Genomic DNA, 119,674 nt, shown 5'->3' on the forward strand with positions numbered 1-119,674 from the left:
TTTCGTCCCGAAATTTGAGGAGTGCTCAATAATGGTACCGTATTTGAATAAGAAGGAGCGTATCAAAGTTCCGTGAGACTTGTGGGCTCAGAAGTGAGTTATTTACCTTGAAAGGTACTCGGGCGTATGAAAGTAGGAATAGGTATATGCCATTAATTAAGTCTCTTGTCCTAAGAGATCAATAAATTGATTTTGTTTCTAGCTAACATGAGTATGTCATCCGAATATAGGTATCCACAGAAGGAAAGATGATTCATTTAACCTTACAGGCATCTTCAGTAAGCTGGATGCATGGAATGCATCAAACTCATCTAAAACATTGAGCGCTTATGTCGCAATACAAGGCTGACAGGTAGAATGGAAAACATGGTGATCATAACCATGCGATTTGATGTCTGGATAGTGTTAGCCACAGATTTTGTACTAATCCCTTAATTTCGGAAGGAGACCATAGGTATGAAGAACCCGATATTTAAGAACGTTTCATTTGACTATATGAATTGAAACTTTTGCTGGAAGTGAATAATCGGACTTATATGCAATGCAAGCCATAATTATCTATAGTGCCTTCAGGACGGTCTGAACGAACAATGAAGGATATCACCCAGTTTACCATACTGCAGGTGAACTTATCCTTAGATGGAATGAAAGAACAGTTCTATAATGTAACTTTATCCTTTCAGTTACATGTTGAATTTAGGGTTAACATTAACTAGAACAACATATAGTTGCAACCAACGAAGGAAGGAATGTGTAGAGTAACCATATCCGTATTACAGATGTTTTAAGCAGTCCCTTCCAAGAGGATAACAAGATTCATAGATTCCTAAAGTATGTTACGTTACATTTTCGAAAGAGAATCGCACGAAAGGTGTGATCTTTGAACCAGGGTGGACTCTTCGAGTGGTTTGTTCTGAATTTATCCTTATACTTAAGGAGATGCGCGGACAAGAAGATACGTGGACCCTTGGTCGTAAAGAACGGTTTACTCTAAGTGAAAAGAATCTCAAAACAATTCCTTGTACCTCAACCTACTAATTCATAGAGATGATGTTTACGAGGATGTTGCGATTAGCTGTAAAATATTGAGAATAGAAACCCACCTAGTGCCCTTCCTACAATGGGGTGACCATTGAGTGTACCTCAGAAAAATGATTTATCTGCCCGTGATTTTGCCATGTTTAACCTTAAAAGGAACATTTTTCGAGTACAAAGACTTCCTAACAAATTTTTATAAATCTGCCACCCAAAGTGGCTCAAGCGTTTTTAACAAGGATTTTAATAGTAAGCTTCATCCCTAACGGAGGGAGAGAAGAAGTGTGATCCCTACATGGTGTAGTCTAATACAGAAACCTTTAATAAAATCAACCAATGAAGTTTTGAAAAATCTTTAAACGTTTGATGTGACAACATAAACGGAACGAAGTTCATAGTAAATTTAGAAGTATGTACAACGTGTACCATTTTGCACAAAACTATTTGGCTTAAGTTAAACAACTCGAATAAGGAGTGATGTTTAAATAATTTGAAGGTATAACTTGGTATGTACTAACCAAAATAAGTAAGGGTGAATTTATACATATAAAATTTTATAAATCGCATCGGTGACAGAAAAATTTTATGACTTTTATTTGTCCGTAAATCTCGTGAGGACCGCACGAATAAACAACGTGTAAAAATTTTGATAAACATAGTTTTTCGTATTTCAAAGGTTACGAGTTGAAAAAGGTCGAGTGAAAAATCTTTGGATCATCGGTTGACATGTTACTAGGTAATGAAAACTAATGAATTAAATGTAGTTTTGATAACACGAGTCTTTGGGCAAAAATGTTCACATGTGAAGCCGTTGCTAAAAAGTGAGGTATGAAGGATAGAGCATGAGGATGAGAAGTTAATCGCTTCTTGACTTTGCAAAAATGCCAAACAGGTTATGGCTAATAATAAAGTCGGAATACTAATGGTGTTAATATAGCTAGGTGAGAATCCCTTGGAATAGGTTAGGACAAATAAGATTCCGGGGGTAACGCAGTAATTTTGAATGGTTTAATTGTTAGTGGATGCCCGAGGGCTCTGCATGACGTGGTAGTAAGTGCCTTCATCACATACATACACACATGAATCTCTCAATTTTGACGGTTGTAAAGTCTTCATGATGACTTGGATACGAATAAGCAACGAAAAATTTTATATAATAAGCAACGAAAGTTTTATAGAAACCGTTTTTAGGTGACAATGTAAGAAAAGAAATGAAGTTCTTAGTAAACTAGGGTTATGTACAAAAAGTACCATTTAAAGTAAAATATCTTTTGAATAAAAGATTTGATTTGTAAATGCGAAAGTAAAATTTCATATGTATTTGTCAAAAATAAGTAATCATTTACTTTATTTTATATAACATATATGATTTCAAAAATTTGCACTAATGACAAACAAAATAAATTTACTTTTATAAAACCTTAGGAGGATCGCACAGTAAAATAGTGTGTGAAAAATTTTGGCAGCAAAAATTTTCATATTTCTGAGGTTACAAGTTGGAAAAAGATCGAGTAAAAGATTTTTTTTTGAAAATTTTGGGTGACATTTGAGCATCAATATCACGAGGTAATGAAAACTGTTGAATTTAAATGTGGTTGATGACTATTAGTAGGGCATAAGTCCTTTGACCAAAAATGCTTAAGTGTAAAGTTGTTGCTTATAAGTGAGATACGAAAGGGAGAGTATGAGGGTGGGAATTAACTACCCATTGATTTTGGAAATCTCGAACTGGTATGACTAATATCGACGTAAGAAGGGTGATGGTGTGATTATCATTGATTAAGAATTCTCTCGGAATAAGTTAGGATTCAGTGTCGCATAAGAATGAGCATCAAATACGATTCTTGGGTAGTATAGAATTTGAATTGCTGAAGTGACAGGATACAGTTTCCTTTATGTATCGTTGTCCATTGTATCGGTTTCTTTCATGGTTAGAAAGTGAGCAGACTTGGTGAGGCGGTCAACAATAACCTAGATAGTGTCATAACTACCTATTGTTTTCGGTAGTTTCAGGATGAAATCCATCGTCATCCCTTCCCATTTCCATTGTGGGATCTCGGGTTGTTGAAGTAACCCAGATGGCTTTTGGCTCACCATTTTCGCGAGGTATACGAATAATCTTCTTACTATAAATAACTTTCGCTTTCATCCTTGAAAGTCAGTCCGTTCCAACTATTTCCTCAAAGCTTCCTAACTCGATGAGTATTAGGTTATTCTTAAGGTCCATTCCAACCAAATCTTATTATACTGCCGTGAAAATTTTTATCAACCTTCTCAAATAACATCTGCTTGTGCGCAGGTAACTAATCCTTTCCAACTACTACTATAAAACTTCCAAGTTTTGTTGGCATGAGGTCATCTCCAAATGACCCACCTGTTAATTTTTAAGGTACTATCTTAAATTACTCCTCTATCTCTGCCAACTTACCATTAGCTTGTCCTATAGAATACTTAACTCTCATGGTTGTTAATGGCTTATTAGTCATCACACTAGGATTCTTATATATAAGGTTTCTATCACTCTAGTATTAAACAATTCCGAGACGATAAATCGTTGTGAAGAAACGTACCCTAACTAAAATCAGGATCCATGCGAGTCTCCATAGCTGAGATAACGATTGCTCTATCGTATGTGAGTCCAAAGTTTTTCCTATTTGAGAACTTTTTCCTTAAGTATCCAGGGTGTCTATATCTATAACAAATTTTCGGGTTATCAATTCTGCAGTCCAGGCCCTTCTCGTACGGTATCTAGACTAAGTGGTTATTCCTGCCTTTATCAGACCATAATACATATACTCAAGTGGTTCCTACCAAAATTTACTTTGAATCGCTTCATATTCCTTATGTAGTAACATTGGGACTTCTGCATGATTCACTTCAATATAATTACGCTGGCCTGGCGTCATTATATTGTAATAAATCGTACGTTCATTCCAATATCACTCCATATGGTCAATGTAACGTGATCACTTCCAGTTCTACTCAATTTCATCCAACGGTGCTTTATCTATGCTATCTCAAAACAAAATCTACATAATTAATCTCACGGTTTCTCGGTGTGGGTGCGTAAGTTCCGTAGGTCATGCACCAATGCCTAAATGTCCCGAAATTTCTTCAAAATGTTCAGGTTCAGGTAACGTTGTTAGGTTCCTTTCTAGAAATTCAATCTGGGTCTCGCGTCGAGTTGTATGTGTAGAAAGTAGTAATACGATATGTCTTGAGGCGACTCCCAAGTCTTTGGGTATGGCTGAGCATCAGTAGAAGGCACTCTGACCTTGTGAAAGGAGATGTCCTCCCGACTTCCCCAATGCCTAAGAGTGTTAGGGTACTAAATCTAGAAATGTCGTCAGATCGTCAAGTAGTGGTGAAGAATGAAAGAGATAAGTGACGGTCATGAAAGCGTACGAGATACGAGCCATCTTGCGGGAACTGAACAACCTTCGAATGTTCACACGTCGTACGTGGCTATTTAGAGTGAGCTCGGGGTGCGGTTACTCCGACAAATCCTCCAATATCTCCTCCTCCGAGGATCGACTTTAGTGGGCGTGTAATCCGAGGGGTACTCCTCCTAGATTGCGTGAAGAATCGTTTCGATCTCCAGAACGGTGGAACGATAGTAATAGGTGGATTACAATACCAATCCTTAGGGTTAGACGTGTGGGAAAAGGGTTCAGAAAAACATCTGAACTAGGAAAGGTAAGTTTTCCAAGTTGGTACAGCGAGTAGCAGGCATGAAGCAAGCACGTAATCAGGCACTACAGCAACCTAGATCATCTACAGCAGTATATAGCATGGCAGTATTAACAGTACTAAACAGAAGTAACATGCAATCGAAAGCAGATAGTAGTATGCAGTAGCGAGGATAAGCAATAGCATACAGCGAGTTCACATAGCAGTAAGAGTAAGCAGTAGCATACAGCAGATCATATGGCAGTATAAGTAAGCAGTAACATGCAGCAGTAGTAAGCAGTAACAAGTAAACGAGCAAGTTGTAGATTAGTCCTATTAGTGAATCCTACTCGAGTCGGTCTATACTCACTAATGCAACCTAATTCCCTACAACCAATGCTCTGATACCAACTGGGACGCCCCGTACAAAACCATCGTGTACGGATCATCAACAACAGGATCATCACAAGGTCAAACACTATATGCTGTTTGAAAACCGATTTGCATTCATTAAAAAGATAACGTTTTACAAAGATAACATGTCATAAGACTTATTACAAACCATTATTCCAAAATAACATAAGTTTACGAATGCAAAACATAAGTTTCATAATTTGAGACATCTCTAGTAATGCAGCGGATAACTAGTACAGTAGGTCCATAACAGCAATTCAATAACAGCATGACAGCAAGTGTAACAGCGGAAGCAATAAACCTCTAGGAACCTGAGAAATACACACTTAAAAAGTCAACACGAATGTTGGTGAGCTATAGTTTAAGTTGTAATAGTAATGTAAGATAGGCCACGAGATTTCAGTGCTGCAAACAGCGTATCAAAACAGTATGAAAAGTATATGCATAACCGTGGGCACCCGGTAACTAGACTTAACGTTTATAACCCCCTGAAAGTACAATTGGCGAGTGCGTATGTTCACGAAGTATTAAACACCCGTTAAATGCTAGCGCGACTAGCCCGAGTGGGGATGTCAAACCCTATGGATCCATATCTAAGATTCGCGTTCACCGGTTCATAAACCAATGACTAAACGTTACCGTGCTAAGGGGAATGTTTATGCCGTTGTATAACCCACACACATATAAAGTTTAAGTACTCGTGCCTAGTATGTAAAACGTAAAAAGCGCATGTATTCTCAGTCCCAAAATAGTTAAAGTAAAAAAGGATGCTATAACTCACAGTGATAAAAGCGGTAAAGTCGGTAATGAAAGTACGCAAGTAGTAAGTCGGTCTGAAAGGTCGTCAACCTAAATCAAAGGTTACTAGGTCAGTAGGTTGTCTTTATAAATTCTAATAGTGCATAAAATAAGTTTAAGTGTCATCATCATTATCGTTCATCATCATAAAAGCTAAGTAAGTTTGACAAGAATAGAGATCGAAACAATAGGCTGACTTCGGTCAGCTGCTACGATCTCTACGTAAATCGAAAAGACACATAGTCAGTGGCTATGGCTCCGTATATGAGTCCCCTAACCACTTACCAAATTCCAGAACCTAACTCGTCTTCGTTTGACCGTGGCGACGGTTTAAGTGCGAGTAGGTCAGAAATTTCAGCACAACGTTAATAGGGTGTAGTGGCTATCGGAGGGCCATAAATCCTAAACCATAACTCGGATTAAGACGAGGCCTAAACGGAAAATCATCTACTCGAACCGAAATAACTGAAAATAAACTTTCCAGTAGCCCAGGTGGTCTGATCAGATACGAAAATCAGTGGACAAGTGCTCCGGTGGGGTTCTTGGTGCTTGATGCTCATCACGGTTCTCATCCTTCATGCTTGTAGCTTCAAGTGTACAACTCGTTGATGGTTTAGCATCACTTTTGACCAAGATTCACCATCAATACACAATATGTTAAGACCAAGTAAGAACACAACTCATTCATGAGTCTTAGATGGATGATGAACCAAGGTTACATCATATCCTTAGTCTTAACACAATTTCAATTCACAATAACAACTAAAGCTACAAACTTTACATCAATTCAACAAGTATAAGCACAATCCAAGTCAAAAGAGGTGATGGAACCCTAAGCTAGAGAGCTTGGATCCATCTCACACAAGTTACAAGGTTGCAAAGCTAGAAAGCTTGAACCTTTAAGTGTTCTTGAAGATCTTGAAGCATAAAGCTTGGATCTTTAAGATATATGAAGATAACAAACACAAGTTTGAATCTTTTTCACAAAACAACATGATCAAAGCAAAAAGAACTTAGATCTAACAAAAAGATATGAAGATTCAAGCTATAAAGCTTGCATCTTAATTGTTCTTGAAGATCTTGAAGCATAAAGCTTGGATCTTGAAGATGCATGAAGATTACAAACAAAAGTTTGAATCTTTATCACAAAATAATAAGATTAAAGTAAAAAAAAGATGAATCTACAAAGTTGGTGAAGATTCAAAGCTAGAAAGCTTGAATATTCAATGTTCTTGAAGGATTCTTGCTTGAATCAACAAGATATAAGCAAGATCAAAGCTAAAAGGAACTTGATCTCCATAAATGATGATGATGGTACACGAAAATGATAAGGAAAAAGAGGAAGAAAAAGAAAAAGAAAACTTACAAGAAGAACTAGAGAGGAAAGAAAGAAAGAACAAGTGTGTGTGAAAACCAAATGATCAAGTGTTGGAATGAGAGGCTAATGGCTAGTATTTATAGGCAAGGAAATTGACATGGATTGATGACATGGCAAAGGCCTCATGGGCCGTGATTTTTGAGGAGGGGAGGGGGAGACAAATTGTTACTTTATGGATAATGGTTGTCTAAAGTGTGTACTAATGCTAGAATTCCATGTGACAATTAGATAATCCTTATCCATTATGATAGTATGACTCATTAATTATTTATTTATTTATTTATTTATTATTATGGGTCACTAGTAATAATACTTGGGCTAATTAATTGGGTCACTAGCTAGAGTAAGGTGGGCTTGAGCCCAACAAGGTAGAAAGTCCAACAAGACTAACTATTGGGCTTTAGCAATTAAATAAATAAAATTAAGCATCCAAAGGCCCAAGTAATTATTATTATAAAATAATAATTAATATTTCGCTGCCCAAATATTCCGGTTCCGACAAAAGTCAAACGTGCGCGCAGTCCGCGGTTTATTCGTAACGGCAAGTAACACTAACGGGTATAAAGCATCCGGTGGACAAGTTAAGCATTCTACATACACCAAGGCACGTTTTAAGGTATATATGAATATAAAACACTGGTGCCAAGGTTCCGGAGTAATAAAGTAACACAGTACGCACAAATACGCAGTTTCGCAAAAATACAAGGCATAAAAGCCAGTCGAAAAAGCCGGGTCGTTACAATTAAAGCCTCAAAGTTTTGGAAGCTTATCGGTCCCACGACAATATGGGCAATTTGGTTGGCGCGCAATGACTTTGTTTTCAATGGTAAATTTATATGTCGATCGGTTTTGGTGCGAAACATAAAACTCAAGACCTTCCTTTTGGCCGTTAATCTCAAGCTATGCAGAGGGTTCCAATCTTACATTTGGATGGAGAATCCGTCTTTATTATGTTTCTAGTTCGTTTTGTATTTTGCTTTTTAATTTGTTTCTTCAATGTTGGCCGTGCTCAATCCGCCATTGTAATGTACTTTTCTTCATTGTTTTGATGAAGTTCTTTCAATATAGTCTTTTTTTTTACTAAAAAAAAAAAAAAAAAAAAAATTTGAGCTAGTGTTTGTTAGTTTCTTTTAATGGTTTTTACTATACTATTACTATTATTTATTCTTGAGGACAGGATGTCTAAGAGAGAGTCAGAAACTGTCACAGAGCGATTAAGCATATATCTGCGTAAGATACTTTCATATCCCGCTTAGCCTGAAACGAAAAAATCTTTACCACCGTCATTCTATTTGCTACTAGCAATCAACTTTCTATCTCATAATTGTACGGAGTACTATTTATGAACTTTTAAACTATACTATTACTTTGCTTTTAGTAAGATGATACTCCGTAGTTGTAAAATGCAACCAACTTTGTTTCATACCCACCAAAGTGCTAGTTTTTTTAAATAGTATATGTACACAAAAAATATACTCCGTAACAAATATACCCTATGTACTTGCATGTTTTTTACTCTCAATGCTAAAGATCTACAGACCTTTTTAGGTTCTGAAGAGTTAACCTTTCAAAACATAGAAAAAAGCAAATGGCATGTTAATCAACAAACCTGCAACTAAACAGCACTAAAAATTAAAGAAAAACCTAACCTAATAAAATAAATAGACACCTAATTAAAATACAACAACAACAATAACAAAACTCAATACCACATGAGTGGTGTATTGGAAGGTGAGATGTAGACAATCGTTCCTCTATTCGAAAATAAAGACAAGTCATTTCTCCACCCAGAGTGGGGTCTTGGTTTCCAGCACTTGGTGGCTAACAAACGTTCCTTCTTCTTTGACAATTCATCAAAGTGTCGACATCGGTGCGATCTGCGTCGGGCAAATTCTCTTGAGACTACGAAAGGATTCAAAGATAGTTGGGTTGATGGATAATTGATTAATGTAGCGACCCCGACAAATCGTCAAGTGACGGCGTCATCTACATGGGTCCCATTACCTGGTCATAAGTCTTTATGACAACGTTTGACCAAAATATGTCGCCTTCATTTCAACATAAAGATTGTATCCAAAGTTTAAAAGAATTGTTCAACCAAAAGTTAAGTTACAAGGTTATAAGTACAAATGAAATCTAGGCGACACGGTTTAAAGTAAAGTCATAAGACGCTCCATGAAATGCATGTATACTCGACATCCAATGCAAGTATCAAATAATGAGCGGAAGCATGTATCACATATCGTGCAAGACCTGAGAAAAACATAGAAATTTGTCAACGAAAACGTTGGTGAAATCATAGGTTTAAGTAAGTAAGTGAGTAAAAGTAAGTAAGTCGAACCACAAGGTTTGCAAAGTTGAAATAATAGTAATACATTCTAAAAGTTAATATTCACGAGCACCCAATTATCAAAGCTTAACATTCCATCCATTGTATACCCCATCCATAGTGCTAGAACAAACACTGATTCTCGAAAATATATTTCATCCGTAGACGGTAGCGAACCGTCAAAGACGAGGGTTGTCAACCCATATGGCCATATAACATAAGTTCTCGCTTACACCCGTCAAGTGTAACTAATGATAATCGAATTGAGGATTTTTGTTCTAAACTCGTATGTAGAATGTTTGTTTTCCCGTTCTTGTGTTCACTTAATTCAAAAGAATCGTTTATGTTTTCTCATCCCAAATATAAGTTCAAAAAGAGTAAAAGTGGGACTATGATCTCACCTTGAGCGCAAGAGTCAATAAAGTACTTCAACGAGTAAACGCGTGCAAAGACAAAGCTAATCTCGACCTAAACAAGTAGGTTGTATCAATAACGATAGTCACGAAGGGTCAAAGTTGTTCAATTAGTCCTATGGCTCGACACGACTCGATTATGTAGCATGTGAAGAAAATTGTCAAGTTTCATGCAAGATACAAGTATGGAATCATGTTAGAAAGATTGCATAATTAATTGGTTAAGTTTGACAAAAAGTCAAACTTGGTCGGGTCAAAGTCAACGAAAAAGTCAACATGTTCGGGTCGGGTCCCGGACTATTTTTCTATGCTAATTATTCATATACAAGTATATTAGAACAAGTTTCATGTGAATCGGAGGTCGGTAGCTAGTCAAACATTTCACGTGAAATGGGACAAAGAGGTCAGAATCTGACCAGGCCAATCCGCGCGCCGCGCGGGGATGGGGCGCGCCGCGCCACCATCTGGGCAGAGAATTCTGGTCAGTTTTTCAAAGTATGCACGAACCAAAACCTTTTCCAACCCAACTCTTGACCCGCAAACACTTATAATGCCTATCATATATCGTTGGAAAGGTATTTTGACGAGGAATACAACTAAGCACTTATGGTCCAACAATAACATCATTTACAATAGCCGAAAACTCATCAAGCGAACAATAAAAGTCCATTTTCAAAGTTTCAAGTTCATCAATTGCATTTTGAGTTTCGGGAAACCAATTCACACATATGATATGCCGTTTTGAAGGTAATGAAGCATACGTTACTACTAAACTCTAACAATTAACATTCCATGACATTCAAGCATCCAAAAATTCATGTCAAGAACTATCAAACCCTAGTCAAACATCTCAAAATCAATAATCATGTTTTTGAAGTTTTCTTAATCAACCTACACATCAATTTGAAGCTAATGATGCTAGTAACACATTTAATACATGAACTTTAACAATTAAACAACTTTTAATCATCCAAAATCAAAGATTAAGCAAGCAATTTTCATATTCAAGCTAGTTACACTAAAAACAACAAATCGAGCATACAAATTACATACACGACATCACAATGAGCCATAGACACTAATTAACACACTTTTAAGTCAAGAACACAAATTTAAAGAAATCTAGTGTTTTAGAAATGTTACCCAAAATCGAAGTAGTTAGCATCAAATCGAAGAGGATGATGAGAGGATCAAGAATATGTAATTTATTTGGTTGCTAGCTCCCTAATCCGGATTTAGATGATGAATTTATGTTAGAAAGTTGAGAGGATTTGGAAGTATCAAAAGGAGAAAGAGAGAGATGAATGAGAGGAGGAGGTTGAAGGTTTGACTAGTTGACCTAGTCAAATCTTTGGCCTCTTTGCAAGTTTGGTCCCTCTAGTTTCAAAGCGGGTGCGGGAAATAACCAAACGAATATTTAAACGCTCGAGTAAACGGGTGACGTTATAATTAAATAACGAGGATATTATGAACGTTAGTTAACGAAAGATGCCAAATTAAATGACGAAAGATATTATTTAAAAAAAAAAGACGGTGTTAAAATAAATTTAACGGAAAAACGCGGGATGTTACATTATCCACACCTCAAAAGAAATTTCGTCCCGAAATTTAGTTGGAAGTAATAGTCGATGTCTCTTACTCGAGACCTAGTGTAGTAACTTTACGAATGATTGAAGGTACTTTCTTGGACATTCCACGAATCCGGATAGTCGGGGTGTTACGTTGTATTAGGGCTTGGTTTTACGATCCACAAGTTCAGCCGGTTTTTCCTATGAGGAGGAGTTTGTCATCAATAGTTGGTGCATCTAGAAGGATTGCACGTTCCTGTTCCGCAGGACACGTTTCTAAGTTTGTTACACGAAATGTAGGGTAAACGGAAACTTAATTGAGTCGGAAGTTCTAAACGATAGGAAGCGGTTCCAATACGCCCCAAGGTTTCAAAAGGTTCGATATTGCGGATATAGCCTTTCTCGATTTCCCAAAATGGATTACACCTTTCCAAGGTGCGGTTTCTCAATATTACGCGGTTACACACTGGGATTTGTGAGGTTTTCATCTAAGTTTGGTATGACTCTTTTGGGCGACTACGGGTCGTCTCGAGCCCTTCTCGGACTTGGATTATCTCAATTGTTGTTTCTTGGATGAGTTAAGATTCGGTGTTTTGTTTGCCACATGCTTTGGTCCAACGAATAGGGGTATGACATTAGCGGTCCTATAGGGTTTCGGAAAGTGCGTGTGAACACACGAGTGGTAACTACTGTTGTAAGAGGGATCTACTAAAAGCGACCATGCAAGTTTGAAACATGTCTTTCGAAGACGTAAATCGTTCGTTTGTTCGGTTCGTCTGTTTGTGGGTGGTACGCGGTACTCATGTCTAAGCGGGTCTCCAAGGTTTCTTGTAAAACTAGAGGTGAAACGAGTATTTCGATACGGGATAATTGACAAAGATACTCCGTGTTGGAATAGAATCTCTTAAGATATGTTTGAACAAGTCAGTTAGAGTTCGAAAAATGTTCGTTAGGACTATTCACCCTCGTGGCGAATACTAATGTAATATGAGGAAATTCTCTATCCATGGAGAAATGTTACAAGGAGTTTCTTTAAATGGAAATGCGAGCGATAAAGATAGGGGTGAAATGAGGACTTAGAATAGGATGAGCTTGCATCTCGAGGTTGCCATAACGTGCCTCTAGTTGTCAAAAGTTGAAGTCTGAAAGAGAAACGAGATAGTACACGTAGTTGTATAGTTCGGTGTTGAATAATAGTTGGCCGATTATCAGAAACACAAGGGCGTTAAGTCAAAGAAGAGTGAAGTATCGTTGGATTGTGTGTTATCTTAATTTCCAGTAATATCAGACGGTAACGGTGAAATAACAGAGGTATGTAGTGTGGTACGTGATGACGAGAATATTGATCGGATCCACAATTTAGTATTCGAATTCTTCGTGCAAAATAACGAATTTCCGTTCCGTTGAATTTCGAGTCGAGGGAGTATGCCTTTCGGCGTCCAAGTAGAAATATTTCCATATTTGAGTCCCATCTGGTGTTGTACGAATTTAGCTAGAAATGTTGGTGTGAAGAATCACGCTCAAGGTTCGATCGCGGAGAGATTAAAGTCGTGTAACACGAGAAAAGTTAGAAATGAATTTTCGGTAAGAAGCGGTGAGATCTAAGATTTTTACGAATACAAGTCTGAGTTGGGAGAGTTCCCTGATTACATGTGGCTTGATTTCGAGATTGATTGTAATGCCTTGACCATTAACATCATAGTCTAGAAAATTGGACATAGTTGAATAAGTTAAGATGTCATCTATAAATACGATAACAGATTTGTCTAGATAAGTTTGCATACGTGGTTTAGGAGGTTCATGAATACGGACGGAGTCCTAAATAATTCGACGGTACTAAGAGAGATTTACAACTAACGTTGCGAGTTCGGAAGATGGCTTAGGAGACATCGTCTCCCTTAACCCCCAATTGATGATAACCGGAACGGAGGTCGTTTTGGAATACACACGGGATTCATGCAAGAAATCATGAGGTCATGGATGCGAGGGAGAGGGTATCGGTTTCCAACCGAAAATTACTCAGTTCACAATAATCTATACAAGATGATGGGGAAACATTTTCTTTTTAACGAATAGGTTCCGAGCTCCCTAGTTCTATAGGTGTCAAGTCAAAAGTCTTAACGTATATCCTCCAATAAAATTTATAGGCACACAATATTTTCCGTTGGTCACTTAAATTGCCTAAGTAGTGTCTAGGGGAAAAAGGTGAAGTGCAAAGAGTATGAGTCAGAGCCTTGTTTATAAAACGTCTAACGGTAACCGAATCGAATAAACATGAAACATGAGAATTTCGAGAAGAAACATACCCGTGACTAGTCCATCGTCGTCTCGGCATCCTAGGCGTTGATGTTGAAAGTTTAACGGCGTGCGTTGGGGTTGATTTTCTTATTTGGGCATTCATTCCTAAAATGACCCGTTTGGCCACATGCGTAGCAAGTGACCGACTTTTGTGTGTTGGGTCCCTTTCGAGGGACGGGGGTGGCACTTCCACAATGTTTGTCGATGTGACCACTTCCTTGGCGCCGGTGGCGAAACCTGCCACATCCTTCAAAGTGATGCTTGTGGCATTCGTTACAAAAAGGTAGTTTTCCGGCATACCCTTTCTTGTCGCCGGGGAAAAAGGGCTCTTTGGTGAAGTTGTTATTGTTGCGGTTGCTTGATTGGGAGGCTTCCCATTTTCTTTTGTTGTTACTCGGGTGGTTCTCGACCATTGGTGCCGGTGCTTCCATTTCATTCGCCGTTTCTAAAGTTTGGCGGGCCTTGGTTAAAGCCTCTTGTATGTTAGTGGGTTGGGATGCCATTACCCCGTGTTGAATGCTCTTAGGGAGGCCATCCATGTAAAGTTCGACTCTTAGGGATTCGGGAGTCATGAGATTTGGACACATTGAGACTAGTTCGGTGAACCGTTGATTATAAGTTTCGAGGTCATTCCCGACCATTTTTAAATTCCTTAGACCCTGTTCGAGCCTTCGAGTCTCGTCGCGCAGAAAATATTCGGTGATCATTCTTTCTCTTAATTCGGTCCATGAGAGTGTGTGGGCTTCATCAATACCCACCGATTGTACGTACTTGTTCCACCACGAAAGAGCAATGAAGGTGAAAGTGAGGGTGGAAAACTTGACCTTATCTTGGTCTCGACAACCGCTTGTGTTAAAAACGGTCTCCATTTGTTCAAACCATCGGGTGAGAACAACCGGTCCTCCGGTTCCATCGAAAGTGGGAGGGTTGTACTTCATGAAGTTCTTGTAGGAGCAACCTTCGCTTGAATTTCCGGCTCCACGATTGGTGTTGTTGGAAAAGTGATCGGCCACGGCCGTACCCACGGCGGTGGTTATCATTCGTTGAAGAGCTTGTTCTAGAGTTTCGAGAGGGGTATTGTGTTGACCTTGGTGAGCCATTGTTCCTTCATGACACAGGAATATCGTTGATTAGTATTCTTAACAATACTAACCGTGATATGGAATAAGGATAGAGAGAAAATTTTTCCTTGACTCGCCTTAAATTCTTTATGTCATAATGTCGGAACGTCCATGTGAATCACCGTAATATAATCCCGGAAATTATATTACCCTGATTCTCATGTGCATTTAACATTACTTCATAAAGTCAAGGTGGCGCGTCAACAAAATTTATCAACGTAAGATCAAGATCGAATACGAGTTAGATATGATAGAAGAGTTCGAGTATAAATGCACAAATAGTCAAGTAATTCCTACTTCAGTCTATATGCCGGTTGTAGTCTAGATTCACCTATGTACCCTATGACTCGGGGTGGACACAAATGAACTCTAAATCCCTACAACCAAAGCTCTGATACCACTTGTAGCGACCCCGACAAATCGTCAAGTGACGGCGTCATCTACATGGGTCCCATTACCTGGTCATAAGTCTTTATGACAACGTTTGACCAAAATATATCGCCTTCATTTCAACATAAAGATTGTATCCAAAGTTTAAAAGAATTGTTCAACCAAAAGTTAAGTTACAAGGTTATAAGTACAAATGAAATCTAGGCGACACGGTTTAAAGTAAAGTCATAAGACGCTCCATGAAATGCATGTATACTCGACATCCAATGCAAGTATCAAATAATGAGCGGAAGCATGTATCACATATCGTGCAAGACCTGAGAAAAACATAGAAATCTGTCAACGAAAACGTTGGTGAAATCATAGGTTTAAGTAAGTAAGTGAGTAAAAGTAAGTAAGTCGAACCACAAGGTTTGCAAAGTTGAAATAATAGTAATACATTCTAAAAGTTAATATTCACGAGCACCCAATTATCAAAGCTTAACATTCCATCCATTGTATACCCCATCCATAGTGCTAGAACAAACACTGATTCTCGAAAATATATTTCATCCGTAGACGGTAGCGAACCGTCAAAGACGAGGGTTGTCAACCCATATGGCCATATAACATAAGTTCTCGCTTACACCCGTCAAGTGTAACTAATGATAATCGAATTGAGGATTTTTGTTCTAAACTCGTATGTAGAATGTTTGTTTTCCCGTTCTTGTGTTCACTTAATTCAAAAGAATCGTTTATGTTTTCTCATCCCAAATATAAGTTTAAAAAGAGTAAAAGTGGGACTATGATCTCACCTTGAGCGCAAGAGTCAATAAAGTACTTCAACGAGTAAACGCGTGCAAAGACAAAGCTAATCTCGACCTAAACAAGTAGGTTGTATCAATAACGATAGTCACGAAGGGTCAAAGTTGTTCAATTAGTCCTATGGCTCGACACGACTCGATTATGTAGCATGTGAAGAAAATTGTCAAGTTTCATGCAAGATACAAGTATGGAATCATGTTAGAAAGATTGCATAATTAATTGGTTAAGTTTGACAAAAAGTCAAACTTGGTCGGGTCAAAGTCAACGAAAAAGTCAACATGTTCGGGTCGGGTCCCGGACTATTTTTCTATGCTAATTATTCATATACAAGTATATTAGAACAAGTTTCATGTGAATCGGAGGTCGGTAGCTAGTCAAACATTTCACGTGAAATGGGACAAAGAGGTCAGAATCTGACCAGGCCAATCCGCGCGCCGCGCGGGGATGGGGCGCGCCGCGCCACCATCTGGGCAGAGAATTCTGGTCAGTTTTTCAAAGTATGCACGAACCAAAACCTTTTCCAACCCAACTCTTGACCCGCAAACACTTATAATGCCTATCATATATCGTTGGAAAGGTATTTTGACGAGGAATACAACTAAGCACTTATGGTCCAACAATAACATCATTTACAATAGCCGAAAACTCATCAAGCGAACAATAAAAGTCCATTTTCAAAGTTTCAAGTTCATCAATTGCATTTTGAGTTTCGGGAAACCAATTCACACATATGATATGCCGTTTTGAAGGTAATGAAGCATACATTACTACTAAACTCTAACAATTAACATTCCATGACATTCAAGCATCCAAAAATTCATGTCAAGAACTATCAAACCCTAGTCAAACATCTCAAAATCAATAATCATGTTTTTGAAGTTTTCTTAATCAACCTACACATCAATTTGAAGCTAATGATGCTAGTAACACATTTAATACATGAACTTTAACAATTAAACAACTTTTAATCATCCAAAATCAAAGATTAAGCAAGCAATTTTCATATTCAAGCTAGTTACACTAAAAACAACAAATCGAGCATACAAATTACATACACGACATCACAATGAGCCATAGACACTAATTAACACACTTTTAAGTCAAGAACACAAATTTAAAGAAATCTAGTGTTTTAGAAATGTTACCCAAAATCGAAGTAGTTAGCATCAAATCGAAGAGGATGATGAGAGGATCAAGAATATGTAATTTATTTGGTTGCTAGCTCCCTAATCCGGATTTAGATGATGAATTTATGTTAGAAAGTTGAGAGGATTTGGAAGTATCAAAAGGAGAAAGAGAGAGATGAATGAGAGGAGGAGGTTGAAGGTTTGACTAGTTGACCTAGTCAAATCTTTGGCCTCTTTGCAAGTTTGGTCCCTCTAGTTTCAAAGCGGGTGCGGGAAATAACCAAACGAATATTTAAACGCTCGAGTAAACGGGTGACGTTATAATTAAATAACGAGGATATTATGAACGTTAGTTAACGAAAGATGCCAAATTAAATGACGAAAGATATTATTTAAAAAAAAAGACGGTGTTAAAATAAATTTAACGGAAAAACGCGGGATGTTACAATTAATTCCAAGATGAATCGAAAACAAAAACAAAAGAAAAAACCCAATGCCATAAAAGTTCACAATGAGGAGTTAAGAAACTTTAACGGTAACGGTTTGTGAAGCTCTAACGTTTATCTTCCTCGTTTTCTTTATCTTGTGTTTTGTTAGTTTCTAGTCCGATGTTTAATTCCTTTGTTTCGTTGGCATATGTGTCAATGGCAGCAAGCCTTCATTGAGCCGCCCTGCTTCCGCCCTCGGTGTCTAGCCCTTGTTCCTTTCCTTCTGTAGCACAATTGAGCACAGAGTAAAATGAAATAGAAAGTGGCACTTTTTGATATAAATCCACATCGTTACTTTACATTCCTTGAATCCCTCTATTTATAGAGGTGTTTACATAGACCTAGCCTTTATCTATTTTAGGAAACACAAACCTTCTCTAATTACAATTACTTCATCACAATCCTACTTGCATTAAAGTAATACTTGCATCATAAGTAATACTCTAATTGCTATAAACTAACTATTAATTAAATACAACTAACTATCGACTATTATACCCCCGCAGTCGAAGCGGGAGGTGGACAGACGTTGAGACTGTCATGAAAGTCATCAAATAATACGCGCGGAAGCCCTTTAGTGAATATATCGGCAATTTGATAGCGTGAAGGAACGTGGAGAACACGGACCAATCCTTGAGCAACTTTTTCCCGAACAAAGTGAATATCCATCTCGATATGCTTAGTATGTTGATGTAGAACCGGATTCCTGGCTAGATATATAGCACTGACATTATCACAATATACAATAGTTGCCTTATGAATAGGGCAATGTAGCTCAAGCAGTAAATTACGAATCCAACACGTTTCAGAAACGACATTAGCACCACCACGATATTCCGCTTCAGCACTAGATCGAGAAAGAGTGGGTTGGCGCTTAGATGACCAGGAGATCAAGTTATCCCCAAAAAATACACAATATCCCGAGGTGGATCTACGAGTGTCAGGACACCCACCCCAATCGGCATCTGTATACGAAATAAGACTCGAAAGATGAGACTTATATAGATGTAGTCCTTCCGAAATCGTGACACGGACATAGCGAAGAATTCTTTTTAACGCAAACATGTGAGCCTCAGTGGGTGCATGCATATGTAAACAGACTTGTTGAACTGCGTAAGAAATGTCTGGGCGTGTTAGAGTAAGATATTGGAGGGCCCCTGCTAGACTGCAATAAAAAGTCGGATTCCCGTACGGTTTTCCGGCAGTGGTACTTAACTTTGTGTGTGTGTCTACCGGGGTGGCGGCAGGATTACAATTTGGTATCCCTGCACGTTCAAGCAATTCCTCAGCATATTTTTTTGTGAGATAAATATTGAATGTGGACGTCGAGTGACTGAAATACCGAGGAAATAATTTAGTGGCCCTAAATCTTTCATAGCAAATTCCGATGCCAATAAAGTCATGAAGGAATGTCTCAGTGAATCAGATGATGTGGTGAGAATGATATCATCAACATATAATAAGAGGTATGCAGTATCATGACCATGCTTGTATATGAATAACGAATGATCACATTTGCTATGTTTGAACCCAATTGTAGCCACGTAGTCTGCAAAACGTTGGTACCATGCACGAGGAGCTTGCTTTAAACCGTATAACGACTTCTTTAAAAGACAAACATGATCCGGAAAATTATAGTTTCGAAATCCCATAGGTTGATGCATGTACACCGTCTCCTGTAAATTACCATGTAGAAAAGCGTTCTTGACATCAAGTTGATGGATAGGCCATGACTTGCTAAGAGAAATGCTTAGAACAGCGCGTATCGTAGCCGGTTTAACCACAGGGCTGAATGTCTCCCCCCAATCAATGCCAACCTGTTGGGACCTGCCATCACAAACAAGACGAGCCTTATAGCACTCAAAGATCCATTAGAGTTCTTTTTATGACGAAAAATCCACATAGATCGTATAATATTCATGTTAGGGTGTCTAGGGACAAGTTCCCAAGTATTATTCAGAATAAGAGCGTTAAACTCGTATTTCATGGCATTTCGCCAATTAGGATCGGCCAATGCATCTTTGGGAGTTTTCGGAAGAGGAGATAAGGTAGAAACATGAAGAGAAGTAGAAGATTTGGAAGATTTGGCCATGCTGCGAGTGTTCATAGAATGGCGAGAAGTCCGAGGGTCAGTGTTTAAGGTATCCGTGGCGGAAGGTATAGAACGCACAGGAAGATTTGAAGATGTGATGGGAGGTTCAACATGTGTGGCTTTGGGTCGACGTGAATAAGTGATATGAGGATCAGGAGCATGTGGTTGGTTTGGAATGTTTCGAGTAGAAGTTGGAGGTGTATGTGAATCAGTGGTGGGGTTGTTTATGTCAAATGTAGGTGTAGATGGATTGAGCATAGTATCGAGTAAAAGTGGATTAATTGGATCGTTCAAGAAATCGTATTTGAGCGGGGAAGGTGGTTTGATTTGAGAGAAAGGGAAGATGGATTCGTCGGACACGACATGGCGAGAAAGAATGATTTTCTTAGTTGAAAGATCAAAACATTTGTACCCCCGATGATTGGAGGGGTATCCAAAGGAAACACAGGGGGTAGATCGAGGTTGGAGTTTGTTGATGGTGGTCGACGGAATTAGTGGGTAACATAAGCACCAAAAAACTCGTAAATTGGAGTACGAGGGAACGTGGTTGTATAGAAGTTGAGTAGGGGAGTTATTAGAAAGAAGTTTGGATGGGAGGATGTTCAATAGATAAGTAGCTAGTTGAAGTGTGTGATGCCAAAAAGAAGGTGGTGCCGAAGAGTGAGCTAAAAGAGTACGAATGATATTGTTGATAGAACGAATTTTTAGTTCGGCTTTGCCATTTTGAGAAGAGGTGTGAGGACACGAGTATCGGAAGGTTATGCCGTGTTGCGTGAAAAAATTTGTTATTGTGTTATTTGTATATTCGGTTCCATTATCGCATTGGAAACTTTTAATTTTCATGTTAAATTGTGATTGAATGTAGGTGAAGAAATTTTGAAAAATGAAGAATACTTGAGACTTGGATCCCAAAGGATATGTCCAAAGAAAATTCGTTTTATCATCCAAAAATAATATGTAATAACGATGACCACCTGAGCTAACAATCGGGGAGGTCCAAAGATCACTATGCAAAATATCAAATGGTAAATAAGTAATATTTGTGGAATCAGAAAAAGGTAATTTAATGTGTTTACCAAGAATACAAGAATGACAAATACTAGAGAGGTCTTTTTATTACATGAAATAAGTGATTTATTACTAAGAGAACGTAAAGTAGATTTTCCTGGATGCCCTAATCTACGATGCCATAAATCTTGTGAGAGTGACACGAAAGCCGACGGAGAAAGTTGTTGAGTTGTAGAAAATTGTGTAAGTGGATAGAAGTCTCCGACACTGTTACTTCGAATAAGAGGTATCCGCGTCTGGTAGTCCTTCACATCAAAACCAAACGGATCAAATTCAATAGATAAAGAATTGTCAGTTGTTAATTTACGAACAGATAAAATATTTTTAATTAAATTAGGTACATGAAGGACATTGTTTAGATGTAACGGAGGATATGGGTGCGAAAGATGCATATGACCGGTGCCTTGAATTTGTACTTCATGACCACTTCCAACGATTATATGTTTATTTTTGCTCAAATTAGAATAAGTTGAGAACTTACCTGACGAATTTGTCATATGTGAAGTGGCTCCGGTGTCCATGTACCAAGCATCCTCGGGAGAATTTGTGATGCCCCGTCCAAAACCTCTATGGTACGGATCATCAACAACATGTCCATTACACGGTATAACACTATATGCTATTTTAAAACAAGGTTTTTTGCATTCATAAAAAGATAATGTTTTTCCAACGACAAATGTTTTACAAAAGTAATGTGCTTCTACGGATAGAAAGCATTAACAAAAGTACGTGACACTTAGGTCATTACAAAACCATGGTTCGAATATAACATAAGTAGTGAATGCAAAATAAAAAGGTCCATGCTTAGGAGACATCTTTAACAATGCAGAGTACAGCGGATGCATAATCGTCTTAATTACCTGAGAATAAAACATGCTAAAAAGGTCAACACGAATGTTGGTGAGCTATAGTTTTATTGTAAACAATAATGTAATGTAGACCACGAGATTTTTGTATTCAAATCAGTATGAAAAGTATATGCTTAACCGTGGGCGCTTGGTAACTAACTTAACAAGAAATATATGTATCACCCCCTAAAAGTACACTTGACGAGTGCGTTAAAATAGACGAAGTATTAAACACCCGTTGAATGCTAGCGCGACTAGCCCGAGTGGGGATGTCAAACCCTATGGATCCATATCTAAAATTAGCGTTCACCAGTTCATAAACCAATGACTAAACGTTACCGAGCTAAGGGGAAAATTTGTGCCGTTATATCACCCACACATATATAAAGTTAAAGTACTCGTGTCTAGTAGGTAAAACATAAAAAGCGCACGTATTCTCAGTCCCAAAAATAGTTAAAGTAAAAAGGGAGCTATAACTCACAGTGGATGTACGGTAAAGTCGATACGAAAGTGTAAGCAAGTAGTAAATCGGTCCAAAAGGTCCTCAACCTAAGTCAATGGTTACTAAGTCAGTAAATCGTCCCAAAAAGTTTAAAAGTAAGTAAGTTAAGTCTTAAGTATCATCATTATCATCATACGTAAAAGGTAAAGTAAGTTTTCAACAAGAATAGAGGTCAAAACGAAAAGCTGAATTCGAACAGCCGCTACGACCTCTACACAAACTGAAATGACGCGCGGCCAGTGGCCAAGGCTCCGTTTGTGAGTCCTCTTACCGCTGTCCAAAGCTCAGATCCTAACTCGATGTCGTTTGACCGTGGCGACGGTCAAAGCGCGAGTAGGTCAGAAATTTTAGCACGTCGTTACAAAGGCGTAGTGAACTTCGGAAGACTATAAATCCTAAACCGTATATCGGATTCAGGCGAGTCTTAAACGAAAAGTCATCTACACATCCCGAACTTTCTGGAAATCAATTTTTCAGAAGCTCCATGAGTCAGATCAGACCCGGAAAAACAGATTCTAGTGCTCCGGAGTGGGTTTCTTGGTGTTTGATGTTTATCACGGTTCTCATCCTTGATGCGTATAAGTCTCAAGTGTACAACTCTTGATGTTTTAGCATCATTTTGACCAAGTTTTAACCATCAACACACAATGTCAAGACTAAGAAAAGAAGTACAACTCATTTAAGAGTTTTAGAAGGATGATGAACCAAAGTTACATCAAGTTCTTAGTTTCGACACAAGTACAAGTTCTATTTGGAATTTTAAACTATAAACTTGGATTCAAACCAAACAAGCAAGGCTTTAAGTTATAGAACTTAGATCTTAGCTAAATATTGAAGACCTTAGACTAGAAAGTCTAGATCTTGTGTTCTAGGTGAAACCCTAAGTTATAGAACTTAGACTTTCAACTTTTACAAAACCTTAAGTTATAAAAACTTAAATTTTTATAATGTAGAATGAATACAAGCTAGTGAGCTTTTGTTTTAACAAGTTGGATGACCATAAGTTACATAACTTAGATCAAACTTAGATGAGTGAAAGTTATAAGCTAGAAAGCTTAAACTTTCTTGTTCTTGAACATTCAAAGTCAGACTTTGGTTACAAGATGTATGATATCAAAGTTAACAAGTAATCTTTGACCATTGAAACATATACAAGTCGAAATACATAAGAACAAGAAAGAAATTAGAGCTAGTAATGAACAAGTTCAAGCTTGGATTCTTTACATAAAGAGATATCAAGATAGAAGCTTGAATCTTCATACAATAAACCTTAAGTTTCCAATACTTGAACAAAAGAAGATCTTAAAGTTTATGAACTTTAGATCTTTACAAGTTTTCATGTAGAACCAAAAGCTACAAAGCTTTGATCCTTGTTCTTGCTTCTTCATCATACAAGAGATTGAAGTTTGCAAGATAGTATAAGGATTCAAGTTACAAAAACCAAAATCCAAGAACAATAAGGATGATGATGATGCTACGGTTTTGAAGAAAGAAAGAAATGAATTTTAAAACTTACAACTAGAGAGGATTTCTTAGTGTGAGAAAGTAGTGAGAAACTAGAGAGAATTGTGTGTGTTTTGGATTTGAAAATGAGAATGAAATTTGGAAATTTAAGATGGTGGTGAGGAGTGCTAATGCCGACGGTTTCAAGGGGGTGGGGGGACCATTTTGGCTTGACATGGGTGGTGGTACAAGGGTGATGTGTGCATGTTGGGAAGCATGTAGCATGGTGTTAAAAATGTAAGAAAAGGTACATAAGCATGCTAGTAATTTTGTCTTATAACCTAATGGATTTGTCTTATATCTTAATGGGTTCATAAGTCCATTAAGATGGGCTAACTTACTAGCCCTTAAGCTAGTGTAGGGTGGGCCTTTGATAAACTAAGTCCATTAAAGCAAAAGCCCACTAATACCAACTAGTGTGCATTAATAAAACACTAAGCGTAATTAAGAAAATAAACGAAGTTCATAATTGTCATTAAGAAGTACAATTAAGTTCACGTGGCCATAAAACACCAATTATGCCTAAAGTATGACGTGTACCAAGTACGTAGCTCGTTCTAAATGATTAGTGACACTAACGGTCATAAAAGCATTCGAGGATCAAGTTAAGTGATTAAGCACTTAGTAACACGTTGTAAGGTATTAACAAGAGTAATTAGCATGGATAATGATCCCAGAATATTATCTAGCTTAGTACGCACATATACGCAAATTCGTGGTATAAATATAAGTCGAAAAAGTCGGGTCGTTACAGAATTAATCGACATCGTGTGTAAAGCCTGATTAATATCAGTGGGAACAAAGACAGAATAATAGGCATGCTGTGGTTGTGGGCCCAAAATACCTGTTGATGAATTTGGCCCATTCACTGGCTGAGTAGTCCATGGAGGCTGTGTGGATGTTAAGTGATTTGGCGTGGCCCAAGTTGTAGTTGGGTATAGGCATGGAGGTGTGGCCCAATTAGGGTTTTGATAAGTCCACTGGTTGTGCGGCTGATTTCCATACGGAGATGGATACTGTGTATTCCAATTCGAGTTCCAAACTTGACCACGACCAGATTCATATCGTCCTCTGCCTCCACGATATCCAATTCGTCCTCTACCACGTCCCCTGCCTCAATTTTGTTGATTATTGCCTCGATTAGGGTTAGTAGCGTATTCCTGTGATTTATTAGGGTTTGCGGTTTGTAACAGTATTGGATTGTTGTTCCGATTAGGGGTGGTGGTGTGTAATGCGGTTGCAGCAGAGGTTGCAGCACTTGAGGATTGGTGACGTTTTCTTGTTTCTTCCATCAAGAGGCGTGATCGAACCTCGTAAAATTCAGGTAGAGGATTTGTTTGGTGAATCATTGTTCCGATGACTTCATAACTCTCTGTTAAATCCTGATGTTGTTGATGGTTAAAGCCGGATGTACTTTGGCTTCAGACATATCGTGAAGAAGATAATGAGAAGAACAGGGGATTTAGAAGAAGAATTTGTAGAAGGTAATGAGAAGAACAGGGGATTTAGAAGAAGAATTTGCAGAAGAGTAGAGGCAGTCGTAAAAGGTTTTAGAGGGAAAAATAATCGCCCAGGTTTTTGTTTCAAGGATCTGATACCATGATATAAATCCAAATCGTTCTTTTACATTCCTTGAATCCCTCTATTTATAGAAGTATTTACATAGACCTAGCCTTTATCTATTTTAAGAAACACAAACCTTCTCTAATTACAATTACTTGCATCACAATCCTACTTGCATTACAAGTAATACTTGCATCATAAGTAATACTCTAATTGCTATAAACTAACTATTAACTAAATACAACTATCGACTATTACTTTTTACTTCTATAGTTGTAAATTTAATTAATTAGATTATATAGTGGGTCTCCAGTTTTAAGATGAAGTATGTCATGGTTAGTAGTGTTTAGTCATGGGTTAGTCTTTGTGAGAAAGTGCTGATGTGACGCTGATGTGACAATTGATCATGGGGAGGAAGTGATGTCATTTGGCAGCACTCTAAATAGTACTCGTAATAGTATAGCATATTCATTATTCAGCTTCATTCTCCACCCACAACACATAGAAATGGTAATATGACAACACTAACCACTTTCTAATATCAAACCACTTGCATTTTCCGCAACCATAAAAAAGGTGAATCTTTTTCTGGACCAAACCCAATAGATTTTATACAGGATTTGTTAATTTTCAACTTTGCAAAAGGTGTAAGCGAAATTTTTTTTATTTATTAATTTTATGAAAGTTAACATAAAGGACTTATAAATTTTCCAAAAAATAAAATAAAGTAAAGTGGATATATGCTACTTTATACTAGCTTTGATCAAACGAAGCATTGCTTCAGTGGTACCCGGCCCATATGATCCTAGGCCCCACGTTTGCAAAGATGGAAAAGGAAAACCATGCAGGCTCGAATCCGAGTTCTGGCAAGCTGTAGGGGTTTATGGTGATGGTGTTTCGCTAGGCTCCAGGGGGCTACGGGGGACCGCTGGATGGGTTGACAAGTGTCAACACAGGGCTTGCATATCCCTGCCGAAACATATGTTTTGGAAAAGGAAGAAACTAGGACACAGAAAGATACCCACCAAGATCTTAACTATTCACAATTATAGATTGATACTATATTAAGTAGCCAGCACCACAAATTCCCACCTTCATGGAAAGCATTCAGATTCTTTATCGCTATACAAACAATGATTCCCAACGATATGAAATGTAGGTGTCTTTATTATAACCTCTCCTTTTTTAAATTGATTCATTGTTTGTTCGACCATGGACCATGGAGATGTGCATATTGTGTTTAACATATGGTACACAAAAAATGTGGCCTCACACTACTTCAGGTCAAACTTGATATCATACTGTACATTGTACATTTACGTACAAAAATGCTTTTAGCACCTTAACTTTAACATTACTTTTTATTCTCTTGACTAGCTCCAATCTCTCGTTTCAGTGTCGACACACATTCTCATAAGTCAGACAAATCTAGGAGAATAAATTCTTGTGAATATATAAGAAGTATGAATAATGTTGAATAAGGCCATAAAATCAAGGATGGAAGTTTAGACCAATTTACTTAAAATGAGTTATGGTTACACAGTGTACCGGAGACAAGGTTTTCAAGTCGACCCGCAGGAACTATTTTGACCCATAGAAAACTTAGAGGTTTTTACTTGTTACCCAACCTGCCCATTTTTGATTCTCTTGTATGTATATTATGTGATTAGTAATTCCCTTGGTACGGCTATCTTACATAGTGGCTTAAGTATTCCAGGGTATAAGTTTCTATGTTTTGTTGAAATACCAAGTGTTTTATGTCCCTTAAAAATTTATTTATCTATGTTGCACATAGACATATCTAGCATATTGTCAACTATAACATCTTACATTGAATCAAGTTAGTATTAGGAGCCAAGCAGTTAAGCCTATCGTCATAACAGAAACGACTACAAATCTAAATGCCCAAGAGGCCTTACCTTGTCTGCTAACATGTTCTGCTCCTTTGAAATCTGGAAAAGAATTGCACAAGCAGACAAAAGAGTAATAGCTGTAGCATAAGTTGGTTCAATCCCCGTACCCAACGTTTTTTTAAATGTATCAAAAGCTTCACCATATTGAAAGAGTTGAACAAATCTAGAGATGACTGAAGTCCAAAAACAACATTAGGAACAACACAATATATCTTCTTGCATTAATTGCAGAAGTTAACGGACAGTTGAATCATCGTTAGCTTGGGAAAAAGATGAAAATATGTATTCCATGTCACCTAATTTGGAAAATTTCCCATGGATCATGTATTTTGAACCAAAACTAATGCCTCGTTCACGACCTGCAACTGTAGTAATCATAGCAACCAATCCCTTTCGATCATCAAGTCAAACACACTTCTTGCGTTGTTGGTTCACCCACATTTGTAGTACATATAGTTCAAAGTGCTAGTAACAAACACATCACATTTAAATCCGCGTTTTACAACAACATCATGTAAAATCTGTCCCAATTTCGATCCAGAAGGTGCCAGCATGCTTTCAAAACTGTAGCTAAAACGGATTTATTGGGTTCCAATCTTTCTCTTTGCATCTAAAATACACTTACGGCCTCTTGGTAGAACCTATGGCGTGCGTATGCGCCTACCACAACAATCTAACGATGAGTGTTACTATTTGGAATTTCATCGAACAGATTGTGTGCATCACATATATGAAGCATTGTGTGTATAAAGCTAAGTGCTTTGAGGCAATGTACTGATGTAGGTGGAGCGAGCTAACCCATTGATAATTAAGTGAGCATTATACCTGTTAAAACAAGTCCATCAGCAACATGAATTTGCTAAATTGTATCTATATCTATCATCTGCCAAACTTCAAATTCCCAATTTGTTTATAAATTAATACGATGTACTAAATTTATTATCAACTATCTGAAGTTATGCATCAGATTACTACAAGCACTGTACATGAAAGTACTTTCATCATTCTGCATCTTCCTCTCCTTTTTTTTTTTTTTTTTTTTTTTTATCAACTAACACTAACCTAATCTAATCTAACAGAAACCACCATTACAACCCTAATTACAACGACCCTAATTTATAACCGCAAATTTATAATTCTCTGATTACTCGATGTAAATTTCGTTCCAAAAATTCAATTTCTGGATTACAACTACTCTCGGCTAATTTGTTGAAGATACACATCAATCCTATACGTACACAAATCATGACGACAGAATTAGCGTTGATGTACAGTACTGGTATTTTGGTTCTCAAATGAAATGATTTTCGTAAACTTGTTGGGTTAGATCACCGTGACTTTGACGGGAAACAAATCTGAGTTGCAAAGTATTGGGACTTTACTATGAGGTGAAAGTGTTAGTTTTCGATGAATTATACTAAGACCGTATGTAACGGTTCCATCCCACGGATCCTACATGGCAAAAAAGCAATGCCCCAGCACCAAAGTATTGATGTGTTGGTTGGCAAAAATTGGAGGTGTGTGTTGCTGTGCAACGTATTAGAATATTAGTACCGGCCCAAACTAATTGTAAAACGGGCTCGGTCCATTAGGGTTTAGTTAGGTTTCTGTATCTATAAATAGTTGATCAATGAAACATTACACCTCACGGGGTTCATATTCTTTCATGATATCAGATGCTTAGGTTTCTTCCGCCGCCACCACTGAAAACGGATCCCTCTCTTCGCGCTCCCGGTCCGCGAATTAATTTTTTTTTTTTTTTTTTTTACGTATCTTCAAAGCTTCTTCAATCTTTTCTTCTCACATAGCAACCTTCTTCTATTTTTGTTTTCCTCCAAACCTGACGGCTATTCCATTTTTTCTTTAATCTACTTAGATTACTGTTTCTGCTACTTTGCATAAATTGCTCCATTTTTTTTCCCCCTACGGATCTATCATCTATTTCTCTATCATCTATTTCTTTTTTTAATCATATGCACTCTCCATCTTTATCTGTATTTCTTTTCGGCATTTAAAAAAAAAAAATTATAAATTTTTCCTTCGTTACCGTCAAACTCACTATCCACCATCTTCTACTCGCTGTTTATTCTTCTTTTGTCGTTCATTCTTCTTTCTATCCAACGTATGCATAGACCCTCTATGTGTAACCTGCCACAGGGCGCTAGTGCCCTTTTCTATTTATTTTCTTTGTCATCCTCTTATTTTCTAAAATTTCTTATCCCTTTTTATTATTTTCAAAATATTATTTTTATCCCTTTTTAATACTTAACCCACTAAAATTTTAACACATCATCACAATACTCCTAACCCACACCAAAAACCCACACCATCACTACTCAACATAAAAAAATCTACACATCATAATCATCAAAAAAGTACAAAAAACAACTCACACCACCAACTCATGCCCCCTACCACTACAAATAGTTTAACTCATATAAATATTTTATAGCGCGTGCCTGGCATCGATTTTCAACAAACATGCCACACTAAACTAGCTTGGTGTCCTGGAATGTGGCAACAGAAAGATGCATTGCGTGTTGGCTACATGGCTCATTCTGATTCTTCTCGACCGTTTGAAATCAAACTCTTCAATTTTCAAACTCAAACGGATAGTTTCATAATTTAATTTAAATATATAATTAATAATAATAAATCTATACAACTTATATAATTTATCTATAAATACATTTCATAACAAACACATTTTTTTATAAAATCTCATCCATCTTTTCTCCCACTTTTGTTCTTTCGTTATTTTATATAACACTCAACAATGGCAAACTCAAACCCGAATGAACGGTCGTTGTATACCAACTATTTGGGTGGCGAACCGACAACTCTAGGCTCGTCATCTTCATCCTCATCGCGACCTTCATTTGGTTTTGCCGGTTATACGCAAAACGTGTTCGGTATGAGCCAGCAAGAAATTCAACAACAAATCCAACAACTTCGGCAGCTTCAACAACTACATTAAATCCAACAATCACTCGGGTTAACACCACAACGACCTTTGAAACAAACTCAATACGCGTTCAATAGGAGCCAACAAGATACCCAACAACAAACCCACCAACAAACGCAACAACAAACCGAACAACAAACGCAACAAGCCGGTGGTTCGAGGAAAAAAAGAAGTCCCCAACGAAAAGGAAAAGAAAAAACACGCGAACCATGCAACAAAAAGTGTGAACACCGCAAAAAGAAGTTCGATTGGTAAAATGTTGAATTGATTCGTCCGAGGATCCGATTACCGAAAACTCACAATAACGGAATTCTTTGTGGGCTACCGTAGCAGAAAAGTTCAACGACAACAATAAAGGATGGTTTCAAGGTGAAGATGTGTTATCGGGTAAATGACGCTATGTGAACAAGGGATGTAAGTCTTTTCATGGATACTATGAAGAAGAAAAACGCAATCCAAGACGCAGTGGACGAAGCAATCAAGACTTTTACGAGGGTCTGGTGAAATCGTATTGTATGAATGAGGGAAAAACGTGGGAATTTAAAGAAGCTTGGTAAATTTTTGAAAAACAAACTGAAGTGGCTTACGCCTACTCCGATTGGTGGAGCTATTATTGGTAGAAGTTTGCGCAATGAGGATGCTGAAGACGCGATCATACGGTTGATATCACGGTCGAGTTGATGCTCTTTTAGGTGATGATGATATTCCAAGGCCCATGGGAAGGAATCGAGCAAGGAAAGCGGTTAGGAGTTCTGCATGTTCCAATTCGATGAAAAGCTCCCGTAACAAACTCTTCAAGATTTCAGGTGTTAGTTGAAGAAGTTAACACGTACAAGACCGAAGTTGTTCATAAAAAGCCTGAATAAATGGACACAGTCACTCAGGTGGATTGTATGAAATCTGCGATCGAAGCTACAAGATTTATCGCATCAATAGCAAGTTTAAACATCACGACCCCGAAGGAAAAGAAACGTATTCAGAAGATGAAGAATAAATTGCTCGAAAAGTACGGTGATTAAATTCAACTTTAGGACGAAGACGAATAGTATTGTATTTTTAATTTTTAGGGAACTATAATTAGTGTCATTTTTAATTTCTAATTCTAGGACTTTTGAATTAATGTAACCGTATTATTAAATCTCACTTAAGTGTGTTTTATTAGCCTAAAATTTGTTCACTTTACAAAATAATAATTTAATTAATTAAACAAAATAAAAATTAAAATAAATTATGTAATAAGAAAAATGATAAAGAAATTAAAAATATCCACTCTACCCCAACACGCCACTCAAAACAACACCCCATTATTTTCTAGTTTACCAACACGCTTGCCGCATCAGCACCAAGCACCCCACCTCACCCCGAGCATGCCACTTTTTTCCATCACCATTAAAAATTGGGTAATAACCTTACTTTTTCCGTTAATTCATAACGACTATTAGATTACTTTTATGTTCTACCTTGATGAGATAACATTTACACTATGCATGCTTTGTTTACAATACATTTTTCTTTAAATTTAAGCTTTGTGTGTTTTATTCGTTTGCTAGAGAAAATGTAGGTTTGTAAACTTGCGTTTTTACTTTACATTACTTGTCAGTTATTAAACATAGATTAACGCTTGAATATTTACGTTGGATCTTAAACAACACAATCACTTTGGTTTGTCTATCAATATTAATGTACTATCCATCAACGTAAACACTTTCCCCGTAATTACTTGTACGTTTGATTATGTCGAAGCGTTTCGACCACTATGCCAATTGATTTTACCTCATTGTAGATGTTGTTTGATTCTTGGCATCACTTTGATGTCAATTAATCATCTTCGCAAAATCACCCATATTCATTGCTCTTCAACTTTTTGGTTAATCGTGTTCCACAGTCTTCTTTTTAGCGTTTCCTTTTAGTGAGTCTTTCGATTAATCGACTCACCAGTCACCATTGAGCCAACTAAGCTTATTTTTGCTTCATCATATGATTATTTTTTTAAGGTATAACTTTTGTTTCTTTACCTATAAATATAAAATATAAATAACATAGTAATAAACATAAACATATATAGAATATAATATAAAACGAAAATGTGAATATATATATATATATATATATATATATATATATATATATATATATATATATATATATATATATATATATATATATATATATATATATATATATATATATATATATATATCACATTTTTAAGGTATGACTTCTGTTTTTTAAAATTTAGAGGTCTTTAGTGTTTCTTGTAATTGGTTTTTGGGCTTGTGAGAACGGTTTTAGCATTGTGTTATGTTGTAGTCACGTGTTAGTTTTTAGTTAAATATTTTTTCACCATGTTTGCGAGTTCGTTTTGTTTAGATCATTTGTTGTATTAATGGTAATTGTTGTACTTTTATATGTTCGATTATGTCCCGTTGTTGATTTCGTTGTTTGCCCCTACAACACCACAACAACCTCTACCGCAACAGCCTCACAAGGGGTGTTGTGGGACAACGAAGAGCTTGACAACAACCCCACAATGTATAGTCTTAGATTGTTGTTGGCTATGACTCGTTTGTTGGTTTACTTTTGAATCAGTTGTACACTTGTACGTAGGGATGTCAAATGATTGGATATGGATCGGAATATCCTATATCCATATTCAAAACCATTTAATTTTTAAACTCATATCCATATTCACATCCTTTTAAATCTTATTTTTCCATCTATATTCATATCCGTTAAATTTTGCGGGTTAACGAATATTCGTTGAATTTTTAAGTTTTTTAAAGATAACATAATTTAATAAAATTTATACCGAAAACTTGTAATTGTTATCGTTAAATGAGCAAAATATGTATATTTATGTTTTAATTAATATTTCATGTAATATGTAAAAATTTTAGTTAGTCACACATGCTTTGAGCTACTTTTAATTGTTATTATAATCGATTAAGATTGATGTATGCATTTCGATTCTCTATATGACAATAATAAACAAAAACTCAAATTACATTAGATATGATATGTACGATATATGAATCTAATATTATTCACAAAGGTGTTTCTTAAAAATCTGTATATTTGATAACATTTTAATAGTTTATAATTATAACGTTTATGTAGAAGGTATGTGATTGTATATACAAAGTAAATATGCAGTGTTACTCTTGTTAAGTCGGTACTTTCGAGTCTACCTTTGTATTACTTTTCGATCTTCCTTGCCCCGCCATGTGTGATTAGTGAGCTTGAGAAAGTGAGGAGACAATTCTTTTGGGGGGATACTGGGTCGGGGAAAAAAATATCTTGGATCAAATGGGAAAAAATTCTTTTACCATATTCGGAGGGTAGTCTAAACTTCGGGTCTCTAAAATGCAAGAACTTGGCTCTTTTATGCAAATGGTGGTGGCGGCTTCTTAATGAGCCTTGCTCATTATGGGTCAAAATCATCACAAGCATTTATGGGCCTTTTGGTGGAATTTTTAACACTATGTACAACCCTAACATGTCATCTACACGAACTTGGAGACGTATTCTTCATGCAGGTCTATCTTTAAGCAAGTTTGGCATCAACTTTTCCAATACCTTCCAGAGAGTAATAGGTGATGGAACAAAGACACTGTTTTGGAAGCAAAAATGGGTTGGGGATCAGACTCTCGAACAACAGTTCAACAGGCTTTTTGTGACGACCCGAAAATTTTCGACTAAATTTAAACTTTATCTTTATATTATTCTGACACGATAAGCAATGTTTGTTAAGTTAAATCTCAAGGATTTTAAACTATGTTTATACATTCATTTAAACCTCGACCAAATTCCAATGATTCACGAACCATTAAATGAACATATATGAATATGTATGTATATGTGTATATGTTATAAATTTAAAATGTCAACAAAGTATTTAAACGTATAATGCTTTATATGAACGTATTTGTTTCAATATGATTATCGACGAAATTAAAAAATATATATTAAATGATTGAATTATCAGAAACATTGAATTATGATTACAAGTCTCTGTTGAGAGGTCCACTATGATTTGAGAAAATCTATTCCTCTTAACGATATTCGGAATAATTTGTAAAGCTATTTATAAATAAAAATAAAAAGTGTCATTTACGAAAGTTAGACAAAAGCTAGTGGAGAATTGGTTTCCATAATATTCTATTAATCTATTTTCAAACGTACAAAAATGTTTTCAGTTTAAAAAGAACTTTATTATTAAAACGTATATAACTTTTATAAATATCTAGAATCACTTTTGACAACTCATTACTTAACCAGTATAATAAATATAACGATATTTATATTTTATTTCATTAAATATATATAACGATTTAAATTAATATTATATATATTTATACGCGTATTATACATACATAGTTTTTATACTTTTACTATACTTTAACTTTACCATTAATTTACTTATACTTTACTTTAACTTTAATAATTCACTTTAATAATTCATACTTTAATAATTCACTTTAATAATTCATACTTTAATAATTCACTTTAATAATTCACTTTAATAATTCATACTTTAATAATTCACTTTAATAATTCATACTTTAATAATTCATTTTAATAATTCATACTTTAATAATTCACTTTAATAATTCAAAAATCAATTATAAATAGAATTCAATAGGTTTCATTATTTCATAAAAACTTGAAAATATATTTCTCTAAACTCTCTCAATCGATTTACATAGTATACATAAAATATTACGACGGAGTGATGTCCGAGTGATTTCAAAATAGTTTTTTGAATGAGTCGAAGCTAAGAAAATTATAGGTTATAGCTATGGAGGTGATGGGTATGGTTCATGGGTATGCTCGTGAGTTCAATCTAGTGTTTATCATCTCCGTTGCGTCTACGTACTTTTCTGCAATATTGAATCTCAATATTGATACGTGAGCACTCATAACTTAACTTTTATATATCAATAGTGTATCCCTGACTAGTACTCGAGTATATAGGATTATGCATGCTTGTACATTCGATATTGTCCTTAGATATGTTTGTTGAATCCTGAATTAGATACATATGCTACCGAGATAGGGTATATGATATGCATGTCATTGGAAAGCTAGCGAAAAATTAAGAACTTTTCATTTAGATATCGAATGGTTTCGATGAACAGATTAGAAGTTATAGTCAACTGAATTTTAGTATTATTGTTAAAATGATTATTATTACTATCGTCGTTATTATTTTAATAGAAATATCATTGTTATTATAAAATATCATTATTACTATTATGTTAATATTATCATTTTATCATAATAACATTTTTAGTAAATATAAATATTGTTATTTTTTTATAGAATAATAATAATTATTATTACAAAATAATACAACTTTTACTTATTATTATTATGATCAATATTATTTTATCAAATAAATAGGGGATACAAAGATATTTTTCACCACGCGTAATATAATTACATTAATAATACTTACCACTATAGTTTTACGATATTAAGTGAACTTTATAAATTTTACTACTTAAGATATATAAAAGTATATTTTATCATATATAAACGTTAATATAAAATTTTATTAATAAATTACTTTTATTATTATAAAATCTAATAAATATATTTTAATATATAAAATGACTATAGTTAAGTTATATAATAAACACGTATAAATTTTAGAAGTCATTTTGGGTCAAGTTGACTTTTGTTGACTTTTGCATATTAGTCTCGAGCATTAGGATTGTGGTACACTATGACTTGACCAAAAATTGTTAGACAAATATTGACTAACATATAAATATATATAATTAATATAGGTTCATGAATCTGAGGCCAACCTTGCACTTGTTAAATGACGTTATATGTATTTTTACTACGAAATACAGTATGGTGAGTTTCATTTGCTCCCTTTTATATATATTTTTGGGACTGAGAATACATGCGCTGTTTTTATAAATATTTTACGAAATAGGCACAAGTACTAAAACTAATTCTACGTGGGTTTAAACCAGAAATATACCCTTAGCTTGGTAACATTAAACTACTTGTCTATGTACGGTAGGCGCGAATCCTAAAGATAGATCTATTGGGCCTGACAAACCCCATCCTGACTATGGGATGCTTTAGTACTTCGAGGTTATTTTAAACACTCATGGTCTGGTGTACTTCAGAGGGTAAAACATGAACGTTAAGGCTTGTTACCGGGTGCCTACAACTTATAGAATACTTTTATACACTTGCGAGTGTACATATATTTATAAACAGAAATCTTGTGGTCTATTAATATATTGAAATGATTGTTATGATAAACCTATGAACTCACCAACCTTTTGGTTGACACTTTAAAGTATGTTTATTCTCAGGTATTAAAGAAATCTTCCGCTGTACATTAGCTCATTTTAAGGATATTACTTGGAGTCATTCATGGCATATTTTGAAAGACGTTGCATTCGAGTCATTGAGTTCATCAAGATTACTATTATGTCAATTATAGTTGGATGTATTATGAAATGGTGTGCATGCCGTCAACTTTCGTTGTAAAGAAAGTTTGTCTTTTAAAAACGAATGCAATGTTTGTAAAATGTATCATATAGAGGTCAAATACCTCGCGATGTAATCAACTATTGTGAATCGTTTATAATGTATATGAACGGGTCCTTTCAGTTGGTATCAGTGCTCTGATACCAACTGAAATGTCCCGTTCTTATTGATTAAAAACGTTCCATATTAATTGATTTCGTTGCGAGGTTTTGACCTCTATATGAGACGTTTTTCAAAGACTGCATTCATTTTTAAAACAAACCATAACCTTTATTTCATAAATAAAGGTTTAAAAAGATTTACGTAGATTATCAAATAATGATAATCTAAAATATCCTGTTTACACACGACCATTACATAATGGTTTACAATACAAATATGTTACATCGAAATCAGTTTCTTGAATGCAGTTTTTACACAATATCATACAAACATGGACTCCAAATCTTGTCCTTATTTTAGTATGCAACAGCGGAAGCTCTTAATATTCACCTGAGAATAAACATGCTTTAAACGTCAACAAAAATGTTGGTGAGTTATAGGTTTAACCTATATATATCAAATCGTAACAATAGACCACAAGATTTCATATTTCAATACACATCCCATACATAGAGATAAAAATCATTCATATGGTGAACACCTGGTAACCGACATTAACAAGATGCATATATAAGAATATCCCCATCATTCCGGGACACCCTTCGGATATGATATAAATTTCGAAGTACTAAAGCATCCGGTACTTTGGATGGGGTTTGTTAGGCCCAATAGATCTATCTTTAGGATTCTCGTCAATTAGGGTGTCTGTTCCCTAATTCTTAGATTACCAGACTTAATAAAAAGGGGCATATTCGATTTCGATAATTCAACCATAGAATGTAGTTTCACGTACTTGTGTCTATTTTGTAAATCATTTATAAAACCTGCATGTATTCTCATCCCAAAAATATTAGATTTTAAAAGTGGGACTATAACTCACTTTCACAGATTTTTACTTCGTCGGGAAGTAAGACTTGGGCACTGGTTGATTCACGAACCTATAACAATATATACATATATATCAAAGTATGTTCAAAATATATTTACAACACTTTTAATATATTTTGATGTTTTAAGTTTATTAAGTCAGCTGTCCTCGTTAGTAACCTACAACTAGTTTTCCACAGTTAGATGTACAGAAATAAATCAATAAATATTATCTTGAATCAATCCACGACCCAGTGTATACGTATCTCAGTATTGATCACAACTCAAACTATATATATTTTGGAATCAACCTCAACCCTGTATAGCTAACTCCAACATTCACATATAGAGTGTCTATGGTTGTTCCGAAATATATATAGATGTGTCGACATGATAGGTCGAAATATTGTATACGTGTCTATGGTATCTCAAGATTACATAATATACAATACAAGTTGATTAAGTTATGGTTGGAATAGATTTGTTACCAATTTTCACGTAGCTAAAATGAGAAAAATTATCCAATCTTGTTTTACCCATAACTTCTTCATTTTAAATCCGTTTTAAGTGAATCAAATTGTTATGGTTTCATATCGAACTCTATTTTATGAATCTAAACAGAAAAAGTATAGGTTTATAGTCAGAAAAATAAGTTACAAGTCGTTTTTGTAAAGGTAGTCATTTCAGTCGAAAGAACGACGTCTAGATGACCATTTTAGAAAACATACTTCCACTTTGAGTTTAACCATAATTTTTGGATATAGTTTCATGTTCATAATAAAAATAATTTTCTCAGAATAACAACTTTTAAATCAAAGTTTATCATAGTTTTTAATTAACTAACCCAAAACAGCCCGCGGTGTTACTACGACGGCGTAAATCCGGTTTTACGGTGTTTTTCATGTTTCCAGGTTTTAAATCATTAAGTTAGCATATCATATAGATATAGAACATGTGTTTAGTTGATTTTAAAAGTCAAGTTAGAAGGATTAACTTTTGTTTGCGAACAAGTTTAGAATTAACTAAACTATGTTCTAGTGATTACAAGTTTAAACCTTCGAATAAGATAGCTTTATATGTATGAATCGAATGATGTTATGAACATCATTACTACCTTAAGTTCCTTAGATAAACCTACTGGAAAAGAGAAAAATGGATCTAGCTTCAATGGATCCTTGGATGGCTCGAAGTTCTTGAAGCAGAATCATGACACGAAAACAAGTTCAAGTAAGATCATCACTTGAAATAAGATTGTTATAGTTATAGAAATTGAATCAAAGTTTGAATATGATTATTACCTTGTATTAGAATGATAACCTACTGTAAGAAACAAAGATTTCTTGAGGTTGGATGATCACCTTACAAGATTGGAAGTGAGCTAGCAAACTTGAAAGTATTCTTGATTTTATGAAACTAGAACTTTTGGAATTTATGAAGAACACTTAGAACTTGAAGATAGAACTTGAGAGAGATCAATTAGATGAAGAAAATTGAAGAATGAAAGTGTTTGTAGGTGTTTTTGGTCGTTGGTATATGGATTAGATATAAAGGATATGTAATTTTGTTTTCATGTAAATAAGTCATGAATGATTACTCATATTTTTGTAATTTTATGAGATATTTCATGCTAGTTGCCAAATGATGGTTCCCACATGTGTTAGGTGACTCACATGAGCTGCTAAGAGCTGATCATTGGAGTGTATATATCAATAGTACATACATCTAAAAGCTGTGTATTGTACGAGTACGAATACGGGTGTATACGAGTAGAATTGTTGATGAAACTGAACTAGGATGTAATTGTAAGCATTTTTGTTAAGTAGAAGTATTTTGATAAGTGTCTTGAAGTCTTTCAAAAGTGTATGAATACATATTAAAACACTACATGTATATACATTTTAACTGAGTCGTTAAGTCATCGTTAGTCGTTACATGTAAATGTTGTTTTGAAACCTTTAGGTTAACGATCTTGTTAAATGTTGTTAACCCAATGTTTATAATATCAAAAGAGATTTTAAATTATTATATTATCATGATATTATGATGTACGAATATATCTTAATATGATATATATACATTAAATGTCGTTACAACGATAATCGTTACATATATGTCTCGTTTCAAAATCATTAAGTTAGTAGTCTTGTTTTTACATATGTAGTTCATTGTTAATATACTTAATGATATGTTTACTTATCATAGTATCATTTTAACTATATATATATCCATATATATGTCATCATATAGTTTTTATAAGTTTTAACATTCGTGAATCACCAGTCAACTTGGGTAGTCAATTGTCTATATGAAACCTATTTCAATTAATCAAGTCTTAACAAGTTTGATTGCTTAATACGTTGGAAACATTTAATCATGTAAATATAAATCTCAATTAATATATATAAACATGGAAAAGTTCGGGTCACTACAGTACCTACCCGTTAAATAAATTTCGTCCCGAAATTTTACGCTGTTGAAGGTGTTGACGAATCTTCTGGAAAGAGATGCGGGTATTTCTTCTTCATCTGATCTTCACGCTCCCAGGTGAACTCGGGTCCTCTACGAGTATTCCATCGAACCTTAACAATTGGTATCTTGTTTTGCTTAAGTCTTTTAACCTCACGATCCATTATTTCGACGGGTTCTTCGATGAATTGAAGTTTTTCGTTGATTTGGATTTCATCTAACGGAATAGTGAGATCTTCTTTAGCAAAACATTTCTTCAAATTCGAGACGTGGAAAGTGTTATGTACAGCCGCGAGTTGTTGAGGTAACTCAAGTCGGTAAGCTACTGGTCCGACACGATCAATAATCTTGAATGGTCCAATATACCTTGGATTTAATTTCCCTTGTTTACCAAATCGAACAACGCCTTTCCAAGGTGCAACTTTAAGCATGACCATCTCTCCAATTTCAAATTCTATATCTTTTCTTTTAATGTCAGCGTAGCTCTTTTGTCGACTTTGGGCGGTTTTCAACCGTTGTTGAATTTGGATGATCTTCTCGGTAGTTTCTTGTATAATCTCCGGACCCGTAATCTGTCTATCCCCCACTTCACTCCAACAAATCGGAGACCTGCACTTTCTACCATAAAGTGCTTCAAACGGCGCCATCTCAATGCTTGAATGGTAGCTGTTGTTGTAGGAAAATTCTGCTAACGGTAGATGTCGATCCCAACTGTTTCCGAAATCAATAACACATGCTCGTAGCATGTCTTCAAGCGTTTGTATCGTCCTTTCGCTCTGCCCATCAGTTTGTGGATGATAGGCAGTACTCATGTCTAGACGAGTTCCTAATGCTTGCTGTAATGTCTGCCAGAATCTTGAAATAAATCTGCCATCCCTATAAGAGATAATAGAGATTGGTATTCCATGTCTAGAGATGACTTCCTTCAAATACAGTCGTGCTAACTTCTCCATCTTGTCATCTTCTCTTATTGGCAGGAAGTGTGCTGATTTGGTGAGACGATCAATTATTACCCAAATAGTATCAAAACCACTTGCAGTCCTTGGCAATTTAGTGATGAAATCCATGGTAATGTTTTCCCATTTCCATTCTGGGATTTCGGGTTGTTGAAGTAGACCTGATGGTTTCTGATGCTCAGCTTTGACCTTAGAATACGTCAAACATTCTCCTACGTATTTAGCAACATCGGCTTTCATACCCGGCCACCAAAAATGTTTCTTGAGATCCTTGTACATCTTCCCCGTTCCAGGATGTATTGAGTATCTGGTTTTATGAGCTTCTCTAAGTACCATTTCTCTCATATCTCCAAATTTTGGTACCCAAATCCTTTCAGCCCTATACCGGGTTCCGTCTTTCCGAATATTAAGATGCTTCTCCGATCCTTTGGGTATTTCATCCTTTAAATTTCCCTCTTTTAAAACTCCTTGTTGCGCCTCCTTTATTTGAGTAGTAAGGTTATTATGAATCATTATATTCATAGATTTTACTCGAATGGGTTCTCTGTCCTTCCTGCTCAAGGCATCGGCTACCACATTTGCCTTCCCCGGGTGGTAACGAATCTCAAAGTCGTAATCATTCAATAATTCAATCCACCTACGCTGCCTCATATTCAGTTGTTTCTGATTAAATATGTGTTGAAGACTTTTGTGGTCAGTATATATAATACTTTTGACCCCATATAAGTAGTGCCTCCAAGTCTTTAATGCAAAAACAACCGCGCCTAATTCCAAATCATGCGTCGTATAATTTTGTTCGTGAATCTTCAATTGTCTAGACGCATAAGCAATCACCTTCGTTCGTTGCATTAATACACAACCGAGACCTTGCTTTGATGCGTCACAATAAATCACAAAATCATCATTCCCTTCAGGCAATGACAATATAGGTGCCGTAGTTAGCTTTTTCTTCAATAACTGAAACGCTTTCTCTTGTTCATCATTCCATTCAAATTTCTTCCCTTTATGCGTTAATGCAGTCAAGGGTTTTGCTATTCTGGAAAAGTCTTGGATGAACCTTCTGTAGTAACCAGCTAGTCCTAAAAACTGGCGTATGTGTTTCGGAGTTTTCGGAGTTTCCCACTTTTCAACAGTTTCTATCTTTGCCGGATCCACCTTAATACCTTCTTTGTTCACTATGTGACCGAGGAATTGAACTTCTTCCAACCAAAATGCACACTTTGAAAACTTAGCGTACAATTCTTCCTTCCTCAATACTTCTAACACCTTTCTCAAATGTTCACCGTGCTCTTGGTCATTCTTTGAGTAAATAAGTATGTCATCAATGAAAACAATGACAAACTTGTCAAGGTATGGTCCACACACTCGGTTCATAAGGTCCATGAACACAGCTGGTGCATTAGTTAAACCAAACGGCATGACCATAAACTCGTAATGACCGTAACGTGTTCTGAAAGCAGTCTTTGGAATATCATCTTCTTTCACCCGCATTTGATGATACCCGGAACGTAAGTCAATCTTTGAATAAACAGACGAGCCTTGTAGTTGATCATATAAGTCGTCGATTCTTGGTAGTGGGTAGCGATTCTTGATGGTAAGTTTGTTCAACTCTCGGTAGTCGATACACAACCTGAATGTACCATCTTTCTTCTTGACAAACAAAACAGGAGCTCCCCACGGTGATGTGCTTGGTCGAATGAAACCACGCTCTAAAAGTTCTTGTAATTGGCTTTACAGTTCTTTCATTTCGCTGTGTGCGAGTCTGTAAGGAGCACGAGCTATTGGTGCAGCTCCTGGTACAAGATCTATTTGAAATTCAACGGATCGATGTGGGGGTAATCCCGGTAATTCTTTCAGAAATACATCGGGAAATTCTTTTGCAATGGGAACATCATTGATGCTCTTCTCTTCAGTTTGTACTTTCTCGACGTGTGCTAGAACAGCATAGCAACCTTTTCTTATTAGTTTTTGTGCCTTCAAATTACTAATAAGATGAAGCTTCGTGTTGCCCTTTTCTCCGTACACCATTAAGGGTTTTCCTTTTTCTCGTATAATGCGAATTACATTTTTGTAACAAACGATCTCTGCTTTCACTTCTTTCAACCAGTCCATACCGATTATCACATCAAAACTCCCTAACTCTACTGGTATCAAATCAATCTTAAATGTTTCGCTAACCAGTTTAATTTCTCGATTCCGACATATATTATCTGCTGAAATTAATTTACCATTTGCTAATTCGAGTAAAAATTTACTATCCAAAGGCGTCAATGGACAACTTAATTTAGCACAAAAATCTCTACTCATATAGCTTCTATCCGCACCCGAATCAAATAAAACGTAAGCAGATTTATTGTCAATAAGAAACGTACCCGTAACAAGCTCCGGGTCTTCCTGTGCCTCTGCCGCATTAATATTGAAAACTCTTCCGCGGCCTTGTCCATTCGTGTTCTCCTGGTTCGGGCAATTTCTAATAATGTGGCCCGGTTTTCCACATTTATAACAAACTACATTGGCATAACTTGCTCCGACACTACTTGCTCCGCCATTACTCGTTCCGACACCATTTATTCCTTTCGTTCTATTAACCCCTGGTCCGTAAACCTCACACTTCGCCGCGCTATGACCATTTCTTTTACACTTGTTGCAAAATTTGGTGCAGAACCCCGAGTGATACTTTTCACACCTTTGGCATAGCTGCTTCTGATTTTTGTTGTTGTTGCGGTTATTATTGTTGTTGGGATGATTGTTGTAGTTGCCGTTGCTGCTGTTGTTGTTGTTGTTGTTGTTGTTGGGCCGTTTGTTGTAGTTGCGATTGATGTTGCGATTGTTGGGATAATTGTTGCGATTATTGTTGTAATTGCTGTTGTTGTTGTATTGGTGATTCTTATCACCGTTATCCTCCCACTTTCTTTTGACTTGCTTCACATTGGCCTCTTTAGCAGTCTGTTCTTTAATTCTTTCTTCAATCTGGTTCACTAGTTTGTGAGCCATTCTACATGCCTGTTGTATAGAGGCGGGCTCGTGTGAACTTATATCTTCTTGGATTCTTTCCGGTAATCCTTTCACAAATACGTCGATCTTCTCTTCCTCATCTTCGAATGCTCCCGGACACAATAGGCACAATTCTGTGAATCGTCTTTCGTACGTGGTAATATCAAATCCTTGGGTTCGTAACCCTCTAAGTTCTGTCTTGAGCTTATTGACCTCGGTTCTGGGACGGTACTTCTCGTTCATCAAGTGCTTGAATGCTGACCACGGTAGTGCGTACACATCGTCTTGTCCCACTTGCTCTAGATAGGTATTCCACCATGTTAACGCAGAACCTGTGAAGGTATGCGTAGCGTACTTCACTTTGTCCTCTTCAGTACACTTACTTATGGCAAACACCGATTCGACCTTCTCGGTCCACCGTTTCAATCCGATCGGTCCTTCGGTTCCATCAAATTCCAAAGGTTTGCAGGCAGTGAATTCTTTGTAGGTGCATCCTACACGATTTCCTGTACTGCTAGATCCAAGGTTATTGTTGGTATGTAGGGCAGCCTGTACTGCGGCTATGTTTGAAGCTAGAAAAGTACGGAATTCCTCTTCATTCATATTCACGGTGTGTCGAGTAGTCGGTGCCATTTCCTTCAAAATAGTCAAATGGAACAAGTTAATCATACAGAATATTAAGAGTAGTTAATAGTATTTCGTAGCATAATATGAACTCATTTATAAAAGCTTTTTCTTCATATTAGCGTTTTATAAGTTTAAATTCGGGTAGTACCTACCCGTTAAGTTCATACTTAGTAGCTAATATACAATTCAACTACTACAATTCTATATGAAAAACTGATTATAATAATATTTCGCGTTCAAACTTTTATACAATATTTTACAAACTTACAATACCGCTTATTTTACATAAAGCATGAAATATAGCACACAATAACTTTGATACAAGATAGTTGTGAAGATAATTCTAGCTAGTACACAAGTCGTTCAGCAAAGGCAATAAAGACACGTAATTCATACGTCCAGAAACAAGTCATGCATTCTGGTTTTACTAGGACTACTTCCCATCCTTGGTCTTGTGGAACATAACCGTTATGGCCATTGATAAGACAGCGTGTTGTAACATCGTCAAAGGGACGAGGGTTACGTAATGTCCAACAGTCCCGTAACAATCTAAAAACCTCATTTCTTACCCCAATTACCGACTCCGTCACTTGTGGGAACGTTTTGTTTAATAGTTGTAGCCCGATGTTCTTGTTCTCACTTTGGTGAGAAGCGAACATTACTAATCCGTAAGCATAACATGCTTCTTTATGTTGCATGTTAGCCGCTTTTTCTAAATCACGAAGTCCAATATTTGGATATATTGAGTCAAAATAATTTCTTAACCCATTGCGTAAAATAGCATTTGGGTTCCCCGCAATATATGCGTCAAAGTAAACACATCGTAACTTATGGATTTCCCAATGTGATATCCCCCATCTTCCGAACCAAAGCCTTTTATAAACCAAGGCATTCTTGGAACGTTCTTCGAATGTCTTAAAAACTGATCTCGCCTTAAATAGTTGTGCCGAAGAATTCTGACCGACTCTAGACAAGATTTCATCAATCATGTCTCCGGGTAGGTCTCTTAAAATATTGGGTTGTCTATCCATTTTGTGTTTTTATACTGTAAAATAGACAAGAGTTAGATTCATAAAAAAAATACTTATTAATACAAGCAATTTTTACATATATCATAAAGCATAAGCACACTATATTACATATATTACACCACACGAATACAACTATCTTATTCCGACTCGCTTGTTTCTTCTTCTTCGGTTTTGGTTCGTTTTGCCAAGTTTCTAGGGATATATGATGTTCCCCTAATACGAGCCGTCGTGATCCACATTGGTTTAGAAAAACCTGGTGGTTTAGAGGTTCCCGGGTCATTGTTACAACTTAAGGACTTCGGGGGTTGACGATACATATAAAGTTCATCGGGGTTGGAATTAGATTTCTCTATTTTTATGCCCTTTCCCTTATTATTTTCTTTTGCCTTTTTAAATTCAGTTGGGGTAATTTCTATAACATCATCGGAATTCTCGTCGGAATCCGATTCATCGGAGAATTGGTAATCCTCCCAATATTTTGCTTCCTTGGCGGAAACACCATTGACCATAATTAACCTTGGTCGGTTGGTTGAGGATTTTCTTTTACTTAACCGTTTTATTATTTCTCCCACCGGTTCTATTTCTTCATCCGGTTCCGATTCTTCTTCCGGTTCCGATTCTTCTTCCGGTTCCGATTCTTCTTCCGGTTCCGACTCTTCTTCCGGTTCCTCTTCGGGAACTTGTGAATCAGTCCACGAATCATTCCAATTTACATTTGACTCTTCATTATTATTAGGTGAGTCAATGGGACTTGTTCTAGAGGTAGACATCTATCACATAATATCAAACGCGTTAAGAGATTAATATATCACATAATATTCACATGTTAAAAATATATAGTTTCCAACAAAATTTGTTAAGCAATCATTTTTCAAGTAAACACGGTCGAAGTCCAGACTCACTAATGCATCCTAACAAACTCGATAAGACACACTAATGCAAAATTCTGGTTCTCTAAGACCAACGCTCTGATACCAACTGAAATGTCCCGTTCTTATTGATTAAAAACGTTCCATATTAATTGATTTCGTTGCGAGGTTTTGACCTCTATATGAGACGTTTTTCAAAGACTGCATTCATTTTTAAAACAAACCATAACCTTTATTTCATAAATAAAGGTTTAAAAAGATTTACGTAGATTATCAAATAATGATAATCTAAAATATCCTGTTTACACACGACCATTACATAATGGTTTACAATACAAATATGTTACATCGAAATCAGTTTCTTGAATGCAGTTTTTACACAATATCATACAAACATGGACTCCAAATCTTGTCCTTATTTTAGTATGCAACAGCGGAAGCTCTTAATATTCACCTGAGAATAAACATGCTTTAAACGTCAACAAAAATGTTGGTGAGTTATAGGTTTAACCTATATATATCAAATCGTAACAATAGACCACAAGATTTCATATTTCAATACACATCCCATACATAGAGATAAAAATCATTCATATGGTGAACACCTGGTAACCGACATTAACAAGATGCATATATAAGAATATCCCCATCATTCCGGGACACCCTTCGGATATGATATAAATTTCGAAGTACTAAAGCATCCGGTACTTTGGATGGGGTTTGTTAGGCCCAATAGATCTATCTTTAGGATTCGCGTCAATTAGGGTGTCTGTTCCCTAATTCTTAGATTACCAGACTTAATAAAAAGGGGCATATTCGATTTCGATAATTCAACCATAGAATGTAGTTTCACGTACTTGTGTCTATTTTGTAAATCATTTATAAAACCTGCATGTATTCTCATCCCAAAAATATTAGATTTTAAAAGTGGGACTATAACTCACTTTCACAGATTTTTACTTCGTCGGGAAGTAAGACTTGGCCACTGGTTGATTCACGAACCTATAACAATATATACATATATATCAAAGTATGTTCAAAATATATTTACAACACTTTTAATATATTTTGATGTTTTAAGTTTATTAAGTCAGCTGTCCTCGTTAGTAACCTACAACTAGTTTTCCACAGTTAGATGTACAGAAATAAATCGATAAATATTATCTTGAATCAATCCACGACCCAGTGTATACGTATCTCAGTATTGATCACAACTCAAACTATATATATTTTGGAATCAACCTCAACCCTGTATAGCTAACTCCAACATTCACATATAGAGTGTCTATGGTTGTTCCGAAATATATATAGATGTGTCGACATGATAGGTCGAAACATTGTATACGTGTCTATGGTATCTCAAGATTACATAATATACAATACAAGTTGATTAAGTTATGGTTGGAATAGATTTGTTACCAATTTTCACGTAGCTAAAATGAGAAAAATTATCCAATCTTGTTTTACCCATAACTTCTTCATTTTAAATCCGTTTTGAGTGAATCAAATTGCTATTGTTTCATATTGAACTCTATTTTATGAATCTAAACAGAAAAAGTATAGGTTTATAGTCGGAAAAATAAGTTACAAGTCGTTTTTGTAAAGGTAGTCATTTCAGTCGAAAGAACGACGTCTAGATGACCATTTTAGAAAACATACTTCCACTTTGAGTTTAACCATAATTTTTGGATATAGTTTCATGTTCATAATAAAAATAATTGTGATAACCCGAACTAATCCTCCCGGACGGAATCTTCAACAGTTGGTCTCATCGCGATGATCGACCCCAAGTAATGTCTTTAATATGAGCAAATGCACAGCGGAAGACTTAATTCGTACCTGAGAATATCATGCTTTAAAAAGTCAACATAAAGTTGGTGAGATATATAGGTTTGTTGCTAGCAGCGTTATAACTATGGACCACAAGATTTCATATGTAAACATTTAAATAAAAATATTCTAAGTGGTTGAGCACTTGGTAACCATACTTAACATTTAATCACGTCGCATATTCCCTTTATTATGAAATCTTACTACACCGTACCAAGGTGTAGTCACGAAACGAAGTACTGTGCAACCGTTGAATACTGGTCGTCCAGTCCGGTTGGGGTTGTCAGGCCCGATAGATCTATCAACAGGATTCGCGTTTACAATACCGCTGTAAATATTAGTTACCAAGCTACAGGGAAGTATGTCAGTGGTACAACTCAACGTAGAATATATTTTTCAGTTACTTGTGTCCATAATGTAAAACATAAAATACATGTATTCTCATCCCGAAATATTTAGAGTTTAAAAGTGGGACTATATACTCACCTAATGTATTTTGTAGTAAAAATACATATAACATCATTGAACACGTATAAGGTTGGCCTCGGATTCACGAACCTATATTATTCGTATATATTAAAACATATAATGAACATCAAATAATTCTATCTATTAATTATAGTATTCATATACTTAGAGTTGTAGTTTATATATAAATTTTGTACTAAATTCTAATATACTATATATTTCAAATTACATGTTCATTTTGTATACATAATAGAAATGTTAATATTTTTAATATATAATTATAGTTAATATTAATATAATTTTAGTATAAGTATGAAATATTTATATGTTATAATAATAAAAACAACGATAATGAAATTTTAACTAAAAAGTAGTTTTAACAATAATGGTTATAAAAAAATATGAATATTTTATTAAAATAATAATTTTAAATAACTTTGTTATTACTAATAATTTTAATGAAATTGAAAGTTTTAATAAAAATAATAATTTTTAAAATAATAAATCTTTTAATAGTAATAATAATAATTATGATGATAATAATAATAATAATAATAATAACAATAATAAAACTACCTTAGGGGTTTTAAAAAGGCTTTCAAAAAGGAAATGCACCAAAATAGATTCGAACCCGCGACCTGCCTTCAACCCACACTACGACTTAACCATTCGTCTGTCTCATTGATTTTTCTGATTTGTACCCCGTACTAATTACTATATAATTTGTTATTGATTCGGCCCAACTATTAATTGAATTATCTCGGCCCAAGATCTATGTCCCAAACCCATTAATCCATTACAGCCCACGGCTCAACAGAGGGCAATAGTTATTCGGCCCAACTGCAAACCCACGGCCCAACCTCATTAAAAGCTCTAAAAAAAATTTACAAAGTAAAAACATGCTAGTAATGAGATTAGAACCTTCGACCTCTCGATAACCCGACCCTCCTTACAACCATTCGATCCAACTTGTTTTTCTGTAATATTTCGGACCTAAATATTTATAACACCAGTATTCTAATGTTCTTCTTCTTCATCATCGTGGGGATTATCCAGGTCCATCCCACAGCTAATCATAAAATCGTTTTTAAATTTTCAAACCGTTCATCTATCTGATTCATGTGTTTGAAAATTAATTAAAACATCAACAAAACAAAAAAAAAAGCTGTAACAGGGACCTCAACTCGTATGAACCCACTTCATGATTTTCGAACTTAAAGGTGTTTGAGACCACGAATTATTCATGAAAATGGTTGCAAATTAAACCTATAAACTTTCTGTAATCTAAATTTTTCTTGTAATTCAACAGAGAACTCGAAAATCCATGAAAACGAATCGATGGACTTTTAAACCCAAAACTTGACTCTTCGAATTCGTTCTTGATTTGGAAAATTGGTAGTTGAGACTTGGTAGAAAGATTTGGTAAAGGATTCCTCACATAATAGAATTAACAGATTTTAATTTTGATTCGAAATCAAGATAATTGAAAAACGGAGCATGAACTGGGGTCGGCTCTTTGACTCTTTCTGTTTTTTTTTTTATACGAGTAACAGAACAGATAGATATATGGTAGAACAGATCGACACAGATAGTAATATATATAATCAATAGAAATTGTTTTGTAGCTGTAAAGTAATCGACAGGTAATCACAGACGTATAGTAAACCGATTGAAACGGATGTTGATATATATAATTTTCTTTTTAAAACATATATGTTTCTGTTTCCAATAAAAATATCGGTATTTGTATTTTCAGTGTCATTAGTTATGCATTATAGTTTAATACTTAATAATTACCACAATAATAGTGTTTCACTCAATATTTATAATAATACTTATCATAATAATAATATAATTATTGATAATGATGTTATTATATTAATAATTAATAATAGTGTAAATAATGATTTTAATATAAAAAAAATAGTAATAAGTTGTATTAATATAACAATATTTATAATAATTTTTGGTAATGGTGTTAATACTTATAATATTAGTAATTATATTAGTAATTATATTAATGATAATAATCAACCATAAAAATTATTACCAACAATGTTAACTTTTGAGAATTTTAATAGTAATCATAATTTAAATCGTAATGGTAATGAAAATAATAAAATTTACAAAATAATAAAAATGTGAATACTTAATTGTGATAATTTTAATATAACAAAATAATATTATCACACACTATCTATATGAAATGAAATGAAATATCATGAATTTCTTATATTTATTTATATATATATATATTTATTTAATATATAAGTATCTATTTTCAAATAATTGTTCGTGAATCGACAGGCATGATCAGAGGGTAACAGATTTAATGAATATAGATTTCAAACTCTTTAGACTCAATATAACAGATTTTGCTTATCGTGTCGGAAATATATAGAGTTTAAGGTTTAAATTTGGTCGGAAATTTCCGGGTCGTTACAGTACCCACCCGTTAAAGAAATTTCGTCCCCGAAATTTGGTAGAGGTTGTCATAAATAACAATAGAAATGTTTTCATGACGAATATGAGGTAATAATGAAGTTTTATCATTATTGAGAGATATAGATAAAACGATTCGATCATGTGAAGCGTACAAGTGAAGTTATCACAAAAGAGCGAAATGTGTAAATAAATATATTCGTTTCAACCGATGACGTAGTTACTGTTGATTTCCGGAATTTAAGGGATTTAAAGAAAATCTTACGTAATAAGATTTGGTTCTTCGGCGATTTAGAAAATCAAAATCTTCTTTAATTAATGCAATAATCTGTTCCTGATTTCTCTGTCGGATATATTGCTATAAATCCACCCCCTTCGTTTTCCTTATTCTCCACACCTTTTATTCTTTCTTCCTCTACTCATTCTTAATATGTTCCATCCAATCCTGATTCTTAATATACTTCTAACCTTCATATCTTTCATTCTTCTTTTTCATTTGCCGCCGGAAGAATCTATTTACTTTTATGATTTTCTTGGAATTATAATGTTTCTTATTCTCCCGTGTCTTTACGTTGCAATACGTATTGATATACACGGTTTGTAGTTTCTGGGTGATTATTGGGTTTTATATCTTCCCTTATACTTCGATGTCCTTGCTTTTGTTTTCTATAATCATTATCATCCACAGTTAATACTCTCTTCCATTTACTGCGATTTATACTCCAATTTCTATTTCGGAGCTTCATTCTTTTTCTTTTCCTCCTTTTCAACTAAGCATCTTTTGAAATGGTCCGGAATTCGTAGGTATGAAATTCGAAATGAATATAGTTAATGTCCTAAGAGAGAATTGGTAATGGCACGATTTTTGATTTGTCAAATTACCAGAATATCCTGGAAAAGACCGAGTCATCAAGAGAATATTTTCTTGATATGTTTAGAGATTGGATAGATTGTAAGAGCCGTGTAACATGGCACATGATGATGGTACTGTGAATCATCACATTCCATTAGAAACGCAACGTGACTTACTGTAATATAATGAAGTTGATCAAGTTTCATTATATTATACTAATTCACGCATCAGTTCCCAACACTGCTTCAAAACATTCATATTTTAAACTTTAAGATTTCAGAATTTAGAAACTACCACAGTTTCTTTTATGTTGTAACGCAGATATTACGGGGAGATAGATGATTGCAGATAGGAATAGCTGTGAAAATATCTTTAGAATTATGGAGAATATGTATAGCGGAAAATATGAAGATATCTTATAATATCTAAGATAAGATGATGATAAATAATATCATCTGAAAAAGTTTAGAATAAGGAGTAGGGTTCATACTAACGGTTTCAGGAGGCACTGAATCGTTTGGATTCTTTGAAGACAGGTTCAGTCCTTGTATTTGTTCTTTGTTTCCTTCACGGTTAGCACAAACCGTTTTTTTTTTTTTTTTTTTTTTTTTTTTTCAGTACCAAATTTTCTATCGAGCGTTCCTAACACTCCCTTCTTTATCATCAAACTTTTGGCTATTTAGGCTATCTATGAATTTACTGTTTCCTCTGCATTTAATGCAGCCATAACTGAATCGTCGGTTATCAATCCGAGGTGTTTTCGAGCGAATTGTGTTTTTAGATGATTAAACGCTTATGGTAGTATGGTGGAATATAAAAGGGTTTTCCGGTAGCGACTGCGCAAGAATAACGTATATATCGAGACTAACCTTTCTGAGAAGTCGAAGTTAACTTGTTGAAGCTGTGATAAAATTGGCTAATTTTGGAAAGGGATTACAAAGTTATTTTGGGTAATAATAACACCAAAGGAATTATCACTGCTACGTGTTAACTGTTGACTCGGTTTTCGAGAGTTTTCAGGTGTATAACTATATGCATAAATCTTCCTTCCGTAAACGAGGTGCGGTTGGTTCAACTTTTCGATCGAAGTGTTTTCAAGAATCATGAAAAGATTTGAATGTAATTGTAACTGTCGAGATACAAATGAGGTTTAAGATGGAATCAAGTGGCAAGCTTGAAGAATTATTTAGTTTCATATGTTATAATCAATATTTTAATTTAATTCATTTTAATTGTCCAAAGTTAGCAGTCCAATAGTCTGATGGTTCAATGATTCATATATAATTTAATATATAATATTCGAATTACATAATACGTATCGTGACCCGTGTACCGGTCTCGGTGTCGATCACAACTCAAAGTATATATATATTTTGGAATCAACTCCGACCCTGTATAGCCAACTCCAACATTCACATATAGAGTGTCTATGGTTGTTCCGGAATATATATATAGATGGGTCGATATGATAGGTCGAAACCTTGTATACGTGTCCCGTTATTTAAAGTGCGTAAAATAAATAACAGAACTTAAATGACAATAAACTAAATTGCGATAAAATGTAATACGGAATTAACAGTTAGCTGGGAACAGTTAACTAGGAATAGTTAGCGTGGAATCCTTAACAGATTTCAATTAGTTAATTCGTGTGTTTCTAACAATTTTTAATTTGTCCAATGTTTCTTCTTTATGCCACTTGTTGGATTCTGATAGGTAAAAATCCAAATTTGAAATTGAAATGGAAATGGTAAATCTGGGGTGAACAGATACGTATATCGGTGATTGTAAGTAGGATAGCAAATGTCCGTTGAATCAGATTCGAAGAATGTACAGTGTAACTTATTAATGTGAATTCTAAATATTCCTCGGGTACTACCCACCCGTTAAAATATTTTCATCACTAACGGTTTGTACAAAAGAATTTTTAATTACAATCTTTATGAAAATATACTTGCATATATATTTTCATCGGATGTAATCATGGATTTAATGAGTCAATAAGATATTATACTCATTTGATTTATTGTTAGCACTTGATTACATGATCTCTAAAACATTAAAGATTACATAATTACCATGTCGAACGAAGTTATAAATGAGATAGAACGATAAGTAAAGTGAAGATAATCGATATAGAATGATATGTAAAACGAAGATCATACTCGAAGTACAAATAGTGATATTGAGGTGAGTGATGTTGATATCCGAGGTACAAATTGTGATGTTGAGGTTTACAACGCGGTTGTGGTTGAGGGTGATATGGGTACTGTCGGTGTTGATGATGGTGGTACGGATTATGCTGCTGGTGCTGCTGCTGGTGTTTGTAACCTTCGCACCGTATTCTCCAAAGCCGTCACGCGAGCGCGAAGTTCGTTAACTTCTGCTAGTACACCGGGATGATTGGTGGTTGGAGTGAGCGAATGAACAAGATCTGAAATATGGGATAGTATATAATCGTGACGAGATACTCTAGAAATGAGAGAGAAAATGGTTTCTCGAACAGGTTCGCCGGTAAGTGCTTCAGGTTCATCGCCAAGAGGGCAATTTGGTGGATGGAAGGGATCACCCTCTTCATGTCTCCAGTGACTTAGTATATTACGAACCCACCCCCAATTCATCCAGAATAGATGATGGGAGATTGGTTGATCCATTCCGGTGATGCTGTCTTCGGAGCTTGAATGAAAATCCATATCGGCATAGCTGTCATAATCTGAGGAATTCGAACTAGATGCGGAATCCATCTTGTATAATCGGAAAAATGAATTTTTGGTATGAAATAGATTATAGAAGTTAGATTTGGTACTCTTCTATACATACTTTACATATGTATATATAATACCAAAATCCCGTAAATTACGGAGAATCTTTGAAAAGATGTCAACTAAAGTCCAAAGTAACAGATATGCTAAAATATGAATTTTGTCTATACACTATCGATGCACTAAATGCAGTAAGACGTGTCTAGACTTAAGAATGATAAGCAGATGGTTTCCAACTAGATATGATAAGCAAAACTTTTGACATATAGACACGGTCAAAGTCCAGACTCATTAATGTATTCTAACAACTACTAGTCAGACACACTAATGCAAGACCTGGTTCGCTAAGACCAACGCTCTGATACCAACTGTGATAACCCGAACTAATCCTCCCGGACGGAATCTTCAACAGTTGGTCTCATCGCGATGATCGACCCCAAGTAATGTCTTTAATATGAGCAAATGCATAGCGGAAGACTTAATTCGTACCTGAGAATATCATGCTTTAAAAAGTCAACATAAAGTTGGTGAGATATATAGGTTTGTTGCTAGCAGCGTTATAACTATGGACCACAAGATTTCATATGTAAACATTTAAATAAAAATATTCTAAGTGGTTGAGCACTTGGTAACCATACTTAACATTTAATCACGTCGCATATTCCCTTTATTATGAAATCTTACTACACCGTACCAAGGTGTAGTCACGAAACGAAGTACTGTGCAACCGTTGAATACTGGTCGTCCAGTCCGGTTGGGGTTGTCAGGCCCGATAGATCTATCAACAGGATTCGCGTTTACAATACCGCTGTAAATATTAGTTACCAAGCTACAGGGAAGTATGCCAGTGGTACAACTCAACGTAGAATATATTTTTCAGTTACTTGTGTCCATAATGTAAAACATAAAATACATGTATTCTCATCCCGAAATATTTAGAGTTTAAAAGTGGGACTATATACTCACCTAATGTATTTTGTAGTAAAAATACATATAACATCATTGAACACGTATAAGGTTGGCCTCGGATTCACGAACCTATATTATTCGTATATATTAAAACATATAATGAACATCAAATAATTCTATCTATTAATTATAGTATTCATATACTTAGAGTTGTAGTTTATATATAAATTTTGTACTAAATTCTAATATACTATATATTTCAAATTACATGTTCATTTTGTATACATAATAGAAATGTTAATATTTTTAATATATAATTATAGTTAATATTAATATAATTTTAGTATAAGTATGAAATATTTATATGTTATAATAATAAAAACAACGATAATGAAATTTTAACTAAAAAGTAGTTTTAACAATAATGGTTATAAAAAAATATGAATATTTTATTAAAATAATAATTTTAAATAACTTTGTTATTACTAATAATTTTAATGAAATTGAAAGTTTTAATAAAAATAATAATTTTTAAAATAATAAATCTTTTAATAGTAATAATAATAATTATGATGATAATAATAATAATAATAATAATAACAATAATAAAACTACCTTAGGGGTTTTAAAAAGGCTTTCAAAAAGGAAATGCACCAAAATAGATTCGAACCCGCGACCTGCCTTCAACCCACACTACGACTTAACCATTCGTCTGTCTCATTGATTTTTCTGATTTGTACCCCGTACTAATTACTATATAATTTGTTATTGATTCGGCCCAACTATTAATTGAATTATCTCGGCCCAAGATCTATGTCCCAAACCCATTAATCCATTACAGCCCACGGCTCAACAGAGGGCAATAGTTATTCGGCCCAACTGCAAACCCACGGCCCAACCTCATTAAAAGCTCTAAAAAAAATTTACAAAGTAAAAACATGCTAGTAATGAGATTAGAACCTTCGACCTCTCGATAACCCGACCCTCCTTACAACCATTCGATCCAACTTGTTTTTCTGTAATATTTCGGACCTAAATATTTATAACACCAGTATTCTAATGTTCTTCTTCTTCATCATCGTGGGGATTATCCAGGTCCATCCCACAGCTAATCATAAAATCGTTTTTAAATTTTCAAACCGTTCATCTATCTGATTCATGTGTTTGAAAATTAATTAAAACATCAACAAAACAAAAAAAAAAAGCTGTAACAGGGACCTCAACTCGTATGAACCCACTTCATGATTTTCGAACTTAAAGGTGTTTGAGACCACGACTTATTCATGAAAATGGTTGCAAATTAAACCTATAAACTTTCTGTAATCTAAATTTTTCTTGTAATTCAACAGAGAACTCGAAAATCCATGAAAACGAATCGATGGACTTTTAAACCCAAAACTTGACTCTTCGAATTCGTTCTTGATTTGGAAAATTGGTAGTTGAGACTTGGTAGAAAGATTTGGTAAAGGATTCCTCACATAATAGAATTAACAGATTTTAATTTTGATTCGAAATCAAGATAATTGAAAAACGGAGCATGAACTAGGGTCGGCTCTTTGACTCTTTCTGTTTTTTTTTTATACGAGTAACAGAACAGATAGATATATGGTAGAACAGATCGACACAGATAGTAATATATATAATCAATAGAAATTGTTTTGTAGCTGTAAAGTAATCGACAGGTAATCACAGACGTATAGTAAACCGATTGAAACGAATGTTGATATATATAATTTTCTTTTTAAAACATATATGTTTCTGTTTCCAATAAAAATATCGGTATTTGTATTTTCAGTGTCATTAGTTATGCATTATAGTTTAATACTTAATAATTACCACAATAATAGTGTTTCACTCAATATTTATAATAATACTTATCATAATAATAATATAATTATTGATAATGATGTTATTATATTAATAATTAATAATAGTGTAAATAATGATTTTAATATAAAAAAAATAGTAATAAGTTGTATTAATATAACAATATTTATAATAATTTTTGGTAATGGTGTTAATACTTATAATATTAGTAATTATATTAGTAATTATATTAATGATAATAATCAACCATAAAAATTATTACCAACAATGTTAACTTTTGAGAATTTTAATAGTAATCATAATTTAAATCGTAATGGTAATGAAAATAATAAAATTTACAAAATAATAAAAATGTGAATACTTAATTGTGATAATTTTAATATAACAAAATAATATTATCACACACTATCTATATGAAATGAAATGAAATATCATGAATTTCTTATATTTATTTATATATATATATATTTATTTAATATATAAGTATCTATTTTCAAATAATTGTTCGTGAATCGACAGGCATGATCAGAGGGTAACAGATTTAATGAATATAGATTTCAAACTCTTTAGACTCAATATAACAGATTTTGCTTATCGTGTCGGAAATATATAGAGTTTAAGGTTTAAATTTGGTCGGAAATTTCCGGGTCGTTACAATAATTTTCTCAGAATAACAACTTTTAAATCAAAGTTTATCATAGTTTTTAATTAACTAACCCAAAACAGCCCGCGGTGTTACTACGACGGCGTAAATCCGGTTTTACGGTGTTTTTCGTGTTTCCAGGTTTTAAATCATTAAGTTAGCATATCATATAGATATAGAACATGTGTTTAGTTGATTTTAAAAGTCAAGTTAGAAGGATTAACTTTTGTTTGCGAACAAGTTTAGAATTAACTAAACTATGTTCTAGTGATTACAAGTTTAAACCTTCGAATAAGATAGCTTTATATGTATGAATCAAATGATGTTATGAACATCATTACTACCTTAAGTTCCTTAGATAAACCTACTGGAAAAGATAAAAATGGATCTAGCTTCAATGGATCCTTGGATGGCTCGAAGTTCTTGAAGCAGAATCATGACACGAAAACAAGTTCAAGTAAGATCATCACTTGAAATAAGATTGTTATAGTTATAGAAATTGAACCAAAGTTTGAATATGATTATTACCTTGTATTAGAATGATAACCTACTGTAAGAAACAAAGATTTCTTGAGGTTGGATGATCACCTTACAAGATTGGAAGTGAGCTAGCAAACTTGAAAGTATTCTTGATTTTATGAAACTAGAAATTTTGGAATTTATGAAGAACACTTAGAACTTGAAGATAGAACTTGAGAGAGATCAATTAGATGAAGAAAATTGAAGAATGAAAGTGTTTGTAGGTGTTTTTGGTCGTTGGTATATGGATTAGATATAAAGGATATGTAATTTTGTTTTCATGTAAATAAGTCATGAATGATTACTCATATTTTTGTAATTTTATGAGATATTTCATGCTAGTTGCCAAATGATGGTTCCCACATGTGTTAGGTGACTCACATGAGCTGCTAAGAGCTGATCATTGGAGTGTATATATCAATAGTACATACATCTAAAAGCTGTGTATTGTACGAGTACGAATACGGGTGTATACGAGTAGAATTGTTGATGAAACTGAACTAGGATGTAATTGTAAGCATTTTTGTTAAGTAGAAGTATTTTGATAAGTGTCTTGAAGTCTTTCAAAAGTGTATGAATACATATTAAAACACTACATGTATATACATTTTAACTGAGTCGTTAAGTCATCGTTAGTCGTTACATGTAAATGTTGTTTTGAAACCTTTAGGTTAACGATCTTGTTAAATGTTGTTAACCCAATGTTTATAATATCAAAAGAGATTTTAAATTATTATATTATCATGATATTATGATGTACGAATATATCTTAATATGATATATATACATTAAATGTCGTTACAACGATAATCGTTACATATATGTCTCGTTTCAAAATCATTAAGTTAGTAGTCTTGTTTTTACATATGTAGTTCATTGTTAATATACTTAATGATATGTTTACTTATCATAGTATCATGTTAACTATATATATATCCATATATATGTCATCATATAGTTTTTATAAGTTTTAACATTCGTGAATCACCAGTCAACTTGGGTAGTCAATTGTCTATATGAAACCAATTTCAATTAATCAAGTCTTAACAAGTTTGATTGCTTAATATGTTGGAAACATTTAATCATGTAAATATCAATCTCAATTAATATATATAAACATGGAAAAGTTCGGGTCACTACATTAGCGAACCAGGTCTGCATTAGTGTGTCTAACTGATAGTCGTTAGGATGCATTAGTGAGCCTGGACTTCGACCGTGTCTGCATGTCAAAAGTTTTGCTTATTATTTTTGTCGGAAATTGCCTGCTTATCATTCTTAGTCTAGACATGTCTTACTGCATTGATTGCATGAATAGTGTATAGACAAAATTCATATCTTAGGGTATCTGCTAATCCATATCTTAGCGTATCTGTTACTGTAAACTTTGCCTGACATATCCCGTAAATTCCTCCGTAATCTACGAAATCTTTTGCGCTATATATATAGATATTCTATGTAATTAGAATACCACCCGATAGCCGAAAAATCATTTCATATCGAAAAATCCTTTATTCAATCGAACGAAATGGAATTCGTCATTAGTTCAAGTCCCTCGAATTCCGATATGGAATCCCACTCAAGCTCCGAAAGCAGTGTGACCGGAATGGATCAACCAATTAGCCATCATCTATTCTGGATGAATTGGGGATAGGTTCGTAGCCTCCTCAATAATTGGAGACAAGAAGAAGGTGATCCCTTCCATCCACCACATTGCCCTCTTGGCGATGAACCTGAAGCACTTACCGGCGAACCGGTCCGAAACACCATTTTCTCTCTCATTTCCAGAGTATCTCGTCACGATTATATACTACATCAAATTCTAGATTTTATTTATCCGCTCGTCCGAACCGACAATCACCCCGATGTAATAGAAGAAGTCAACGAGCTTCGCACTCGAGTAGTGGCTTTAGAGAATATGGTGCAAGGGTTACAAACACCAACAGCAGCACCAGCAGCATAACCAGTACCACCATCAGCAACACCAACAGTACCATCACCACCACCAACAGTAACATCCGCATCCCACACTTCAACATCACAACCTATATCCCACGAGTACCAATGACATACACTCTATAGATACCAAGGAATACCAACAACAACAAACGATGAAGTATTGATTCATAACTTCATTGGAGAAACATTTTGCGACGATTATGTAGTCTCTAAAGTCTTAGAGATTATCTATTCTAGCCCTAACCATAAATTAGATGAGTGAACCCAAATGATAGAAGGAAGAGTAGAAACCCTGACAAGAATGATGTGTGGTTTACAAGCTAGACTTGATTTACCAACAGCATCAACAGTACCATGAACATCACCTGTATAGTCAGTGCCATCAGCGTTGTCAGAATCAGCAGCACCTATAACATCACAAACTCCGTCAGTTCAAGAATCACCGTGGACATCATTATAAATCAACAACAAGTATGTCATATCAATGAGTTATGAAGTATTAACTCATTTCCACTGAAGGATTTATATGTATATCTTATATATATAAATCTTTAGACCATAATAAATATTTCCGTACTAAGCTATTATGTGTGAATCTTAACTACTCGGTTAATTCATGTTACTAATATGCAATAATGTACGTCCTTCATCCATAACTTAACCATCATTAACTACAATCTCTGCCTCAATTCAATAATTCCCAATTCATAATAAATCAAATGAATTATTCAAATATAAGTTTGATTTTTCACTTTCACCGTCGATGTACTCAAAACTTTTCAAATAACATTATTCGTACCATGCGAAATTCACAAGAATTCCACAAACACCAACAAATAACGAAGTATTAATTCATAATTTCAATTTTATTGAATAAATACTCCGTAAAAGTTATGTAATTTCTAAAGTCTTTAGGGATTATTCAGTTCTAGTTTCAACCGTAAATCAAATGAGTTTAATTTAATATTAACTCATTAAATCTATGTTACATCTGAAGAAAATATGCACATATATATTTTCATAAAGACTGTAATAAAATTCTGTTGTACAAAATATTAATTGTGAAAAAAAAAAAATTAACGGGTAGGTAATACCCGAGAGATATATAAATTCACAATTAATATGTTACATTTTTCGAATCTGATTAAGCAAATCATCAACTATACTCCCAAAATCTCACCACAATATACATTCTTGTATAGAAATCAAAACAACCATTCTCACCCAAATTTGATTACGCATTCTGATTTTGACAAATCAAAATCCAAGTCATGATTTAACAGAAGACATCACTCTTAGATTCCTACATCTTTCAAAGCTATAATTTGTCTTCAAAACTGTGTTTGAACATCATATGTATATTAACGATTACAAACTGTGTTCAAACTCTCCGAAGTTTTCAAAGACACTTCAAACAATGAACAATCGAGATGATGATCCAACCACATATTACCCACATTTATGTACCTAAAAAGCTCTCGAAGCCAAAGTCATAGTTTGACGCGTATCTGTGTCAGACCCTTTGGCATTTATTAGCTAAAATGACTTTTGAATTCCTTTTCAAAGTAGACAGTTTTATCACAGCTCCAGCAAGTCAACTTTGACTTTTTAGTCGGACTAGTCTTATTATAACCTCGATAGATATGTTGCCCTTTCGTCATCGTTACTGGGGACCTTTCATATCTCGCCACCTTAGCAATAAACTTACCAACAACTTCAATTATCTTTGACTTTTCGAAAAATCATTATATTTATTGAAATCACATCATTTACTCATTCGCATCTTGTAACAAGAACTGTCATACGAATCATCGGAAAATAGTAACCAGTATTTTGAAATCTCGCAGCATGTCTACGCCAACAGTTATATGTGTACGTAAAACGTCTATCTCCTGGACTTACATACTTTGAATGTGAAGTTCTAAAAAATATTTTGAACTGCAAACTAGTTCTTGAAATGCTGACGAAGCATCAAAAATTGTAAACGATCTTAACAGTAAAAAGTTTGATGACAAAGAATAGTAAGGTGGTAAAGCTGAGAAAAAGAGAAGGTTTGGAACTGGAAAATGGATTGAACAGACTATGAAGGAGGCTGTGGACAAATCACAAAGACTAAATCTGCCTTCAAAGAATCCAAATGATTCAGTGCCTGCTAAAGTCATTAACGAATACCTTACTCTTTATTCTAAACCTTTACAGACAAATCTTCATCATCATCCATCAATATTAGAAATTCTAAGATATTATCATATCTTTCATTATAAATATCCGCGATATTGATGTCAAAGCAGAGGGGTATAAAATACTATTAAATTTTTGCAGGAAACACTATTAAATACGATACAATTTTACACAAGATATTTATTTATTTATAGAATGGATATACTTAAACCTTGCTACAACACTTATAGGCAGTGTACCTAATCGTACAGTAGTGTAGTTTTTAGTAAGTCCGGTTCGTTCCACAGGGAAATCTTTAAACAAAGCTCAACGCTATATTAGTTTACTTTTATAAAAATACAAACATATATATAAGTAATATTATTATTATAAAGGGGGGTTTTTTACCGTTTAATGACCGGTTTGTCGATTTTAAGACTTTTAGTCGCAGTTAAAACCTAATGTAAAATAAATACAAGACTTAAATTAAAGCGTAAAGTAAATAATGATAATGAAATTGCGAATAATAAAAGTGCGGTAAAATAAACTTGCGATAATTAAAAAGTACGATAATTAAAAGTGCGATAAAATAAAATAAATAAAAGTGCGATAATTAGAAGTGCAATTAAATATAAAATAAAGGAAATTAAATATGAAATAAAAGAATTATGCTTATTTAAACTTCCGTAATCATGGTGTTTGACGTGTTGATTTTAGTTTTATGCCCATGGGTTAATTGTCCTTTGTCCTGGATTATTTAATATGTCCGTCTGGTTTTTGTCCATAACAGTCCATCAGTCATAAATATAAATTGCAAGTGTCCTTGTCAAATTATTATTATACCCGAAGATAAATATTCCAACTAATTGGGGATTCGAATTGTAACAAGGTTTTAATACTTTGTTTAATGAATACACCAGGTTATCGACTGCGTGTAAACCAAGGTTTTACTACTTTGTTAACAATTACACCAATTACCCTTGAATGTAATTTCACCCCTGTTTTAATTATTCTAGTGGCTATTAATCCATTCCCGTGTCCGGTTAAATGAACGATTATTCGTACATATAAATACCCCGCCCATCGTGTCCGATCGAGTGTATATGGTAATTTATAGGGACGCCCAATTGTAAATCTTTATATTAACATTAACAAACTTTCATTTAGTTAAACAAATATAAAGCCCATTAATAGCCCATAGTCTAATTTCCACAAGTGTCGTTCTTTTGTCCAAACCCCAATTATGGTACAAAGCCCAATTACCCAATTTTAGTAATTAGCCCAACATCATGATTACTTCGTTTTAAATAAGCATAATAATAACTTAGCTACGAGACATTAATGTAAAAAGGTTGAACATAACTTACAATGATTAAAAATAGCGTAGCGTTACACGGACAGAATTTTGACTTACACCCTTACAACATTCGCTAACATACCCTTATTATTAGAATTATAATTAAAATTAAAATTAAAATATAAATTATATATATATATATATCGTATAGATAGAGAGATAGATATTCTGTTCTTAAAACTCGCAGAAAACTTGCTTTATATAGGACCTGACCAACATTTTTACTCCATGCGACTCGCATGGATTTTGTGCCTCTGGCCATGCGAGTCGCATGGCCACCCTGGATCCAGGCAAATTGGTTTGTTTTCTTCTTGCCGACGTAATATAATAATAATATATAATATAATATATAATTATATATAATTATATATATATTATATTATATTCTTGTGCATAGTAGACTAGATATTTTTGGTCCGTTGTGTCGGGCGTTTCTTCTTGGCTCAGGTCCCGGTTCCGGATTTTCGAACGTCCTTTCGTACAATTTTATATCGTGTACTTTGCGTCTTGTAACTTGTACTCTTGTCATTTTGAGACGTTCCTCATCAATATTTTGAACCTTTTTAATTGTATCTTGTACTTTTTAGCTCTTTGGACCTTTTTGTCTTCAATTTATCGAATCTGCCTTTTGTCTTCACCTTTTATTATTTAAACGAATATCTCTTGTAAATAGAACAATTGCAACTAAAAGCTTGTCTTTCTTGAGGAATAATGCTATGAAATATATGTTCGTTTTTAGCATTATCAAATATTCCCACACTTGAGCGTTGCTTGTCCTCAAGCAATATCGTCTTGAAATACTAGAATCACTTCTTTATTCTTCATACTTTGTACATCAGTGATTTCTATACGGCGGTATAAACAATGGTAGTAACGATATGGTTTACAGTCCCACATGACTATAAAAATTTAGATCCATTAAGGAAATTGGATCTTTATGAAAACATTTGATCTTTCAAAATCTAGTTTTTACCCTAGATAAGTTTTCCGGAATAACCCTTTACCGGTGTTTGCAAAATATTTTTGTGGGTTTGGTGGGTTTCAGATTTGAAAATTTTAGCTCAAAACTTGCGGTTTTGTGTCACCCACTTGCTAACTTTGTATTTGGAAAGCAACACGTCCAGTTTACTTGTTCCGTATATTACCTTTCGGCAAACTACCGTCCGGTTGTAAAGGAAAGCGTTGAACAAGAAACTGTTAAGGCAATGTCCTATGACATGCAGATGATTATGGTCTTATTAAACGTGTCGGATGCTAGAAATATACTTGGTAGGAGCGATAGTAAAGATCATCCTATGATTTTTCGGTCTGGCACAAGGTCCTCTCTCCGACCATGCTATGCAACCACCGTTCTTACGGTTGACACCCGATTTGGTTCAGGTGACCTAATGAATTCCAGGTGAATTCCTAGGATTTTACGTTCAATGGTATTGAACGCATTGAAAATGGATTTTCAGAAAACAAATCGGTTTGTAGTTTTGATCAAAATATTTTCTCGTTCAAGCTCGAGTTTAGATATCATTGAATTCCATGAGTTTGAATTCTCAATCTTTAAGGTCAATCTTAAGGATTGAGTAATATCAGGCTTAAAAGCTGATTTTTAATCTTTAAGGAGATTATCCTTTCTGGGGATCTGATTCATTAGTCTTATCCAGCTAATTTGCATGGTGCCCCCCCATTATACGAGATAAATCCTTCTCATGGTTAGGATAAATCTGACCACTTGGCGACCCTGTTTAATGCTGAGGTCCGTGGATTTCCTGCTGATTTTAGTGATGACTTTTCTAGATTTTTCGTCAACCTACAGCTGGTCTGGACGACAACTTCATGACCTAAATCAAGAAGCGCGTGTCTTTTTCGGAAGACTTTACTTCCTTTTAATGATGGAATTGATTCATCGTGTAGATCCATCTCTTCTTTTCTTTTATCGGGTAAAACAGTTTAGTTTAGTCCAAAGCAAAAGTATTTTCAGTTATTTGTTACAGATATATGTGACATATGTTTAAAATAACTTGGTAAATTTTCCCACACTTGGCTTTTATTTTCCTTTTTATCGTCCTCTATTCCATTTTAAATGAATTTTAACATTTTAGTTTGTTTCTCAATTTATGTCCTTTCCGAGGTAACAATAATTTCGGTGTTAAAACCTAGTTTTATCGTTCATAAATATGTATAAACATGATTTTGAATTCATTTAATTGAAAATTTTGAAAAATTTTACTAGAATTGAGTAGTTAGTATATAAGACTAGGGCTGTTCTTTTTTATCAGAGAGCACTAGATTCTAATACAACTACTGCTTTACTAGTATTTTTAATGGTAACCAAGTGTATAAAGTAAAAAATGTTAAAATCCGAAAGAATTTAACCCCTTCCCACACTTAAGATCTTGCAATGCCCTCATTTGCAAGAAATCAGTAACAATTTAAATTATTGAGGGTGATTTGTGTGAAAATGATTAAATTTTTACCAAAGTTTCCAAATATATTGGCGTTTGTTTGCTGAATGATAAATGGTGCACATCATTTGTTCATTCCGTCTTGTTGTTATTTCTCATATATTTTGCATCTTGTCGTCAAAATTAGTTGCTTTTGCTGAACTTAATGCCAGTCTTTGAAAATGCGTTGTTTTACCCTGTTGTGTACATAACATAAAATACATACAATACAAATATAATCATACATGCAATTTGAAATGGAACTTTGGCATCCCACTTTCAAATTATAAGAAAAATATTAGTACATAATAATAATAGAAATATCAAACATTACATAAATGTAATTAAAATGTTAAGTGTTTAAAATAATAAAAATATAAATTACCAACTTATCTCTACTGATCAGGAGGTGGGTTAGGAGGAAAATTAGGATATGGATCCCAATTCATGTTTGCGTCCGGGTTCCATGGCTGATTATAGGTGAACTGGTATGCTGCGTCATAATCATATGAATCATAGGGTGGTCTCATTTCTGGCTGATGTGCGGGATAGTATGCGGGTCGGGTCGGATAATACATCTCGCCAGGCTGCAACTGGCTTATAATTTGGCGCTGATGATAATCCCATCGGCCATGCTCTCGTTGCCGGGAATGCTCGTAGTCATTCCGACGTTGCCATGCCTCGTACTGCATATGCCTATCATAGTTCGTCATGTATTCATCCTCCATACGAACGCCTAAATCAAGAGCAGTCTCCCGAACAACTCCTATAATGTTGTTCGCCTCTTCCATTTCGTCATCCGAACCTCTTTCTACCTGTCGCTGAGGTCCCTCGTATCGATATACCCGACCACGTCTCATCAATAATACCCTTGCACCGTGATAAAGGTTTGAACTTATAGTTTCACCTTCGTCCTCTATTTCGTTCATTGGACCCCCTTGGTGCTTATCTACACCTAAATACTCTCCAATGAGAGTAATGAAAATACCACCACCTATAATACTCCCCGATTTCATCCCCGAAACTACATTAGCAAGATAATAACCAACACAATAGGGAATGTTAACGAAACTCCTCGGGTCTCTAATACACTTGAGGTAGAACAAATCGTTTACGGTCAATTTCTCCTTATTCTTACCCCTTTGTGTAATTGTGTTTGCTAAGAATCTATGAATCACCCGGAGTTCAGCTCTATCTATATCTAAGTATGTATGATTTCCACTGGCGTGAAATTCATTAAAGTGGGACATACGCCTCTAGACGGCGTTAATATCAAATTCCCTATCTATCCTTTCTCCTTGGGCAATCAGGCTATTACAGTCGGGGCTCAAAAGTTCAGCAGGGGTGTAAATCTGTAAGGCCCTGGCTAAATCTATCATAGACATTCTGTACATGCGTCCACCTAACAGAAATCTAATAAAGCTTCTATCATCTATCCTCCTAACATCACTGTTTAACTTAATAGTACTAAGTAATTCTATACACCATTCCCTATATATGGTTCTACGAATGGAAAATAGGCGCATCCAATCGTTAAACTGAGAATTACCATACCTTTGCACCAATAATTCCCGAATTGGTTCGGCAAGGTCAACTGTTTCCAAAGGTACCCAGTCAATTGCCCTTGGCATTTCAACAACCTTAAAGTAGAGAATGTGCATGTTCTTTTGATAATCTGGATACTCTATCCAACATCGATCAAATCTCAGATTTGGGTGTAACTGATCTTCATTAATGTCTAAGCTCAGAATCATTTGATGTGGAGCGAATTGACGAAACTGATTCATGAATAATTGATCTTGATCGTGATATGGAATATGTTGATCCTCATGTTGTTCTTCTTCTTGGTGCATATGTTGTTCTTGTTCATAAAACATTTCCGGTTCGGGCTCTGGTTGTCTGGACGATGATGCACCGTCCGTATCTGTATTTCTCTGCAAAACACATTAAACACAAAATTTGTGCATCCAAATATGCATTAGTGTTAGCAAAATAATAACTTGAAACAATTATGATGACATGTTCAATTCATAACACATTTTATACATATTTTCCTAAAAATAACAATTATATACTTTTACATACGAAAATGTGTACAATGTTTTATCACATTTAAACTCTTAAACTTGTCAACAATAATTATTATAACAATTAAACATTTGTTACATGGCATTCAAATCAAACTAGTGCTCATTTTCATATTTTTGTCAAGTCTACACTTTGTCAAATAAGCATATACGAAAAATGTACATCAAGTTCATAAGCATTTATCTCAAATAACATGCCAAAATAATCACTACTAGCAATGAAACAAGTTTCAAATGGCCTTTATATCAAATTATCCAAGTTCATGAATTTTTAGACTTAAAAAGTCCACTTTAATTCTCAAAAACATGTTTAGGCTCAAAGTTTGGATCAATTAACTACCTAAACATGTTACACTACTTAATTTAGCAACAATTCATGACAAAAATCGGCCATAACCTGTTTATATCAAAAAGCCCCAAATTGCTCAAGAACACAAACCCTAGATTCTTAAAAATTTGAAGTTTTTAGCTTCAATTCATGTTAAATAGCTTCTATCTAGGATATACATGCATAATATAACAACAATTTAGCTCTAATTACACCTAAATTTAACAAAATCAAAATATAAAATTTCTAGCTCAAGAACACAAAAATTCGAATTTAAAGAGATTAGGGGTGAAATCTTTACCTTTCTCCTGAAGGGGTTGAGACTACTGAATCTAGGCATGATTGTTGTGAAGTCTTGCAAGAAATTTGGTGAAAAATGGCGGATTTTTGAGAGGGTTTTGGAGTAAGTTCGTGTATGTGTGTGTGTTTTGTGAAGACAGAGAACAGATCGCTGGGTTTTTCTATTCTGGCCAGTTTTTGGAAGTCATGCGAGTCGCATGATTTAGAGCCTACCCCCATGCGAGTCGCATGGGGGTATTTTCCAGGTAATTTTTTTTTTTTTTTTTTTTTTTTTTTTTTTTTTATAAAAACCTTATACTTTTAAAACATAAAATTTAATAAAATTTTAAAAATTTTGTTTCTTTTTAAGACGAGGTCGTTTCGGGACGATGCCCTAGTCTGTCCCTCGACAAAATTTTAAAATTTTGTCATTTTCAAGCGATTGTTTTAAAAGCTTAGATTTTTGGATTTTTTAATTTTTTTTTTTTTTTTTTTTTGGCATACTTTAAATCAAAAAGATTAAAAATAATGATAATAAAAGTTCTCGTCCCTCCCTCGGGTAAAGCAATTTCGGTTCAAAGACCTAGTCTTCAACTTACGACGAATTTTAAAAATCATATTCTTAACTTAATGAGATAAAGTAAATTTTTGTTTTTAAATTCACACAACTTAAATATAAAATTCAAAATTAATATTAAAAATTCACACCAAACTTAATTTAAAAATTCATAAATTTAAAAATTTATATTTTAAAAATTCACACCAAACTTAATTTAAAAATTCATAAATTCATATCAAACTTATATTAATTTTTCAAATATTTACAATTTTAAATATATTGTTTTTACAAAATTTACAATCTTAATTTAAGATTTAAATATTAATTTTAAAAATATGGTAAAAATAAAATTAAAAATCTTTTTGTCTTTTTATCCCACTTTAATCAATCAAATATTATCAAAAATATGCGCCCCTCTTTTCGGTAAAGTAATTTCGGTTCCAAGACCTAATTTGACTCATGACGAATTTTTGAAATATTTTGGGTTGATTGATTAAAGATATTTATACCTTAAGAATAAACGTTAAATTTCGCAGTGATGTAATAAATTTTTGAACGATATCAATAATTTCGGTCGCCAAACCTAATTTTATTCAATACCAATTTAATACTTTTTAGCGAACAAATTAGCGTTTATTATCAAAAGGTTAAAAATAAAAATAAAAATAAAAACTGTACAGACATACCTGTGAAATAGATTTCTTAGTTATATGATCTATTCCATTCATAAGATAGTCGGTTTAATTGGTTTTCCATGGCTACATAGGCGTAACCTCGAGCATTCAGTGTCTTTTCTTCTAAACATATGAACGGTCCGTCTCTGCATAAAGTAACAAATTCGGTATTTGAATAGGTTTGATTATTTGAACATTTACCTCCATGTGACCATTTTCCGCATTTGTGACATTGTTCTAGGTGTCGTGCTCTTCTTTTCGCTGCGGATTTTGATTTTCCTTTACCAAATTGTAACTTATTATCTTCGCATCTGGATCCTTTTCTAACTCCGTCCATTCTTTCTCTGATTACTGATACTAATTCGCTCGGTAGTATGTCATTATTACGTTTAGTGATCAAAGCGTGTAGCATTAGACCATGGTTTAGTTCACAGGCAGTCTTCATTTCGTAAAAACCTAAAAAAATAAAAATTCAGAATGGGGGGAGAAGACTAGTTCTTTAGGGTCTGCTAGGGAAAGACCATACGTGTTCCATTTTCGAGAACTACACGAAAACAGACAATCTAACTCTAACAGAAATATATATTATCCTTTAAAGACTTGATTCTCCCCACACTTAGTTAGCTGTGGTGTCGAAATTGTGATTAACTTCGTTGTCGACTTCCATCGGACCATGTATGTAATGTTTAACTCTGTGACCATTAACTTTAAATTCAATCCCATTTGAATTTATCAATTCTATCGTTCCGTATGGGAAAACTCTTTTGACTATGAATGGTCCAGACCATCTTGATTTCAATTTTCCAGGAAATAGCTTGAATCGTGAATTGAAAAGAAGAACTCTGTCTCCTTCTTTAAATTCTTTTGAACTTCTGATTCTTTTATCATGCCATTTCTTCGTTCTTTCTTTATAGATTAATGAATTTTCGTATGCTTCATGTCTTAATTCTTCTAATTCGTTTAGTTGACTTAATCGTAGACGTCCAGCTTCATGTAAATCAAGATTACATGTTTTCAAAGCCCAAAATGCTTTGTGTTCAATTTCTACTGGAAGATGACATGATTTTCCATAAACAAGTCTAAAAGGTGTGGTTCCAATTGGAGTTTTGTAGGCTGTTCTAAAAGCCCAGAGTGCATCCTCCAATTTAATGGACCATTCCTTCGGATTTGATCCTACGGTTTTCTCTAGAATACGTTTTAAAGCTCGGTTGGTATTTTCAACTTGTCCACTTGTTTGTGGATGATATGCGGTGGAGATTTTATGAGTTACTCCATATCTTTTAAGAACTTTCTCAAGTTGATTATTACAGAAATGAGTACCCCGATCACTTATTAAAGCTTTCGGTGTTCCAAACCTTGCAAAAAGACGTTTTAAAAAGTTGACTACAACTCGTGCATCGTTAGTTGGGAGAGCTTGTGCTTCCGCCCATTTAGATACATAATCAATGGCTACGAGTATATATAGATTATTATGAGATTTTGGAAATGGACCCATAAAGTCAATACCCCAAATGTCAAATACTTCACATACTTGGATGACATTTTGTGGCATTTCATCACGTTGACTTATTTTTTCGGCCCTTTGACATGCATCACAGGATTTGCAAAGAAGGTGTGCGTCTTTGTAAATTGTAGGCCAATAGAATCCAGCTTCATAAACTTTTCTTGCTGTTAGTTGAGGCCCATAATGCCCTCCTGTTGGTCCTGTGTGACAATGGTTTAAAATTTTACTAGCTTCATCTCCAAATACACATCGGCGTATTATTCCATCGGGACAACTTTTAAACAGATGTGGATCTTCCCATAAATAGTGTTTTATATCACTGAAGAATTTCTTTCGTCTTTGGTACGATAATCCTTTTTCAAGGAATCCACAAACTAAGTAGTTTGCATAGTCTGCAAACCATGGGATTTCTTTATAATCTATCTTCAATAGATATTCATCAGGAAAGTTGTCTTGTATGGCTGATTCATTTAGAACTTCTAATTCGGGATTTTCAAGACGAGAAAGATGATCAGCGGCGAGATTTTCTGCTCCCTTTTTATCTCGGATTTCAATATCAAACTCTTGTAAGAGTAAGATCCAACGGATTAATCTTGGTTTAGCATCTTGTTTTGAAAATAGGTATCTAAGAGCAGAATGGTCGGTATAGACCACCGTTTTTGCTAGAACGAGATATGATCGAAATTTGTCAAAAGCAAAGACAATAGCAAGGAGTTCTTTTTCAGTAGTTGTATAGTTCGTTTGTGCTCCTTGTAATGTCTTACTAGCATAATATATAGGTTGAAATCGTTTTTCAATCCTTTGTCCTAAAACGGCTCCCATTGCAAAATCACTTGCATCGCACATTAGTTCAAATGGTAGATTCCAATTTGGTGTTATCATGATTGGTGCATTAGTGAGTTTTTCTTTAAGAATATTAAAAGATTTGATACACTCATCTGAAAAGATGAATGGCGCATCCTTTTCTAGGAGTTTATTCATAGGAGTGGCAATTTTAGAAAAATCTTTTATGAAACGTCGGTAAAAACCGGCATGCCCTAGAAAACTCCTAACTCCTCTAACATTGGTGGGATGTGGAAGTTTAGCAATTACATCTACTTTAGCTCTATCCACTTCAATTCCTTCTTTTGAAATTTTATGTCCAAGAACGATGCCTTCTTTAACCATGAAATGGCATTTCTCCCAATTAAGTACTAGATTTGATTTTTCGCATCTAATTAGCATTCGTTCCAGATTAACTAGACATGATTTAAATGTATCACCGAAGACTGAAAAGTCATCCATGAATACTTCCATGCATTCTTCTATCATGTCATGAAAAATCGCCATCATACACCTTTGAAAGGTTGCAGGGGCGTTACAAAGTCCAAATGGCATGCGTTTGTAAGCAAAAGTACCATAAGGGCACGTGAATGTGGTTTTCTCTTGATCTTCGGGTGCTATTGGAATTTGAAAATATCCGGAAAATCCATCTAGAAAACAATAGTAACTATTTCCGGCTAATCTTTCCAACATTTGATCTATGAAAGGTAAGGGAAAGTGATCTTTTCTGGTGGCGTCATTTAATTTTCTATAATCAATACATATACGCCATCCTGTCATAGTCCTAGTAGGAATAAGCTCATTTTTCTCATTTGTAATGACAGTCATGCCACCCTTCTTAGGTACGCATTGAACTGGGCTTACCCATGGACTATCAGAGATTGGATAAATTAAACCTGCATCTAGCAGTTTAATAATCTCTTTCTTAACTACATCTTGCATATTAGGATTTAGTCTTCGTTGGCGTTGCACATACGTTTTATGACCTTCTTCCATAAGGATTTTATGTGTGCAATACGAAGGACTTATTCCTTTAATATCATGAATCTTCCATGCAATGGCTGGTTTATGAGCTTTCAACACAGAAATGAGTTGTGATTTCTCATTTTTAGTAAGAGAAGACGATATTATTACAGGTAATTCAGATTCACCATGTAAATAAGCGTATTCCAAATGGTTTGGAAGTGGCTTTAACTCTAATTTCGGAGGTTCTTCTATCGATGATTTATATCGATATCTGTCTTCTTCTTTTAGCATTTGAATTTCTTCTGTTGTTGGTTCATATCCATTAGCTATAAGTGTAGCTAACATTTCAGCTTCATCAATTGGTTCATTACCTTCTCCTAAAGAACATTCTCCTGTTCCTTGTAATTCTGGAAATTCTTCTAATAATTCTGCATGTGCATCTAAAGTTTGAATATAATAACATGTATCATCTGCAGATTGTGGTTGTTGCATTACTCTATCAACTGAAAAGGTAACACTCTCATCCTCTATACTTAGGGTCAGTTTCTTACCAAACACGTCTATCATTGCTTTAGCCGTGTTTAAGAATGGTCTTCCTAATATGAGAGGAACTTGAGAATCTTCTTCCATGTCCAAAACAACAAAATCTACTGGAAATACTAAAGTACCAACTTTAACTAGCATGTTCTCCATTATCCCTCTAGGATATTTTATTGATCTATCGGCTAGTTGTATACTTATTCTTGTTGGTTTCAATTCTCCAAGGTCTAGTTTAGTGTATAGTGAATACGGCATTAGATTTATACTAGCACCTAAGTCTGCCAATGCTTCTATTGAACTAAGACTACCCAGAAAACATGGAATTGTGAAACTTCCTGGATCAGATAGCTTTTCTGGTATCTTATTCAACAGCACTGCTGAGCAATTAGCATTCATAGTAACAGCCGAGAGTTCTTCCATTTTCTTTCTATTTGAGATTAGATCTTTCAAGAATTTAGCATATCTAGGCATTCCTGAAATCACATCAATGAAAGGAAGATTTACATTTATCTGTTTAAACATATCCAAGAATTTGGATTGCTCGGCTTCAAGTTTTTCTTTCTTCATTTTACTCGGATAAGGAAGTGGTGGTTGATATGGTTTAACATAAGGTTTATCCTTAGCTGTGTTATCTTCATTAATCTTTTCAACTACCGGTTCTTTTTCCTTATCTTGATCAGGTTGTGGTTCTTGTGGAGTAGGAATAGTTTCATCAGAAGTTACAGGTATTTCAGGTGGTTTAAGTGTTGTACCACTTCTTGTGGTAATAGCTTTAGCTGTTTCATTCCGGGGGTTAGCATTTGTATCACTAGGTAGACTTCCCGGTTTTCTTTCACCTATTAACCTTGCTAGGTTACTTACTTCTTGTTCCAGATTTTGAATAGAAGCTTGTTGATTTCTAAATGCTTGAGCATTTTGTTCATTGGTTTGTTTTTGAGATGTGAAAAACTGCGTTTGAGTTTCAACTAGCTTCGTCATCATATCTTCTAAATTTGGCTTTTTCTCGTCGGTTTGTTGTGGTGGTTTGTTTTGAAAATTTGGTCTTTGCTGATTGTAAGTATTATTGGATACTTGTTGATTGCTAGGAACTTGTTGGTTGTTGTATGGAATATTTCGGTTATAATTCTGGTTTTGATTGTAAATCGGTCTTGGCGGTTGATAATTATTCTGATAATTATTTCCAGGCCTTTGGTTTATGTATGAAATATTCTCTCTTTGTTCCATTGTTAATTCAATACTGAGACAATCTTTTGTCAAATGTGGTCCTCCACACTGCTCACAACTAATTCGTATTGAGTGAATATCTTTAGTCATCTTTTCCATTCGTCTCTCCACAGCATCTTTCTTTGCCGAAATGGAATCTAAGTCATGGCTAGAATCGGCTCTAGCTGCTTTAGATGATCTAACGATGTCTTTTTCTTGGTGCCACTCATGTGAGTGGGAAGCAGTATTATCAATAATTTTGTAAGCATCAGTTTCGGTTTTCTTCATAATAGAACCACCAGCTGCTATATCTATGTCTTTTCTTGTAGTGATGTCGCATCCTCGGTAGAATATTTGTACTATTTGACAGGTGTCTAAACCATGTTGCGGACATCCTCTTAATAACTTTCCATATCTTGTCCACGCCTCATATAGAGTTTCATTTGGCTTCTGTGTGAACGTAACAATTTCTGCTTGAAGTCTTACGGCTTTAGATGCAGGAAAAAATTGTTTAAGAAATTTGTCAATTAAAACGTCCCATGTATCGATCGCCCCTTCAGGTAACGATTCCAACCAATCTTTGGCTTCTCCCTTTAAAGTCCAGGGAAATAACATGAGATATATCTGTTCATCCTCCACTTCTCGTATTTTAAATAGTGTGCAGATCCTATTAAAGGTACGTAGATGTTCATTTGGATCTTCCTTCGGCGCACCACTAAATTGGCATTGATTAGTCACCATGTGTAGAATTTGTCCTTTGATTTCATAATCTGGCGCATTAATGTCTGGATGAGTAATTGCGTGACCTTGGCCAGTGCGTTTAGCTCTCATTCGGTCTTCCATACTTAAAGGTTCCAGATTCTCCATAATTGAATTTGTTGAATCGGTATCACTAGATGATTCTGATTTAATGGTTCGTTCCTCAACAATCTCTGTTTGAATGATTGGTGGTTCCGGAGGAAAGTTTAGTGGTTCAGGATCTACGAACCGTTCCTGAATATTCTCTGGATTCTCAATTGTGAGGTTGGGTTCAAAAAATGGATTATCGGAAATTTGAACTGAAGTACTTGGTCGACTAGATGACGATTCTAAAGAAAAATCAACGGCGGTTATATTTGTTAAACGATGTCTTGATCTAGTTACAGGTGGTGAACGTACAAAAGGTGATGAACGTCTTGCTCGGTGCATTCACTGAATATCCTATTAGTTTTTAAAAGGAAAGAAAAATTATAATAAGTTATCCAATCAATAGACTTTTCTGATTTTGCCCACGTTTCGAATAGCCAAAAGATGCAGCAGAGGGGCAGGATTCGTTTGGTCTCAATATAATTGAGGACTGTTTGGCTCCAATAACCCGGTCCACGTACAAATCCAACTATCACTACGAACCAGAAAATTTTGATGTCTATTAATTTAACCACTTAAAATAAATTTTCGTAATTTTAAGAAATTTAGATAAGAAGTAGAAAAAATTCTAAGTCCTAAAAACTAGAATAGCGAGAAATAGGAGAGAAAAAGAGTTCGTCGAAAAAGGTAGAAAAAGAAAAAAATGGTTGAAAAATAAAAGGTGACGGAAAAATAAAAGAAACTTATAAAAACTTAAAAATACTTGACTAACCTAACCTTATTACTACAACTAACTTAAAATTATAATCGCAGATTGAAATTACTAATTGGAATGATAATTGGTACATAGTAAAAGGTCTAAAAATATTAAAGCTTACAGGAAAAACTAAATCCCAAATAGAAATAACTTAAAAAAAAAACTAAAACTTAAAAAGGCGTCGCAAAATTCTAAAGCACCTAAATCTTAGTCTAAAGAAAAAGCACTTAAGGAATTCTACGGCAAAGCCTAAAAATCTAGGAGTAAAAATAACTATAGCAAAAACTAAGTTTAAAATTAAATATGAGCTAAAAAATACAAATATTACGCTACAACGATTAAAAAAGGGACAAAATATAAAAATATACAAAAAGTTGTAAAAAGTATAATTTTTATAAAAATATTTTTTTTATATTTTATAATAAAAGTATTAAGTTTATAATAAATAAAACTAGTTTAAAAGTAATATAAATAAAATAAACTAAAAACTTAATTATAATAATAATAATAATATTAGGGTTTAATAATAATAATAATATATTATACTCCGCATTAAATGCAGAATTAGGGCAAATTGGTGGCCTGGTCAAACTCCTTATGCGAGTCGCATGAAATAAGCCGGTGGGTCATGCGAGTCGCATGACTGAACTGGACTGGTTCAATTGACAGGTTCAATTTGACAGGTCACGTGATTTTTAAAATTTATTTTATATTTTCAGTTTTATAATATAAGATATAAATATATAATTTAACTAAAAACTTAATAAAATACTAAAATAAAATACAAATACTTTAATATTTTGTAAATAATAAAGAAAAACTTAAAATACACTTTAAAATATATATTTTTATATATTTTTAATTTTTAAACAAAAATATAAGTTTTACAAAAACTAATTATAACTTAAAAATTAAAAATATGGCGTTTCGCTTCGGCGAATCCCCGGCAGCGGCGCCAAAAATACTTGATGTCAAAGCAGAGGGGTATAAAATACTATTAAATTTTTGCAGGAAACACTATTAAATACGATACAATTTTACACAAGATATTTATTTATTTATAGAATGGATATACTTAAACCTTGCTACAACACTTATAGGCAGTGTACCTAATCGTACAGTAGTGTAGTTTTTAGTAAGTCCGGTTCGTTCCACAGGGAAATCTTTAAACAAAGCTCAACGCTATATTAGTTTACTTTTATAAAAATACAAACATATATATAAGTAATATTATTATTATAAAGGGGGTTTTTTACCGTTTAATGACCGGTTTGTCGATTTTAAGACTTTTAGTCGCAGTTAAAACCTAATGTAAAATAAATACAAGACTTAAATTAAAGCGTAAAGTAAATAATGATAATGAAATTGCGAATAATAAAAGTGCGGTAAAATAAACTTGCGATAATTAAAAAGTACGATAATTAAAAGTGCGATAAAATAAAATAAATAAAAGTGCGATAATTAGAAGTGCAATTAAATATAAAATAAAGGAAATTAAATATGAAATAAAAGAATTATGCTTATTTAAACTTCCGTAATCATGGTGTTTGACGTGTTGATTTTAGTTTTATGCCCATGGGTTAATTGTCCTTTGTCCTGGATTATTTAATATGTCCGTCTGGTTTTTGTCCATAACAGTCCATCAGTCAAAAATATAAATTGCAAGTGTCCTTGTCAAATTATTATTATACCCGAAGATAAATATTCCAACTAATTGGGGATTCGAATTGTAACAAGGTTTTAATACTTTGTTTAATGAATACACCAGGTTATCGACTGCGTGTAAACCAAGGTTTTACTACTTTGTTAACAATTACACCAATTACCCTTGAATGTAATTTCACCCCTGTTTTAATTATTCTAGTGGCTATTAATCCATTCCCGTATCCGGTTAAATGAACGATTATTCGTACATATAAATACCCCGCCCATCGTGTCCGATCGAGTGTATATGGTAATTTATAGGGACGCCCAATTGTAAATCTTTATATTAACATTAACAAACTTTCATTTAGTTAAACAAATATAAAGCCCATTAATAGCCCATAGTCTAATTTCCACAAGTGTCGTTCTTTTGTCCAAACCCCAATTATGGTACAAAGCCCAATTACCCAATTTTAGTAATTAGCCCAACATCATGATTACTTCGTTTTAAATAAGCATAATAATAACTTAGCTACGAGACATTAATGTAAAAAGGTTGAACATAACTTACAATGATTAAAAATAGCGTAGCGTTACACGGACAGAATTTCGACTTACACCCTTACAACATTCGCTAACATACCCTTATTATTAGAATTATAATTAAAATTAAAATTAAAATATAAATTATATATATATATATCGTATAGATAGAGAGATAGATATTCTGTTCTTAAAACTCGCAGAAAACTTGCTTTATATAGGACCTGACCAACATTTTTACTCCATGCGACTCGCATGGATTTTGTGCCTCTGGCCATGCGAGTCGCATGGCCACCCTGGATCCAGCCAAATTGGTTTGTTTTCTTCTTGCCGACGTAATATAATAATAATATATAATATAATATATAATTATATATAATTATATATATATTATATTATATTTGGTCCGTTGCGTCGGGCGTTTCTTCTTGGCTCAGGTCCCGGTTCCGGATTTTCGAACGTCCTTTCGTACAATTTTATATCGTGTACTTTGCGTCTTGTAACTTGTACTCTTGTCATTTTGAGACGTTCCTCATCAATATTTTGAACCTTTTTAATTGTATCTTGTACTTTTTAGCTCTTTGGACCTTTTTGTCTTCAATTTGTCGAATCTGCCTTTTGTCTTCACCTTTTATTATTTAAACGAATATCTCTTGTAAATAGAACAATTGCAACTAAAAGCTTGTCTTTCTTGAGGAATAATGCTATGAAATATATGTTCGTTTTTAGCATTATCAGATATTTCTGAAGATATTTTCACAACTAATCTTATCTGAAGTCATTTATCTCTTTGCGCTATCAGTGTTACATCATATAAGAAACTATTAGTTTCTATATTCTATAAACTTTCGAGTTTAAATTATGAATGTTTTGAAGTAGTGTTGGGAACTGAAGCATGAGTTAGTATAATATAATGACACTTGATCAACGTGATTATATTACAGTAAGTCATGCTGAGTTTCTAATGGGACATGACGATTCACAGACCATGCCGTCATCATGTTCCATGTTACACGACTCTTGTATTCTATTTAATCTCTAAAAATATCAAGAATATATTTTCTTGATGATTCGGTCTTTTTAGGGTATTCTGGTAAATTAACAAATCAAGATCGTGCCATTACCATTTCCTTCTTAGAACATTAACTATGTTCATTCTGAAATTCATATCTGCGAATACTGGACCATTACAAACGTTGATTAATCGCAAGAAGAAGAAACGAAAGGACAAAACTCCAAAATAGAAATTGGAGTATAAATCGCAGCAAATAGAATGGATCATTAACTGTGGATGTCAATGATTATAGAAGACAAAAGCAGGGGCTTTGAAATATAAGGGAAGATATAAAATCCAACAACCACCCAAAAATTATAAACCGTATATATCGATGCATATAGCAATATAAAGACACGGAAGAACTAAAAACACTATAAAACTGAGAGTATAGTAGAAGTAAATAGATTCTTCCGGAGGCAGATGAAAAAGAAGAACGACAGATATGAAAGTGAGGAGTATATCAAGAATCAGTACTGGATGAAGCATATTGACAAATATTTTAAAATATGAGTTGAGGGAGAAAGAATAGAAGGTGTGAGTTGTAAGGAAATGAAGGAGGTGGATTTATAGTGAAATACCCGACAGAGAAATCAAGATGGATTATCGTATTAATTCGAAGAGAATCATAATCTCCTTAATCACCGAAGCATCAAATCCAACATAAATTACAAAGATTTTCTTTAAATTCGGAGATCAATTGTGATGACGTCAAAAGATATGACGAATCACTATAATCTTATTTCCTTCATTTACGATAACTTCCCTCATACGCTTCGAGTAATCGAATTATTTTATCCATACTTCTTAGACATGATAAAACTTCATAATCGTCATAATAACAATCTCATTGTTAGCCATAACGACCTCTATCAAATTTCGGGGACGAAATTTCTTTAACGGGTAGGTACTGTGACGACCCCGAAATTTCCGACTAAATTTAAACTTTATCTTTATATTATTCTGACACGATAAGCAATGTTTGTTAAGTTAAATCTCAAGGATTTTAAACTATGTTTATACATTCATTTAAACCTCGACCAAATTCCAATGATTCACGAACCATTAAATGAACATATATGAATATGTATGTATATGTGTATATGTTATAAATTTAAAATGTCAGCAAAGTATTTAAACGTATAATGCTTTATATGAACGTATTTGTTTCAATATGATTATCGACGAAATTAAAAAATATATATTAAATGATTGAATTATCAGAAACATTGAATTATGATTACAAGTCTCTGTTGAGAGGTCCACTATGATTTGAGAAAATCTATTCCTCTTAACGATATTTGGAATAATTTGTAAAGCTATTTATAAATAAAAATAAAAAGTGTCATTTACGAAAGTTAGACAAAAGCTAGTGGAGAATTGGTTTCCATAATATTTTATTAATCTATTTTCAAACGTACAAAAATGTTTTCAGTTTAAAAAGAACTTTATTATTAAAACGTATATAACTTTTATAAATATCTAGAATCACTTTTGACAACTCATTACTTAACCAGTATAATAAATATAACGATATTTATATTTTATTTCATTAAATATATATAACGATTTAAATTAATATTATATATATTTATACGCGTATTATACATACATAGTTTTTATACTTTTACTATACTTTAACTTTACCTTTAATTTACTTATACTTTACTTTAACTTTAATAATTCACTTTAATAATTCATACTTTAATAATTCACTTTAATAATTCATACTTTAATAATTCACTTTAATAATTCATACTTTAATAATTCACTTTAATAATTCATACTTTAATAATTCATTTTAATAATTCATACTTTAATAATTCACTTTAATAATTCATACTTTAATAATTCACTTTAATAATTCAAAAATCTATTATAAATAGAATTCAATAGGTTTCATTATTTCATAGAAACTTGAAAATATATTTCTCTAAACTCTCTCAATCGATTTACATAGTATACATAAAATATTACGACGGAGTGATGTCCGAGTGATTTCAAAATAGTTTTTTGAATGAGTCGAAGCTAAGAAAATTATAGGTTATAGCTATGGAGGTGATGGGTATGGTTCATGGGTATGCTCGTGAGTTCAATCTAGTGTTTATCATCTCCGTTGCGTCTACGTACTTTTCTGCAATATTGAATCTCAATATTGATACGTGAGCACTCATAACTTAACTTTTATATATCAATAGTGTATCCCTGACTAGTTGTGATGACCCGAAAATTTCTGACCAAATTTAAACTTAATCTTTGTATGATTAACATTTTCGACACGATAAGCAAAGTCTGTAAAACTGAATATCAAAATTTTTGAACTACTTTTATATATTTAAATACCTTTCGGTTGTTTTCGACGATTCGCGAACAATTATATGTAAATAGATACATATATACTATAACTTGAAAAGGTAACAATGTATTAATTATTTGATACCGTACATTAAACTTATTGGTTTAAATATCTATTTGAATATATATGATAAGTTGAAATATTTATTATTAAAATTTATTTATAAATAACTTCCAATGTGTATTTAAAAACTGATTTACATATATTAAAAAGATATATACATATATATAATTTCAAGTTATTTAGTAAACGATAGTAACATTTCAAATTGCTACAGTACCCAAAATGCTACAGTGTTTTTGAAAATCACTATTTGCTACAGTGAAATTGACTTTGCTACAGTGAATTGCTACAGTAAAAATTGATCTTTGCTACAGTGAATTGCTACATTTCAACTTTGCTACAGTGGTATACTTTGCTACAGTGGTATATTTTATGGATGATTTAAGACTATATTTTGACAAAGGTACGATTCACGAAACGTAAAGTACAAGTTTTCTCAGCGTACGAAAGGGCGTTCGAAAAACCGGAACCGGGACATAAGTCGAGTGACAACGTACGACTTATCGGAACAAAAATTACAAGTCAACTATGCACGTGAATTTAATATAATATATAATTAATTAATTTAAATTATATATATTATATTTATATTTATTTTATATTATGTCGACAAGCTAGGAGCCAAAACAATGTGAGCTGTCCCTGGTCCTCATGCGAGTCGCATGGCCAGAAGGCCATTTCCATGCGAGTCGCATGACTCCAGATTTCAGGCCAGGTTCTATAAATTGATCGAGTTTCTGGCTTAATTATCACACAAACATACACAAATATACATATTACTCCGTATTTATTTTAATTATTTATTATTATTATTATTATTATTATTATTATTATTAATAAGATTATTATTAATCTTATTATTTTTATTATTAGTATTATTATTTTTGCGATACAAAAATAATAATGTACATAAAATATTACGACGGAGTGCTGTCCAAGTAATTTTCAAAACAAGTTTCCGAGCGAGCTAGAGCTAAGGAAAATATGGGTTATTGCCAAGGAAATTATGGGTAATGTTCGGGGGTATTTTTGTGAATCAAACCTCGTGTTTATCATCTCCGATGCGTCTACGTGCTTTCCTACAATATTGTATATCAATATTAAACAGTGAGTTTCATATGATCCCTTTTACCCTTTACATTTTTGGGCTGAGAATACATGCAAATGCTTTAATAACTGTTTTACAATAATTATAAAGTGTGAGTTTCATTGCTCTTTTTTTTTATTTGCTTTTGCAATCTATATTTTTGAGCTGAGAATACATGCACTTTATTTTAAACGCAATGGATACAAGTACATACTAAATTCTACACCGAGTTTGAACCGAAAATCCCTTAGCTTTGGTAACTAGTAACTGCCGGTTATAAGAACTGGTGGGCGCGAGTAGTAGTATATGGATCCATAGGGCTTGACATCCCCGTCCGAGCTAGAGCGCTAGCCTTTTAACGGACGTATGCTATTTGATAAGCGTACACGTTGGTTTGCGTGTATTATTAAGATAATTATACAAAGGGTACAAATTATATATACGTTAAAGTTTAGTTACCATGGTGCTCAACTTTGTAGAACCGATTGATAAACGTTTCAGATGAAACAACTGAAATCTTGTGATCCACCTTTTATGTAAAACCTATTGATAAACGTTTTGAATAAAACAACTGAACTTTTGTAATCCACATTGATATACGGATTATGTGTAATATTAAAACTATGAACTCACCAACCTTTGTGTTGACACTTGAAGCATGTTTATTCTCAGGATTCTAGAAGTCTTCCGCTGTTTGCTCATACGTGATACAAGTTATGTGCTTGGAGTCATACATGCTATATACAAGAAACTTGCATTCATCAAACCATTACCATGTATCTTATTTTGACTGTATTGTCAACAGATGTATTATTGTAAACCGTTTAAATGGTGATTGTCTATACGTAGGAATCATCAGATGTAAAAAAAAACTGGAATTTATATATTCATTTATGAAATACCTTTTCAAACGAATGCAATGTTACAAAACGTATCACATAGAGGTCAAATACCTCGCAATGAAATCAATGAATGACGTGTTCGTCCATATGGATTTGGAGCGATCGTCACACTAGTGCTCGAGTATATAGGATTATGCATGCTTGTACATTCGATATTGTCCTTAGATAGGTTTGTTGAATCCTGAATTAGATACATATGCTACCGAGATAGGGTATATGATATGCATGTCATTGGAAAGCTAGCGAAAAATTAAGAACTTTTCATTTAGATATCGAATGGTTTCGATGAACGGATTAGAAGTTATAGTCAACTGAATTTTAGTATTATTGTTAAAATGATTATTATTACTATCGTCGTTATTATTTTAATAGAAATATCATTGTTATTATAAAATATCATTATTACTATTATGTTAGTATTATCATTTTATCATAATAACATTTTTAGTAAATATAAATATTGTTATTTTTTTATAGAATAATAATAATTATTATTACAAAATAATACAACTTTTACTTATTATTATTATGATCAATATTATTTTATTAAATAAATAAGGGATACAAAGATATTTTTCACCACGCGTAATATAATTACATTAATAATACTTACCACTATAGTTTTACGATATTAAGTGAACTTTATAAATTTTACTACTTAAGATATATAAAAGTATATTTTATCATATATAAACGTTAATATAAAATTTTATTAATAAATGACTTTTATTATTATAAAATCTAATAAATCTATTTAAATATATAAAACGACTATAGTTAAGTTATATAATAAACACGTATAAATTTTAGAAGTCATTTTGGGTCAAGTTGACTTTTGCATATTAGTCTCGAGCATTAGGATTGTGGTACACTATGACTTGACCAAAAATTGTTAGACAAATATTGACCAACATATAAATATATATAATTAATATAGGTTCGTGAATCCGAGGCCAACCTTGCACTTGTTAAATGACGTTATATGTATTTTTACTACGAAATACAGTATGGTGAGTTTCATTTGCTCCCTTTTATATATATTTTTGGGACTGAGAATACATGCGCTGTTTTTATAAATGTTTTACGAAATAGGCACAAGTACTAAAACTAATTCTACGTGGGTTTAAACCAGAAATATACCCTTAGCTTGGTAACATTAAACTACTTGTCTATGTACGGTAGGCGCGAATCCTAAAGATAGATCTATTGGGCCTGACAAACCCCATCCTGACTATGGGATGCTTTAGTACTTCGAGGTTATTTTAAACACTCATGGTCTGGTGTACTTAAGAGGGTAAAACATGAACGTTAAGGCTTGTTACCGGGTGCCTACAACTTATAGAATACTTTTATATACTTGCGAGTGTACATATATTTATAAACAGAAATCTTGTGGTCTATTAATATATTGAAATGATTGTTATGATAAACCTATGAACTCACCAACCTTTTGGTTGACACTTTAAAGTATGTTTATTCTCTGTATTAAAGAAATCTTCCGCTGTACATTAGCTCATTTTAAGGATATTACTTGGAGTCATTCATGGCATATTTTGAAAGACGTTGCATTCGAGTCATTGAGTTCATCAAGATTATTATTATGTCAATTATAGTTGGATGTATTATGAAATGGTGTGCATGCCGTCAACTTTCGTTGTAAAGAAAGTTTGTCTTTTAAAAACGAATGCAATGTTTGTAAAATGTATCATATAGAGGTCAAATACCTCGCGATGTAATCAACTATTGTGAATCGTTTATAATGTATATGAACGGGTCCTTTCACTTTTTCTATTGGATCGTGACAAGGACTCTTTGGTAGCAGACCGGGTATCTTGGATAAATGATGTATGCTCGATTAATTGGGACTGGTGCAGGAATATTTCGGGGCGAGCAATTGGCGAGATACAGGAATTGGAACATTTAATCAGATCTGTGGAACGTAACAAAAACGGTATGGACGTCTGGAAATGGAATCTTAATTCTAGTGGCCTGTTTACGACCAAGAAAATGCAGCTATCTATCGAGGAAAAGGCATTGTCGGAGGGCAGAGGGCAGTTCGAGACATTACGAAATAATCTCGTCCCGAAAAAGGTAGAGATTTTCATTTGGCGGGCGATGCATAAACGCATTTCGGTTCTTATTGAGCTAGATAAACGTGGCGTGGATTTACAATCGGTACGTTGCCCAATATGTGATGACGATATAGAGACGATTGATCATTCCTTAATTTTTTGCAACAAGGTGTTCGAATTATGGTCACGGGTTTACAAATGGTGGAACTTAGGGAACTACACGAATCTAAGTATTCACGAGACCTTCAAAGGTGTTACAAATTCCACATCCTCACTACTAGGCGGGAAAATATGGCAGGCGGTCGAGTGGACGTGCAGGTATATGATTTGGAAGAATCGCAACAACAAAGTGTTCAAAAATAAACAATGGTGCGTTCCCTCAGCTCTTAGCGAGATTCAAGTGATTAGTTTCGATTGGATTTCGCATAGAATAAAGGGGAGAAACATCGATTGGAACGTTTGGCTCGTCAACCCACAAGTATATTTAACACAACCTTGATGTAATCTCTTGCTATCTCGGCAAGCTCTCGTGTGAATCTTTGTTCTGTAGAATTGTGGGTAGGTTTTGATGTTTTTTTGTACGATGTATGTGCATCTTGTACGGTTTTTACTCATCTTAATACAATTTTTTATTGCCTTTCAAAAAAAAAGTAAATATATAGTGTATATGTATTTAGGGTAATATTTAATATATTTATAGATGAATAAATGATAATAAACTAATTTTTCACGTTATCTATATTCTTATTCTTTTATCATCTATTTATATTAATTATATGATTTCATATCCATTTAAATAGATCGGATCGGATGAATATACATTAATTTTCATACCTACTTTTTTTTTCGGCGAAAATAACGAAAACTCATATTGAAACCGAGAACGTTTTCCAAAGGAAAACGCCCTCAACAAAGATTACAAAAAGACGAGTGAAACGGGGAAGCTCGCACCTAGAAAACCACTATCTAAATGAAAACTATCTAAAATCGAGCCTCCCTAACAACCCAAAAACCATAAAGACGATCTAACAAAACAAAACCGATTACAAAACGATGAAAAGGAACACACCAAACAAACAACACAAGACAGACCCGACAACTTAACCTCTAGGACCCGCCCTTTTCAATTTACCGTTAATTGTCTTTTTCAATGAATTCTTCCCCGACCGATTCTCATAGCTACTTGTATGGCTTGATCTTCCGATATTAAGTTTTTTCATTTGAAAAACATTTAAAAACTTGTCATCGAAACAGTCGAACAGGTATATTTTTTGCATTCAGAGCATTATTGGCATGTTTGCCACGCGTAGCTTATATTATAATGTTGTCACTGAATATAACGATATGTCGAATCACGCGCATTTCCTTCAACCACCACACTAATTATCAATTAATCAGTAATCCTACACGCTTTCTTTTCCCCCTTTTTTTTTTCTAAAATTAGGGTTTATACTGTTCCCAATTTTGACTTTAAAAATCAACTCAGATCCACTCATATTATACTAATCACATCTCTGAAACACATGTTAATTTCATGCTCCAATTCTCCACTGAACTCATAAATTAATAATTTTCAGTTCAACACATATTCAGATTCCAATGCTTATAAATCAGGTTCAATTTTGTCAACTTGATTAATCAAATCTCAATTCATCATGCCGTTCAGTTGGAAGAAGTCTAGATGCAATCGGTTTCATCAATTAGTAACTGATCATCTTCAATCGCCTAAACATGGTGGCTCTTTGGTTGTAGAAACTGGTTTTCCGACTTCACTGATCGATTTATACGTCAGAAATCGCAGTCGGTTTCGTAAACCTGCCGTTAATAAACAGACGGAAATCGATTCGCCGTTATCACCGGTGTCATCGGATTCAAATAATTTGTCGTTTAGTCTAACTGATCATAGAGAAACAGATGAGATTATAGAAGAGGATGTTGTTGCTGTTGCAAATGACATTGAACTGGATGTCGATATTGAAAATTCGAGTGAAGTTGAAGTTAAAAGGAGTGTTGTAATGGAAAAGTTGAATTATGTATTGGTGGTTTTGTTTATGTTGGTTTTGGCTTTAGGAAATAAGAAATTTACAGTTGGGATTTCGGTTTCTGCTTTCGTTCTTTTATCGATTGAATTAATAAGGAAACCGTTGTTGTCGAGGAGGTCGAGTTCGATAAGTCCTAATGAATCTAGTGATTGCGAAATCGAAAATGTTAAAAGTATCAAGGAGGATGCAAGTGATACTGTTTGCAGTAAAGAAATGGAGATTGAAGAAGAAGAAGAAGTAGAATCAAAACAGGAAGTTAAATCAGAAAAAATAAGTGACGTTTTAATGAACGCTAGGCGTAAGAGTTCTCGTAGAGCTGTAATGAAATCGAAAATAAAGAAACTTGTACCTAAGAAACTAAGAAAATCATCTGTGAATTCGAAAGAGGATTTATCTTGCGAAATCAGGGAACAAAAAGTAATGAAACGTGTGCAGGATGTTAAACCGTTAGTTATGTCTAGTGAATGCTCAGATACGAAAGGTAAGACCTTGAGTATCTTGAAGCAAGATAATGACGAAATTGTATCTTTGTCGAGTAAAATTGATTGCAGGAACAAGGATGTAGGTAGGAGATCACAGCAGAATTCGGGGTATTTGGTTTTGTGCTTGATAGTTCTGGTTGGATTGATCGAAGGTCGAGTTTTGGCACTTGTACTTGCATTATCTTGGTGCTTGATTATGAAGAGATTACAATGTAGAAATGTAAAGTTTCTCATCTTCTAATCTAGAATTGTTGCTTACAATCTGTTTGTTGTTTTTGTATCTAAGCCTGTTTGTTCTTTGTGCACAATTTTATTTAAGCCATAGAAGTATAGTTATACCTTATATGTGTTTGCTTGTTCATTAATACACTTATACCTTCTTATTATCCACCTGATTGTTCTTTTATATTATTGTACTTTGTCATTTTTCTTGATATCACCTCTTATTTAAATCAAGAATGCAAGAACAGCCATACAGAATTAGGAAACATGCAAATATAAATAAACACTTAATAACATAGTAGGGCCTTCTTGTGCAAGCTCACTTTGAACACAAAGGGAATATGGTTTCAAAATAGTACACGATGTAGTTTAGTATGATAGATACCTAAACTTACTGTTTGGTAAATATTTCAAGAAGATAGAATCCCTGATGAATTTATATATCTTTGTAAATCATCATGCCCATAGGAGGAAGCCTTGCCTAAGCTGCAACACACACACAAAGTTATTGTTCTTTGTTAATATTGAGAATACTCGCAAAAAGCTTATAATTTAGGGGAATGTTCATATGTATGGACCACATGTTGAGTGTTTCGTAAGAACTAATGAAAATGGACCACAAGTGCCTCTTAAGGATACGGTTACAAGGCACACGCCACCTTTCACATTATCAAGAATTTATATTAACTCTTTTAAGAGGGGAATTCGATATTTAAACTGATCACTAGACATGCTGCTGAAATGAAGTGGAAAACAGGGGATTTCCACATAGGTACTGTTAAAAAACATATTATTGTAACCTTGTGTTGTAGCTCATGTGGTAGTGGCCTGCCTCTCTTAGCGAGAGGTTAGGAGTTCGACTCCCGTGGGGTGCAACATTGCACACAAGGTTGACCCTTAACCCTTGAATTCCACCCAAGGTTTCCTTCCACACATCGCGTTGCGGGGACAGTGGGGAAGGGGGGTTTTACCGCCCATGTCCTCAGATTGGGTCGGGTTTCCTCCTGGGCAGCAGTTGGGGGCGGGTTATGCAAAACTGCGGGAGATGAACGCGTGGGTGGTTTAGTTTCCCTGGGTGATCCCGAACTGCTTTTAAAAAAACATATTATTGTTTTGTACAAATTAAAGGAAAACTTATTAAACCTCCTAATAGCTCTGTACATATGAAAGGAGCACTCCAACAAAAATGCTATTTTAGACTAATGTTGTCCTTTTCATCAGATGATAACGATATGCAACAAACAAGTTTTGCCGTGTTGGTGACTTGGTGTTGTTGTAGCAGAAGTATACGACACTAGCTCTAAACCAAGTAAAATCAAGGTCCAGATAAGTATACGAAGTGTGATGAAAATATTGAAGTCACTTTGAAATTTGTTTTGTTGTAGCACATTCACGCCAATACGGTAAATAGATCATTATTAAGTCTAATGTCTTTCAAGTTTGTTAAAGTCACTAGTCACGGACTAGTCGGTTGGGATCTTGTAAGGACTAATCGGTAAAGTCGGAGACTAGTCGGGCGTTTGACCAAGCTTGACTTTGACTATATTTAATACTTCAATCGATTTTAACGAATAAAGACTTTGAACTCATTAATCCTACTTTGACCGACTGAATTTGATTTTTGACAACTTTAACCAAATAAATCTACCAACCCGGGAACTATTCGAGAACTACTCAAACTACTTCAATATCCCTACTGGGGATTTTTAGAAGCATGATGACTTTAATATATTCACTCCTAATGTTATACTCCGTATCTATTAACTATTAACAAATATTAATGCCAATGCTTGATGGTAAATAATATGCCAATTTTCATTAGACAAAATTAAGCACTTGGTTCCTAAAGTTTGTCTAAAAATGCACGTATATGCATAAAGTTTTTTATGCGGATGCCCCAAATGTTTGCACATGTTGCGCGGTTGACCCTTAACTTGGACGAATGTTAGTTAAAGACATCATGATTTGAAACCAACCGCGTAATTCTGTCTTCATTATTTGAAACTAAGAGTCATGTAAGTTTACTGTTTAGTATTGCTATAAATAAAATGTTATGACAAAGGAAACAAGAAAACATAATAGATAAACAAAGTCATCTGTTGCATGTGGTGGTACTCTGAAACATCATCGTTTGTTTCCTGTGACGGATTATAACAGCGGTGATTGAATACAGCGATGATTGAATTCAGTAGACGGGCTCCAAAAGTTGAAATATGTATGATGTATAGTCGCTGTTTATCGTTAACAAGCCACATACTTCCTATGCGGGCTTAAAGTATTGGTCGATTCAGAGTTTATGTAGTGTTGGACTCAAAGAAAAGTTGAATGATGAAGCCATGAAAGTATCTCGAAAAGTATATCGTGTGGGATCTCTGATAGAAGCCCACATCAGCTAGGTAGAGTCACTGGCGAAGCTTGACGATTGACATTGGGGAGGCGAAATTTTTTTAACAAAACGTGTGATCTCTTATATATATATATATATATATATATATATATATATATATATATATATATATATATATATATATATATATATAGAAGTAACCAATCGGGGGAAAGCGGGGGAAGCAAAAATTATTTTTTTTTCCGTTTTTTAAAAAACTTTGTTCACAAACATTATGGATTGGATGAAAATATGAACATTTAATAAAGACACTTTGTGATAGATATTTTTTTTTTTGGGTGGGAAAACGCTCGAAGAAGTAATATATAACAATTATCGTGTTTTCGAGCGTATGTTGAGGTTTTAGATACTAGGGTTTATAAGTTTTAGATATTAGGGTTTAGAAATTTAGGGTTTAGGGTTTAGATTTAGAGTTTAGATTGAGTTTTCAACACGAACGGTTTAGAGTTTAGGGTTTAGGGTTTGGTGTATTGGGTTTATGGAATAAACCCAAAACACCAAACCCTAAACCCTAAACTCTAAATCGGGCTAAATTTTACTTCACAAAACATGAAGAAAAAAAAAAAAAAAAAAAACCTTAACATTCTTCACTAACAATATATTCAACTAACAATATTATCTTGAATGTTATTTTTGTCGATCGTTTTTCGCCAAAATAATAACATTCATCACGAAGTGTCTTTTTTAAATGTTTATATTTTCGTGTGATCTTGATGCCAGGAAAAAGAATTCCAAAAACCCAAAAAAAAAAAAAAAAAATTTGCTTCCCCCCGCTTCCCCCGATTGGTTACTTCCCCCATTGATCTTGCCCCTATATATATATGTAAAGTTCAGCAGTAGTAGTAGCAGCAGCGGCAGGGCGGCAGCAGCAACGGCGGCGGCAGCAGCAGCGGCGGGAGCGGCGGCTGCGGCGGGAGCGGCGGCTGCGGCGGGAGCGGCGGCTGCGGCGGGAGCGGCGGGAGCAGGAGCGGCAGCAGCAGGAGCAACAACAGGAGCAGCAGGAGCGGGAGCAGCAGCGGCGGGAGGACGAGCAGCAGGAGGAGCAGCAGGAGGAGGAGGAGCAGCAGGAGCAGCAGCATGGTGGTTGGAGCATCAATGCCCCATGGATCCTCTCCACCATGAAGGTGAAGAGGTGGAGCTCACCTCACTCTCTCACATTATGCTCACACTTACTTTGGAGGTGCTCTAATGACAAATGAACCAAGAAACTCATTATATAGGACGTTTTGTCACATATGCTCATGTGACGTGAGTTTTCTTGTTCAATACAATCCTAGGTGTACAATGTAATAATAAACGTTATTCGTCCAGCGACTGCCATACAAATATGCATCAACATACACTTGTATGACTACTTCTCGATTATGATAAATATCTTCAGTTGGTGTCGTCTATACAATATTCAGATGTTGACAAAATGCCCTTTGAGGAAGCAATCAGTAGATTAAGGGCTTATGAAGATAGATTGAAACTTCGAGGTAGTAATAGCATTGTAGAAAGCATTCTGTTAGTGACTAAAACAGACACGACTACTCAAACGAATTCGAAGAACAACACCGGGATGGTGGAAACAACCATTACAAGCCAAAAGATAAGAAACATATAAAATGTTTCAGTTGTGAAAGTTACGGGCATTATACGTCCGAATGCAAGGTGCGAAAGGAGAAGAGTGATGAGGCAAATCTAACTCAATCACAAGAAGATGAACCGGCACTGTTACTCGCTGTTTGTGGCGAAAAGTCAGAATCTTTGGTGTTACATAATGAAGAAAAGGTGTTTCCAGCTGTGCTCGAGGAAGGAGACAAGTAAAATGTCAGGTACTTAAATAATGGCGCAAGTAACCATATGACGAGTACAAAAGAGTTTTTCGCTGAATTGGATGAAGGAGCCATAGGTGAAATGCGTTTTGGTGATGAATCGATAGTCAGAAGATTAATCAAGATTCCTCGCAGCTCATTGGCGTAAATCATCTGCTGTAGGAGGAGTGTAGGTAAATCCTAACACACTGTAGAATTTGAATAAGTTACAAATTCAATTTGAACCATAACGAAAACAGCAGGTACGTAAATAATAGATTAATCAGGTGAATCACGAAACCAAAACCCTTTCAAGGTTTCAAAGGGTATATAAAAATGAGGAAAAAAAATGTTTTTTTTTTTTTTTTATCTAGAAATAAGTATTTTCAAGATTGTTAGATTGAGAAGTGTCAGATTTTTTAGGGGATGGTAATTGACAAATATTTTGTGGCTGTAGCCTTACTAGAGAATCAAAATCAGGAATATCGTTACATCATTATAATATTTTCAAACTTAGAGTAAAACAATTATATGACATATAATGTAATTATTGAATTGAAGATGTAGAACGAAATTTATTTTCCGTACTTTACTTTTGATATTTCGATGCGTTACATAAAATTCCTCAGTATTAAAAATACTAAACTGCAAAAAAAAATCTCAATCAGTTGTTTGGAGAGGGGGCAATAGAAGTTGTTGTCAACTCATGATCGTTAATAGAACTGCAGTTGTAGACGCAAATACAAGCATAATTGCTTAAATTACCCGATTGCTCACACTCTCCATTTCCGTTATGTTTTTGAATGCACTGTTGACGACAGTTAGCAAGATCACAACTGTTTGGATCCAACACTTCTGTGCATCTTGTCTGGGCATAGACCATTGACAGATCCACTGTACACATGATTAAAAAAAAAAAAAAAAAAAAACTTTTAAGCATATACCAAATCAAAATTATCAAAAATAAAAGGTGGATTATATATGAATTATTCTTCTTATATATCAATGGTAAAAGTAATAGAAGGTCTAGTCATTAATCAATTAGCAGGATCATAAGTTCATGCTCAAGGATGGAAAATGTTTAAATAATGTCTTGGTAGTGTTAAGATATATAACTATAAATTTATTTAAAACAAATACAACTGTATGTACATGCATGTAATATTATAGATAAAAATAACCTGTGACAATCATGAGAACGAGCATGAAGCAAAAGTTGATAGACTTGGCCATTTTTAATTAAGCACAAATAAAAACAATGGAAAAAAACTGAATGTTGTGTCTTGTCGAGTTCTGCCATGATCGTTTAAATAGACGAATTCTTTAAGTCCCCTACTTACAAAACTGAAATTATTTAATGAACCCATTAATACAAATTACAAGAAACAACCAAGGCTATTATGTCAATATAACTTTGATCATTGATGATTATTATCAAATAGAAAATCGAATTAAGCTAGTCTACAGTCAGAGGACAGTTAAAAATTTAAATTAGACGAGCCAATCAGCCAATTTATTTTGTCATTTACAATTTGAGGCGAACTGAAAATTATTTAATGATTAAACTATCACTATATTGTTTCCAACAACTCTGACTATATGTACAAAAAAAATACAAAGGTTTTTCCTAGGGATGTGACCGGGTCGGGTTTGGACAGGGTTTATGTAATCCCATACCCGAATCGGTTAGGAAATCCTGTCCCAAACCCGGACCCATACCCATCGGGTCCCCATTTACTCACTAACACCGTCGGGTTATCGGGTTTCCCCATGGGTAAAGGGGGATCCCCGTTTACTTACCAACTCTCGGGTTGCCGGGGTTTCTCGCGTGTATCCAATATCTCGTTGTTAGCCATTATCATTCACCATTCACCATTCACCTACTTCAATTTATGTTTTAATAAAGCTATTAAATTGAGTACTAAATCTAAACGAACAGAGCGAGTGCCAATGTATTTTGGTCGACTTGGGTAGCTGCATGTGTGCGTGTTTATGTGTTGAAATCCGGCTGTTTTCGGTGGATGGGTTGCTACCGGAAGTTACTGGAGGTGGGTAGTAGCTATTGGCGGCCTTATGTGGCTGATGTAGTTGGTTCCTGAGTTTGGTGGTTGCGGGTGGTGGTGTACTAAGGTTGGCGGCTGCTGCTTGCTTCCAATTGTGGTGGTCGACTGTCGGTGGTCGTCGACGACCTAAGATGGAGCAGGTGGTGGTTGAAGCTAACCGAGGTTAGCTGACTATTTGTAACTGGGGGTTTGTATATGTCCTTAGAAAATTGGTGAAGATAACTGGTTCCTTTACGGTTTGATTCTGCTTTTGGATCTGTTCGGTTGCCGCGAGTTTTGTTCTTTCATTACATTTTTCCCGTCGTTGGATCTTTTGTGGGCTTGATGTTGTTGTCGGCGTTGTTACTTTGTTGACTTCGGTAAATAGGCCTCGTGTTAGGTGTTCTTGGGTTGCCCGGTGATTGGGTTGAGTTTGCGATTTCTGCGGCGTGAAGATGCACGGTTAGCTACAGGGTCGGGTTTATGTGTATGTTTGTAGGCTTAGGCTTGGTGGTTCTATGTTTATGTAGTTTCAATGTAATTTCAATGTTCTTGCTCTGCTGTCAATGTAGTCGTTCATATTGTTCTGAACGAACAGAGCGAGTGTCAATGTGTTTTGGTCGTTTGTGACCAGTTATTTTCACAACGGATCGTCACGATCTCCTTAATATTGTACCACCGGATCTTCGAGTTTACTATATATATAAATATTAATATTTTCGCCAAAAAAAAATCTAAATAAATATATATAAATATCAAAAAATTGTACAATACTACATTGTAGTATATATTATTATTATTATTATTATTATTATTATTATTATTATTATTATTATTATTATTATTATTATTATTATTATTATTATTATTATTATTATTAAATTTTACTATTGTTATTAATGAAATTGAAATTCCCTTCAAGTCGGGTATATGTGTATATGGGCTGGGTAAGCAGGTCAAGTATGCGGGTTTGTATCTAAATTCATCCCCAAACTCAAACCTGGAAAAAAAAAATGAAAACAATGCCCTTACCCGGCCCCAAACCAGAAATACCTAGACCCGAATTCGGCTCAAAAGTATCAGGTTTCGAGTTTACCAATCGGGTAAGAGTCTTTTTGCCATCCCTAGTTTTTCCCTTATTAGTTACTAGTCAACTATTTAGTTTTTTTTTTTTTTTTTTTTGAACGGCGATATCGACATCAAATACTCTCATTTGTTACCCACACACGCGTTAGGAGGAAACCCAATTCGCGACGATGTTGGCAGTACCATCGAAGGTTGGGAAAAAAACCCCAGAGACCTTCCCAAATCGTATTGATGTTGGCAGTATCATCAAAGGTTGGAAACTCCCTGCTTGGAGTGGGAATTGAACCTGGGTTGGCAGTACCCCAAGTTGAATCCCACCACATACCACTCAAGTCAAGTTTCGGTGGTTAGTCAACTATTTAGTTAATATATCGTTTCTACCTTTGTAATAATTTTTAGTAGTACAAATAATTAAATTTAATACGCAGTTTCTTTGGGTGATCACGAAGAGATTTTTTTTTTTTTTTTTTCAACCTGGGTATCTAACTTATTTTTACGAACTGATTAATTTCAGGGCGACTACCCGTTTTATGAGAATCCGCCATGAAGGGATATTGGTAAATGTTATTAAGCGATCTTTAGTTTTATGTCAGTGTTACGATACGGGCATATCGGTGGACTTCCAAGCTCTTTTTGGCCCACGTATCTACAATCGAAAAGCCCATATCTAAGTTAGAAGATTCAGCCCACAATAAGAAGTCAAGTTTGCAGCTTGTCCGTGTAACTCAGAATTTTTTTTAATAGTGTTTTTTTTAGTAGTGATTGGGAAGTGTCCAAATTTTTTAGGAGTTGTTAATTAACAGATATTTCTGTGGCTATGGCTTTGTTAGATCCTAATAATCAGGATTTGTTTTACTCTCTAAGACCACTCTCAACCATGACGTACTTCTTCCACAGGACACACCGCCAGTCCGCCACATTAACCCCACATCAGCATTCTCTCTCCACCTTCCTCACCACTTCCTCCTATAACACTCCCATAACATACTCTAACTCATTACATACCCCACAAAATTAATTAAATAAATTAAGGTACAATTTTTTTTACCTTTTGTACAAATATGTGTTGTACAAAATTAATTAATTCCGTCCTGCAGTATGTCATGGGGAAGAAATGAGTGAGGGCGGGGTGGTTGAGGGTGCTTGAGGGAGAGTGAGGGCGGGGTGATTGCCAATGGAGTCCTCGAGGGCGGAGCTGAGGAAGCTTGAGGGCGGAACCCGTTAGGAATGGTCTAATCACTACAACAAATTTGCTATTTAACCACGCATAACTGTACACACTTTAAGAAGTGTGTACTTTTTTGTTAAATTCCTCACATTTGTAAATGTGTGTAAATGTATTACACTTATAAGTGTAGAATATCATTATAATTTCACACATAAAAGTGTAGGGAAAAAAGTTTACACTAATTTGTGTGTAAAATTATAAATATAACCACACTTAAGACAGTTAAGTTGATTTTGTCACACTAGATTTGTTCACGCTCCCCCTTGTGTGAAGAAATAAGGTGTAACAAATTTTACTCACATTTTTAAATGTGATTAAATTTGTGTTGGTACACACTAATAAGTGTGAACAAACTTTTTCTACAATTTTAAGTGTGAATTTTGAATAACATTTAAACATTTATAAATGTAACAAACTTATACATATTTATAAGTGTGAGGAATTTGATAAAAAGCTCACACTTTTTTACAAGTGTGTAAAAATATGTGTGAACAATTGCAAAATTTGTTGTAGTGAATAAAGCAATACAAAGGCCTACATATTATTTTGAGTTCTTTCTATTTGCACCATTAATATGCAAATTAGAGTAAAACAACCATATAACATATATTGCAATGATTGAATAGAATACATAGAGCGAAATTTATTTCATTCTTATCTCATGATATTTTCGAACCATTAAATTACATCAAATTCCTCACATTAATATTAAAATGGTAAACTGCAAAAAATTATCAGACGATTAGTTTTCTGAAGAGGGGGCAATAGAAGTTCTTGGCAATCCATGATCGTTAATAGAACTGCAGTTGTAGATGCAAATACAAGCATAATTGCTTAAATCACCCGATTGCTCACAAACTCCATTTCCGTTATGTTTTTGAAAGCATGGTTGACGACAGTTAGCAAGATCACAACTGTTTGGGACCAACACTTCTGTGCATCTTGTCTGGGCATAGACCATTGACAGATCCACTGTACACGTGATAAAAAACTTATAAGTGTGTACCAATCAAAATTATCAAAAATAAATGGTGGATTATTATATATAAATTATTCTTCTTATATATCAATGGTATAAGTAATAAAAGTTCTAGTCGTTCATCAAAATTTCTTGATAGTGTTCAGATATATATGAATACGAATATAAAATATAAATGTTTTTTTTAAAGCATACTATTTTATGTACAAGCATGTAATATTGAAGAAAAAATAACCTGTGAGAACCATAAGAACGAGCATGAAGCAAAAGTTGATAGACTTGGCCATTTAGTTAAGCACAATTAAGAAAAACGAAAAAAAAAAAACAATCACTTCAACTGAATGTTGTGTCTTGTGTTTGAGTTTTGCCATGGTCGTTTAAATACACGAATTCTTCAATTCCCCTTCTTTCAAAACAGATTTTTTTTAATAAACCCATTAATACAAATTACAAGAAACCTCCAAGGCTATTATTTATTATGTCAATATAACTGATTATCATCAACTAGAAAACCGAATTATGTCTAGAGTCGTAGGACAGTTGCAAATTTTAAATAGACGAGTCAATTTATTGTGTCATTTACATTTGTGAGCTGAACTGAAAAGTATTTAATGATTAAAACTGTCACTATACTGTTTCCAACTCTTACTATTGTACAAAAAAGAAACAAAGGTTTTTCCTCAACTAGTCAACTATTTAGTTAATAAATCGTTTCTGTAAAATATGAACAGTGATCTTTCTCATTGATGTTAGTCAATATATATACAGTTTACATGAATTGTTTTCCAAGTTAGCTAACAAACTCTCCCTTTATTTTGGGATGAGATTATACACCACAATCTATTCCTAATTTGTTATGGTTGACTAATAATATAATTACAATAAATATATATCGGCTATTACTCCCCCGCAGTCGTAGCAATCGGTGGATGAATGCAAAGACTGGACCGAAAATCGTTGAACAATAATCTAGGAAGACCTTTCGTGAAAATATCTGCGATCTGATAGCGAGTTGGAACATGCAAGATTCGAACATGACCACGGGCAACTCTTTCCCTGACAAAATGAATATCCAACTCAACGTGTTTGGTGAGTTGATGTTGAACCGGATTGCTCGCGAGGTAGATAGCACTCACATTATCACAGAATACCAGTGAGGCTTTAAAAACCAGAAGGTGTAACTCTAAAAGAAGATTAGGTAGCCAGCAACATTTAGCAACCACATTAGCAACTCCCCGATATTCAGCTTCGGCACTAGAGCGAGATAAAGTAGGTTGACGTTTCGAGGACCAAGAGAGTAAGTTATCAATTAAATAAACACAATATCCGGATGTAGAGCGACGTGTATCAGGACAACCACCCCAGTCAGCATCGGTGTATCCAACTAGATTGTGTGAGGTGGACTTCGAAATATGTAATCCAAGGTCAGATGTACCTTGTATATATCGAATTATGCGTTTTAAAGCAAGAAGATGATGCTCGCGAGGATCATGCATATGAAAACATATTTGTTGAACTGCATAAGAAATGTCGGGTCGTGTAAAGGTTAAGTATTGTAATGCACCGGCTAGACTTCTGTATTCGGAAGGATTAGAGATCGGTGGACTAGTCTTCGTGCTTAATTTACCAAGAGTATCAACAGGAGTAGTAACGGTATTACAAGAGTGCATACCAGCTCGATTTATAATGTCATGTGCGTATGCCTTCTGAGTGAGAAACAACCCCTGGTCTGTGATGACCCGGGAATTTCCTACCAAATTTAAACTTTAATCTTTATATGTTTCCGATACGATAAGCAAAATCCTTAATGTTGAGTCTCGAAAGTTTTGAAATCTATATTCACGTAATCAATTACCTTTTGACCATTTTCGACGATTCACGAACAGTTGTGTGTAAATAAATATGTAAATATATTTATTCATATAAATAAATATAAGTGTATATATAATAATGTGAAGTAATAAGATACACTTTAAAAATGAAAAATAATAAATAGAATAATTAAATTAATATAAAAAAACGAATATATAAATAAAGAATATTGTATATATATACATATATATGAATACTATGCATAAGTAAAATTATATATACTATGATATATATATATATATATATATATATATATATATATATATATATATATATATATATATATATATATATATAATGTATAATTAATAAATAATTAATATAGATAGATTATCATATTTAAATTACAAGTTAAAATATAAGTCGTTATAGTAATATTATGATTACTTTCATTAATATCAGTATTAGTTATATTATTGTACATAAAATATAGACATGAAAATTTAATGCATCTAATAATATTACTACTCTCATTACTATTTTTAGAATAGAAATCTAATATAGATATCAGTGTTATTATTATGTAAAATACATAAATATGAAATTTGATACAACTGTTCTGTTATATTGTTAGTATCATTATTAATATTATTATTATTAATTGTATTAACATTACTATATAATTATTAATAAATTTAATAAAAATTATCATTTTTTTTATTAGCATCATTATTAATTATTATTTTAGGATTATGGATATTGTTAATATTACTATTAATTATATAATACTGTTAGTATTCATTTTAATTATTAATATACATATTTAATTATTTATGCAAATTATATAATATAGGATATATAAACTCGCAGTTTGTTTCACATCCTTATCCACCTACGGTTAAATTTTTGTTTCTTTCTAATTACTAGTGGGATTGATCTTAAAGTCCACAAAACAAACAAGTTTGTCAGAATGGCATCTGCTTTATTCTTTTTATATTTTTTTTTTCTCTTTTCACTGATTGAACCAATCGATCCTTTCTCCTATATACATATCGATCTCTCAGTTGTTAAAATGATCCATTTAACCTTCCTCCTTTCTTAATAAATTTTTAACAGCAAACGTATAACTCTAGCTGCCAAGATAAACAGATTTTTTTTTTTAAACTTGTATGTCTTTGTTCGTATAACTTTTTACCCATAATTCAATTTCGAGTATATTTCAAAAATCTAAAATTGCAATCTTGTTAGGAATCATATATGTTAACTTTCTTCAAAATCTCACCTTCCAATTTCTCAAAACGATTATGAAATTGTAAGTCAAAGTTCAATTTGAAAAAGTCAACTGATTCGTTCATCGCGAAATTCGCAATTGTTTCAATGTATTCTGTCAAATTGATGATTTGTAAAGATTAAAGGAATGATATGAAACAACTTTGGTGTTGAAACCTCTGGCTAAAACTGTATAAAATTTAAAAGCCGATTTTTTTTTCATTTACGTCGAACAGCAAATTGGCTGTTAATCCTGTTATTTTTTTTTCGTTCAGTCTTGATATTAAATTGGAACTCACAGTGGATTATTGTTTTTAATTTCGTAAATAAATCCAACTTAAAAAAAAATTATATATAATGTCTTGTTACCCAACCTCTGGTCGACTAACATGAAGGAGAAGCAAGGGAGAAATACATAAAATGGGTTATAATAATTAAAAGGGAGATATAAAATAGAAAGTTGGCACAGCCCAGCTGGTTAAGAGTTGTGTCAAGGAAGGGTGAGGTCTCGGGTTCGATTTCGGTTTGGGACATTCTTTTTATAACAGCTTTTAAAAAAGGGTATACTCCTCACTTTTAATTCCATTATTATTATTATTATTATTATTATTATTATTATTATTATTATTATTATTATTATTATTATTATTATTATTATTATTATTATTGTTATTGTTAGTACTAATTATTATTGTTATTTGTATTATTATCGTTAGTTATAGTTATTATTATTATCACATGTAATTATAATTATTATTAATGATAATGTTGAAATAAGTATTAGCTATCATTATGATGATTAGGATATTATTATTATTATGTATGAATTATTATTAATAGGTAGTATGAATGATATTTATTATTGTTATTACCGATATTATAAGTAGTAGTTACCAACTATTATTATTATCGTTAACATAACCCTAGTTACAATTATAATTATTATTATTATTGTTATTACTAATAATATTATTATCAAAATAGGTATTAATATTAACTAATATGATTATTAATATTATCTTTATTAATCTCAAGAACTATCATTTTTAAGTAAATAAATATTTTGTACATAAAATATATTTATTATATATACTACACTTATATTAAAACTTAACATAACTATATACATAAAACCTATTAAAATTATTTATATAAACACTTACAAACAACAAATTATCGATTTTTAAATATATTATTAAACAAGTATGTATATGAATATCTTAAAATAACTATAAAAAAATATCAACTATTTAAATGTACATACAAATTAAAAATATATGATATTAATATAAAAACAATGTAGTTAATAAATTTATATATATATTCATTTGAATACGAATATATGTATTAATGAATATACAAATGATATAGGTTCGTGAATCCGAGGCCAACCCTGCATTGTTCGATATAGTCATATGTATTTTTACTACAAAATACAGTATGGTGAGTTTCATTTGATCCCCTTTTACTCTTTACATTTTTGGGGCTGAGAATATATGCAAATGTTTTATTAACTGTTTTACAATAATTATATGCGTGAGTTTCATTTGCTCCCTTTTTACTCATTACATTTTTGGGCTGAGAATACATGCAAATACTTTATTAACTGTTTTACAATAATTACATGCGTGAGTTTCATTTTCCCTTTTTACTCTTTACGTTTTTGGGCTGAGAATACATGCAAATGCTTCATTAACTGTTTTACAATATTTATATGCGTGAGTTTCATTATTCCCTTTTTAAATACTTTTGCAATATATATTTTTGGGACTGAGAATACATGCGCTGCTTTTATAAATGCTTTACGAAATAGACACAAGTGATCAAAACTACATTCTATGGTTGGATTATCAAATCGAATATCACCCTATATAGTCTGGTAATCTAAGAATTAGGGAACAGAAACCCTAGTTGACGCGAATCCTAAAGATAGATCTATCGGGCCCAACAAGCCCCATCCAAAGTACCGGATGCTTTAGTACTTCGAAATTTATATCATGTCCGAAGGAGGATCCCGGAATGATGGGGATATTCTTATATGTATATTGTGAATGTCGGTTACCAGGTGTTCAATCCATATGAATGATATTTTTGTCTCTATGCATGGGACGTATGTTTATGAGAAATGGAAATATGAAATCTTGTGGTCTATTAAAATTATGAAATGATTATTTATGATAAACTAATGAACTCACCAACCTTTTGGTTGACACTTTAAAGCGTGTTTATTCTCAGGTACGAAAGAAATCTTCCGCTGTGCATTTGCTCATTTTAGAGATATTACTTGAAGTCATTCATGATATATTTCAAAAGACATTGCATTCGAGTCATTGAGTTCATCAAGATTATTATTAAGTCAATTATAGTTAGATATATTATGAAATGGTATGCATGCCGTCAACTTTCGATGTAATGAAATATTGTCTTTTCAAAAACGAATGCAATGTTTGTAAAATGTATCATATAGAGGTCAAGTACCTCGCGATGTAATCAACTATTGTGAATCGTTTATAATTGATACGGACTTCATCCGGATGGATTAGGATGGGTCCTTTCAGTTGGTATCAGAGCGGTGGTCTTAGCGAACCAGGTCTTGCATTAGTGTGTCTAACTGATAGTCGTTAGGATGCAGTAGTAAGTCTGGACTTCGACCGTGTCTGCATGTCAAAAGTTTTGCTTATCATTTCGTGTCAAAAATTACCTGCTTATCATTCTTAGAGAATCACTTGATTATCATTCCTAGTCTAGACACATTTTACTGCATTGACTGCATGAATGGTGTATAGATAAAATTCATATCTTAGCGTATCTGAAAATTCATATCTTAGCGTATCTGTTACTGTAGACCTTGCCTGTTATCTCTCATAAACTTCTCCTTAATTTAAGGGATCCGGGTACTATATATATATCTATGCAAATTATGCATTGAGAATACCATCCAACTATCAATTGCTGTCACTAAATTCTTCATACCAAAAATCTTTCCTGAGATCGCGTAAGATGGCCTCTACGAATCAATCAAGTTCCTCTGACTCCGAAGACAGCGTGACAGGAGCACACCAACCAATCAACTACCGTGATTACTGGAGAAAATGGGGGTGGGTTCGCGACATACTCACCCTATGGAGAAGGGAAGAAGGTACTCCATATCATGAACCGAATCTACCACCTAACCTTGGAGTACTCGACCCGCTCACCGGCGAACCTGTTCGCAACACCGTTTATACCCTTTTTGCCAGAATTTTTCGTCTTGAGACTACCATTAACGGAACTAGAGAAGATATCCGATCTCTACCTTACACTGATAACCAACCAGGGTTAGTAGAAGAAGTTAAAGAACTCCGAGCTCGAGTGTTAACTTTAGAGAGCACGGTACACAATTTGCAAGTACCAGCCGTATCACCAACACCAGTAACATCACCAACCTTAGCACCAACAGCATTAGTATCACCAGCAACAACATCCGCATCACCAGCTTCGACATCTCATTCTGTACCTCGAGTATAATCATCGTTCTACGTATCGTTCTATCTATGTTATTTTCGTTCGACATGGCGATTATGTAATCTCTAATGTTTTAGAGATTATATATTCTTGTTCTAATGGTAAATCAAATGAGATTAATAGCACATTAACTCATTAAATCCATGATTATATCTGAAGAAAATATATGTATATATGTTTTCATAAAGATTGTAATTAAAAATTCTTTTGTACAAACTGTTAATGATGAAAATATTTTAACGGGTAGGTAATACCCGAGGAATATTTAGATTTCATATTAATAAGTTACATTGTACATTCTTCGAATCTGATTCAACAGTCATTTACTATCCTACTTGCAACCACAGCTATACGAATTCGTTCATCACAAAATAACCATTTTCATTCAATTTCATATTTGGATTTTGACCTATCAGAATCCGACAAGTGGCATAATGAAGAAAACATTGGATAAAAATAAAATTTGTTAGAAACAAACAAATAAACTATGAGAAATTTTGTTAAGAATCCACGCTAACTGTTCCTAGCTAATTGTTCTTAGCTAAATGATTACATTTTAATTATCGCAATTTAATTATCGCAATTTACATTCTCGCAATTTTATTTATCGTCATTTAATTTCTGTTAATTACTTTGCGCACTTTATTTATCGTCATTTAATTTCTGTTATTTATTTTACGCACTTTAAATATCGGGACACGTATACAAGGTTTTGACATATCATATCGACGCATCTATATATATTATTTGGAATCACCATAGACACTCTATATGCAGTAATGATCGAGTTCTCTATACAGGGTTGAGGTTGATTCTATAATAATATATATACTTTGAGTTGTGATCGAGTCTGAGACATGTACACGGGTCACGATACGTATTAATTAATTCGAATTTTATATATTAAATTATATATGAATATGAATTATTGGACTGTCAACTGTGGACTATCGACTGTGGACTAATAACATTGGACAATTAAAATAAATTAAAATATTGACTATAACATATGAAACTAAACAATTCTTCAAGTTTGCCACTTGATTTCATCTTAAACTTCATTTGTATCTTGACGATTACTATCAGCGTTCAAACCTTTCATGATTCTTGAAAACACCTCAATCGGGAGGATGAATCAACCGCACTCCATCTACAGAAGAAAAGATTTACGCATATAGTTATGCACCTGAAAAATTCTCAGAACCTGTATAAACGTTTAACACGTATCTGTGCTAGCTCCTTTGGCGTTGTTATCACCGAAAATAACTTTGCAACTCCTTTCCAAATTAGCCAATTTTGTCACAGCTTCAGCAATTCAACTTCGACTTTTCATTCGAAGTAACCTTACTATAAATCCTGATATATACGATTACCCTTTTAATACCGAAGAATTCTTTTATATTCCACCATATTACCAGCAGACGTACCAGCAACCTCGTTACTTCTTGACTTAAATCTCTCTGACAAATCATTATATTCATTCATTGAAACCCTATCATATACTCATCCACATCTTGTAACAAGAACTGCCATACCCATTACCGGGAATCAGCAATCAGTACTTTGAAAACTCACAGCATATCTACATCAACAGTTATACGTATGACATTTATCTCTTAGAATTATGATCTCTCATTCTGAAATTCTGAAAAGCACTCAGTCACAAATCAATACTATGAATGTTGAAAAAGTTGAATGAAACGGCAGAAACCATAGACCATCGAAAACGACCTTAATCATCGGAAGTTGATGATAAAGAATAGTATGTTGGAAAAGCTCAGAAAACTTGGAAATGGAAAACCGATTGAGCTAACCACGAAGGAGACCAAGGACAAATACAAGGACCAAACCCTATATTCGAAGAATCCAAATAATTCAATGTCTGCTGAAGTCTTTAGTGAATATCTTGCTCCTTACTCTAAACCCTTGCAGACAATAGTTTCTATCATCCGCTGATCTTAGATATTCCGAGATAATATCGTATCTTTCATTATAAATATCCTCCATATTTCTGGAAATATTTTTTTATAACTATTCTTATCTGAAATCATTAATCTCTTCGTGCTATCAGTATTACATCATATAGAAACTGTTAGTTTCTATATTCTGTAAACTTTCGAGCTAAAAATATGAATGTTATTGAAGTAATGTTGGGAACTGATGCATGAATTAGTATAATATAATGACACTTGGTCAACGTGATTATATTACAGTAAGTCATGCCGAGTTTCTAAATGGAACGTGATGATTCACAGATCATTACATCATCATGTGCCATGTTACATAACTCTTTCATCCTACTTAACTCCGGAACAAATCAAGAAAATGTATTCTTGATGGTCCTATCTTCCGCGATGTTGATAAATTTGAAAATCAAATCGTGCTATCACGTTCCTTCCTGCTTAGAACATTATAATCATTCGAGACTCTATATCTACAAATTCTGGACCATTAATCGCTTGACTTGAAGTCGGGAAGAGAAAATAAAAGCATAGAGCTTTGAAATATAAGGGAGAATATAAAGCCCGATAACAACACATAAATTACAAACCGTGTGTATCAATGTTTATCGCAACATAAAGACACAGGAGAATTAAAAACATTATAATTCCGAGGGCGAAGTAGAAGAAAGCAGATTCCTCTGGTGGAAGTTGGAAAAGGAGAATGATTGTTGCGATAATAAGGATGAGGACAAGGATCAGAACTGGATTAAGCATTTTCACGATCTTTTGAATTTGGGAATTGAGTATTGAAGTGGTGAAAATTAATGGAACGGAAAAGGTAAAATTTATAGTGAAAATACCAGACAGAGGAATTTAGGCAGATCACCGCATTTAATTAAAGAAATCTAAATTTTCTTATTCGCAGGAGAATCAAATCTTTTAGAGTTCGAAGATTTTCTTCAAATCCCTTAAATTCCGGAATTCAACCAAAACAACGTCAAAAGATAAGACGCATCCTGTTTTCTAAATTCAATCGTGACTACATCAAAAGTTAAGATGTATCTTACTTTCAAAATTCAACCCTGACTCTGTCAAAAGTTACGACGAATCTTTACTTATCCTATTTCAATCTTTTGTGATAATTTCACTCGTACGCTTCGAATAATTGATTTGTTTTATTCAAATCACCTGATGGTGATAAAACTTTAATTATTGACTCATATTCGTCATGAAAAAATTTTTATTGATAACCATGACCACCTCACTCAAATTTCGGGACGAAATTTCTTTAACGGGTAGGTACTGTGATGACCCGGGAATTTCCTACCAAATTTAAACTTTAATCTTTATATGTTTCCGATACGATAAGCAAAATCCTTAATGTTGAGTCTCGAAAGTTTTGAAATCTATATTCACGTAATCAATTACCTTTTGACCATTTTCGACGATTCACGAACAGTTGTGTGTAAATAAATATGTAAATATATTTATTCATATAAATAAATATAAGTGTATATATAATAATGTGAAGTAATAAGATACACTTTAAAAATGAAAAATAATAAATAGAATAATTAAATTAATATAAAAAAAATGAATATATAAATAAAGAATATTGTATATATATACATATATATGAATACTATGCATAAGTAAAATTATATATACTATGATATATATATATATATATATATATATATATATATATATATATATATATATATAAAATGTATAATTAATAAATAATTAATATAGATAGATTATCATATTTAAATTACAAGTTAAAATATAAGTCGTTATAGTAATATTATGATTACTTTCATTAATATCAGTATTAGTTATATTATTGTACATAAAATATAGACATGAAAATTTAATGCATCTAATAATATTACTACTCTCATTACTATTTTTAGAATAGAAATCTAATATAGATATCAGTGTTATTATTATGTAAAATACATAAATATGAAATTTGATACAACTGTTCTGTTATATTGTTAGTATCATTATTAATATTATTATTATTAATTGTATTAACATTACTATATAGTTATTAATAAATTTAATAAAAATTATCATTTTTTTTATTAGCATCATTATTAATTATTATTTTAGGATTATGGATATTGTTAATATTACTATTAATTATATAATACTGTTAGTATTCATTTTAATTATTAATATACATATTTAATTATTTATGCAAATTATATAATATAGGATATATAAACTCGCAGTTTGTTTCACATCCTTATCCACCTACAATTAAATTTTTGTTTCTTTCTAATTACTAGTGGGATTGATCTTAAAGTCCACAAAACAAACAAGTCTGTCAGAATGGCATCTGCTTTATTCTTTTTATATATTTTTTTTTTCTCTTTTCACTGATTGAACCAATCGAACCTTTCTCCTATATACATATCGATCTCTCAGTTGTTAAAATGATCCATTTAACCTTCCTCCTTTCTTAATAATTTTTTAACAGCAAACGTATAACTCTAGCTGCCAAGATAAACAGAATTTTTTTTTTTAAACTTGTATGTCTTTGTTCGTATAACTTTTTACCCATAATTCAATTTCGAGTATATTTCAAAAATCTAAAATTGCAATCTTGTTAGGAATCATATATGTTAACTTTCTTCAAAATCTCACCTTCCAATTTCTCAAAACGATTATGAAATTGTAAGTCAAAGTTCAATTTGAAAAAGTCAACTGATTCGTTCATCGCGAAATTCGCAATTGTTTCAATGTATTCTGTCAAATTGATGATTTGTAAAGATTAAAGGAATGATATGAAACAACTTTGGTGTTGAAACCTCTGGCTAAAACTGTATAAAATTTAAAAGCCGATTTTTTTTTCATTTACGTCGAACAGCAAATTGGCTGTTAATCCTGTTATTTATTTATTTTCGTTCAGTCTTGATATTAAATTGGAACTCACAGTGGATTATTGTTTTTAATTTCGTAATTAAATCCAACTTAAAAAAAAAAATTTATATATAATGTCTTGTTACCCAACCTCTGGTCGACTAACATGAAGGAGAAGCAAGGGAGAAATACATAAAATGGGTTATAATAATTAAAAGGGAGATATAAAATAGAAAGTTGGCACAGCCCAGCTGGTTAAGAGTTGTGTCAAGGAAGGGTGAGGTCTCGGGTTCGATTCTGGTTTGGGACATTCTTTTTATAACAGCTTTTAAAAAAGGGTATACTCCTCACTTTTAATTCCATTATTATTATTATTATTATTATTATTATTATTATTATTATTATTATTATTATTATTATTATTATTATTATTATTATTATTATTATTATTATTATTATTGTTATTGTTAGTACTAATTATTATTGTTATTTGTATTATTATCGTTAGTTATAGTTATTATTATTATCACATGTAATTATAATTATTATTAATGATAATGTTGAAATAAGTATTAGCTATCATTATGATGATTAGGATATTATTATTATTATGTATGAATTATTATTAATAGGTAGTATGAATGATATTTATTATTGTTATTACCGATATTATAAGTAGTAGTTACCAACTATTATTATTATCGTTAACATAACCCTAGTTACAATTATAATTATTATTATTATTGTTATTACTAATAATATTATTATCAAAATAGGTATTAATATTAACTAATATGATTATTAATATTATCTTTATTAATCTCAAGAACTATCATTTTTAAGTAAATAAATATTTTGTACATAAAATATATTTATTATATATACTACACTTATATTAAAACTTAACATAACTATATACATAAAACCTATTAAAATTATTTATATAAACACTTACAAACAACAAATTATCGATTTTTAAATATATTATTAAACAAGTATGTATATGAATATCTTAAAATAACTATAAAAAAATATCAACTATTTAAATGTACATACAAATTAAAAATATATGATATTAATATAAAAACAATGTAGTTAATAAATTTATATATATATTCATTTGAATACGAATATATGTATTAATGAATATACAAATGATATAGGTTTGTGAATCCGAGGCCAACCCTGCATTGTTCGATATAGTCATATGTATTTTTACTACAAAATACAGTATGGTGAGTTTCATTTGATCCCCTTTTACTCTTTACATTTTTGGGGCTGAGAATATATGCAAATGTTTTATTAACTGTTTTACAATAATTATATGCGTGAGTTTCATTTGCTCCCTTTTTACTCATTACATTTTTGGGCTGAGAATACATGCAAATACTTTATTAACTGTTTTACAATAATTACATGCATGAGTTTCATTTTCCCTTTTTACTCTTTACGTTTTTGGGCTGAGAATACATGCAAATGCTTCATTAACTGTTTTACAATATTTATATGCGTGAGTTTCATTATTCTCTTTTTAAATACTTTTGCAATATATATTTTTGGGACTGAGAATACATGTGCTGCTTTTATAAATGCTTTACGAAATAGACACAAGTGATCAAAACTACATTCTATGGTTGGATTATCAAATCGAATATCACCCTATATAGTCTGGTAATCTAAGAATTAGGGAACAGAAACCCTAGTTGACGCGAATCCTAAAGATAGATCTATCGGGCCCAACAAGCCCCATCCAAAGTACCGGATGCTTTAGTACTTCGAAATTTATATCATGTCCGAAGGAGGATCCCGGAATGATGGGGATATTCTTATATGTATATTGTGAATGTCGGTTACCAGGTGTTCAATCCATATGAATGATATTTTTGTCTCTATGCATGGGACGTATGTTTATGAGAAATGGAAATATAAAATCTTGTGGTCTATTAAAATTATGAAATGATTATTTATGATAAACTAATGAACTCACCAACCTTTTGGTTGACACTTTAAAGCGTGTTTATTCTCAGGTACGAAAGAAATCTTCCGCTGTGCATTTGCTCATTTTAGAGATATTACTTGAAGTCATTCATGATATATTTCAAAAGACGTTGCATTCGAGTCATTGAGTTCATCAAGATTATTATTAAGTCAATTATAGTTAGATATATTATGAAATGGTATGCATGCCGTCAACTTTCGATGTAATGAAATATTGTCTTTTCAAAAACGAATGCAATGTTTGTAAAATGTATCATATAGAGGTCAAGTACATCGCGATGTAATCAACTATTGTGAATCGTTTATAATCGATACGGACTTCATCCGGATGGATTAGTACGGGTCCTTTCATGGTCATTGCGGGTGACCGATATACCTAAAAAAGAACTCAAGGGCCCTAGATCATTCATAGCAAACTCACGAGAGAATAGTAGCATGAGAGGGTTGCGCAACATATCAGAGGATGTGGTGAGGATAATGTCATCAACATATAAAAGTAAATACGCGACATCCTTACCACGATGATAAATAAACAAGGAATGATCACATTGAATGTGCTTGAAACCGATAATTGAAGCAAAATCCGCGAAACGTTGGTACCAAGCTCGGGGTGCCTGTTTAAGACCATAAAGAGAACGTTTCAACAAGCAAACATGATTAGGACGATGTGGATCCCGAAAACCTGTTGGTTGGTACATATATACAGTTTCATGTAAATTCCCATGAAGAAACGCGTTTTTCACGTCAAGTTGATGAATGGGCCATGATTTAGAAGTTGCAATACTAAGCATGGTCCATATAGTAGCTGGTTTTACTACCAGACTAAAAGTTTCAAAGCAATCAATACCAACTTGTTGTGCACGACCGTCCCCTACAAGGCGTGCTTTGTACCGTTCAAAAGTGCCATATGATTTTACCTTATGGCGAAAAATCCACATTGATCGTATCACCTGCATGTTAGATTCACGAGGAACTAAAACGCATGTATTATTATCAACTAAAGTCTTATATTCCTCTACCATAGCATGTTTCCAATTAGGGTATGATAAAGCTTGAATGGGATTAGACGGAAGAAGAGAAATGGTTGTAGTAGTAGAGAGATTAAAAGGAGTTTTTGGTTTGAAAACACCAGACATAGCACGAGTAATCATAGTCCGAGTAGGAATGTTTGAGATGGTTCGGTTTGAACAGGAGGATTGGAGGATGTAGATTGGGATGACGATAATTGAACAGAAGAAGTAGGAGCCTGATTGGGTGTTGGCGCATTTAAGGTAGAAGGTGGTGAGCCTGAGTTAGGCCCAAATAGAGGAGGTGAAGGCCCAGTAGGAGAATGGGGTGGAGTGGTAGGTGTCGAAGTTTGGACAGTGGGATGTGGTGTTTGCGAGTTAGGCCTAGGAGACATAGGATGTTGAGTGGAAGTATTTAGATCAGGAGAGTAAAATAATGGATTAAGAGGTTCGTGTAAGAATTTGTAGGTGTCTTGGGAGATTTTGTGAGTTTTGGAGAAAGGAAATTGAGATTCATAGAAGGTAACATGACGAGAGATAATTATTTTGTTGTTCGAGTGGTCGTAACATTTGTACCCACGATGATTTTGTGGATAACCAAGAAATACACATGGAAGCGATCGAGGTTGAAGTTTGTTTCGTAAGGTGGCGGGAATAAGAGGATAACACAAGCACCCAAAGATACGGAAGTGTTGATATGTAGGTGTGCGATGATATAGTATTTAAGTGGGGGAGAAGTTGTCAAGACTTTTATTTGGAAGAATATTAAGTAAGTAAGTAGCCATGGAGAGAGCATGATGCCAAAATTGAGCACGGACATGAGAATGTGCGAGTAAGGTTCGAATTATATTATTGATAGCTCGGATTTTACGTTCTGCCTTTCCATTTTGGGAGGAAGTATATGGACATGAGAAGCGAAAAGACATTCCATTTTGCGTGCAGAAAGTATGAAATAAAGAGTTGTTGTATTCAGTTCCATTATCACATTGAAACGTCTTAATTGATTTTTGAAATTGTGTACGAATATATGTGTGGAAAGACTTAAAGATAGGGTATACTTAATTTTTCTGTCCAAGGAGAAATGTCCATAAATATTTACTAAAATTATCTAGCAAAACAAGGTAGAACTTATGACCTTGATTACTAAGAACAGGGAAAGTCCACAAATCACTATGAATTATATCAAATGGTGCATATGTATTATAGGAAGAAGGATAAAATGGTAATTTCATTTGTTTGCCAAAAACACACGATTGACAAACTTTATTACTAATAGTTGAATTACAAGAGATTTAATTTTTATTTTTTAAAGAATGTAAAATGCGAGCGCCTGGATGACCAAGGCGTTTGTTCCATAAATTTGATGAAGCAAGAAAAATAAACGGAAGATGTTAATGAAGTCTTGAAAGATAAAGAGGGTAGAGATCACCAGAGCTGTTACATCGCATGATTGAGGTCCCCTGTGGAAAATCCTTCATAGTAAAACCAAAAGGATCAAAATCAATAGATATATTATTTTCAGTAGTAAGACGACGAACAGATATAAGGTTTTTAACTAATTGAGGTGCATGAAGGACATGAGACAAGTAAAGTGGACGATTAATAGAGGGAAAAGAGGTGTGGCCATACCCTTGGATTGGAATGCTATTACCATTACCAACAATTATTTTACGAAGAAGACTTAGTTGAGAATAAGACATGAGTTTACCTGCGGAACCTGTCATGTGAGAGGTAGCTCCGGTATCCATGTACCAGTTATCATCAGGAGGATGGAGACTCATCGTATACATAGCAGACTCGATGTCTGTAGGTGTAGGATAAGACACGGACTGAGCATATGAAGAAGATGGGCGTGAACCTGCACCAAGTATTCCAGGTTGGGCCGAGTAATAATTTGGCCTATAATTAGGAGCTGAAGGGTATGGGACTGGTGGGGGGTCCAGTTTGAATTTTGCTACCATACCCAAGATCCATATGGCCCATTAGAGTGTCTAGCCCACTGACTATTGGATCCATGATAAGACCCAAAAGTATTACGCCCTCTTCCTCTGTTTGAGAAACCCCTACCTCGTGAATTTCCCCTTTGATTATTACGGCTACCACGATAAAATTTAGAACTGCCATAACCACGATTTCCACCAGAACCTGCATTATTGTAATTAGAATTACTAGAATTACGATTACCTCCGCTAGTTTTATTCGTTGATGGTGTAGACGGGGCGGTGACCAGAAGAGCTGAATCAGTTGACACCAATGAAGATGAGTTGGCTGTCTGCTTTTGTTTGCGTGATTCTTCAAGAATTAGGGCTAATTGAGTAGCATAGAAGGAAGGAAGAGGGACCATATGTGCAAGTTGAGAGCCGATTGTATCATAATTATCATTGAGTCCCAAAATCAATTGTAAGACAATGCTGTTTTCTTCAAGTGCAGGTGCAACCGTTGCCAGTTGATCGGAGATAAGCTTGACTTCCTGACAATAAGCCGAGATATTTGGAAAATCATCAAGGCAGATATTGGTAAATTTGTGTTGTACGTGAATGGCTCGTGAATTTTTGTTTTCTTGAAAAATATTTTTGATTCGATCCCAAGCATCTTTAGCTGTTGATCCAGGCTTCATGATTGTATTTAGCAGGCCAAGTGAAATAGTGCCATAAATCCATTGCAACACTATTGCGTCTAGACAATCCCAAGATTCGGATGGATTGGTGTTTGATTACGTATCAGTGGTGGTAGAGGAGGAAGAGGAGTCGGCTGGAGTGATAATATGGTCAAGAACTTGGTATGCTCTATAATGGATTTGGAAAAGCTATGCCCAAGATCCATGTTGGCTTGTGTTGAGATCAAGAGTAATTGGGATAGCAGTTTTGATGTTATGAACTGTGATAGCAGGGTGGAACTTGCCTGTTTCGGCCATGGGATTGATAGAAGAAAGAAAGAAGTCGTGAGAAAAAGGTTAGAGAAATTGGATCGATGTATTGGCTTTTACCATGTAAAATATGAACCGTGATCTTTCTCATTGATGTTAGTCAATTTATATACAGTTTACATGAATTGTTTTCTAAGCTAGCTAACAAACTCTCCCTTTATTTTGGGATGAGATTATACACCACAATCTATTCCTAATTTGTTATGGTTGACTAATAATATAATTACAATAAATATATATCGGATATTAGTTTCAACCTTTGTAATAATTTTTTGTAATACATATAAAATTTCTTGCCAAGACTCTTGCTAATAGACTTAAGATGGCAATCCCACATATTATTAGCTAGAGTCAAAATGTTTTCGTCCCCTCAATATTTTTAATTGACAGTGTTATGGTTGTTATTGAGGTTGTGCATATGGCTAAGATAAGAAAGAAACCTATTCTTCTTTTGAAAATAGACTTTTTGAAAGCTTATAATTGTGTATCGCATGAGTTTTTGCTTATGGTTTTCCAATAGATGGGGTTTGGATCCAGGTTTATTTCATGGATAAAAACATGTGTTTCAAACATTCATTTTTCAGATCTATTATATTGAATGGTTCTCCATATCGTGAAGGGGTTATGAAACGGGGTTTTAGACAAAGCGGCCTGTTGTCATCTCTCTTGTTTATCATCATTGCAGAAGTTTTGAATCATTTATTATCAAGAGATTTAGCTAATGGGTCATTGGTAGGGTGTCAATTTAGCCAAGGAGTGAACATCAATCACTCTTAATTCGCGGACGATACCATCATCTTTGCACAACCATCCGTACAAGAGCTCAACCGAATCAAACAAGTTATGGAGTTGTTTTTTCATCTTTCTGGTCTTCAAATGAATGCAATTAAAACAACTCTGTGTACATATACATGTGTCTAGAGTGGACATGGTATCTTTCTAATCTATTTTTGAGTGCAAAGTGTTTACTTTTCCTATGGAATATTTAGGAATTCCTATTGGGTTTTCCCACAATAAAATTGCAATGTGGGAACCTATTGTCAAAAAATTCAAAAAGAAGCTCGCGGGTTAGTAAGGAAGATGTTTATCTTTCGGTGACCATCTTGTCATGGTTAACGCGGTTATATCCAATCTTCCACTTCACTATATGTCAATTTATAAAGCTCCATGTGCAATTATAAAGTTAGTTGAAAGATATCGGAGAAATTTTCTTTGGGTTGGTGATTGTCTAAAAAGAAAAAAAGTCTTGTAAAGTGGGAATCGATGTGTCTTCCTAAAGACATGGGTGGTTTGGGCATTACTCCACTTCAGATAAAAAATCTCACTATGATTGCTAAATGGTGCGCGAAAATGAACTCAAACAATGTTTGTGGAAGTCTATTGTTGTTACAACATTTGTAGTGACCCGAACTTTTCCATGTTTATATATATATAATGAAATTGGTATATTTACATGATTAAATGTTTTCAACATGTTAAGCAATCAAACTTGTTAAGACTTGATTAGTTGAAATGAGTTTCATGTAGACAATTGACCACCCAAGATATATATAGTTAACATGATATAATGATAGGTAAGTATCTCACTAGGTATATTAACAATGAGTTATTTACATAAAATGAGACTATTGAATTAAGAAACTCGAAATGATATATATAACGATTATCTTTATGACAACGTCTTACTAAGTACATATGTATCATATTAAGATATTGTTACACTATACTTAACATGATAAAATGATAATTATTTATATCATTAAGTATGTTAACAATGAACTACATATGTAAAACAAGACTACTAACTTAAGGATTTCAAAACGAGACATATATATAACGATTATCGTTGTAACGACACTTTAATGTATATATATCATATTAAGATATATTCATACATCATAATATCATGATAATGTAATAATTTAACATCTCATTATATATAATAAACAATGGGTTAACAATATTAAATGAGATCGTTAACTTAAAGGTTTCAAAATAACACTTACATGTAACGACTAACGATGACTTAACGACTCAGTTAAAATGTATATACATGTAGTATTTTAAGATGTATTCATACACTTTTGAAAGACTTCAAGACACATACCAAAGTACTTCTATTTAACAAAAATGCTTGCAATTGCATTCTCATTCATTTTCATCAACAATCTTACTCGTATGCACCCGTATTCGTACTCGTACAATACCCAGCTCCTAGACGTATATACTATTGGTATATATACATAATAACTTAGCTCTTAGCAGCCCTTATGAGTCACCAACACATGTTGGAACCATCATTTGGCAACTAGCATGAATGATTACACAAAATTACAAACTAATGGAGCCTTTATGAACACCCCTAGTTCACGTGAATGGGCACACACACAAACACATTTTGATCACAACTTTCATGCATCAAACAACTCTTTCTCAAGTGTTCTTCCATTGTTCTAAGTGTTCTTCATCATCTTCATCAACATCTAACTGTGGACAACTACTTGTAGGTTACTAACGAGGACTGCTGACTTAACAAACTCAAATCTTTAAAACGTAATAAAAATGTTGTAAATATATTTTGATAATACTTTGATATATATATATTATTTGTTATAGGTTCGTGAATCAACCCGTGGCCAAGTCTTACTTCCCGACGAAGTAAAAATCTGTAAAAGTGAGTTATAGTCCCATTTTTTTTAAAATCTAATATTTTTGGGATGATAATACATGCAATTTTATAAATGTTTTACAAAATAGACACAAGTACGTGAAACTACTTTCTATGGTTGAATGATCGAAGCCAAATATGCCCCTTTTTGCTTGGTAACCTAAGAATTAGTAAACCAGTCTACTAATTGACGCGAATCCTAAAGATAGATCTATTGGGCCCAACAAACCCCAT

General features: G+C 33.8%; 3 protein-coding genes across 3 annotated transcripts; 2 read left to right on the forward strand and 1 right to left on the reverse strand.

Annotated features, from left to right (window-relative positions):
• Window positions 1-30,805: 30,805 nt before the first annotated feature.
• LOC139902097 (uncharacterized) lies at window positions 30,806-87,657 on the forward strand. Its single transcript, XM_071884752.1, has 2 exons — window positions 30,806-30,945; window positions 86,961-87,657. The coding sequence occupies exons 1-2, from the start codon at window positions 30,806-30,808 to the stop codon at window positions 87,655-87,657; spliced, it is 837 nt and encodes a 278-aa protein (XP_071740853.1).
• An 887-nt stretch (window positions 87,658-88,544) lies between these two features.
• Window positions 88,545-91,202, forward strand: LOC139898640 (uncharacterized). Its single transcript, XM_071881392.1, has 2 exons — window positions 88,545-89,902; window positions 91,126-91,202. Exons 1-2 carry the CDS (start codon window positions 88,814-88,816, stop codon window positions 91,165-91,167), a joined length of 1,131 nt encoding a protein of 376 aa, XP_071737493.1. The 5' UTR covers window positions 88,545-88,813; the 3' UTR covers window positions 91,168-91,202.
• A 24,035-nt stretch (window positions 91,203-115,237) lies between these two features.
• Window positions 115,238-116,463, reverse strand: LOC139902098 (uncharacterized). Its single transcript, XM_071884753.1, has 2 exons — window positions 115,914-116,463; window positions 115,238-115,800 (listed from the first exon to the last, which is right to left on the reverse strand). The coding sequence occupies exons 1-2, from the start codon at window positions 116,461-116,463 to the stop codon at window positions 115,238-115,240; spliced, it is 1,113 nt and encodes a 370-aa protein (XP_071740854.1).
• Window positions 116,464-119,674: the final 3,211 nt, after the last annotated feature.

Source organism: Rutidosis leptorrhynchoides, chromosome 3 (genome assembly GCF_046630445.1).
Source record: "Rutidosis leptorrhynchoides isolate AG116_Rl617_1_P2 chromosome 3, CSIRO_AGI_Rlap_v1, whole genome shotgun sequence".
NCBI lineage: Eukaryota > Viridiplantae > Streptophyta > Magnoliopsida > Asterales > Asteraceae > Rutidosis > Rutidosis leptorrhynchoides.

Bases quoted from the DNA above. Each gene is read 5' to 3' on its own strand.
- LOC139902098 (XM_071884753.1), bottom strand. From the start codon at position 116,463: ATGAAGCCTGGATCAACAGCTAAAGATGCTTGGGATCGAATCAAAAAT. The intron at 115,801-115,913 runs GTAGGGGTTTCT...TGGGTATGGTAG, and splicing joins TCAAAGGGGAAATTCACGAG to CAAAATTCAAACTGGACCCC.
- LOC139902097 (XM_071884752.1), top strand. From the start codon at position 30,806: ATGAGGGAAAAACGTGGGAATTTAAAGAAGCTTGGTAAATTTTTGAAA. The intron at 30,946-86,960 runs GTTGATATCACG...GGACTGGTGCAG, and splicing joins GCTGAAGACGCGATCATACG to GAATATTTCGGGGCGAGCAA.
- LOC139898640 (XM_071881392.1), top strand. From the start codon at position 88,814: ATGCCGTTCAGTTGGAAGAAGTCTAGATGCAATCGGTTTCATCAATTA. The intron at 89,903-91,125 runs GTAAAGTTTCTC...CCTTTTCATCAG, and splicing joins AGAGATTACAATGTAGAAAT to ATGATAACGATATGCAACAA.